Genomic DNA, 144,179 nt, shown 5'->3' with positions numbered 1-144,179 from the left:
TGCTGAGACACCAGTGAAGTCATATCGGGGAAGAGGGTGTTCATTTGCTTCATGAGTGGGAAGCAACTTACTCAGTCATGTCACTTACAGACAGGTCAGTGAGTTCACAAGCAACTTCCGGGGATGGATTGTGCTGTTGCTGCTGTTAATTACAACACAGTTCATGCTGAGTTGTGTTTTATTTCTGTTGATGCTATTAATCCTAAATCTGGACTGGAACTTACGTACTCTATTGAATCAAAATGTATGAATGTAATTTGAAACAGTGTATCCTCAATTTCTGGAAGATACGGTGAGAATAAATGATGTCCTGTTGATGACTGCTGCATGTTTAGGGCTGTTCTCTTTTCTAACTCGGGATTCTTTCTGTTCCCATACTTCGGTTACTCTTGTGGACAAGAGAGTGTCTCTCTTCCTCTTAGTATCCAGCAAAGGTCCTGTGATCACGTAAAAACAAAACCCAATCTTTCTGTCATTTTCAGCGTCAAGACCTAATATGTGTCCCACAGCAAACATTATGTAAAGCTGTTGGGAAAATATGGTGAGACCTCAAAAATGAAATTCTCAATGTCAAAGACTGAAAAGTCAAATCTTCCACCCAAGATTTTAACAGAGGTAAAGAGCTTGGTGGTAAGTAGTGAGACTCCTGTTTGCATGCACTTACACCTCATTATTATCTATTCCCACCTGATTTATTTGCAATGTGATATTCTCTCGTGTGGCAGTGAGAAACTTGGTGCTGATGATTTCCAGCATGAAAGTCTGACCAGGTAATTAGTCATCCTCGCCTGCTTCTGCATCCTCCATCTCGGCAGCGTTCCCCAACATTTCAGGATTCATGCTCCATGAGCAGTGATTTCCTGCATCTTCCTTCCTCTGAGGTTGACATTGGAAATGCACGAGCCTCCCATCATCTCCTGGCACATCCCTGGTTCACTTAGAGAACAGTTCACCACTTCAATATGGAGCATACAGAAAGAACTGGATGGGAATGTGTGGAAGCTCAGAACTGATAGGGTCGACAGTATCACAAGGAACAAAAAGGAATGAAGGTTTGGGGGAATCACCTTGATTAAAGGGCTGAGATATGACTCAAACTGCAATTGAGGAAACAGTTTCTACCAAACTTGGAGTGGGCAGAGTAAGTGGCTGTTCGTGTCTGAGGACACAGGCTCAGTGAGTAATGTGAGAGCCTTCTGGGGTCAAACTACACTAATCAGACACTCAGAGACTGGGTTAAAGAAATCTGTAATCATGTGTCCTGTATGTGAAACCCATGCAGTGATCAACAGTGTGTGATTCAATTCCTGGCCACAAACAATCTTAGCCATGTCATTGATCATCCCATGTTGATCACAGTCGTCGCTGTGAAGCAGAAGTAATCTGAGGTCACCTTAGAATTGTCAACTGCAGGGATCAGAGATTTTTGTGAATGGAATCAAAGGTTATTTGGAGTATACAGGAGCAGACATGATCTGATTGAATGGCAGAGCAGGCTCAAGGGGCTGAATGGCCTACTTTTCCCAGTATGTATGTTTGCAGGTTGGCAGTAAGGACTTTGTCACCTGGTACCCAGAAGCAGCACTACAAACACCATCAGCTTAAGCAACTGACCAGGGCTCCTGAGACAGCACATTCCAAAACCATAACTTGATCACCCAGAAAGTCAAGGGCACCAGATACTTGGGAAATAATGGTGTCTACAACTTCCCCTCCAAGCCACACACTGTCCTGACTTGGAAATGCATCATGTTCTTTGACTGTTGTAGGTCAAATTTGTAAGCCTCATTGTTCAATCATCTGTTTCTAACTGGAGAGTAACTAACATATTTGATTAATTGCAGGATTTCCTCTTCAATTAAATGTTAGGCGCCTAATTAATTTTATTACCTTACTTCAGTCAAAATAAGTTTAACTGTTCAGAAGATAGAAGCAGAGAAGATAAAAGGATCAGGAGGGCATTTGGCCCTTTGAGCTTGCTCCACCATTCATCACAAGCATGGCTGATCATTCAAATCAATAGCCTAATCTTGCTTTCTCCCCATAACCTTTGATCTCATTTCCCCCAAGTGCTATATCTAGCTGCCTCTTGAATACATTCATTGTTTTAGCATCAATTACTTCCCGTGGCAATGAATTCCACAGACTCACCACTCTTTGGGTGCAGAAATGTCTCCTCATCTCCATCCTAAATCGTCTACCCCGAATCCTCAGACTGTGACCCCTGATTGAACACACGTACCATCAGGAACACCCTCCCTGCAATTATCCTGTCTCGTCCTGTTAGAATTTTATAAGTCTCCACGAAATCGCACCTCAAAGAAACAGCTTCAGCGAAAACAATCCTAACCCAGTCAATATCTCCTCATATGTCAGTCCTGCCATCACTTGAATTGGCCTGGTAAACCTTCATTTCACTCCCTTGAGAGCAAGAGCACCCGTCCTCAGAAAAGGAGACCAAAACTGCACTGAACATTCTAGCTGTAGCCTCACCAATGCCTGTATAACTGTGACAACACATCCCTGCTCTTGATCAAGTTCGATTGAAATTCATTACCCAAGCCATCTTACTGGTATCTGAAGACATTTGCTTATTTCCCCTATTAGCCCCAATACCTCAAGCAGTGGCCAGGCTATCAAATGCAGTTTTATTGAAATATTCGTAGAAAAAGATACAAAAATCTCCAAGAGAAGTTTTCTAGTTATTAATCTTACCCAAACTTTCCTTTCACTGAATCTCCATCAGCAAAAAGAGTGAACTTAATCCCTTTCGACTCCTCCTCCATTCAATGCAAAGAGGACTGATGCTTATTCCAAATTGCTCGAAGACTTTATCAAAAATCTAACACTGCAGTTTTAAAATGTATAGTTGGTCCTTAGTATCCATAACCTGTTGGAGAAAGTTCTACGTTTTAATGCTCCATATTGCTGTCACACTGGTATTTCTGTCATCAGCTCAATGCACTCTTCCAATGATGCTAAATGTCAGCTCCAAGAAAGCAGCACACCTTTCAATTCAGCACTTTACAGTTTTCTGGATTCACCATCGAGACTAACAATTAGTGTGTGAATGCTGACCCCTATTCTGTTCTCTTTGTTTGTTTCAACTTGTTTCTTTGTCAGCTGCATACCTGCTCCAGCCACATCTTTTGTTTCTTTGTTTCCTTCACAGCCCCAATTCCATTCCCCATGGCCTTGAGAGGCAAATTAATGTTGTGTTCCCTGCTCGTCTAGTGGTTAGGATTTGGTGCTCTCACAGCAATTTCCCAGGGTCAGTCCTCATTCAGGGATTTGTTGTTCTTGTACAAACTGATAAACCCCAGGAATTCCTCACAGTGACAACAGCATAAACAGTGTAACTCTATCTGAATCACTGTGGGTTTTACATCGGAGATGAAATCAACACGCTGGACCGGGAACAAATCACATATTTGTCCACTCCTGAGTATTTAGCTGCTCCTAAATACTGGTCACAGGACTACATAAGCCCTGCCTCTTCCTGAAACACACAAGATTCTTCAAAGCTTGACAGATTCTGGTCAAAGTTGTTTCCCCTTCTGGGACAATCTTAGAACAGAAAATAGTATTTCAGAACTAGGTTCACACATTTCAGACAGAGCTGAGGAGGTATTTCTTCTCTCTGAGAGTTATGAATCTGTGGAATTCTTGACTGCAGAGAGCTGTCGAGACTGGCTCATTAAGTCAGATTTCTAATCAGTAAGGGACTCTAGTGGGGAAAGTCAGGAGAGTGGTGTTGAGAATTACCAGATCATCCATAATCTAATTGAACAAACCATGACTCAAAGCCTGAAAATACATTTCACTGGAGTGGCTGACGGTGAGTAAAATAACAGAAAGTTCCAGCACATATAGAAGGGCATGCTGAAGAAACTACCTGAGAACAAATGTGTTTCTTTTTTGCCAGTGAAATTCACCTAATCTCAAAGTGGGGGCCACTGAAGTGCAGCAGTGATGGTGATGTCCCTGTTAACACCACAACTCTGCAGCATGTGAGCACTAGCAGGTCAATGGTGTAATGAGTAACACATCTGACTGCAGATCTTAGGTTTGTAGGTTCAACACATACCTGGCTTGAGTGCAGTTTGCAGGTTTCCCATCAGGAAATGCCACTGAGAACATCAGAGTCCTGAAGTTGGATGTTGGGAATTGAAAGTTGCACCTGAGCAGCTTATGGGATGATTTCACCTTCCCTTTCTGTGAGTCTGCTGGGACATTGACTCTGACATTCTTGATGATATTTACTCATCTGAGACATTGAAAGGATTCTTGTTTCTGCATATGAGGAATTCAAATCTCATCTTTGCTTGAGCATAGTGAGAAAACTGACATGAGAACTAACTCAGTTCTTGTATTTGTAATATACAGGAGAGCTTGTTAAGGACAGAACTTGGTAGTATTTTCTGTTAATTTGATTCAACACACAGCAAAGTCAGGCACATTGTGTGCTCTGATTAGACGGTGGTGACCCAGGGAGTCCTGGGGATTGAGAATCAGTGCACTACCCCCCAAATGGGGAGGTGATGGCCTAGTGGTATTATCGCTGGACTGTTAACCCAGTGACCCAGAGAATGTTCTGGCGCCTGGGTTTGAATCCCACCGTGGCCCATGGTGGAATCTGAATTCAATAATTATCTGGAATTAAGAAGCGAATGATGACAGTCAATCCATAGCCAACTGTCAGGAATACCCGAGATAATGGGAACTGCAGATGCTGGAGATTCCAAGATCATAAAATGTGAGGCTGGATGAACACAGCAGGCCAAGCAGCATCTTGATGAAGGGTCTAGGCCCGAAACGTCAGCTTTTGTGCTCCTGAGATGCTGCTTGGCCTGCTGTGTTCATCCAGCCTCACATTTTATTATTATGTCAGGAATACCCATCTGGTTCACTACTGTCCTTTTAGGAAGGAAACTGCCATCCTTCCTGGTCTGGCCTACATATGACTCCAAACCCACAGCAATGTGGTTGACTCTGACTGTTTAGGGATGGACAATAAATGCTGCCTAGTCAGTGACACCCTCATCCTGTGGAAATACATTTCTAAGTGTCTTTTAAATAGTGTAGCTGTGCTGACATCCACTACACCCTCAGGAAGTTCATTCCATACGTTAGAAAACGTGTTTTTTTTTTAATTTGTCTCCACTCACCTTAAAAATACACCCTCTTGTCTTGAAACCCCCATCCATGGAAAATGGCACCTACCATTAATCCTGATTTTATAAACCCAATAAGGTCACACCTCAACCTCCAATGCGCCAGAGAAAGCAGTCCCGGCCTATCCAGTCTTCCTTTGTAACTCACATTCCATGCTAGCAACATCCTGGTAAGTCTCTTCTGAACCCTCCCTAGTTTAATAACACTCTATTTTCTTCCTGTTCTTTAGAATCATTCTTTGTTCACGCAAATTTGTACAATCTTCTACCACTAACCTTCGTAAATGTGTGCAGTGTTTCTTTAAATATGGAAGCATTCTTAACTTCATTATTTAGTCACCTTCTGACTAGGATACATTTTTGCTAAGAGTTGGTAAATGTCTTCTTGAAGGTCTGCCAGTATACTGCTACAGTCAAACCCAGTATCTCAATAGTGTCACACTTACCTGTATTTAGATTTCAAATGCTGTTCTTAGAAATGTAAGAAAATCCCCAAACCTGCCTTACGTGGACTCATATTTTCATGCCCCAAACCAAGGACCAAATACGAAGAGAATACCTATGAGCTGTGGCTATCACCTGGAACAAACTGTCCAGGTAACTTTCTCCCTGATATTTTGCAGCGTTTGTATCATAACATCTAATTCAATGATTATGGGCTGAGGTTCCTCTAGCCACAGACACTTATTGAAGATATATCAGTCTGGGATCACACCAGTCTCCAGGAATTCCCACATCCTGAGGTCACAACACATCACCTTCCCTACTACCTGATTGGGCTTTAAAACTAATTATTTTATTTAAAATAAGTAGATGCAGTAAATTTTACTTATCTTCTTCTTATTTATTATGGGTGTAATTAAGCCAAGGGAGGAAATCCACCAAATAATTATAGAAAGGGATTAACTTGGTCACACAGCACCACAAACAAACAAGGAGACAGACAGTTCTGACATTTCAAGAGTGCAAAAGGATTTATTCAATTTTCCTACCTTTACACAGACAAATTTTGAAACTTTAAAGCGTTTCTTCCATACTCGACACATTTAAACCGAAGAAAGGTTATTTTAAATGGGTTGAAAATGAACAGTAATTCAGTTAATTCTTCTACGTTCTTCACTGTTCTCATGACCCCACTAAAAACATTATCTCATTGATTTCAGTCTGTTCCTGCACACAATGTGTGGAGAATTCAAAGCAGACAAGATAGAGGGAAGGAAGAGACTGGAGTGGAGAAATGAAATTGCATAAATGCTCTAATATTTGGATTTCAGCCGACGTAGGCGCAAGTGTGCGTGGGGCCAAGATTAACAGATTCACTACAAGGACAGGTTAAAAAAAAATCCAGCATAGCACCAAGGTCCCACAAGCAAACACTGCTGCTGCTGCATGCAGACCTCAGAGTTCAACACAGCAAGGGAAATGAGCAGCAACACTCTCAGGGAACAAAGAGGGTGTTGGGTGAACAGGATCAGAATTCCCACTAATTTTCATTCTGGTTGTGCAGGCCTCCAGGGATGGTGCACGCTCATGACTTCCAAAAGTGGAAGTCAATGCCTCTGTCAGACCACTTAAGCCTGGAGTGACTGCACTCACACAGTTTAGAGGGAATGTGAACAGGAATTGCAGAACAGAGATTTGGGGAGATCTCACATTTCCACAAGGGTCTGGGGTGAATGTGAGAAGGTGATCAGGAGTGCATTGCAATTATCAAGTTTAACATGGGCACAGACAAGGGTTTCAGGATCAGATGATCTGGGCTGAGGTGGAGTTGGCTGGCTTTGTGGAAATTAGAATATCTGGTGTGAGTGAAAGTATGGTTTTGTGATCGAAAATTCATCTTCATGTCAAATCTGTGACTGAGACTATGGGCAGTGTAGTTCAGCCTTACTCTCAGAAATGAGGGACAGATTCAGAGTTTGAGAATGGAATGTGTAGCAATAACTGAAGACAATGGATTGTTCTTCCAAATGTTTCCCTGGAGGACATTTCAGCTTGTCCACTATTAGGTGTGGGATCATTGAATAACAATAGAGGAATAACCAGGGCTGGTAGTGAGTTAGAACGGGTAGTTGTCAGTGACCATGTGAAAACTAACAAAGTGCTTCTGGACGATGTTAAAAAGTGGCAGTGTACAGGCGAGAAATAGGAGGGATCAAGGACAGCTCTTCGGTGAACACCAAGTTCAAGTCTTTGCAAATACCATGGAATCCAGGCATCTTTTTAAAAAAAAGGATTGGGGAGATGAAATTTTAAGGGAGAGTGAACTTTAACATTATCAGCAAATATGTTTAGTGAGAATAGGTCAGTGGAACAAACATGGTCTCATGGACAAGACAAGCTGACGGGAGAGAAACTGGAGAAAGCTGGGGATCCGGGTCAAGCCAGAAGAGCCTGACAAGCTGTTTGACCCAAAGAGCTAGTGGAAGGGAGGGGAGCAGCAGAGGCAGCCAATCAGATTGTCTCAATTGTAGTGGGGTGTCAGCTCCTTGAACATGGTTAACAGTAATGCCCAATCACTGCAGTTTCTTGTGAACTCTCTGGTCACTCAGCAGATATGACACCTGTGTGATTCCCCTCCCACAGCTGGAGCAGGTGAATGGTAACTCCACAGTGTGAATGTGCTGGTGCCTCAGCAGATGGGATGACTGACTGACTCCCTTCCCACGGTCACAGCAGGTAAAGGGCTTCTCCCTATTGTGAACTTAAATTGTATACAGTGAGGTGAGATGATCACCAAAATGCTGTCCCACAGTCAGAACACCCAAACAGTCTCTTTCAGTGCGAGCACATTGATGGACCTTTAGTTCCCCAGACCTTTCATAGCACTTTCTGCAGATTGGGCATTTAAAAGGTCACTCATCAGTGTGAACTTGCCGGTGTGTCACCAGGTTTGATGAATTGATGAATCACTTCCCACTCTCTGTGTGGGTGAACAGCCTCTTGCCAATGTCTACACTCTGGTTTGTCAGCAGGGTGGATGATTTGAGTGAATCCCTCTCCACACTCAAAACAGGTGAATGGCCTCTTCCTGGTTAATTACGCTGATGATTTTTCAGTATTGATGGATGAAAGAAGTCTTTACCACCATCCCCTCATCTCCATGGCTTCCAATCATGAGTGTGTTTACATTCTGATAGGCCAGATGATTGGTTGAAGCCTTACCCAAAAACAGAACCAGTTTCTCCCCGCTGGGAACAGTGCTTTCTCCTTCTATGTCCAATATTCTGTCGTATTCAGGTTGTGATATGTTTGGCAACTGTCTCAGATCCTGAGTGTCGTTTGGTTTCAGTTTGTTAACTGCAAAATCTCATCTTCTGAAAACCGTGTTCAGCTGATTTGGACGTAACAAAGAGTGAGACAGAAACAAAATCAAAATGGTAGGTTATAAAATGTGAACTGGATGAATCTTGTAATTTGCAGAGTAGAAGTTGATAACAGAGCACGAAAAACAATTTCTGACTATTAACAATTCTGTGGGAAAATCAAGTTGGTAAATTAAGAGTGCACGGTCAGGGGATAGGCAGTGGTGGAAGTCTAATTTAGGCACGATTAGCAGATGCAACAGTAAAACACAAAACAGAGCTAAAATGCAGGGACAGAAGTTAGACAATTGCAGAGAGAAGATATAGGAGGGTAGAGATGAAATAGAGCAATGGTAAACATGAATTCAGATCCAGATTAAAGGAGTCACATCAGCCCTGGACCATGCAATCTCTCACAGATAACAGAACACAGCACTACCGGCTCAAATTTGCTAAATAGTCCATAATGCTCAGCTCTGAAACAATTTCACCGCTTCCTATATTACAATCTCCTGCTGGAACTTGCGACTGGAAATATGTCGGAAGCACCGGAATCAGAGGATCCAATTCAACACATTACCCTGTTATCCATGGGCTTTTACTTTTGACCAGTTTGCTGTGTGGGATCTTGTCAAATATCCTAACAAAATCTATGAAAACAATATCCACTTCACTACCCACACTGAGACTCCTTACCAATTTCTCAAAGAATTCAGTCAAATTGCTTAAGTATGACCTTCCCTCATCAAAGCAATGCTGACTATCCCGGACAAGTTCATGCATTTCTAACTGACAGTTTCTCTGATCTCTCAGGATTGATTCTTACAGTTTGCCCACCACCAAAGTAAGATTGACTGGCCTATAGTTGTATGGCATTTCCGTTGTACCTGTTTTAAACAACAACACCACATTTGCATTCCTCCAGCCCCTTGGCACCTCACCTGAGTCAAGTGAAGATTGAAAATTAATCCTCACAACATATGCTATTTCCTTCAACATTCCAGGGAACTATGTGGGCCTGGTGACTCATCCACTTTCAATGATTCCAGCTCCTCTAACACTTCCTGTTTCTATTTTGTCTTGTATTTCACACTACATCTTTTGGATTACTTTATCCACATCATCCCTTTCTTAGTGTGTGTAGCAGGGGGAGGTGGTGGGGTGGGGAGCAGAGCCCTGCAGTGGTATGCCTAAACCAAACAGTGCCTCAGACTCTGTCTTGTTTTGCAAGAGGGAAATGAAGCAGAAGTGAGGGAACATCACCCACTTCCCACTTTGGGAAATGCTTTAAGGTGTTGTCAACAAGTGGCATCATCTCCAAATCTGACTTGAAACCAAGACAGCAACTGGAGCTTCTTCTTGATTCATAGTCAGTGATAACTTTTGTCCCTCACTCAGCAACAGCAGCAAGAATAATGTTTCTTTGTTTTGGAGACCAAACTTGCTCATAGATTTCAATGTGGCCTCACAAAACCCTACACAGCTGCTGTAAGACCACCTTTCTGCCATACTCAAACCCTTTTGAAATGAAGGAGAAAGTTCCATTTGCCATCCTAGCTGCTTGCTGCACCTACAAGCTTGTATTGAATGACTGGTGTACAAGCACACCCAGGTCCCTTTGTACATGAACATTTCCAAATCGACCACCACTTGAATTATACTCTGCCGTTCTGAATTTGGTACCAAAGTGGATAACTTCACACTGATACTGCATCTGCTATGCATTTGCTACTCACTCAAATCATCTAAATTACTCTGAAGTCTCTTTATGTCCTGCTCCCTCACAATCCCCCTTCTTTTGTGTCAACAGACCTAGAAATACTACATTGGATTCGTTCATCCAAATCATTGATGTACACTTTGAACACATGAGGTCCAAGGGCACTGATCCTTGTGGTGTCCTAATTGTCAAAGCCTGAGACACTGAAAAAGGTCATTTATTTCTACCGTTTCCTGTCTGCTAACCAATTCGCAATCCACACCAGTAAATTCCCAACAGTCTTATGCACTTTGATTTGGCACACTAATGTCTTAAGTGGGAATTTATCACCAGCTTTGAGAAAATCCAAATGACCCCATCCACCGGTTCTACCAGTTGCATTTTCAAAAAAACCTTTTGTAGATTTGTCAAACATGATTTACCCACCCTAAATTGACAGGCTTCAGGCCCAGTAGAAACGCTGACTTGCCTGGTCCCCACTATATTAGGCAAAGATTATAGACATGGTCCATGGCAGCTCTTTCTCCACAGCAACTGAGATGGGCAATAAATGCTGATCCAGGCAGCACTGCCCACATCCCACCAACAAACAATCTAAGGCTCTCTGTTCAGCCCTGCATCAATTTTAAAATTCCCAACGTAATTTTCAAATTCCTCCATGGTCTTCCCTCTTTGTTTCCACATGGTCCATACCTTTCCCCACAAACAGAACAGACTAACCATAAACAGACAGAACAGTCAGAGGCTGATCATGTTCACCTTCTGATTCAGCAATTGCCGCCGGAGGGAGGGGAAGGGGCAGATCCTGAGCAGCTTCTGGCTTTGGCCCGAGCCCTGGAGCTGGTTGCCCTGGAAACTTTGGTTGCCGGTGGGGAACAATGGGTGGGGACGGGGCTCCCATGTCCACACGCCTGAAATCCAAGGACGTCAACACTGAGCACAGGAATTTCTATTGGCTGTTTCAGCCCCAGGACCTCTCAATGCAGATGTTGTCTTCCCAGTGAAACGTCCTCCTCTGTGCAACCTCTGGGAGCAAAACAATGTCTCCTCCCTTTCCATTTCTTTAGTTTTCCTGGGTGGTAGAGTGGAGAAACTGTTCACTTGCAGCAACCGAAGGGAGAGGGAGTGAATCCAGGGAGGGTGCTTACTCTGCAAAATGTTGGTTCAGGTACGTCTCTGAAATTTACTGTCATCATTTGCTCTCTTGGCGTTACATTTATTTTCCTGCTAAAATGGTGGCCTCTTCCTCATGCTCATGTTCGCAGGATTTCGATCAGAGATTATCAAGATTTAAGGGGCAGCAAATTGATTAGCAATTAAAGCCAAAATGCCATGTTCTTGCCTCATAATTTGCAGTACCGTACATTAGAACCTCTCGTTTGCGGTCTAACTGTGGAATGAGCAATATGTAGCAAAATTGTCTTACAGCCAAAATCCCCATTTACAATCCAGGACTGTGTCATGGTGTATACTGATGGGAAAAAGAAATGGCCTTCCTCCCCTGGCTAATCAACTAATCACAAACCGTTTGGTTAACAAATGATTGCAAGGACAGGAGAACTGGTCCAAGTGTTGCTATTCACTAATCTAGATCGAAATCCATTACCATTGATTAGCCTGTCTGTAAACTAAGGTTATCCATCTCATTATTTACCATCTATTACTTTTATATACAACAGGTGCTGGAGTAGGACATTCGGCCCTTCAAGCCAGCACTACCATTCATTATGATCATGGATGATCATCCACAATCAGTATCCTGTTCCTGCTTATCCCCATAGCCCTTGATTCCACTATCTTTAAGAGCTCTATCTATCTCTTTCTTGGAAGTGTCCAGAGAGTTGGCCTCCACCGCCTTCCGGGGCAGAACATTCCACATATCCACCACTCTCTGGTTGAAGAAGTTTTTCCTCAATTCTGTTCTAAATGGCCTACCCCTTATTTTTAAACTTCTGTGTCATCTGAGCTAACTGATCAACCTTCACACATTCAAATCTAAGGCATTTACATAAAAGTAAAATAAGGGTCCAACACTGGTCACTCTGCCACCCCAATGTGGACAGACTTGCAGTTAGAAACAAAACAAAACCCAACTCTCTGCTTCCTGAACATCAGCCAATTGTGGATCCAATTTGCCAAATTTCAATGGATCCTATGAGCACTTAGCTTTGCTTTCAGTCTCCCAAAAGCCTTGCTGATGTCCAAAGAGACGAATAAAAGTATTGGAAACAAAAACAAAGTTGCTGGAAAAGCTCAGCAGTTCTGGCAGCAACTGCGAAGGAGAAAACAGAGTTAACGTTTTGGGTCCAGTAACCCTTGAGAAGGGTCCCTTTGTGGTTAGTGGGGAATTGAGAAGAACTGAGAATCTTGCAAGCACCCTGCTATTTCATCCTAACACCATAGGAGACATTTCACTTGACCTTGGATACTGATCTGCATTTAAACCTGCCAGGTTACTTCCTCTCTCTCTCTGTGATAGTTTGTTTACATTCTGTCACAGACCTTCTCCCTGATTCATCTATTTCACTAGTGAGCACTGACACAAAGTATTCATTTAGAACCAGGCCAACACTAGTTCTACATAGAGATTACCTCTGTGGTTCTTAATGGGCCTTACACATTCCCCCTTATCCTTTAACCATATGTCTACCAGTAAAACAACAGAGCATTTTGCTTTATTTTACTTGGCGGTATCAATTCATATTTCCCTTAGAGCTCTCCTTATCTCCCCATTTAATGTTCCCTCTTGCACATGTACCTGAAAGTATCTACTCCCTGTGCACTAAGGCCAAATCATATCTTATTAAAATCAACCAAGTTAGAACTTTGATTACAGGTCCATCCTTGTCCTTTTCCATAACAATCCCAAATCTTTTCAAAAGAGGTCCGATAACTATCTGCAAAATGCTCCCCACTGATACTTCAAGCACTTGTCTGTGCTGGTTGTCTGAAGTTATGTCCACTCTTTCCTCTTTGGGGCTTCTACATCCTGGCTTCAAAAGCTGTCCTGGATCTATTTTAAAAGTTCCTCCAAACTTGTACACTATGACAACCACAGTTAACGTTAGGGAAGCTGAAATTCCCTGCTACCACGACCCTATTACTTTTACATTTCCCTGAAATTTGCCTTCTTGCCTGCTCTAACTGCCACTTGGATGGAACTTTCTTTAAGGAGTTTAAGCTGTAATAAATTACCTGAACATATCTGGACATCCTTTTCTTCTGCTTCCTTTGCTGTCTCATATGAAGACCCTGTATCCTACAGCATTAAGCCTCCAATTCCACTTCTCTCCCAACTATATCTCAGTGACAGCAACATCACATTCTCATATTTTAATTTGTATCCTCAACTCATCTGCCTTGTTCATCAAACTCAGTATTACAATCAATGCCATTCAACATGTCAAACTCCCGAGTACCTTAACTGGCCTGTAATGTTGATACCTTCCTGACTCACTCTTTTCTTCCTACCCTTTTGGACACTCACTCTAGATCCCATCCCCTCACCAAGTTACATTACACATGGCCCAAATGCACTTATAATTAAATTTCCAGCATTACAGCTACATCTCCCTCTGGATGTGCCTTGCAACTGCTCATATGAAGGGGTACAAATGATTACCTTATTTCTAGGGCACTGAAAATGAGGCAGAATTGATGCAACATAGTTTTAAAGGAAAAGATGATTTGTATTATTTTTACCTAAAATATGTCACTGAACCTGTGGAGTTTACAGACATCAGAAACAGAAACATGGATTGGATATAGACAAAAACAGCTTCAAAAATCCAACACTGACAAACAACATTCAGGTGAACAGTTTAACTGAGTTGACGTACAGTGACATTGTAATCATTTTCAAAATTTATCATACAGATATACAAATGCATCACCATTTTACTGACAATATCAGCACCTTTAACAGAAGCAAGGGTTAATAATATCGATACAAATGGCCCAATGACCAAGGCTCATTCCTTGGTGTGAGTAAAAGCAAAACCCTTTACCTGCAAATCTTTGTGAATTTGCTGCTATATTCGCAAGCAGGGAATCATTTTACACAAACAGAGCAGGCAAACAGGATCACCCAGTGTTATTTCACCGGTGTGTTAACAGTTTGGATTACGGAGTTCTTTCCCACACACAGAACAAGTGAATGGTCTCTCTCCTGGTGAACACACTGGTGTATCAGCAGGTGAGCTGACTGAGTGAATATTTCTCCCTAGTGTGCACTCGCTGGTGTCTCCGCAGGTTGGATGATTGGTTAAATCCTTTCCCACGATCAGAGCAGGTAAATGGTTTCTCTCCAGTGTGAACTCGCTGGTGTCCCAATAGATGGGGTAAGCGAATGAATCCTTTTCCACATTCAGAGCATGTGAATGGTCTCTCACCAGTGTGAACTCTCTGGTGTTTCAGCAGGCTGGATGACGAAGTGAATCCCTTCCCACAATCAGAGCAAGTAAATGGTCTGTCCCCGGTGTGACTGCGTTGGTGTATCCGCAGGCTGGATGACTGACTGAACCCTTTCCCACAATGAGAGCAAGTGAACGGTTTCTCCCCAGTGTGAACTTGCTGGTGTAGAAGCAGTTTGGATGACTGAGTGAATCCTTTCCTACACAGGGAGCAGGTGAATGGTCTCTCACCAGTGTGAACGCGCTGGTGTGTCTGCAGATGGGATGACAGAGTGAATCTCATCCCGCAATGAGGGCAGGTGAATGGCTTCTCCCCAGTGTGACTGCGTTGGTGCATTTCCAGCTGGGATGTATAAAGAAATCCCTTCCCACAATCCCCACATAGCCACAGTCTTTTCCCAGTGTAACTGCGCTGGCATTTGGACATCTCAGATAAATCTTTACAGACTCTTCGACACAGACAATACGTGTTTCTCCCCAGTGTGGACAGTGCTTTTCCTTCACTGTTCAAAATCCTGATTAGATTAATACAAACAGGGTGACTGTCAGCTCTGGGTGTAGTATCATTTGAAATCTCACACTGCAAATCAACCTTTCAAACAGAAAATAAATGGAGAAACCAGAAGACGACACAAATCTGGTCACTTGTGGAGATGACATTTGGGGAAACTGCTGGACCATCATTAAAACTGAACTGGTTCATAGATTTCCTCCAGGGAAGGGAACGAAACAAGTCAATGTTGACACAAAACCACAGCAAGAAATAGAGTTGGGAGACACAGGCACGAAGGAGAGGCATTTTACAGATCTACAACTCAATCCTGTTTGTTTTCTCCCCATAGCCTCAATCCCGCTGAAGGGCTAAGAACAGTTTCCTGGAAAGTGGAGTTTCAGGTAGAACAGGTGCTGAAGGCAGCGTTTGATATTCTTGCCTTTATTGGTCAGTGCATTCATCGATAAAGGGATGTCTGTTCAATTCTACTCTGTGTGGGGTTTGCACATTCTCCCTGTGTCTGCGTAGATTTCCTCCAGTTTTCTCCCACAGTCCAAAGATGTGCAGGTTAGATAGGTTAGCCTTGGGAAACGCATGGTTAAAGGGATAGGGTGGGATGCTCTTCACATGGTTGGTGCAGACTCATGGGCTGAATGTGGGGATGCTATGATTGAATTTAGGAGTTGGGAGTTCATGTTGCAGGGTATAGGACATTGTTGAGGCCAATTTTAGAACACTGTGTTTAATTCTTCTACTCCTGATTTTGGAAAGATGTTGAGAGGAGGAGTTATACATTTAACGATAAGGTCCCTGGAAGTGTTACTGAACAAACAGACCTTGGAATGTAGGTTCATAGTTCCTTGAATGTGGAGTTACAGGGATATAAGATAGACAAGGTGGCGTTTGGTACGCTAGCTGTCATTGATCAGTTCATTGAGTATAGGAATTGGGAGGTCATGCTGCGGCTATACAGGGCATCGGTTGGGCCAGTTTTGAAATATTTCTTTCAGTTATGGTCTCCCTGCTATCGGAAAGATGCTGTGAAACTTGAAAGAATTCAGAAAAGATTTATAAGGATGTTACTAGGGTTGGAGCATTTGATCTATAGGTAGAAGCTGAATACATTGGGGCTATTTTCCCTGGAGCATTAACGCTGAGGGTGACCTTACAGATGTTTATAAAATCGTGAAGAGCATGGATTGGGTGGATAGTCATGGTCTTTTCCCAGGGTAGGGGAGTCCAAAACTATATAGCATAGGTTTAACATGAGGGAAAAGACTTAAAAAGGGACCTATGAGGCAACTTTCTTTACACAGAGGGTGGTTGCTGTATCGAGTGAGCTGGTCGGCATGAACGAGTTGGTCTGAAAGGTCTGTTTCCATGCTGTCCATCTCTACAACACTATGTTGTTAAACTTGAAAAGTTTCAGACAAGGTCGACAAGGTTATTGTTGGGATTGAAGTATTTAAGCTAAAAGGAATGGCTGAAAAGGGCTGGGGCTTGTTTCCCCTGGACCGTTGGAGGTTGAAGAGTTACCTTACAGAGAAGCATTGATAGGGTGAATAGCCAAGGCTTTCATATCCCCAGAGTGGAGGAGTTCACAACTCAAGGGCATTGGTTTAACGTGAGAGGGGCAAGATTTAAAAGGAACCCGAGAGGCAATCTTTTCACACAGATACAATTCTAACCTTTAAAAAGGCATCTGGATGGGTATGTGAATTAGAAGTGTTCAGAGGGTTACAGGCCAAATGCTCTCAAATGGGATTATATCAGTTTGGGATATCTGGTTGATATGGACGAGGTAGAATGAAGGGTCCATGCATGTGTTATACAACTCTATGACTCTAAGGGCCTAAGTAAAATGGAGGAAATCTGAAATAAAAAACAAAAAACACTGGAGAAACTCAGCAGGTTGAGCAGTATCTGAAATGGTGCCAGATGCCAGAACCACTGCAATCTTGAAGAAACGTTTTGTTGATCATACAAGGCACTACAGTATAGATTGCAAACTGACTGCTAGAAAATGGGACTAGACGAAGTAGGTGCTTTGCGACCAGCATAGATTGGATCTGGGCATTGTATTCAATAATTTACATCGGAGTCTCTGACACCATTTTATTTTGTGTTTCTCTAATTCTCTTTCTTGGGAAGCAGGCAGGCGGTGAAGAAAGCAAATGATATGTTGGCCTTCACAGTGAGAGGATTCAAATACAGAAACAGGGATAGCTTTCTGCAAGGGCTTTGGTAAAACCACACCTGGAGTGCGATGTGTACCTTTGCTCTCCTTTCCCAGGGAAGGATGCTCAGGCTATTCAGAGTGCAAAGAAGGTTCACCAGACTGATTCCTGTCATCTCCGGATTGATGCAAGAGAGACTGGATCCTCATTTAATCATGCTTCCTTTTGTCCTTCTGAACCGCTGACTACATCACTAACCAATATTCTACCTCCCAGTTGCTCATCTCAATCTGACCCATTGATGCCAATGCTTTAGTTCCCATTCCTCTGCCATACCAGTTTAAAACTCACCAATGCAACTGGCAAACTCCCACAATGAGATTTGTCCCAGCTGTACCAGGAGCAATTGGTCAGGCTTGTGCAGGTCCCACCTAACACAGAAAAGGTCCCAATGCCTGAAGAATCTAAACGCTTCTCTGGTACACAATATCTCCAGCCTCAGATTCATCTGATCAATCCTCTTATTCCTGCTTTCACTAGCACTGGGAGTAAGTCTGACAATATTACACTAAAATACAGGTCATCAAGTGTATCTCCCATCTTCCTATATTCAGCTTACTGGTGCTCATCCCTTTGTTTAACTATGGTATCTGCATGTTCCATGACCTCTGGCTGTTTACCTGCCAACTTCGGAATGTCCTGCAGCCACTCCATGATATTACAAATCCTGGCACAAGGGAGGGAACATACCATCCTAGATTCTTGTCTGCGGCCACAAAAGAGCCTGCCTGTACCCCTGACTATTCAATCCCGTTGTTATTGTCCTGCCACCCTCTTTCATCCCTACTCCATGCAGCAGAGCCATCTGTGGCGTCACGAACCTGGCTGTTGCAGCTCTCCCCCGAGAGGCCACTCAACCCATCCCCAACAGAATCCAAAATGGTATATGGTATATCCATTTGAGAAGGGGATGACCACTGGGGACGTTTGCACTTTCTTTCTGAGCCTTTTAATTTATCTGATGGTCACCCTTTCTGCCTGTGTAATCCACAACTGTGGTGTTACTGACCCTCTTAAATGTGCTGTCCACAAACATTTTCGGTATTGCCAATGCTCCACAGGGAGTCCACCCACACCTTCAGTTCCATAAACCAGTTACCTAGTAGCTGCAGATGGACATACTTCCTGCACACTTCAATGTCAGTGACACTGTGTCCCTTATTTCCCACACTGTGCAACAGCTGCACATCATGGATCTGAGGTCTTCTGTCATTACTTCTGTCTAGATTCAGTTAGTTACTTTTATTAACAGAATTTAAATGAGCTAGCAATCTTTCTTCATTTCAAACATTTCTATTATAAATCAAAAGCCCCAACCTTTCTTTAAGCTGATATATCATACTTTAAAAACTGTAAAAGCAAAAATACTACATAGATGTGCCTTACAAATTGGCTGTTCCCACTGGGACTGTGTGACTTTCTGAACAGCCCGAAATGAGATTGAGCACCGCATTCAATCTTCCAGCTTCACCTCCTACCTGCCTCACATCACTCTGTTTTCACTCAACTCGAAAACACACTCACTGAGCCAAGCAGCCTTGTCACTTTTATTGTCTGCTCACACCCACTCTGATCCCAGCCTCCCATACTGTTTCAATGCAGGTCAACGAGAGCTCAGGAAACAGCATCCCATCTTCAATTCAGCCCTTTATAACCTCCAAACTCAACATGGAATTCAGCAGCTTGTGGGTCAACAGTTGTCAGGATCAGAAACATTCCACCTGAAGCGGCTGTTGGAAGTCAAGTCAATAAGGAATCTTAAAAAGAAGTTTGCAGGCATGAGAATGAGGAATTGAGAGGTCAAAATTATGAAATGGCTAGTAATGGGGAACAAAGAAATGGTGGAGGATCTGAAAAGGTGCTTTCCATCAGTTTTCACAGTGGAAGACACCAGCAGCATACCAGAACTTCAGGAGAGACTTGGCGCCGAAGTCAGCACGCTGCCCATCACTAAGGAGAAGGGGCTGGGGAAGTTGAAACATCCTGAAGGTGGATAAATCACCAAGACTGGGTGGACAACACCCCAAAGTTCTGAAGGAGATAGCTCAAGAGATTGTAGAGGCAGTGGTGGTGATCTTTCAGAAATCACTGGAGTCAGGGAGGGCCCCAGATGACTGGAAAATGGCTGATGCAACATCCCATTTTAGAAAGGATGAGGCAGAGGCAGGAACCTATAGGGTAGCCTCACCTCATTTGTTGTTTAGATTTTAAGAGTCCATTATTAATGAACAAGACTGCACCTACTTGGAAGTGCATGGTACAATAGGTCAGAGTCAGCATGGCTTCATCAAAGGAGGTCATCTCAAATAAATCTAACAGATTTGTTAGGTGAGATAACAAACAGGTTAGACAAAGGAGAACCAGTGGGCATGATCTATTTGGATTTCCAGAAGACCACTGTCAAGGTACTGCACAGCAGGCTGCTAAATAAGAACATGGTGTTTGTGGCAAGGTAGAGGAGTGACTGTCTGACAGAAGGCAGAGAGTCAGGATAGAGGTCTTACACAGGATGGCAGCCGGTAACTTGAGTTCTGCAGGGTCCAGTGTTGGCTATTCACATTATGCATCAACAGTCTGGACAAAGGAACTGAAGGCATTGTTGCCATGTTTGCAGACAACACATGGTGGAAGGACAGGTACTACTGAGGAAGCAGTGAGCCTGCAGAAGGATTTGGACAGGCTCGGAGAGTGGACAAAGAAGTGGCAGTTGGAATACCTGTAGGAAAGTGTGGGGTTACACAATTTGGTATAAGGAATAAGGGCCCAGACAATGTTCTAAATGGGCAATGGCTTCAGAAATCCAAAGCGCAAATGGACTTTGCGTGTCCTAATTCAGGAATTCTCTTAAGGTTGACATGCAGGTTCTATTGGCCATTCAGAAGGCAAATGCCATTTTAACATTTATTTCAAGGGGCTTAGAATATAAGAGCAGAGATGTACTGCTGAGGCTGTACGACTCTGGTCAGACGCCATTTGGAATAGTGTGAGCAGTTTTCAGGTCTGTATCTAAGGATGGATGTGCTGGCGTCAGAGGCAGTCCACAGTAGGTTAACAACAATGATCCGGTGGTGAAGAGCTTTCATAAAAATAGCTGTTCAGGACGCTGGGTCTGTATGAGTTGATGGGGAGGCAATGATCTCATGGCATTAATCGCTGGACTGTTAATCCAGAGGCCCAGAAAATTTTGGGGACCCATGGAATCCTGCCATGGCAGACGGTGGAATTTGAATTCAATAAAATATCTGGAATTAAGAATCTAATGAAAACCGTGAATCCATTGTTGATTGTTGGAAAACCCATCTAGCTCACTAATGCCCTTTCGGGAAGGAAACTGCCATCCTTATCTAGTCTGGCCTATACGTGACTCCAGATCCACAGCAATGTGGTTGACTCTTAACTGCCATTTAGGCAATTAGGGATGGGCAATAAATGCTGCTTAGCCAGTGACGCCCTCATCCCGTAAATTTGTAAAACAAAATTCAATGTAGTTTTGAAGTGTGAGGGCCTATAGGAAGGATAGAAAGGGAGGCAAAAGAGCAAGACAGTGGTATTTTTGATAAAGGAAAACATTATTGCTGTAACTAGAGAAAATACTTCTTTAAAAAAGTCATCCAGTGAGAATATGGGTTGAAATTAGAAATAAGAAAGGAATGATCACCTTGATGGGATTGTACTACAGGCCCCCCAGTAGTCAGAAGCAAACCGAGGAACAAATATGTCGAGAGATCTCTCGTAGATGTAAGAATAAAGAAGTTGTAAGAGTAATTGATTTCAATTTTCCAAACATTGACTGAGACAATTGTGTTAAAGGTTGGCTGATGAAGAATTTGTTAGATATGTTCAAGAAAATTCCTTAATCAACATGTATATGTCCTTAGTAGAGAAGGAGCAAAACTTGACCTTCTCCTGGGTAAGAAGGCGGAGCACGTGACTGAAGTGATAGCAGAGTAACACTAGGTGTAGTGATCATAATTCTATTAGTTTTAAAATAATTATGGAAAAGGATAAGCCTTCCAGAAAAGTTAATTGGAGCGAAGCAAATTTTAATGGTGACAAGAGCTTTCAAAAGTGACTGAAGTAGACTATTCACAGGTAGACTGACATATGATAAGTGGAGGTTTTCAAAAGTGTGATAGCAAGAGTTCAGAGCCATTATGTTCCACGATGTTGCTGGTAGTGTGAAAGGTAAGGCTGGTATGATTAAAGAACAATGGATGAATAAAGATATTGTGGCTCTACTACAAACAAAAGAAGAATCATATTTTAGATATAGACAACTGGGTTCAAATGAATTTTTGAACACCATAAAGAGAGTAGGGCCACACTTAACAGGGAGATCAGGAAGGCAAAGAGGGATATGAGATAAAGTTATCTGCCAAGGCTAAGGTTAATCCAAAGAGATTCTACAAGTACATAAAGAGTAACAAGAGACAGACAGACAGACAGAGTTAGGCACCTAAAAGATCAAGGAAGCCATCTTTGCAATGGGAGATATTAAATAAATATTTCACATCAGTTTTACCTGTGGAGAAAGCTAGCCCAAACGTTCACTCTCCATGTACGAAGCTGGAGAGTTTCTGTTACCAAACTATTCGGCTAAGAGATAAAGAAATGGAGACTAAGTGATGTTTCTAGCTGCTGGATTGACTTTCTACTGTGTGGCTTTATGCTACATTTACAGTTTCTATATCCAGGACTGGAGGGTTTGAGTTATGAGGAGAGGCTGGATAGGCTGGGACTTTTTTTCCACTGGAATTTGAGGGATGACTTTGTAGACATATATAAAATCCTGAGGGATACATATATATCTAAGGTGACAGCAAAGGCTTTTTTCCCTTGGATAGGGGACTCCAAAGCTGGAGGGTATAATTTTAAGTTCAGAAGAGAAAAACTTAAAATGGAACCAAGGGGAAACCTTTTCAAACAAAAGAGTTTTTTGCATGTGGAAACAAGTACCAGACAAAGTTACAGACACAGACACAGACACAACATTTAAAAGACATTTGGATAACTACACAAATAGAAAAGCTTTAGAGGGATATAGACTAAATGCAAGCAAGTGGGATTACTTCAGTTTGGGAAGCTTGATTGGCATGGACGAGTTGGACTGAGATAAATATTGACGTTTTTAAAACAGTTCACATTACAGGATAGGAAGTGCTAGAGGCCTTAGAAAATATGAAGATGGATAAATCTCTACTGCCTGATCTACTGTATCCCAGGACAATGTGAGAAGTTAGGGAGGAAACTGTGGGGCTCCTTTGAGAAATATTTGTATCATGTATAATATGGGTGAGGTGTTCGATGACTGGGGAGTGGCTAATGTTCGGTCTTTCTTTAAGAAGGGATGTAGAGAAAAGCCTGGGAACCAAAGACCTGTGGGTCTGACTTTGGTGGTGGGTACATCGTTGGAGGTAATTCTGAAAGATGGCATTTTGAGAGCCACGGAATGACTAGGGCTAGTCAGCATGATTTTGTGCAGGAAAAATCATGTCTCACAAATTTGATCGAGTTTTTTGATGAAGTAACCAAGAGGATTGATAAGACCAGAACAGTAGACATGATTTACTTGCACTTGAAGAAAGCCTTTGACATGGCTCTGCCTAGTAGGCTAATTAGTAAATGGAATTCGAGATGAGCACGCCCATTTCACATAAAATTCGCCGAACAACAACAGATTTGGTGGTGGAGGGTTGTTTTTCAGATTGGAGGTCTGTGACCAGTGGTGTTCCACAGGGATTGGTGTTGGATCCACTTTTGTTTGTCATTTATATGAATGATTTAGATGAGAAGATAGAAGGTATTGTTAGTAAGTTTGTGGATGACATCAAAATCAGTGGTATAATGGACAGTGAAGAGCAGTATCTAAGATTTTAAAAAGGTGATCTTGATGAATTGAGTTCATGGGCTGAGGAGTTACAGATGAAGTTTAATTTGGATAAATGAGAAATATTGTATTTTGAAGAAACAAACAGGGATGACAGGACTTATACAATTAAAAGTAGGGCCTTCAATAGAATGGTAGAATGAGACACTTCAGGGTTCAGTTGCCTAATTCTTTGAAGTCTGAGTCACCTGCAGTCAGGGTGGTTAAGAAAGCGTTTAGTATGCTTACCTTCCTCGCTCACACCTTTTGTGTACACGAGTTGGGACATCACGTGAAGTTGTACAGGACTTTGGTGAGGCCTCTCCTGGAGTACTGTGTCCAGTTCTGGTTGCCCTGTTATAGAAAGGATATTATTAAGCTGGAGGGGGTTAAGAAGAGATTCAGCAGGATGTTGCTGGGAATAGAGGGACTGCGTTATAAGGAGAGGCTGGGACTTCTTTCACAGGACTGTAGGAGATTGAGGTTGCTCTTACATCGGTTTATATAATCCTGAGGGCTATAGATAAGGTGAATATCAGTTGGCTTTTCCCTAGGGGAGGGTATTTCAAGACTAGGGGCGTACTTTTAATGTGAAAGAAGCAAGATTTAGAAAAGACATGAGCAGCAATTCTTTTATTTTACACAGAGTGGTTCGTGTGTGGAATGCACCCTCCAGAGGAAGTGGTAGATATGGGTACAGTTACAATGTTTAAAAAATATTTGATTAAGTATATGAATAAAAAAATGTTTGGAGAGATATGGGCCAAGTGCAGACAGGTGGGATTACTTTGCTTTTGCAACATGGTCAGCATGAGCAGGGTGGTCCGAGGGGTCTGTTTCTGTCTTCTCTGACTCTATGTAATTGAAACTCACAACACGGAGAGGTCTGGACAGATGGACCTGGAGAAGATGCTTTAACTGGTAAGAGAGACTAGAACCAGACGGCACAGCCTCAGAATGAAGACGTGACCCTTTAGGACTGAGATGAGGAGGAATCTCTTTAGCCTGAGGGTGGTGATTCTGTGGAACTCATTGTTGTAGAGGGCTGAGGAAGCCAAGTAATTGTGTGTATTTATGACAGAGGTAGGCAGGTTTTTGACTGATAAGGGAACCAAAGGTTACCGGAGAAGGCAGGGGAATGGGATTGAGAAACATATCAATCATAATCAACTGTTGGAGCAGTCTCACTGGGACAAACAGCCTAATTTTGCTCCTATATCTTGTGGTCTTGTGGTTATTTTGGATGGCTTTAGTCTGTACGTTAATTTTATTTGCTCAATCTGTAAAAATGCCAAAAAAGGTGAAATTCCTGGAGTGTGCATAAGATGGTTTTGTGGATCGATACATTGAGAATCCAAAAGGAGCACAGGCTATCCACAATTGCACACTGTGCAATGGCTGGAGGATGGGTTAACTCAGTTGGCTGAATGGCCAATTTCTCTCTCTCTCTTCGTCCCAAGTGAGAGAGCAGTCCTATGGTTTTCTGGGAGATGGCAATTTGAATTTAAAAATTCTAATTGTGTAATGAGAAGGGAATAATTAGTAATCTCACTGCGTGAGGCCCCTTCAGGGTGAGTGAAGAACTAGTCTAGAACTCTTCATTAAGATGGAAAATGACAGAGTTGATTCTGAGACTGGGGAACCAAAATCTAAACAGAGGAAATTAGGATGGTATGAGGGCAGGCAGGCTACAATAAATTGGGGCACATAACTTAAAAGGATGACAAACATTTAAAGAGCATTTTGCAGAACTGCGACTGTTGTTCATTCCTGTCTGGCACAAAATAAAGTGGGAAAGGTGACTCTGCAATGGCTATTAAGGGATATTAGGGATAGTAGTGGATGCAAAGAACAGGCATCCAAGTTGGCTAAAAAGAGCAGCAGACCTGAAGACAGGGAGCAGTTTAGATTTCAGCAAAAAAGGACTAAAAAATTGATTAAGAGGGGTAAATAAAGTCTAAGGGTAAGCTTGTGAGGAACATATAAATTAATTGTAAAAGCTCCTAAAGTATAATGAAGAGAAAAACATATTAGTGAAAACAGATCCCTTTTAATCTGAAACAGGGGAAGTTATAATGTGGAATAAAGAGATGGGCTGACTAATTAACTGCCAATGTTGCTTCTGTCAAAGAATGGCATAGATAACATCCCTAAAATGCTGGGGAATATGCGAGAAGGAGGAACTGAAGGAAATCAGTATTAGTGAGAAAATGGTGTTGGGAAATTGATGGGATTAAACACCAACAAATCCCAGTTGCCTGGTAACGTGCACCCCAGCGTTCTTACAGTAGCCCAAGATGGAGTGGCTGTATTCTGAAACAAGGGTCTTGAATCGAAACAGATGAAACTGGTGGTCATCTTTCATGATTCTAGAGACTCTGGAACAGTTTCTATGTATAAACGCAGTACTTAATTTTGTAGCAGAGAGAAAACATTGAGTTATAGACCCGTTAGCCTGACACTGCAAAATAGTGTCCAGATTGGGCACAGCATACATTCACGAACGTGAAGTGAGAAATAAGACGTGGGGTCCATGTGAGAGTCTGAAACTTCGATACTGGCTAGGCCAGGATATGGAGGCTCATGACCTGCGCCTGCGTGACTAGTTGCAGCTAGGAGCAACTGCCTGATGAATGCTCTTGGTAACTTAGACGGCAACAAGATAGCTTCTCGATGAAAGTTCGCAAAACAAAAATGGCTTCTAGCCTGGGAACTGTAAATTCTGCTAGAACTGCATAAATAACTAACCCTCAGACTGTCGCAAAGAAAGATTAACAGACAATGCGCCCTTTAGAATACAGAGGTAACTTGATAAGATAATGCAGTACTAACCATTCTCACTGACGTTCGAGTGCAAATGTTGCGGCACTATGTGGCGAAATAAAAAGCAACCTAAGCGTTGTGACTTAAGTTGATTACCATTTAATATTATGGGAATAAGTAACTGTCAATGAAGCAATATCATGTATTGATGGTAATTGTTTGAATACATTATGCGATCACGCCTGCTTCAAGAAAGTATAAAAATGTCTTTGTATTAAGTTGTGTGTGCAGCTCTTCCGAGGAATACAGAAGTGCTCAACTGCTGTGTTTCCGGATGATCTGTACCTGGCCGTATACAGATATAGAGTAAATTCTTAAACATCCAGACCGATTGCAAGTGCTCATTGACTGATCGCAGAATCAAGAGACCACACTGGGGGTCGAGATCTTCACATGTACACAAGTCACTGAAAGTGAGCAGCAGGTGCAGCAGGAGGTGAAGAGGTAAATGGTAAGTTGGCCCTCATAACGACGTTTGAGTTCAGGAGCAGGGATGTCTTGCTGAAATTGTACAAGGTCTTGGTGAGACCACACCAGAGTATTGCGTGCAGGTTTAGAATCCTTATCTGACAAAGGATATTCTGGCTGTGGAGGGTGTAACAGAAAGGTTTATCAGACTGACAAATTTCACTAGAGCTTAGAAGAATGACAGAGGATCTCACAGAAACCAACAAAATTCTAACAGAATTAACAAGGTAAATGCAAGAGAATGTGGGGAGTCCAGAACCAGGAAGTCACAATTTAAGGGTATGGGGGGGGGGGGGTGGGGGTCGGCTATTTAGGACTGAATTGAGGAAATATTTCTTTACTTAGACACTAGCGAGTCTGTGGAATTTGCTGCCACAGAAAGCAGTTACGGCCAAAACACTGAATGTTTCAAAGAAGAAGGTAGATATAGTTCTGAGGGCTAAAGAGATCAAAGGATATGGGTCTAAAGTGGGAACAGACTACTAAGTGGGATGATCAGCCATGATCAAACATGACAGTGGCCTATCCTGTGCGTATTTTCAATGTTCGTATTCTGTTAAAGGATATACAACAAAGCAATTATAACTGATACAGATGTCAGCACTACTTTATCACAACCGGATGAAAATCCTGTAATTCCTTACCAAACAGCAACTTGGTAGTAACTTCATCACTCGGACTGCAGCAGTTCAAAAAGGCCAAGGAGGTGCAGAGTCATTTTGGAAGCTTCTGGACCGGCTGCTCTGTGTTTCATTTTCTATCCAGTTCTCAAATTGTAGAATGTTCTGAGAAAAGCAACATAGTGTGTAGGAAATAAGAAAATAGCTTTGTAAATTTGCTGATGCAGGGAGAAAGGGCGGTTGGAAAGGGGATTGTGGTAAGGGGGTATGGATGGCGAAGAGGAGCAGTGAGAGAAACAATGGGTCGTTTTGTGGTGGAGTGGCAGGCGACAAATGGCCACAATTCCCAACCGCTCAGTTCTCTCCCTCCATTCCTTGCTCTGTTCCCTCAGCACTTTTTACACTGTCACTGAGCTGGGTGTCAAAGATGTGCACCCAAACACTTTCCCATCAATCTCAGTCAATTGCACATGCATAAGCATCTCCTAACAGCATATTGCACACACTCCTCAGTGAACACTAAAACGACTTCATTCATAACCTCTGTTTTCAGCCCAATTCACAAAGACAAACAAACAGTCAAGGGATAAATTATAAACCAAAAACAAAACTGACCATATTACTTAGGCAGTTTCCATGATGCATTGTTTCACAGGTCAGTAGGATTGTCAGATCTTTATGCTGGTCACATCAATGGCTAAACTCCTTTATTCAAAGCCCCAGTTCAGAAATCACCAGATGTTCCTCCTGTTTAATCATGATCTTTCCCAGACTTGCTGGTACCAGTTCCCAGATACTGACCTCATTAATTGCCAAAACAGTGTACAAAGTTTTTGATCAAGGACCAACCTGAGATTATTCCAGGCCCTGCCTCAAATCAAATAGCAGATTGTTTATTTTTTTTTAACACAAGCGCTGCTCAGAGTCCAGAAGTTACCATTCAGCTCTCCAATTCAAACCAGAAATTAGTTTTAAATAATCAGCAAGGATTCTAACACAGTGCACAACAGAAAGAGCATTGACAAGTGATACAGATTGAGTGAATGGGACACTACTCAATGGAGCTTGGAACAATGAGAGGTGATCTCAATGAAGGAAATCAGATTCTGAAGGCGCTTGACAGGGTAAATGGTGAACAGATGTTTCCTCCCTTTCAGGAGTCCAGGACCAGGAAGCATAGTCTCAGAATAGAGAGCATCAATTTAAAGCTGAGATGAGGAGGATTTTCTTCTCAGAGGGTTAAGAGTCTTTCGAACTTCTTGCCACAGAGAGCTGAGGGGGCAGAGTCATTGTGTCTATTTAAGGCTGGGATATTCAAGGTTTATGGGGAAAACACTGGAAAATGGACATGAGGAACGTTAGATCAGCCACAATTCTGTTGTTTGGCAGAACAGATTTGAGGGGATGAATGGCATATGCCTGGTACATATGGTAATAGTTGCACAACCTAAGTGAGAATGTTCTAGTGAACTGACTGTAGAGTGAGATTCATCTTAGACTGAAATGAAGTTGCACTGCATACCCTTGAGAGACACCAAATGAATGTTCTGTCCGTTTGGATTTAAAATTTATCTGATCATCCAATCAGGAGACAAAAATACCTAAAACTATAGAGATAGTGGGGAAATGTCAGGACAATGACAGGGATACAGTTCCCCAACTGACCTTTGCAGTCACCCCAGGGACAGACCGTTCTCCTGCTCTAATGAGCAGGGAGGATTCAGTCAGACATCGAACTGCTGAGATATCTCAGATAACAAGGTGTAGAGCTGATGAACACAGCAGGAGCATCCGAGCAGCAGGAAGGCTGACATTTCAAGTCTAGACCCTTCTTTCGAAACTGAAACCCAGGCCTGGAATAATCTGACAGTCTGATAGTGGGTGGGGTGTATCATCCCTCCTTTTGCCCCCCAGGTAAGACACGCCCCTCCCCACCACCTCTCGTCATCCTCTCACCCTCCAACATGTGACATAGACATTGCGAATGTCTCCCAGACACAGCGGGGAAATGGGAACATGTGGCAAATGTGAGGCAGAAGAGAGCATTGCTGTCAAATAGAGAGGAAATAGGGAGAGAGGGAGGCATTGAGCAGTTCTCGACCAAGAGAAAGCTCAACAGAAATGGAGACATTGATAGGGATAGAGAGAGAAAGACAGGGCAGAAGGGAAAGAGAGAGAGAGAGGTGACTGTACCAGTGGAAGGTTCATTTTTAATATTTAATGTAGAAACAGCACCAATTCCGGACAGAATGGACACGGGGCCCGAGCCCGATGAATGGGAGTGGTCCAGGAGAAGGGGGGCATTGGTTTTGTTTTTCAACACCCCCCCCCCAACCCCATAATGTCAGAGAACCAGCTGAAGGGAACAGATTAAACGCGAGTGAGGGACAGGCACAGGCTCTGTGCGGTCACTCCCACCACTGAGTCATTGCCCAGCCTCTCAGAAAATAAACCCTGGGGGCAGTCAGAAAGCATTTGTCCCTTGAATTCAATTGAAACCTGATCCCGTTCTCTGGATTAAAAATCAGGGGAAAGTGCTGAGAAATTGGGGAGACTTTGGAAGTCAGTCAGTGATGTGACCTCGTTTTGATCCTCGTTATTTTTGTTTCAACACATATTGGCTTTGATGTGATCAATTTTCATCTCTCTCTCTCTCTCTCTCTCTCCCTGGGGGATTTCTGAGAGACTGAAGTTTGGGCACAGACAGAGGAAGACAAACAGAGCCTGGGAGTGGGAATGGGTGTGTGAATCCCAGCCTCTGGAGTAAACATTTCTCCCGCCCCCTCCCCTCAAACAGAAACACTGGGACAGGCCTGAGACAGGTTGAGACACCTTCCTGTTTGCCGTTCTCTCAGTTTAACGTCAGGGGTTCTGCTGGGGGAGAGGGAAGATGGCAGGTTGTGAAGTCCAACCGGAAGTGGGATCTCACTGAGCCTTTGATTTTTAAAAAAAAATTCAAGTTTCATTTCTCTCTTTGATTCCACACCCCGGCCCCGAGGAGATGTGATTTGGGAGCTGGAACTTGGGACGATGTGGGGCTGCTGCACAGTCTGATCCCACAGATTGCACTGTCTCCCTCTCTCTGCATCATACTCTCAGCTTCCTGTACCTCCCACAGCTTTCTATAAATCTCTGTCTTCCCCACATCCTTCACATCTCCCCGTTCACCATCACCCCACCTCCTCAGGTCCCTCCCCCAACTCTCTCACCCCTTTTCTCAGTTTTTGCAGGAACTGTTTTAATGTTCAGCCTGTCCTATTTCCGAACTTCCCAGCCCACCTCTCTCCACACCTTTCTCTCTGCCCAATAGGATCTTGCTGTTCCTGCCTGATGGTCATTCTATCTGTGACCACCCCTCTCTGTCTCTCCATCACTCACTCTCCATGGCACTCTCTATTTGCTCTCCTTCGATTTCTCTCTGTGCCTGTCTTTTCTCGTTTTCTCCTTGGGATTTCTCTGTCTCAGTTAGTCCATCTGTCTCTATTCCGGATTTATTCCCCACTCTACCTCTCTGCCCTTGTTCTGAATGGTATTTTTCTCTCTGCTCTTTCTCACCTTGTGGCTTTCTTGTTCTCTTTCTGCTCCTTTCCTTGGGTTTTGTCTTCTTGTCTCTCTCGCTGGTTTCTTTTGCTCTCTACTCCCTCTGTCTCTATCCCTGCTTGTTTCTCTCTCTCTCTTTCTATGTCGTTCTCTATCTCAGTCTGTCCTCTCTCTCTACGTCTCTTGGGTTTCACACTCTTTCTGTCGCTGTTCCTCTCTTGTCTCTCCTTCCATCTCTCTCTGGTCTTTCTGTCCCCTTTTATCCATCCCTCTGTTTCTCTTCCTACCTGTCTGTTCATCTCACTCTGTGTCTGTCTTGTGGGAGCAACATATTTGTGGGGTAAATATCAGGGTGGGGAATGTCTAAAAGTGGGCAAACATTTGAGGAAGGGGGTCAAATTTGATGGGACATAAAGTGGGGTGTTGAAAAATTGGGATGGGAAACTGAAATGGTGAAACAGAATATTTGAGGGAACAATGTTTTGCAGGTGGGGCAAAATATTTCTGCGGGCAGCAAAATGCAATATCTGAGGGGGTAATATTGTTTTGCAGGCACAAGATTTGAGAATGGGGTGCAATACTGTGAGTGTGAGGGAGACAGACCGAGGAGGGGGAAAGACAAAGGAGAGCGGGACAATCCCCCTGCAATAACTATTCAGCCCCCTCCCCCGACTCTGGCACTGAATCCAAATCTGACTCCAGAGAGAGTGACAGAGGGATAGAGATACATAGGCAGACAGAGAGTGAAACTCCCAGAGAGAGAGAGAGAAGGGTAGATAGTGACAGAAACCCAGGGAAGAGAGCGAAAGATCCTAGGGAGAGAAACAGTGCAGGACAGAATGGGGGACACACCTCTCGGCGGGGGAGGGGGGGAGTAGGTGTAAAGAGATCGGCAAAACTGGGAGGCAGTGATGCAGACAGAGAAAAAAGAGACAGAGAAAGACTGAGGAAAAGACAGAGAGAAAGATGGAGGGAGCAAAAGGGGTGGGGGGAAGGTGACAAAAATGAGAGGTTACCTGTCAGGGAGAGGAAGGATGAAATAAGGAGATACAAGAGTTGACTGTGTGAGATAGAGACAGAGGTGCGAGAAAGAGAAAGAGAGAGAGAAAGTCTAAGAAAGAGACAGCTGGAGAGACTTTAAGAGACAGTGACAGGGACACAAAGTGAGAAGAGAGAGAGACTAACAGACAGTGAGTGAGAGAGAGAAAAATCAGAGAAAGAGACAGGAAAGACAGAATCTGAAGAAGTGATACTCACCATTGCTGAGGGTCCCAGTTCTCTCTCTCTCTCTTTCAATGGTTTCTCACACTCCCCTCCGACCCATGAGAGGCAAACCCTTCTCCTAGGGTTTGCTTTGGCCTCAAGCTGCTTCAAGGAGTGGCTGATAAAGATTCAAAGCTGGCATTGCACTTCCAGCAGTACACACATGTGCGCACGCACACACACCTCTCCTAGCTCCATCTACATGGCAACAGGAAGCATGGCTGACACGACCTGGTTTATAAACCCCCAGGTCTGTACCTCAAGCTCTTCTGTCCTCCCAGATCCCAGTTTGTCTAGTCAGTTCCCAGCTCTCTCTACGTGAAATTCACCTCCCTCAGGCACGGAGTGGAGTAAGAGGCTTCTTTGTGAGATTAACGCAGAGTGTGAGGTGGCATGAGAGAAAGCAACAACTCAAAAGTTCCATCCAATGGCTCCTGTTCGTCCCCCCCTTCCCCCCTCAAACAGTCACTCTCTGCCTCTCACACACACACGCCCCAGGCCTGAAATCCACACAGAGACAAATCTGCAGTTTCAAAGCTGCAGCGCCCTTTCATTCAGACAAGGGAACAGAGTTTTCTGCAGCCAGGGAACCTAAATTTATCCCACAGTGGAACACAATATTTTCACAAAAACACAAGATATGAGTGGGATTGAACTTAACAAGTACAATTTGTGAGTTTACTTTTAATGATTTTCTGAGAATGAACATCAATCAATTTCACACATGGACATCAAGTGATTATGTGGGTCTGTTGTACCATTGGAATACGTACATTGCACAAATGATCATGTGTTTCTTCAACACATTCACCTTCTCCCTAACAATAGCTAAGGGGCATCACAGCACTGTCCACTTTCTCATCAGCATTTCATTTATAAAAGCTGGGAATTATCTGATTGACAAAAATTGTCTTAAAGATGGTTTAATCTCAGGGCTGTGTCTGCTACTGCACATGGAATCCGTATGTGTCATTTTGTTTCTTTGTGTCTGTGTGTTTCTGAGCATTTGTGGTGTGTGTTTCTGTGTTTGTGCGTGGCTGTGTCTATCTGTGTGTTTCTGTCTTTGCATGACTGGGTCTGCATGTACATGTGTGCATAAATGTATCTGTGTGTCTCCATGTCTGTGTCTATATGTGTGTGTGTCTCTGTGTCTAAGAGTATATGTGTGTGTGTGTGTCTGTCTGTCTGTGTGTATATGTGTGTGTACAAATGTGTGTCCCTGTCAAACTATTTGTGTGTTTGTAGCTGTGTGTGTGAACTAGTGAATCTGAGTTTGTGTCTCTATGTCTGTGTGTCTCTCTGTGCCTGTGTATATGTCTCTGTATAAATGTGTGTCTCTGTGTGTGTCGATCTCTGTCGAACTATTTGTGTGTTTGTAGCTGTGTGTGTGTGAGCTAGTGTATCTGAGTGTGTGTATTAGTATGTGTCTCTGTGCCTGTGTCTCTGTGCAGTGGTCTCTGTTGTTTTGGGAGTGAGTTCGCTGAAATGGGGTTATCACCCTTCCCTCATTTCACTCTGCCCGTCCCTCTTACGGTTAAAGTGATACAATTACTACGTTGATGAGTGCCATATGTGTGTCTCTGTGCCTATCCCTGGCTGCAGTGGGACTTACTGGACAGAAATTTGAATGAATGAATGAATGAATTAAAAAAGTGATGAATTAAAAGATCGGAGTCTCTTTCTTCCTGATTTTGCTGATGAGGGGTGGAGGCCCAAAACTTCAACTTTTGTGCTCCTAAAATGCTGCTTGGCCTGCTGTGTTCATCCAGCCCCACACTTGTTATCTCTTTCTCCCTACTGTGTTTAAAGTGACGCAATGCCACCCTCAGGTGGCCACTACACAAGTGGCAGACAATTGTGGAGAAAGCCTGTGAAAAGCTCATGTTACACAGTTGTTTCCTTCTTCAAACAATGTCTTTGGAGATTCAGAGCAGTTTTTATCTATCGGTGTTGTCCCTGAGATATCAGCAGAATGAGAAATTAACACACTGCTGGCCTCACCCCTCCATTTTTGAGCTTATTTTCCAATTAGGATCTAAGAGAGTAGATTACAAAACATTACAAATTGCAGAAATTGCAATAACATTCACAATGTCTCCTGGCAAAACGATTCAGTCAGATGTGCTTGAATAGAGTTGCAATGATTGTGTATAATGTTCGGAAAACTGCCAAAAGACAAATAATTATCACATTGCAGACAGAACATAAACATTTCTGAACATGAGCATATTCACTCTGACCAGCCTCTATACAATTGCAATTCTCTCCACACCAGCACACCGTGAAGTGACCGAGAGAGCGTATGTGTGAGTGATAATGGGAACTGCAGATGCTGGAGAATCCAAGACAATGAAATGTGAGGCTGGATGAACACAGCAGGCCAAGCAGCATCTCAGGAGCACAAAAGCTGACGTTTCGGGCCTAGACCCTTCATCAGAGAGGGGGACGGGGTGAGGGTTCTGGAATAAATAGGGAGAGAGGGGGAGGCGGACCGAAGATGGAGAGAAAAGAAGATAGGTGGAGAGGAGAGTATAGGTGGTGAGGTAGGGAGGGGATAGGTCAGTCCAGGGAAGACGGACAGTTCAAGGAGGTGGGATTACGTTAGTAGGTAGGAGATGGAGGTGCGGCTTGGGGTGGGAGGAAGGGATGGGTGAGAGCAAGAACAGGTTAGGGAGGCAGAGACAGGTTGGACTGGTTTTGGTATGCAGTGGGTGGAGGGGAAGAGCTGGGCTGTTTGTGTGCTGCAGTGGGGGGAGGGGACGAACTGGGCTGGTTTTGGGATGCGGTGGGGTACTGGGAGATTTTGAAGCTGGTGAAGTCCACATTGATACCATTGGGCTGCAGGGTTCCCAAGCGGAATAAGAGTTGCTGTTCCTGCAACCTTCCGGTGGCATCATTGTGGCACTGCAGGAGGCCCATGATGGACATGTCATCTAAAGAATGGGAGGGGGAGTGGAAATGGTTTGCGACTGGGAGGTGCAGTTGTTTATTGCGAACCGAGCGGAGGTGTTCTGCAAAGCGGTCCCCAAGCCTCCGCTTGGTTTCCCCAATGTAGAGGAAGCCACACCTGGTACAGTGGATGCAGTATACCACATTGGCAGATGTGCAGGTGAACCTCTGCTTAATGTGGAAAGTCATCTTGGGGCCTGGGATAGGGGTGAGGGAGGAGGTGTCTGTGCCTGTGTGTATTGACGCTGCTGTGTGCTGCTCTCTCTCTCTGACTGAAGCCCTGCTGGCTTTCACCATCTACCATCCCTGTGCAGTGGCGTGAGGAGGACAGCAGAGGGTGGTATTGTTTCGCTTTAAACACAAGGGAGCAATCCGGAGGGAGACGCAGATCTTTCTCTCTCTCTCTCTATCCCCAACCTCCTTCTGTCTCTCCCCCACTCTCTCTGCCTCTCCTGCTCTCTCACTCCATTTCTCTCCTCCCTCCTTCTCTCTCTCTCACTGCCTCATCCGTCAACTTTGGCCCACCATGAGGAAAGCTCATGTTTGATGTGGCGTTGGGCGAACGCCCCCTTCCTGAAGAAGGTGCGGAAGGAAGGTAACAAATCTAATGCAGAAACAAAATGGGACTATGGACAAACAATGACAGCGAACATTAGACGATATTGTGTCAGTGAGCAGCTTATTGTTGAGAATGTGATGCCTGAGAGCCCTGTCCACTTCCCTTCCGTCACTTCACTGAACATTGAAGATAACTCACTGGGAGGTAGTAGGAACTGCAGATGCTGGAGTCTGAGATAACACAGTGTGGAACTGGAGGGACACAGCAGGCCGGGCAGCATCAGAGGAGCAGGAAAGCTGCTGTTTCGGGTTGAGACCCTTCTTCAGAAATAGGGAGGGGGAAGGAGGCTCTAAAATAAATAGAGGGTCGGCGGCGATAGAAGGTGGATAGTGGAGCAGATTGGGTGGGAGAGAAGATGGACAGGTCAAGGAGGAGTGGGTGAAGCTAGTAGAGCTGAGTGTAGGGTCAGGATTGGTCAGTGACGTAGTAGCAGTTGCAAGCCAAATATCTCTCTCTCGCTCTGTATATCTCTCCCTCTCTGTATTTCTCTCTCTCTGTATCTCTCTATCGCTGTATCTCTCTCTCTGTACGTCTGTATGAATCTCTCTGCCTACCCCCATCCCTCTCTTCTCCCACCCGACTCTCTCTACAAACCACACGCCCCACCATTCTCTGGCCCCCTCTTTCCCAGTCCCTATGTCTCTATCTCCAGCACCCTCTTTCTAAGCCCCTCTCTCCAAACCCCTCTTTCCCTCTCTGCATCCCCTCTCTCCCCCACAAATGTCCACACCACTCTCACTACAGCCCCTGCCCACATCAACCCTAACCCCCGCTCTCTACCCTACATCTTTCACCATCTCTCTCTAATCTGTCACACTCTTTCCCTCTCTCTGTACCCCGTCCCCATCCCCTTCTCTTGTCTTTCTTTGTCCTCCTGTCTCTCTCCGTCACCCTCTCTTTCTCCATCACGTGTTAATAAGTTGTTGCAAGAAAGAGGGAGTGCGGATGGGTTCACAGGACATTGGTAGGTGAACAGTGGAGGTGTGTTGACAGGCCATTGCTAGCTTAATGGAATGGGTACGGGCTTACAGGCTTTTGCTCTTGGAGAAGTGTGCAGATGGTTCACAGGTCAGTGCTAGGGTAACAGAGTAAGGATGGAGTCACAGGTCTGTGGTGGGGGGATCAGGCTAATAAAGGGTTCACAGACCTTTTCTAGGATATCAGACTGGGGATGGGTTCACAGGCAGTTGCTTCGGGAACAGATTGGGGATATTTTCACAGGCCTTGTTGGAGGAGCAGGCCTTTCCTGGGGCAGAAGAATGTGGATGGGTTCACAGTTCATTTTTAAGGCCATAGATTAAGGGTTGGTTCACAGGTCACTGCTGGGGGAACAGATTGAGGATGTGATCACAGCTTGTTGATATGTGGACAGAGTAGGGATGGGTTCACAGGCCATTGCTTGGGGAAGAGAATGGGGATGGCTTCACAAGCTGATATGAAGAGAACAGAGGAAGGATCGGTTCACATGCTGTTGCGATGACAGCAGTTTGGGGATTATACATAGGTTGTTGCTTGGGGTACAAGGGAGATGTGGTTAGCAGCAGTTGGTTTGAGATGAGATTGGGGATGGATAAGGGCATCTTGCTTGGGAACAGAGTGGGGATGGGTTCACAGGTTGTTGCTAGGGGAACAGATTGGGGATGTTTTACAAGCTCCTGCTGGGGGAAACAGCGTGAGCATGGATCAATATGTCATTGCAAGGAGAAAAGCATGTGGATGGTTTCACAGGCCAATGCTAGGAGAACTGACGATGGATGGATTCACATGCTGTTGTTGGGAAAGCTGGGAATGTCTCGAAGGATGTTTCTAGGAGAACAGTGGAGATATGTTGTCAGGCTGTTACTAAGGGAGCAGGGTGAAGATGAATTCACAGACAATTGCTGTGAGAACAGTATGGGGATGGATTGACAGGTCATTGCTAGGGGAATATATTAAGGATTGGTTCACAGACCAAGGCAACAAAAACAGAGTGGGGATGCCTTCACAAGATGTTGCTCAGAGGACGGTTTGGAGGTAGGCTCACATCACTGCTAGGAGAACAGGGTGAGAATATGTTTACAGGCAACGGCTTGGGTTACATCTTTAGGATGGGTTCATAGGTCATTGCAATGAAAAAAGTGTGGGAATGGGTTACCAGATTTTTGCCAGGGGGGAAAAAAAAGTAAGGATTTTTTCATATGTCATTGATAGGGCAAATTTTCCAGGACAGTTTTACAGGCCATTGCTAGGAGAACAGAGTGGGTATGGGTACACAGGCAGTTATTGGGGGAACAGGATTTGGATGTGTTAACAGGCCATTACTACAGGAACAGTGTGGGAATGTGTTCACAGGCTGTTCTTCAGGCAACAATGTAGTGATGGGATAACAGGCTATTGGTTTCAGACCGATTTGGAGATGGGGTCAGTTAACTGTTCGGTGAACAGATTGGGGTGCATTCGCAGGATGTTGCTACAGGAACTAACTGGGGACAGACTAACACGCCATTGCTGAGGGAACAGGGTAGGGATGGGTTAACAGGCCATAGCTAGGGGAACAAAGTGTGGATGGGTTCACAGGCCAAAGCTATGGCAACATAGAGCAGATGGGCTCAGAGGCTGTTGCTAGCAGAATAGACCAAGAAGGCTTCACAGTCCTTTGCTGGGGCAGAGTAGGGATGGGTTCACAGGTCGTTGTTCAGTGGACAAAGGGGGATGAGATTACATTGCCGTTGCTCGGGGGACAGTCTGTGCCTGCGTTCACAGGCTGTTGCTGGGGGAACAGAGTGGGGATGGGTTCATAGGCCATTGGTCGGAGACAGGGATAGAAAGAAATAGGCAGACAGAGAGTGAAAGCCCCAGGGAGCGAGTCAGAGAGATAGAGAGACACATGTTGATAGAATGAAACCCCCAGGAAGAGAGACAGAAGGATAGAAAGACACAGGCAGATGGAAAATGAAATCCCCAGGGAAAGAGACAGTGTGATGGAGAGACACAGGCAGACATAGAGTGAAACCCCCAGGGAGACACAGGGACAGAGAAAGAAAGAGCGAGCGAGAGAGAAAGGGAAACCTCGAGAGACTGATACAGAGAAAGATCCCAGGAACAGAGACAGTGTAGGACTGATGCAGAGGGATGGCTGGATTGATTTGTTGTCACTTGTACTGAAATACAGTGAAATGTTTTGTTTATGAGTGGCACAGGCGGATCCAGGCAGAGTCAGTATGGTTTAAAAAAAGGAAGTCACGCTTGAGGAAAATGTTCAATTTTAAAAAAAACACAACACCAACCCAATCACAGTAAATCCTGGGAAACTCGGGCTGCAACTCACAGCACTCATTCCTCATGTAATCAACTGAATCACAACATTTCTATTGTGCATCTCTTTTTGCTTCTGTCCTTGTCTCACCTTCAGCTGCCTCAGCCTGGCTAGATTCAAGGTCAATTAAGTGCTCCATGCCAATGCAGGCCAATGGCAAATCCAATGTTTACCTGGAAAGCAAGCAGGAAGAACATAAGACACAAGGTTTACAATGTGATAGGGTTGTCGATGACAGGTTAAAGAGACATGAGGATCACATCTTCCTTATTCTCCCATGTACTAGTTAGATGAATGTGCTCAGTGCACATTCCCCCTTCTACATTCATTCTTGTGCTTGTGTTTAAGTTTTGAAAATGGCTTTGAACGTGAGACAAGTGGAGCTGTAACAATCCTGTGGCATTCAGCGGCAAGAAAATACTGATCAGGCTTTTCCAAAATTGGTCTCTTCTGAGATGGTGAGCCACATGGAAGAATGAGAACTGTTTCACTGGGGGTCTCCATGTCTCCTTACAAAGTCTGCTCGAAGTGATGAAAAACTTCACTGAATTTGTAATTTTATCAAGGATAGTGCTGGAATACAGGGGAATTGCAAAGATCAGTCATTTGTTAAAAAGAAGTTGCAAGAATATATCCAACTGTTATAGCCAAGCTGATTTACTTCAGTTACTTGGAAAGTTGTTAGAGACAACAGTGAAGGCGAAATAAAGAATCACATGAGCAAAAATCAGTCAATTCATGAGAAGTAGCTATTTCTCAAGGAAACATGATGTTAGTGAACTTGCTGTTAATGACCTGCTTTTTCTTTTGAACATATGAAATATGGCATTGATCAGAGGAATACAGTTCATGCTTGTCCAAGACTTCCAGAAAGTATGTGACTCAATGTTCTCGAGCTGACCCGTGAGTTTATGTTTTTGGTTAAAATCACATACAGTAACAATAATACATGTGCAAAACTAGCTGAGAGAAAGGAAATACAACTGTGGCACATGGATATTTTTCAGGATGGATGAATGAACCTATTGAAATTCCTTCGGTGGCAATGTTGAGACCCATGTTTTTCCAAATATATATTACTGCCCTAAACAGAGGACTACAGGGAACAGCATCAATATTTGTGCATAAGTTAGGATTCAGAAACAGAGAAAGATGTGAGCAGAACGGTAGAAAGAAGAACAACACAACAAAGAAACAGGCCCTTTGGGCCATCAAGACTGTGTTGATACTTAATGCCTTTCTAAACTAAAACCCTTCTGTCCCTGTGCAATCCATATCACTTTATTCTCTGCCTATTCATCTATCTAACATATCCGCCTCTAGCACCTCCTCCGGCAGTGTATTCCAAGCACTAATAGCCGTCTGTCTAAATGCTCCCCTCTTACATCTCCTTTAAACATATACCCTGTTGCCTTAAATTTGGGTCCACTAGTAATTGACATTTCCACCCGACTCTCCACTCAATGAACGTCTCTCATGACTTTTTGTAAACTTTTGTAAAGTTAGTGGGGTGTGTGGATCAGAGGTGGATGAAGTTCAATGTGGAGAAGTGTAAGGGATGAATGTACATCAGTCATTTTGATGGGATGAATGTACATCAACAATATAAAATAAAAGGGCACAACTCTAAAGGGGTTGAAAGGATAGAATGACCTGGGATAGAATGACTATCTCTGTGCGTAAGTATTTGAACGTGGAAGGACAGATTAAAAGAGACATTAATATAGCCCATAATATTATATGATTTATTGTTAGTGCTATTGAGTAAACAGCAAAGAGGTTCTTTCAAATTTCTCAATGGCAACGAACAGGGCTTTGTTTCTTGGTTTCATTCATACACATTAGGATTGCAGCAAGAACAAGTGGCCAATTGTCTGGTTGTGTGAATGGAGAAGCCCAGTTTATTCATATAATTCAATAAGACTGTTTCAGGACTAAATTTTTTTAATGAGTCATTTATAATTTAGGGCTTTTATTGTTGTGCTCTGTTATTTGGGAGACATTCCACGTCTCTGCATCTGGACTGACACCTTTGCTGTGGGATCTGAATCCATGTTCATTTATTGCTCTCTTTCACTGGTGATTGATGACTAGCATTGGAATCGTGGGCAGAGGGCACACTTTCTGTGCTGTAAATCTATGTAACTCTGTCCGTCTGTATGGCTTTATGACCCTTGCTTTCCTTGATCACCTCTCTGCTATTGTCGAGCTTCCACTGCCTCCAATCATGCATGTATTTTAGCTCTGTGTTTCAGGCTATACATTTACTGTGGATTCTCCCACTGCCCATCCCCTCACTATGTGCGACTGACTTATCAGCATGATGTTCCCACATTATCTTTCATAGGAATTGTTTCTTCAGTGCAACAGTCCACCAGTTTTCCACTTGCGAGCTAATATTAACGATCACATTCTGCACCATTCCTCACCTCTACCTAAAGGTTGGTAGATTTTGGCAAACAGCATTTCCTTTTGTCTCTTCACAACAAATAACACATTAGCCAGCCAGCTTGTGCTTACAGCACTCAAACATCAACAGTGCCCAATATTATGATTCTGAGATTGAAGGACATTTGATTAATAATTCTGAGCATGTTGAGTATTATGCTGGCAATTTAAGATTGGCAGATACCTTTCAGTGTGACACAAATAAGTGGACTGGAAGCTACATATATTAGTATGCATGCCCTTTGTTCTTTGCGAACAGTATGAACACATACAGCAAACTGTACCTCCTTCAACTCAACCAGACTGGGGCCAGCCCTTCTCTAGTTCAGATCTACAGTAACACTTTGAAAAATCAGAGTCAATCTGTCTGCGTGAAATTTAAACAAAGTTTGGTCGCTAACTGTTGGTCAAGATCAAACTTGTGCATTTTTTTTTGCAATACCTTGAACAATCACCCAGTCAGCGGTCATGTCATACAGTATAAAATGTTCATTCCCTTTCCATTAGTGCTTATTGTGATTGAACTGAAGTGAGCAAGACAAAAAGCTTTGAGCTTTGATGAACTTTGCCTTTTTTCACAATGTTGGACATTCTTAAACTGTTATACACTGTTGTGGCGAGGACTCTCTCACAATGCTGCTGTACAAGGACTTATAGATGATTATAGAAGAACAATGTGTATTGTGATCGATTAATTATTTCAATCAACAAAAAGAGGACAGAACTGTGAACACCGACCCCTTATAGAATGAGCTTTGTAAAGGGTAACATTGAGGAGCTAGGAAAGGGCAGGAGAGTCAAACAAATACTTTCCATCAATCTTCCCAGTAGGGCATACTTACAACATTAAAAATACACTAAAAATAGTTAAGCAGCAAAAAGCGGAGGAAATAACCATAACAGGAGAAAACATTTTGTGGTCAATGAAGTATTTCAAAAGATAAAAAGAGAAGAGAACTGTGAACATCGGCCCCTTAGAGAACGAGGTTTGTAAATGATGATAATGGGGAGCCATGAGAGTTAAACAAATACTTTTCATCACACTTCACAGTAGGGAACACTTACAACATTAAAAAACTGATTAAGTAGTTAAGCAGCAAAAAGGGGAGGAAAGCACCGTGATAATCAGAAGAGAAAAAAAGTATTTGGGAAAATAATAACCAGTGACAAAGAAAATTGAAGTAGGCTGTTTGGTCATTCAAGCCTGTTCCACCATTTAACACGATCATGGCTGATCATCCATCTGTTCCTGCTTTCTCTCCATACCCTGATCTCTTTCACCACAAGAATTATATCGGAATCTTTCTTGAATACATTCAATGTTTTGGCTTCAAGTGTTTTCTGTGGCAGATAATTCCAGAGGTGAGGAAACGTCTTATCTCAGTCCTAAATGGCTTAGCCCATATCCTTAAAGTCTGACCCACGGTTCTGGTCTTCTGAACTCGAGTGAATACTGATTCCGTCTTTAGTCACATGTCAGTAAGATGCTGCTTGGCCTGCTGTGTTCATCCAGCTCCACACTCCGTTATCTCGGATTGTCCAGCATCTGCAGTTCCCATTATCTCATTTCAGGAATCATTCTGGTCAACCTTCATTGTACTCCCTCCACAGCCAAAGCATTCCTCCACAAGAATAAAGAGACAAAAATTGCATGCAATAATCCAGCTATGGTCTCACTGAGACCTGTGGAATTACAGAAGGACATTACTGCTCCTGTATGTGAATCCTCTCGCCAAGAAGGCCAGACGAAATTAATTTGTGCTTGAGACAATTGAAAACAGAATGTAAGTTTTGTGTTAAACACAAAGCTAATTTATTTGACTTTTATCCATAAAATAAAAACTTATATTTGAAGGAAAGTCAATTTAACATCAGTAGAAACAGACAATAATGAAATGTGCTCATTGCCAAATATAATTAATAGAAAAGTGCAGCCACTGTGGTTACTTGTGAATTCACTCATGTTTCAGGGGGTCGTATGTTTGAGTGAATCCCTTCCCACAGTCAATGCAGGCAAACAATCTCTCTCCAGTGTGACATCACTAGCATACAATGAGTTGAAATGATCACCTGAACCCAGTTTCAAAGTGAGAGCACTGGAACGGTCTCTCACCTGTGTAACACTTTGATGGATCATCAATTGATGAGACCTTCTAAAGCATTTTCTGCAATCTGAACATTCAGAAGTTATTTCAAGAACATGAACAAGTTCATGGGGGCCAATTCTCCAGAATCTTTATAGCATTTCCCACATTCTCTTGTCAGAATGAACGTGCTGGTGTTTCAGCAGGTACAATGATCTGGTGCATCCCTTCCTGCACTTGAAGCAAGTGAATGGTATCTCCCCTGTGTGGATTCATTGGTGTACAGTGAGCCTACACATTCATCTATACTCAGTCCCACAGTAAGACTATGTTGTTGGTCTCTCATCAGTGTGTACACGTTGATGGGACATTAATTCTCCAGAACATTTATAGCATTTCCTGCAGTCTGAACATTTAAAAGGTCTCTCATCAGAATGAACTTGCTGGTGTTTCAGAAGGTCAGATGAGTGAATGGAACGCTTTCTACAAATGGAATAGATCAACAGTCTCTCCCCAGCGTGAATGCGGTGGTGTATTGCGAGTTCAGATGATCACTTGAACCAAGTCGCACAGTGAGAGCATCTGAATGGTTTCTCACTAGTGTGAACACATATCTGGAGAACTAATATCCCATCACTTTTCTCACAATTCCTAGAGTCTGGATATTTAAAAGGTCACTCCCCAGTGTGAACTTGGTGTGTCAGCAGATGGGATGAGCGAGTGAATCCTTTTGCACACTCAGAGCAGATGAACTGCCTCTCTCTGATAATGAACTTGCTGGTGTGTCAGGAGATTGGATGATCAAATGAATCCCTTTCCTCAGTCAGAGCAGGCAAACGGTCTCTCTCCAGTGTGACTGCACTGATGACTTTCCAGGCAAGATGGATATTTGAATTCCTTCCCACCGCCCTCACATTTCCATGGTTTCTCAGTGCAAACACTGGTTTTGGCTTCCATGATCAAAGCCTGACGATATTCAAGACATGATGAATTCAACATTTCGGTCAGAATCTGAAGTGACATTTGAGTTCACTGACTGCAAATGCTCCAACTTCCTGTAAAATGAATGACAAACAGAAAGAAGAAAATGTGACCCACAGAGAAAAAGGCAGAACTTTAAAACAGGACTGTATAAATCTGACCATTCATACAGCAGACAAATGGACAATGCGACCATGAAAGCTCTTGGATTGTTATGAAAATAGAACTGGTTCAGTATTAAACAACAGGCAAAGGAACCCGCTGCCAAATCTGGAGCTGCATAAAAGTGTCCTTCGTGAGAAAAGTGAGAAATATGGAGAGCATTAAAGGAGATGGGCTTCATCTGCCAGTAATTCAAACAGAGTTTTAACAGATTCTCCCAAACTCACCGGACAGAAACATGAGATCAGGTGGTGCATGGGAAAACCTTCACTTCCAGGAATCTCAGCAGCAGATTCAGACTGGGAAGAGATTATTCACTTGCTCATTATGTCAGAATACATTTTATTGAAAATTAAACCTGCTGAAAAAATAGGGACTGTGTTCATTCTGTCAGTCAGAGTTTATGTTACCCTATATTTCAGTAATAATGTAATACTTTGGCAATGGTTTTCTGTATCATATAACCTACTCTGCAAATAACACATCTTTCTTCAGGCTATCTTCAAGGTTTTGCAAGATGAAAATAAATGATGAATCATTTGTACCTAACACATTTTAATTACTGTCCTCACTGCTTATGATGGGGCCCGCTCCACATTGTGAATAGCAAATGCAGATTGGGTTATTATTCTGCAGAAAAAAAATCCATGCAGTCTGCAAGCTGGACCATGAGTTTCATTTTAACTTCACAGCCCAGTCAAAATCCTCTGTTAAGAACAAAGAACACTGTAGCACAGGAAAAGGCTCTTTAGCACTCCAAGTCTATGCCTGCATATTCTGCACCTCCATGCTAAGACTGTCTTGATTCACAGGATCTGGATTCCTCCCTTCCCTTCCTGTTCATGTATTCAGCCAGGTGCTTCTTGAATGCTGCTATTGTGTCTTCTTCCATCACCTCCTGTGGCAGCACATTCCAGGCACTCAGCAAGCTTTGTGTGAAAAACTTGCCTCGCATATCTTTTTTACACATTCCCCCCACAGCATGACCTTGTGTCCCCGAGTAATTGAACCCCTCCGCCTTGGGAAAAGAAAGTCTCATACATGCTGCTCTGTCCATGCCATTCACAATCTTACAAACTTCTCTCAGGTCACCCTCTCAACCTGCTGCATCCCAGTGTAAACAAACCAAGACTTTCCAACATTTCTTCAATCCTAAGCTCCCCCATACCAGGCAACATCCTGGGAAACCTTTTCTGTACCCTCTCCAAAGCATCCACATCCACATGTGGTGACTAGAACTGTATGCAATATTCTAAGTGTGGCCTAACTAGAGTTCTACAAACTTGCCTGTCCATATCGTCAATGCACCTTCCAATGAAGGCAGTTATGCCAAAGGCCTTTTATATTAAATTGTCTACCCGCACTGTCACTTACAGTAGCCTGGAGACCTGCACATTCAGATCCTTCTGCATATCAATATTCCTTAGAGTTCTGCCATTTACTCTATAATTTCAAACTGTACTTGACCTTCAAAATTGCATCCCCTCACAGCTGTCCAGATTAGACTACATCGGTCATCTTTCTGTCCGTAACTCCAACTGATCTATACGCTGCTGTTTCATCTGACAATCCTTCTCACTATCTGCAACTCTGCCAATCTTTGTATTGTCCACAAACTTACTGATTAGACCAGCCACGTTTTCTTCCAAGTTATTTATGTAGACCACAAACAGCAGAGGTCCCAGCACTGATTCCTGTGCAACACCACTAATCAAAACCCTCCATTCTGAAAAGTATATTTCCACTGTTACACTCTGTCTTCGATGCTAAGCCAGTTCTGTATCTATCTCTCCAGCTCATATGACATCATCCTTTGTACCAGTTTGCCCTGATGGACTACTGCACCATTCTAATGGAGCTCACAGGACCTGAAGGCACAGCAGCTTTCTTTCACTTTGACAGTTTCCAACCTTCCAGATTGAATGTGAAATTCTGCAGTCCCTGCACCATCAAACAGGTATAAGGATCTGGAAAACATGACCTGAAAATATGCTGGTATTGACATCGTGTTCAGACTGTTACTGCCCATCCTCAATTCACCACTCAGTGGAAACAGTTTCTCTGTAGCTCCGCTATCAGTCACGAATCATATTCCCAAAACTTTGATCAAAAATATTTCTTGTTAATCAATTTCCAGGGATACCTCTCCCATAGTGAAGTGATGTATTTTAGCAGAAGGGATAGGAAGAGTCAATGACACAACGCTAAAGAGTGTGCAGAGTCTGAGGGATTCACATGCAAAGATATTTGAAGGTTATAAAATAGATGAATTAGTCAGCAAAGAAAATTGGATCTTGGTTGATTTCAAATAAATACTGAACCAGCATTTGAGAGAAATATGCAAAGATACACGGATAAAACAAGGGAATAGGCCTGACTGGATTGCTCTGGAGAGTTGGCATGGACTGAATAGTCCGCACTTTTATTCTAAACCGACAGGTTAAGTTATCAATCAGAGAATTCTGTGCTACATCCACTCCATGGCTGTTAGCTCGTTCCTGACAGAACGTCTGAGAACTGAAAACAGCTAATCGGGTGTAATCTAACAACAGACAGTGTATCTCAATTTCTGATATCTTAAATCTTTTTTTCACAGACACACACATACATACGTGAACGCTACCACATTCAGATGCTGATAGTATTCAGATCCTCATCAATCGCGTTCCTCTTACACAGTTTGGTTTCAGGTTCAAGTCTGCCAATTCCTCTGCTAAACATTGATCTGTAAGATTGTAAATTCCATCACGATCAATCCAGGATAGAGATTCAGAACAGGAAAAGAAAAACATTTCTCTTGGTTTGAAGTTGCTGTTCGTAAATCCTGCCCGCCTTCCCCTCATCCCGTTCCCAACAAGTAAAGAACATGCGCGCGCTCCGCTTTCAGTCGGCCGCGGATAAAAATGGTGGACTCACACACGGCTCAGATAACATTGACCCAATAAACATGGCAGCACCCAGCCATGTCCGGCAAAGAAAGGAATTCAGCAATTCCAGTCTATACGTGACAAAACCAGGATCGGTATTTTTCAATTCAGTGACGGTGGCCACTGTCAGATTTTATAGAGCCTCTCCGCCCACTTCGTGGAATACTCACTCACTCGATTTCTATTTTTCACCTTTCAAATCCTTATCGCGCTGGTCCCTCATTCGATTCCTCCGGCTCTCCTTCGCTTCTGGTACTGCGCATGTTTGAAACACTTCAGATTGCGCGCGCACAAGTGGGCGTATACATTCACAGATATTGGGAACTGCAGATGCTGGAGAATCCTACATAACTAGTGCAGGCCTGAAACGTCAGCTCTTGTGCTTCTCAGGTGCTTCTTGGCCTGCTGTGTTCATCCAGCTCCACACTTTGTCATCTGGGCAAGTGCGTTCCCGCCCAGAATGCTGGGAAAGAAACGTTGCCATTGAGCAGCAATATTGATGTAACAATGATCTGAAGGAATATGCTCGGACGAAAGATGAAGGAATCCATTGATACAAGTGCATGGTCCCTGTCTGTTCTGCTTCTAATTAACAGCAGGACAAAGATATATGAACACACACTCAACGGGTAAGGCGAACAAAATATACACCTTTCCTGTGTAGAATATTTGAATTTCGCCCCGCAAGAAGAATGCATTTATTGGTGATAAAATCATTTCAGATTTCAAAGCTGAATGATGCCAGGTAGGAAAACTAAATAAATCCGTTCTCACACTGAAGTGTGAAGAGTCTTCTTGTGGGGTGACTGTGCTGATATGTCAGTAATTTAAGATGTTCAGGCAAGCGTGAAATATTACACACGAACTTCAGAAGAGACTGAGATGTCAATCACTTCCTGCAATGAGTTTCATCGTCTCAGCACTCTTTGAATGAACAAAAGCAGACTCAATCAACAAGAAGAAATATTCAGCAACAGTTGAGAGAGAAATGCACTTTATATTACATGACTTCTTTGCATCAGTCCACAGAAAGGGAAAATTAACTCTTTTTCTCAAGCCAGAGATGTTATCATTGAGACTGAATATTTCCAACAGCTTCTTGTTTTATACTCAGTCAAAGAACTGATTTCTGAATTGTACAATCAATTCATTTGTGACTCGTATCTGGTTTATTTTTTGTGTGTCCACACACGAGTGGAAACATCTTCCGTGTTTAGTCTGTCTGTCAGGCTTAACACAGGAGTTGGATGACAGCTCCAAGAACAAATCAAGTCAGCACTTCTATCCTATGTTTTTAGAGGTTACTTTTCTTTTCCCTGCAAAGAGAAAGAGCATCCAGAAATGATGCTTGCCTTGTGGAGAGAGAAGATTTCGGAGACACAGTAAAGGAGTACAAGTCCAAACACACAAAAAGAAACTGCACAATATTGTGGCTTGTGCTAACAAGTGACAGGTATCATTTGCTCCATATAAATGGCAAGCATTCTCAAATAAGACAAAATATAATCACAATTCGTTGACATTCAATGGCATTACCGTCACTAAATGCCCCACTGTTAACATGCAGTTGGGTCCCACTTACCAGAAGAGGAGCAGGGAAGATGCCTGCTTTTATATCGCCCAGAACCTGTTCCTTGAATCACTCCAACTCCGCCCATCTGACAGAGCCACCTATGAGCTGGCAACTTCCTGAAGCTTGACCCAGTCCTGTTCAGGACCGGGACAGACCAAGACGATCCTCCGTAACCTGTTAGGCGGCGGGGGTCGGGGGTAAGGTTGGTGTTGGATGACCGCCTGCCCTGTTCCGCATCCAAAATTGTTCCTCCCGAACTATCCCCTTGGCCCTGTAAACACAGATTCTAGATACGCGATGGACCTTGGTGCGCACACTTCGTCTGGCATTTCTGGTGCAGAACAGCACTTTTCTGCTCTGTACTCATTCTCTGAATCCATCCCATGTCTTTTTCACATTTCTCCATTCCCAGTGAGTTATACATTCTGCTGTGGTTCCCAGCTCCCTGTTTATTGCGGTCACTCTTCCCCATTTCTCTGGTAATCATAGAAACTTCAAAAATAGCAGCAAGTCCAGACCACCAGCCCTTCCTGCCTGTTCTGCTCATTAGTATGATTATGACCGACCGTCCAGGTCAGGAACCACATATCCTTCGATCCCTTTGGCCTTTGGAACAATATCTAACTCCTCCTGGAATACAGTGAGTGTATTCGACTCAGCCATTTCCTGTTGTAAAGAATTTCACATGCTCGCCACTCTCTGGGTTAAAAGAAAATCTTCTCACCTCAGTCTAAATGGTTTTCATCTGGTCCTTTTCTTTATGCTTTTTCACTGATTGTCTTGACTTTGCATTCGGGATTGCTCACGGCCTCGTCACACTTCATCTGGACACTTCTTTTATCTCTTTACTTTTCACCATCATCCCCTTTGATTTTGCAATGTGAACCCTTTTGTCAGTGAATATTTCTCGCTCTTCACCCACTCATTCCTTTTGTTCACTGTCACTTCCACCGCTTGCTCACTGACCTGAACATTCACCCAGTTTCTGTTCCCACAGATGTGGTTGAATTCAGGGTACACATAGCCAAAGCCACAAAAGAGACCTTTCGACCCATTGAGTCTGTCCCAGTCAAAACACCAACAGACTAACTGCTCTAATCCCTTTTCCAGCACTTGGCCCATTGCCAATTCTTTGGCATTTCCAGGACACATCTGAATAATTCTTAATGGTACTGAGGATTTCTACACCTGCCACATTTGCAGGCAATGAGTTCCAGATTCCCCCTACACTTTGGGTGAAAAAAAGACTCCTATTTTTGCTAAACTTTCAATCCTTTACTTCAGTTCATGTCCCCGGTCATTGATCCCTCTAACAAGGGGAATTTTTCGTGTTGCCTCTTCTGTCTATGTCCCTCATTGTTTTTACACATCTCAATCATGTCTCCTCTCACTTTTCTCTGCTCCAAAGAAACTAACCCCAGACTTTGCGGGCTGTGTGGTTCCCTGCTGACGGAGAGTGATTAGATTCTACCCTGTCAGACAATATAGGGAGGAGGATCTGCCATTGCCACCTAATACTTTCTGCACACCCAAATCAACGCTGAGGTAGGCCATGGTCTCTCATTCACTAGACACCCAGAGCCTGCATGCTGTAAGAGGGAATGGGAGAAACAGCAAGAAAAAATGGGGAATGAAAAATATCTAATACTTGTAGAGAACTGAAATCCATCAACCTCACCAGTATAGGGCCAGAGAGCTAAAAAAAACCCTCAAAATTCGAAACCCCAGGGTCAATATCCCCACAGGCCTGTCACTCACACTCGAATTCCTGCCCAGTTCAGAGCAAACTTCCATTTCACAGCTTCCAGGCCCTGAACACAGTCATGCCCAGGAGTGGAATATTTCAAAGTGAGTACCTCAATACCTCACGGTGAGATCTTCTTTCTCCGACCCAATTATGTGCCTTTTTTCCCATTGCTCCCTTCCCAGTGATTACAACCTCCTGCAGTTGCCCCTGTCTCCTAGTTTAATGAAAAAAGAAATCCTCCCCATTCCTCTGGTGATCTTGTTAGGGTGGGGGGGCGGGGTGCATCAGACTGTGTCCTGATTTGCTGATTGTCACTCGAATTCACGATTAGTCTTTCAGATTTAAACCACCGGCAGTGTTTTCCAGTTCTCTCATCCCAAAAATGGCCTAAAATATTCAATTCGTTTGTAATTTATAGACACTTCAGAAACTGTGATTAATTTTCGAGCTCTTTCTCATCTGGGAGAAGATTCAGATGTAGTTGCAATGTAACCGCCTCCCCGATTCGATTACAGTCCTTGGTACTAACAGGAAATCCTCAGTAAACATCAATGGAAACTGTGTGGAGGGTAGAAGATAGATAGAGAACAGATACCATGCAAAATAATTTTTTAAAAATGGCGGAACTGTGGATGCTGTAAATCAGGAACAAAAACAAAAGTTGCTGGAATAGTTCACCAAGCCTGGCAGCATCCGTGAAGAAGAAAAATAAATCAGAGCTAACATTTTAGGTCCAGTGACCCTTCGCAAAAAAATCTAAAGAACTGCAGACGCCATAAATCAGGAACAAAAACAAGTTGCTGGAAAAGCTGACCAAGTTTCGCAGCCTCTGTGAAGAAGAGTCAGAGTTAATGTTTCGAGTCTGTTGACCAGAGAAAGGATCAGTATGGATGGACAATGCTTTTCAAAATGTGAAATATCTAAGTTGGGGTTGGTATTCTGCTAATGAAGATCGACAGCATCCTGACTCGTGTGGGATTCTGGGTCAAAAATCGAGCTCTGATCAAAATACAAACTGGAGCAGAACAACTGAAATAAACTGAAACAATTTCATTTCTGACAAGGACCCACTGAATTTAAAATTATGACTCCTTTCTCTGTTCCGATGCTGCCTCACCTCCAGCGTTTCCCTGGCAATTTCTTTTTCTGTTCCAGCAAAACGTTGGCTCTGTCATTGTCAGTTGGCCAACAGCTTCATAAATGCAAGATAACAAAGTGTGGAGCTGGATGAACACAGCAGGCCAAGCAGCATCTCAGGACCTCTCTCTGATGAAGGGTCTAGGCCCGAAACGTCAGCTTTTGTGCTCCTGAGATGCTGCTTGGCCTGCTGTGTTCATCCAGCTCCACACTTTGTTATCTTGGATTCTCCAGCATTGCAGTTCCCATTATCACTCAGCTTCATAAATGCTGCTGGTTGGAGAGAGACCTTCACCTGAATAATGCTGTAACTCTCTCGATCTTTTTTCTTGCTTCAGATGCAAATACCAAGTCATACTGGCGAATGGACGCAAAGAAACCCACAATTCCAAAAGGCAAAGAAACCGCTCTAAGCGCCATTTGTCGGCTTCCTGTGTGGTCAGTGCATGCTCAAAGTGACTGTAACCCATGCCGCTGGATCGGTGGAGAAGGCTATCAATCAATTAGACCAACCAATAGGAGTGAATGAGGGGCGGGACTGATGGCTGCACGGAGCGGCTGGTCCCCCAACCAATGGGAGTGAACGAGCTGTATTTCGAACGACAATCCAGCAGCTTTCTTGACAAACTTCACGACGACCAGCCCCACAAATTTCCAGTTTCATTCAACTCCATTTCACAATATGCTTGTGCTTTTGTGTGTTCTCTTGCATTCCTTTTTCCAGTTCTTTTTTAAATTTCAGATTAATAGGCTGCACAGAATATTAGAGGGAGGCAGCACGGTGTTTCAATGTTTCGCCCGGCTGCCTCAGACGGCCAGGGAACCGGCTTCGGGTTCCTAACTCGGCTGACTGTGTGGAGTGTCACACTCACCCCATCTCTGCGTGGGTTCTTCCCACAGATCAGAAATGTGCAGGGCAGTGGATTGGCCATGTCAAATTGCACATTGATTCCAGGGATGTATAGGTTAGGTGGTTTAACCATGGGAAATTACAGTGTGGAAACAGGCCCTTCGGCCTAACAAGTCCAAACCGCCCCTTGAAGCATCCCACCCAGACCCAGAACCCTATAACCCACACATCCCTGAACACAACTGGCAATTTAGCACGGCCAATTCACCTAACCTGCACATCTTTGGACTGCGAGAGGAAACCGGAGCACCCGGAGGCAATTCACGCAGACACGGGGAGAATGTGCAAGCTCCACACAGACAGTCGCCCGAGGTGGGAATCGAACCCGGTTCCCTGGCGCTGTGAAGCTGCAGTGCTAACCACTGAGCCACCATGCCGCCACTAAATGTAGGTCTGTGTGAAGAGGTGGATCTGGGTCAGATGCTTCTCGATGGGTTGGTGCCAACTTGATTGGCCAAATGTCCTCTTTCTGCATTGTAAGGATTCCATGATTGGATGTGCAGTTGGGAAACTCAACCCAAACAGCAGATCAGAATGTAACAGACAACCAGTTCATAATAACCTGAATATACCTGGATTTTGAACATTGCAGGAAACATCATTGTTCACTTTGTGAGAAGCCATACACGTGTTCTACGTTTGGACAAGAATTCAGCTGATCATGAAGCTGATCAGAACATAAATGTACTGTTGACTCAGAGAAACCATGGAAACGTAAGGAATGTGGAAAGAGATTTGCATTCCCATCTGAACTGGGCATTCACTGACATAGTCACAGCGGAAACTCTGCTTTGACTGCCGGGAAAGGGTCACGGTAAGTCAATCTGCAGGCGCACCAGAACTTTCAGAATGGGGAGAGACCATTCAGGTACTCTGACTGTAGGACTGAATTCAACCTTTCATTTCAACTCACTGCATACCATTGTCATCAGACTGGGGGAAAACTGGGAAATGTTTGCCTGTGATATCAAGGAAGCATTGGATGGACTGTCGTATCAAGGACCACAATTTGAATTCATGTGAACATGTTACATTGGTTGGAGTACTCCTTAACAAAAAAAGGAAGATGATTGTGCTTACTAGAGTCCAATTATCTCAGCCCTAGGACGTCACTGCAAGAATTCCTCAGGGTGGTGTCTTCGGCCCACACACCTTCAGCTGCTTCATCGACGACCTTGCCTATTTCAGAAGGCCAGAAATGGAGATATTCCCTGATGATTGTACAATATTCAAGGCTATTCAGTTCACCTTAACCACTGAAATGTTCTATATCCATGTAGAGCAAGACTTTGACAAGATCCAGTCTTGGAATGATTACAGGTAATTGCCAGGCAATGAACATCTGCAACAGGAATGAATCTAAGGAGATTGCATTGACAATCAAGGGAATTTTCATCATTGCATCCTGCAGTATCAACATCTTGGTATCTTCTTTGACCACATACTGAACGTAACCAGCCATATAAACTTTGTGACTATGATGGGTCAGAGGCGAGGAAATTTACAGTGACTTCACGGTCTGCCCACCATCGACAATGCATGTGTCAGCAATGTGATGGAATACTCCCCACTTGGGTGAATTAGTGCAGCTCCAAAAATAGTAAGCAACTCAAATCCATCCTCCACAAAGCAGACCATAATCTTTGTTCATGAATCAAATTATTTAATTAGGGAATTAGCTGCAAAGAAACAATGTACAGGGTGAGAGGGAGAAGGCGGGAGAATGGCATTGAGTGAGATATTCTCATTCTGAAGGCCAGTGCAGATATTATGGTCAAATGGTTTCCCTGTGTGCTGCAGCAATTCTGTGATTCAATCTCCAATGACGACCTTCAACATTGCCTTCCTTCACCATTGGTGGATAGCAGCAATAGTTTTTACCAAGACCAATGTGCACTGAAGCAACTTCTCTCGGATCCTTCAACACCACTTCCCTAAATCAATTGTACTCAGTTGGTTTGGTTGTGGAGCGAACCGAGTTCCCTGTGTCATCCATCACTCCTCCCTTCGGGAGCAGTTACCCCAATGCCCCCACTCTGCTGCAGACCTTTTCCTTGTCCAAAAATTTATTCTTTAAAAAAAGTCTTGTATGTATGTATATATTATATGTATGTGTGTCTGTGTGTATGCATAGATATGTGTATATCACAAATGCAGTTCAGTTGTGGACAGCAGCATATCAACAAAACATACATTACCTAACTAATGGAGATGACAACTTACACTAAACTAGTGGTTGTGGGATATACAGCCCATTCGAATAACGCAATGTCAATTCATGTGAAGGTTGAGCCAGAAACTGACCTAGTTTTCAGACTTCATACACTTTTTTCTAAAGTCTCAGACTTTAGTCAGGCTCTGCATTTGACAAATTTCCAACACTCATGTTGCATGTCATGCCTGATAATACATTTGGTAAAATAGCATGAAAAATTGGATTGTGAGTTTTTAATAATTATGATTGTTGGATACCAATCATATTATTCACATACTTTTACATTCTCTGTGAATTCTGAATTACAATTAACTTTGCAAAAGTAATTTGAATTCCGAGGTGTCACACTGAAATTAACCTTAAACTCAAGGGTATATACTCCTATTCATGTTGACGTTGGACAAAAGGCTGCGTTGTGAAATCACAAAATGGGACTCACTTAAATTTTCATGATATCATGGAACACTAGTAAAACTGAAATTAATGGTGATAAAGGATTAAGCTAACAAGTATCTGGACCATACTTGACATTCAAGATGAGGTTCATAATTTTGAAGACCAAATGCCTGAGCTAATTGCTTCAGATGAACCTAAGGGCAGTATAGTGAAGAAGGTGTTTGCTACACTTGCTTTTATTAGTCATTGCATTGAGTATAAGATTTGGGAGGTCATATTGCTGCTTCACAGCACATTGGTTAGTCCGCTTTTGGAATACTGTGTGCATTTTTGGTCTCCCTGCTACAGGCAGGATATTGAGCAAAACTTGAAAGGGTTGAGAAAAAAAATACAATGATGTTGCCACAGTTGCTGAGACTGAATAGCCTGGGTTGGTGGGGTATAATTGTCAGAGAGGTGTCAAAGGCTGAGGGGTGACCTTATAGTGTTCTATAAAATCATGAGGGGCATGGATAGGGTAAATAAACAAGGTCTTTTCCATGGGGTGAGAGAGTCCAAAACAAGAGTGTATATGTTTAAGGTGAAGGGGAAGTAAATATATGGGGCATAGGGCAATGTTTTCATGCAGAAAGTGGTGCGTGTATGAAATGAGCTAGCGGGGACATGGTGGAAGCTGAGGCAAGTACATTCAAAAGGCATCTGGATGGGTACATAAGGAGTAAGGGTTTTGTTATGGGCCAAATGGGGGTAGTTTAATTTAGGATATCTGATTGGCATGGATGGGTTGATTGAAGGGTCTGTGTCCATGCAGCACAACTCTATGTCTGCATCCAAACAAACCAAAGGCATCAATTACTTCACCAACCTGTACTTATATGCATTCCAGGCATCAGGAGGGTCGAATAACTGAATGGACACCCATTTAACTTTGGCAGGAAGCCCTGTACAGTAGCTTTTGTCCAATGCACCTTGGCAGCAGTGTCCCCCCAAGCTTTAGTGATTCCTCATCATGAAGTCCTAGACCTTGAATGTGCCTGTCTACAATGCTGTGTTGAAGTCAACACCTTGTTCTGGAACACCAGTAAGTATCGAGCAGACCAAGAACTCTTTGCCAGAAATCAGTGACAGTTTGTCAGGGCATGATATAGTACCTATTATTAACACAAAAACAGAATTTGCTGGAAAAGCTCGGCAGGTCTGACAACATTTGTGGAGAGAAATCATAGTTAAAGTTTCAGTTCGACTGACCTGTCCTCCGAACAGTATCCATTACATTGTTTCCGGCAGCAGACACCTCCTGTACAGCTGTTGTACTGTCTGTTACAGTTTTCCTAAACTACTCCGCTCTTAAGACCGAAGACGGCACGGTGATTCAGTGGCTAGCACTGCAGCCCCACAGCGCCAGGGACATGGGTTCAATTCCAGCCTTGGGTAACTGTCTGTGTGGAATTTGCACATTCTCCCCGTGTCTGTGTGGGTTTCCTCCGGGTCCTCTGGTTTCCTCCCACAGTCCAAAGATGTGCAGGCTAGGTGGATTGGCCATGCTAAATTGCCCATAGTGTTCAGGGGTGTGTGGGTTTCAGGGGGATTGGGATGGGTCTGGGTGGGATGCTTCAAGGGGGTGTGTGGACTTGCTGGGCCGAAGGGCCTGTTTCCAGACTGTAGGCAATCTACACTTGCTACAAACATTTTCCAAAACTCCAAACACAGCATTCACCATTTTCAGCTGGGGAGACTACAAGCTCTGGAATTCCCTCCTTAAACCTCTCTAACCTTCTTTAAGATACACAATGTAAAATAAACCATTTTATTCAATGTTTTAAACATTTAAGTTCGATGAATATCTGAAACGTTCCATACAAATGTTTGCTGTTATTGGCTTACACTGAGAGGAACAGGATTATCACTCAAAGGCCATTCTCGGACGATCACGGCCACAATCATTTTCAAATTGAAAACTTAATCTTGACAGCCCGTTTTCAGCACTCCTGTTGTTCTAACTCACTCCAAAATGTAAAGGACCTTATGTTCCGAGTCTAGGCGCTGCGAACCATGGACGAGAACAACTGAGACACATTCCTTCCCCAACTCACAGTGAACCCTCACACCAAAAGCTGAGCAACAGCAGGGGAAACGGGACACACGAACCACACTTCTCCCCCAACCACAAAACAGCGCATGTATGATTGACGGCGGGTTCGGTCCAATAGAAGGAAAGGGGCGGGTCTGGAGGACCGAGCTGGAAAGGTCGGACCTCCACCCAATCGGTAACAGCAAGGGGCGGGGCTGTGCGGCGGCTGGTGATCAATCTTAACCGAAACAACTGCGGATGCTGTAAATCAGGAACAAAAACAGAAGTTGCTGGAAAAGGTCAACAGGTCTGGCAGCATCTGTGAAGAAAGAAAAAAAAATCAGAGTTAACGTTTCGTGTCCAGAGACCCTTAGAACAGCAACGTACCGGCCGGTGTTTGTATGCAGGCGCAGCATCATTTTGACTGACGTCAGTGGGTGAATGTCGGTTTTGTCGGAGCAGGTAAAGAAACAAAGAAATCGGGGAGACAGTGAAGGTTAGTGTGGCTTGGGAGGCTTTATCACCACATGTGTACAACTGTAGCTCCGAATTAGAACATATTGGTCATGCATTTTGCAGTAAACTGAAAAGGGCTGCAGGCTTCAGGCGGCGAGAGTCCCAGGTTACCGCCAGAATATTGGCACAAATGTCCCGCGTGTTTAGGTCAGAATGGTCACTGCTTTGCACTGAGGACTTGGGAGTTGGAAACGTTTTCTTTCGCAATGAACGACTACAGTAAATTTGTAGTCACACTTTAAAGGGCCCTTGTTTCCTTCCTGACCAGAGTTGGTTGCAATGATTGACTGACCTCAAGGTTCAGCATCTTTTCAGTGAGTGTGTGCTCATTGCCTCTATTATTTCTTAAAGTCAGAGTCATACAGCACAGAAACAGACCCTTCAGTCCATGCTTGCCATTACCCCAAACTGAACTAGTTCCACTGGCCTGCTCCTGACCATACCCCTTTAAAACTTTCCTATTAATGTATCTATCCAAATGCCTTTTAAATATTGTAATTATACTTGCACCCACCACATCCTTTGGAAGTTCATTTCACACAGAAACCACCCTCTTTGTTCAAAAAAGCCTTTTTAAAAAATCTTTCTCCTCTCACCTTGAAAGTGTGTTCCCTTTTTTTGAAATTCCCCATCAAAAGGCTATTACCATTAACTCTATTGATAGCTCTCATTATTTTATAAATTTATAAACTCCTTTCAATCTCCTACACTCAACTGAAGAAAGTTCCAGCCTATCTTTATAACTCAAACCTTCCATACCAGGCAACATCCTGGTAAGTCTCTTCTGAACAATGTACAGTTTGATAATATCCTTCCTATAACTGGGCAACCAGATCTGGACACAATATTCCATAAAAGGCCTCACCAATGTCCTGGACAACCTCAAGATAATATCCCAACTCTTATAATCAAAGGACTCAGCAATTAAGGCAAGCATGCCAAATCCCTTTTTAAACACCCTGTAGGTATATGTGATGCAAACTTCAAAAAAAAAGTACCTGCACTCCTAGGTCCCCTGTTCTCAAACACTACCTAAGGCCAGACCATTAATTGTATAAGTGCTGCCCTTGTTTGTTCCATCAAAATTCAACACCTCACATTTATTCAGATTGAATATAATCTGCCATTTTTTTGAGCCCTTTTAATCAAGATCCCTTTGTAATCTTAGATAACCTTCTTCTCTGTCTAATATGCCACTATTTTGATGTAACCCATAAACTTACGAACCATACCTTCTATATTCTCATCCAAATCATTTATATAAAATGACAAAAGAGGATTCAGAACTGATCCTGGTGGAACATCGCTGGTCACTGGCCTCCAGTCTGAAAAGCAACCCTCCGCCATTGCTCTCTGGCTTCTGCCGTTAAGCCAATTCCATATTCAATTGACAAGCTCACCCTGAATTCTATCTTTACTAATTAGTCTCCCATGCAGAACGTCATCTCCTGCTCTGCCATTAACCATCGTTTTGGTAACCTCCTCAAAAAATACAATCAAGTTTGAGATCATGATTTTCCTCACAAAATACCATGCTGACTACCCCTAATCAATTTTTGCCCCTGAATGTCCATGAATCCTATCTTTTGTATTCACATTCCACAATTTACCCACAACTTAAGTCAGTCTCACAGGTCTATAGTTCCCTAGTTTCACCATACAATCTATCTTCAAGAAAGATTTAACAGTAACTACCCTCCAGTCATCAGGTACTTCACCTGTTGTTACAGATGATGCAAATGTTTTTGCAAAGACTCCAGTAATTTCCTCCCTTACTTCCCACACATTCTGGGATACATTAGATCCGGTCCCAGAGATTTATCGACCTTTGTATTCTCCATGAACTCCCAAACTTCCTTTTTTTCACATGAAGTTTTTTGAAAACATCAAAGTTTATTTCTCTGCATTCTGTATACACAATTTCTTTCTCTGCAGTAAAAGCTGGCAAGAAATATACATTTAGTATCTCTCCCATCTCCTGGGGTTCAACACAAAGATGACATCTTTGATCTTTAAAAAGCCCTGCCCCCTCTCTGGTTACCCTCTTGCTCTTAGTATTTTTAAACTCTCTGTGGATTAATCCTTTTACCTTATCTGCCAAAATTATCTCATATTCCCTCTTTGTCTTCTTGATTTATCTCTTAACAATGCCACACACTATATTGATTAAGAGATTCAATTGAATCAAATTGTCTATGTCAGAAATAAGATTCTCTTTTATTCTCGACTAGAACTTCAAAAACCTTCTTCATCTGTTGATCCTTAATCTTACCAGCCTTACCCAGTGCTCTTACAGGAACTGTCATCATCACACTCTTGAAAGTCTTCCACTTGTCAAACGTCCTTTCACCTGTGAACAGTCTACTCCAATCAATTTTTGTCAGTTCTTGTCTCAAATCATTGAGGTTTGCCTTATTCCAATTCAAAACTCTAACATTTATGGAACGCTTATCCTTTTCCAGAACCATTTTGAATCTAATAGAATTATGATCACCAGACCCGAAGTGTTCTGCCACATTTATTTCAGTAACTTTCCCTGCCTTCTTGTCCAAAAGAAATCCAGTTTTACTCATCCTCTTGTAAGAGCATCTACATATTGACATATATAGATATATATCTGAAATGTCCGACATATTTGTTTCTCAATTTCTCTCTTACTATTGGGGAGCCGAGAGAACAATCCCATCAAAGTGATCTTCCCTTTCTTCATTCATTCAGTGGGGGAGTGGACAATTTTTCTGAAATATTTTCCCTACTTAAAGCAGTTGTGTATTCCTTAATTTAAAAAAAAGCCCTGACACCCTCCAACCCCCCCACCGCACGCGCACACACACACACAGACACACACCTTTTGTATTGTTCCTACATCACCTAAAACCTGGAACATTGAGGTGCTGGTTTTGTCCATCTCACAGACAAGTTTCTGTCAAAGCAGTGAGTTCATCAGCTTTACCGTTAAGACTCCTTGCATTGAAAAGAAAAGTTCTTCAGAGTTACTACATGCTCTGACTCTCTCATCTTACTTTTGGAATTAATGTGCTCTCCTCACTTTCAGAACCTTCCTCATCAATCCTTCTGTTTACGCTGCCACATATAATTCCCCCACTCCCCCTCTCTGTCAGTGTAAGGTCTCCCTTAACAGAATGAGCAAAGGTTCTTGCTGAGATATTGATCCCTTTCCATTTTACATTAGACCCATTCTTTTGGAACATGTCTTTTCTATCCCAAAAGGCATTCCAATTATTCAAAAACCTGAATCCCTGAACAGTACACTAGATCTTCACCATCGATTTGTCTCCTTTAAACTTTTTCTCCCTACCTCGGTTGGCATTGGGAGTAAACAAGAAAGTACGACTCGTCAAGTTTTTTTCTTTAAACATTTTACCTAACCAGTCAAATTCACAATGTACTGCTTTAATCTTTTCCCTAAAAATGTCATTGCTATCAATGCGTACAATAATTTCTGCCCCCACAATCTCACCTTTAAGAATACACTTGAAACGTTTTAGAGACGTCCTTATTCCGAGCACAAGGCAATTAACAAACCACCCTAAATTTACACTCACTACCACAGAATCTCCTGTTTAAGCCTCTGACAGGAGGGTCCCCTACAAAAATAATTCTATTAAATCTTCTGAAATGCTGCATAACATATGAATCATTCCAAGTGTACAAAAAGTGACTGGCCCTTCCATTTTCCTCAGAGAGACCCATGTCCTTCAACAGTTCCAAAAGCTGAATATCTGGCAGAGGGATAGCCACTGGAGACATTCTTACTGATCCTAACAGTCACTCATCTATCCTAACAGTGCTGGGTTGTAGAACCGAACACATGTAGGGCTCTGATGAAACTGCTGGTTCCATTAATGAAGCCCAAGATCCCACACAATTTCCTCAATGCATTTTGATTATGTTCTGTCTCTGATAAAGATTTCTACATAGTAAGTCCCCGCTCGCTGCTCTTTGCATCTGTGCCATTCAAACATATATTCCCCTTCCACGTTGTTTCCCTCAAAATGCATAGACTCACTGTATGTTCTAAAGAAGAGATGATTTCTACTCAAAATATTAACTGCGGCTCCAGTATTCCTGCCATGTAGAAAACAGAACAGTACAGCACCAGAAGAAACCCTATGGCACACCACGTCACTTCTAATATTGATGCCACTCTGAAGTAATACAATCTGCCTGTACGTGATCTATATCCCGCTCTTCCTTGTCTGTTCATATGTCTGCCTAAATGCCTCTTAAACGTTGTGATTGATCGTTTCTGCTTCTATCACCTCCCAAGAGAGTACATTATAGCCACCTAACACCATCTGGATAAGAAACGTGCCTCACACACCTCCTTTAAAGTCTCCCCCTCTCACCTTCATATTTCCCCTAGAATTTGTCATTTTCACCCGAAGAAAAAGGCTCAGACTATCCACTCTCTCCCCCTCAGGCCGCCCGTCAGCCACTGACTCTGTGTAGTGGTAACAATCCAAGTTTGTCCAAGCCAGGCAAAATCCTGGTAAACCTCTTCTGCAACCTCTCCAAAGCCTCCACACCCTTTCTGTAATGCTGTGATCGAAACTGCACACATCACTGCAAAGGTGGCCAAATTACAACTTTATATTCAGCCCTCTAACAGAAGAAAGCAAGCATGCCATAGTCCTCCTTTACCACTTTATGCACATGCGCTGCCACTATCAGAGAGCTAGAAACTTGGAACTGGAGATCCGTCTGTATATCAGTGCTACTCAGGGTCCTTCCATTTATTGTTTACATTCCCCTTGCAATTGGCCTCCCAGAATGCATCACCTCATAGTTATCTATATATATGTGTGTGTGTGTATGTGTATGGTCTCAGCTCTGATCCTTGTGGGGCAGCACGAGCCCCTCTCCAGTCATAAAAAATACACTCCACAACTGTTGACGGGTGAAATATCAAACAGGAGCCTTGAGTTCTGTGTTCAGCAGCACGAGCAAACTTTATGTGGAGCTCCTCAGCAATGCATTGTGGGAGAGGTTCTGGTGCGCTATAACTCCCCCCAACCAAGTGCAGCATTGTTATACATTTCACATTACAGTAATGACATACAATGTTAGTGCAATTGTTAGCCGCATTTGCCTAATCGATACATCCAATCCAGTAAACACATGGTTAATGGCTCTACAGAACTTGGTGCTTCCACAGTCTGTTGATGGTTACCTGTTTCCTTTAGAATACCTGTTGTTAAATCACGTTTCAATCCTGACAGTTTTATACTCCTTCCCAAACATTTACCAGCTGCACCACATTAATTACCAATAACCTCAATACTCCCTTATCACTGAGGGCTCTTCCAAATTTTGTGTTGGGCTTTACTTTTGCTGTTAACCTGAATTCATAACATTTAAAAATGATATTAATTTCTGCTACTTATTGAAAGTTCTTTAAAATAAACTCTGATTTAAGGTTATTACAGTTCTGTGACAGCTGACAGATTGAGAACAGTGCTCTCTCACTTGGCCTGTGAAATCAAACAGTCTCTCTGACTTGCAGTTCCTGTTAGAAGCCCCAGCACTCAGATGCAGCCAGTGAGTTATGGAACAGTATTTAATTCATGGATAAATCTTCAATGTCTCTTCTCTAAACACTCTGCATCACTAATTTTCTTTACTTAGTGAGACAGCATCTACTCAAATTGCACAGATGAGAGTGAAGTTCAGTCTCTTTAAAAAATACCTAGTCATTAAAAGAAACTCGCTTATATTCTTCAAATTTCTAGGTGACATAACCGCATCTGCACTCTATTTTGTAATCTGTCTTTGTCGTTTTTCCATCGACCACTGGATAGTTATCTCCCTGCAGTCCATATACTGCATTTTTACAACTGTCTTTTGCCCCCACTCCAGGCAATGTTGCTTTTTCGATTTTCTGTTGACACCATTTAATGCTTTATCTTTCCTGTAATGAAATAGGCCTCATTTCAGTGCCTACAAACATTTACTCAAGAAGCTCAGCTAATTCTTTGACACTAGTTTGTTGTTTGCCTTTCTAATTTACAATTAACTGAAAAGTTCAGAATACTGTAGGATCAGACTTTTCTTTTTAAATTTTACTAAATAACAAACTTGCAACTGTGGCTTAGCTTGGCTTTTTAAAAATGCCCCTTACTAAAATTCTTACATGTTTAGAACTACCTGTTTACAGAAATTATAGAGAATCTTGTGCATTATCTCTGTATGGAGAGTACAAGCCTGGCTGTGAAATTCTGTGATGCACATCTGGAAATTCCTTTTGACCATTTTATGTCAGCTAAAATCCCCGAACAGCCATTTTATGTCAACTTTAATCATTGGCCGCTCCAACGACTCGCCCCTGTAAGCACTTTACTGAAACGCTAAGCAGGCCTATGTAACTTATGGGATATATTCACTCTCTCTGATGTTAGAACTAATGGGGGAATTCTTCAGTTCCCATGTACCAAAGGGCCACAGCACAGGGAAGCATCATTGTTCTTACACACAAGTGTTATGAACACAATCAAAACATTGAATTGTATTCCTTCTAGTACATGGGATATGATCTAGGGTGTGTATTTGGGTAATCAGTCCCCCCGTCCTTTGTCTGATTTATCTAGTTTTGTTGTTTTTAATTCCCTGCCCGCTTGAGCTGCAGGAGTTCAAATCTCCTTTGTATATTCAGATCATTGAATACCTTCTTCAGCTCCTTCCACAATCTTTACCCAATCTGCAGTCACATGCGGAATCGGTGGTAATTCCATCGCCATGGACTGTAATGGTTCTCAATCCACTTCACGTTGTTGGTTGGTAAGATGAATCACTGCCTGTCTTACCGGCTCAGGCTCAGTCTGTCCACTGATGGTAATGCTCTTTGTTGGGTGCTGATAGCAACATTGACTTGGCATGGCTTTGATCCTTCCTTTAATAGCTGTCTGCTGTGGCGAGATAATACATCGATCTGACCAGGGTGTACTGCAAGAAGGACCAGTTGTTCGCCAACAAATAATAGATTCTGTACAGTTGTCATAACTTACAAAACCACAAGCTGTAAATCTTTGGTCATTTCATCCCGACGTGACCAGTGATCCCCTCCTTGGTGACGCCTCGTTTAGACAATTACCTTTTTGCATTTTATTATGATAACCACATGAGTGGGAGTGTCTTTTCGTGATATCCAAGTCCCTTCATGCTATCTCCTACTATTGTGGACCTTCTTTAGGGGGTACATTATGATTGTCCTCATGTTTGGGGATGTGTAACATTACCCTTATACAATATTCTTCCTCATCAATGTTCTCAGTACCCAGTAATCAGCTGGCAAGGGTTGAACTCCCAAGGTGCCCCAGTAATATGTTCCCTTCTACCCATTCTCACAATTGCTTATCAGTCGCCCATTTGGGGATTTGGTGCTTGTCCAATTTCATCAGATTAGTACTGATCATTGTCAACAGCCAGCTGCTGTAGGTTGTGCATGTCTGCATGATATGCTCTTCCTAAGATGTGTTAGCCAGTCGTTCAATGAGTGAATTGGTCATATTTTGCAGAGGCTTCAAAATTTCAATGGCATCTAATATAATGTGGAAAGCCTTTCTGTCAAGCAGACCTGTTTTAGCCTGATCTGGATAACCTCTGTTTCCAATTCTATATATCTTCTGCAGACTCTGAAGCTGCTCATCGATTGTAACTCTCTATCTAATGTGTTTACTGTCACTGTCACCCGCTCTTGCTATTTCCAACGATCCTTTCTTTTTAAGTCTGCAGACCTTTCTCAGAGTTAAACCCTCTCCTACCCAGCTGGAATTGTGAGTGCTTGGAAGACAATTGTTCCGTGGCAGTGGAACACCACTCGAGTACTTGTACTTCCTGTCAGGTCAAAACCTACATGCACAAGCTTATATCCTGGGACAACAGTCACACTTTTTCCTGTATGTTCCGCGACTGACCCAGACCAGTGATCCTGCTGGCCTTCACAATGTTTAGATTCAGAGGTGAAAGTTACAGTCTCTGGGCCCGGGGTCATGGTCATATATTGACTCGTAACGGTGACATTGGTAACACATGGTGAGAATCCCTAGACCCTATGTAAAGTGGGCCACCATGCAGCCTGTTTAAACCAATTACTAACAATTTCTATTCTTCCCCTTTCAGGCTCATACCTACACTAAATCCATAGCGATATATGAGCATGCAGTCTGCAGGTAACATAAATACTCTGGACACATAAAGCATATTGCCATTTCACTTTGTCCACACACAAACCTCACTTTGTCTTTGTCCTCATCCCATAATTCAGGCTTGATTATATGTAATACTTACTGGGGTCCATATTAATTGGTTCACTTTCATTCTTATTTCAGTTCGCTGCGTGCCTGCCAAAGCCAGCTTCACTCCTTCCCTTTCCATACTGCCATAAAACACATTTCCATCACTATCACTCCCTGCACATGATTCACAATTTAACATGCCCATTACAATGTCATATATGCAATCAAACTTCGCTTCCTCTGGTTCAGTTGCTTTTAAAATGCATGAATAATTTCCAAAATGGGCGATGACAGTTTTCAACCAGCCTGTAAAGAACAGGATTCCAACACAACTTGCCATAAGGGTTAACCATCATGTTTGGACGTTTTATAACTTCAACTGGGACCATTGCTTCCACTTTGCCCCCTGTTTAATATCTACAAGAGTGCATATCTCACCTGTAATAATCACCTAGTAGAGTCTGACCCATCGTGGTCGCAGTGCCACACAATCGGATAATATTTTCACCAGGACCTGAGCTCCTAGATTAGGAATGCCAGCTTGGATGCTTCTATGCTCCCTTTCCCAATCTCTGATTCCCTTCCCCTCTCAGCTCATGCAGCTGCTTTGCCAGTCCTTTCGCAAATTATTTCACCCTGTCATTTCCATTGCACAATTCCGGCCGTTCTCCTACCACGTCCTCCTGCAGCCGCACAGCCTGCCTAATCACAAATTCAAAAGGGGGCAGCCTCGTTGGCTTTGCTGGGGATAACGTCAGTTTCATTAGAATGGTGGGGTATACTCTAAACCATCCTTGCCTTGTCTCTGTCAGTGTCTTAGACCAGTTTTCAGTGTTTGGTTAATTTCTTCTACTTGAACTTTGGGGCTAGTACGGGAGATGGAATCTCTGTTCAGTACCTAGCAGCACACATACCTGTTTAGTTACTTTCACTGCAAAATGTGCCCCTTTTTCAGAATCTGCAGGGGATTGCTTCCACCCACCCAGTAAATCTCAGGTGAAGCGGCCATGCTAAATGACTGATAGTGTGCAGGGATGTGCAGGCTCAATCAGTTAACCATGGTAATTGTGTGGTTACAGGCATAGGGTGGACTGGGTCCCTTGTCAAAAGGTCAGTGTTGACCTGATGGGCTGAATGACCCATCCCGAATGTCGGAATTCTGTAATCTATGATCTATGGAAAGACTGGATCAACTGGGTTAGAGACCCGATCGACTGGGTAAGTGCTCAGTGGAATTTAGTAGAATGAGTGGGGATGGCAGAGAAACATAAAATTCTGATGAGCCTGGATGGGCTAGATGCAGGAAGAATGTTCCGGATGATGAGGAAATCTAGAACGAGGAGCCACAGTCTAAGAATAAAACATTCAGGACTGAGATGAGGAAGAATCTCTTCACACAGAGTGTGAACCCATTGAATTCTCTCCCACAGAAAGCTGTTGGGGCCAATTAATTAGATATATTCGAGAGGGAGCTGGTCATTTACCTTGTGGCTAAAGGGAGGAAGGAGAATGGAGAGAGGGCAGGAATGGGATACTGAGCTTGCACAATCAGTCATGATCATATTGAATGGTTGTGCAGGCTCAAAGGGCCAGACAGCTTACTCCTGCACCTACTTTTCTGTTTCTATATGTTTAGACCTTTCAGCATTTTTTTCTGGGGGAGGGGCCCGTTGAATCCATCTGCAATTGTTCCCAAGAGCCCTCTGGGTTATGGCTACTGACTGCATTTAATCTTGATTGTTTTCCCTGACTCTGTGTGCAGAGTCTTTAATAATATTTTATTATATCGCACCCTACTCCAGGTCACCACGAGCAATGAGTCATCTGATATTGCATTTTATCCCACCCAGTATGCGCCAGCTGATGGTATGCGGTGGCACGATCTGATCCTACATCTTCCTAACTCCATCTTGCCCTCTCATTACCCCACCCTTTTCCCATTCAGGTTTCTCATGTTGTGGGGCTGTTTCTTGAAATGTCTTCAAACTTTCTTCCCTTCCTCCAGTAAGTACTGCCACTTCCTCAAATATCTGTACTGTTTCAGTAAGTATTTTAGCTGCCTGACCCGCATGCTCATTGTCCTGTTATTGTGGGTTTCTCCTTTCCTGTGAGCTCTAATCTTCATTACTGCTGCTTCAGTCACAAAATTAGCTGCATACATCAACTATTTAATCTGTTCTTTGTGTTGTATGTGGCACCCAGACCAGTTGGCGTATCCTCGCTGAGCCCAGGCCAGTGTGTGGTCATGAACTATACCAAAGACATAAGGACTGTCTGTGTCTCTGGTGACTCTCTGGCTCCTGGCTGATCTCAGAGCTTTTAGTAGTTCTGCCAGTTCTGAAAAATTTTCACATAATTCCTACAATAATTAAACTATCCTCAAGTTTGTCTTACTCCTTTCTGGTGTGTGACTGGGTAGTTTAAAATCGCATTCTTTAGTTCCTCTAGGACTATCCTGTGTCCCGACCTGACTGATATCTCAGGTACCTCCCTCCCTGTCGTCCCAACTGCACTTTCCGTGGTTTAATTTTAAGCCCTGCCTGGCTGATGAGACTCAATACTCTGAAGATCGGGATATATTCTTTCTGACCGACTGAGGTGTTGAAGTCCGGGTAAGATCAATTTTGCTAATTCCATGAGCCATACATCGGTGGAATTTGGCTGGACTATTGTGGAACTGCTGAAACAACTGGGATCATGTATACTGTTTTCCTCAGAGAGTAAACAACAGCTTATTCTGGGATTCCAGGTCCACAGGTACGGACCTGGACTGAGACCGTATCCTGTTGCGATTTAAGTACAGTGTGGATTTTGCTACTGTAGGATACTCTTCAGTGACAGATGTGTTCTTGGAGGTATAATCAACAGGGAGGCAGTTTGAGTCATCAGGCTTCAGTGAATTAGTCTGGGATGCTGTCGGTCTGACTGTTACCTACTTTTGCCAGTTGTTCATGATCATAATTACTGTCTCAGCCCCAGCTTTGATGGGGTACTGTTTGTGTGGTGGACTGAGAGGGCCCTTGATCTTTTACAGGGTCGATAGATAATAACCCATATTCCCTGTTTGTGAGTGGGTCCCAGGTGTTACTCCCCAGATTGCCTGACTGCCCCAGTCTCCCTGCAGTGTAGCTACTCTGGAGATGCACCCTGTCTTTTTCCTCCTGCCCCTGTCCTGGCCAGAGGGTCCCCCGTCATAGATCGGGTTTCTACAGCGTTAGATGCTCCCCGTTGTTTTCAAAGATCAACCCGCAGAATTGTCCTGATCTCATTTTCACACGTCACATTCCCAATCTGCATCCGAAAAGGTTCACTTCATCTTGCTTCCTCGGTTCCTCCTCCACCTCGTTTAATTTCAGTGGTTGGGTGGTGAGGGTCAAATCTGTACAGGTATGTTGGTTTAGTTTCTGTCAATTGTCACAGAGTCACAGAGATGTGTAGCATGGAAAGAAAGCCTTCAGTTCAAGTCGTTCATGCCAAGCAAAGATCCTAAATTCATCCAGTCACATTTGCCAACATTTGGCCCATATCACTTTAAAACTTTCCTATTCATAAACCCATCTGAATGACTTTTAAATGTTGTAATTGTACCAGCATTTACCCCTTCCTCTCGCAGCTCATTACATACATGCACTTTCATCTGCGTGAAAATGTTGTCCCTTTTAAATCTTTCCCTCTCCCTCTCACCTTTAACCTGTTCCCTCCAGTTTTGGACTCCCAACCCTGGAAAAAAGATCTTGACTATTCACCCAATCCATGCCTGTCATGACTGACTAAGCCTCTGTAAGCAGCCCCTCCCACTCCTCGCTAGCCTACAACATTCCAGGGAAAATATCCCCAACCTATTCAGCTTCTCCCTTCAGATCTAGCCCACCAATCACGGCAACATCCTTGTAAATATCTTCTGAACCCTTTCAAGTTTCACAACATCCTTCCTGTAACATGGAGAACAGAATTGAATGCAGTATTCTAAAAGTGGCCTTACCATTGTCCAGTATGTCTGCAACATGACACACTAACTCCTAGATTCAAGACACTGACCAATAAAGGCAAACGCACCAAATGCCGCCTTCACTACCTTGTCTTCCCGCAACTCCACTTTCAAGAAATGATGAGCTTGCACTCCAAGATCTCTTTGTGCGGTAACACTCCCACGGCCTTACCGTTAAGTCCATAACTTCTGCACTGATTTGCCTTCCTAAAATGCAACAACTCTCATTAATTTAAATTAATCTCCATCTGCCACTCCTCAGCTCGTTGGCCCATGTGATGAAGGTCCTATTGTACTCTCGAGATAACCTTCTTCACTGTCCTCTACACCACTACTTTTGATGTCATCCACAAACCTATCTCTGGTATTCACGTGCAAATCATTTATATCAATGATTAAAAATAAAACAACGCCCTTTTGTCCCCTGTTGTCTGTCCAAGCTTTAACTTTGATCCATAACGGTGCCATAGGCACTGCCTTCTCATACTTCCAGGTCATCCCACCCATAGTTGTCCCTCTGCCCATAAGTGGGTGTTTTGTCATCCGACCTGTTTGAGTCAGTATCATAATCCTCACTGCCTTCTCAGTAGATGAGTTCACCAGGTGTCTCCCCTACTGTAACTATCATCATGCCCTCATGTGAGAGTCACCACCTTTGCTTATTCCCATTCTCTTTGGCCATATTTCTGATGGAGGCTGTCAGAGTTACAGCTGCATTCTCATATTTGCATTTTTTGTCCATTCAACCAGGGTTTCTGCTCTGGTTTTGGACCATCCAGGTCGTAACCCTTCCTGATTATCTTTGTGATCAGTCTCTTTCTGCAATCCAGTACAATTTGTAACAACCACACCTCCGGGCCTCATTTTATTATCACCTTCCCTAGATATGATCCATTCAGAATCCATTTTGGTCACGTTGGGTATATGCCTCCCCTCAAGCTCCACTTTTGCACCATGATGTTCTGTTGTGTGGCTTAACCCCTCCCAGGTGCGGGCTCGGTCTATCAGTTGCCCACTGAATTCAGCACAGCTCCCTTCTCACTCTTATTTCTTTTTTTACTGCCAAGAGCGATTCTGGGGTTTACTGTCTCTCTAAAGTGTAGTAAATATTAAACATACTTACGTGATTAGGATCCACACAGCTGATAACTGACTGATTTACTGTTGTTGAAGGAGAAATATTAAAGAGGGGTCTTGAGACAATGAGTTGATATTCATGGAGCCTATTAAACTGTACAGTGAAATATATTTCTCTGATTCATGGATTTGATAATAATGAAACACATTCGGTGATTATTAGAATACAGAAGAACAAAGTGTGACTTTTTAAACTTCACCTAATAATAACTTGGATTTTCTCTGCAGAGCTGAAAAGTAGACTGATTATTGATGTGATATTAATGTGATAACAGCAATAGAACCTTTAGGTACTAACTGCAATTCATGAGATGAGCAATATGATTGTTTGCATTGATTCTTGTATTGAAAATTCAATCTTGTTTCATGCTTGTCAAATATTACGCTGTTCGTTCTAATTCAAGAATACAGTATCGAAATGATGGCAGTAAAAAATAGACTTTAATTTTAGCTTTACTGTTATAATGCACCAATCCAATAATTGGACATACAGTTGGATGACTGCATTGTAAACTGTTAGGTATATAATATTGGCTCTGAGAAAAACAATTTGGTTTACAAGGTCTTCTGTACTAGGAATAATTAAAAATTAATTGTGATTATGAATCGGCCACTTAAAAGATAATTACTGTAATTGGCTAAAAATATTTACATTTTGCTCAGATAATTGGAACAAGGAACTTACAGGTTGTAAATGTGTTTATTCAACAGAATACACAAGAGATATTTTCCTCCAGGAACTAATTATACATACATAGCTCAAAGTAGCTTGAGATATACATAGAAGCCAAATGATCAATGAATTGAGAAAGATTCCATGGTTATATCTGACAGTTGAAAAGTCTAAATATTAGTAGCAACACGTTCATGTTCAAACAAGCAGCATGCGGATCAAAGATAAACCTTAGACGGACAGTAGGTGACAAAAGGGCACTGTTTTTTGTGATTTACATATATGATTTGGATGTGAACCTAGGAGGTAGGTTTGCAGATGACATCAGAATTAGTGGCAGATTTTCATGTTGGGATGCATGTCTGTTTAACTACAATCTGTTCTGTTCTCCATGTAAGAGGCTCTTGTTGTGTGTGATGGACTGTCACAAACAGTGTAATGTCCCTGAGAGTCCTGGGATCAGGTTTCCTTTGTCTGCAAATCACGTGGCCAGTAAACTATACACCTGTTCTTAGGTGAAGCAGAGATTCAATTCTTAGTGAATAATTGGTAGATACTGAAGTTATTTCACTCTGAATGGTTTCTAGCATGCACCATCAATCAGTGTACCTGGTAAGTTATTTTCTGAACAATTCCAATCTCTATCTGTCAATCTGATGGTACATCTTGCTTGTCAGTTTTATGAGAATTCAACCCTTTTTTTCTGAGCTATTTTTGTCAATGATTCGGTATATCTATTGCTTCACTGTGTCGAGTCTCAGAGTCGTGAGCCAGTTTCAACAGTTCGGCCCACTAATTTACCCCCGTCTCATTGCATTGTACATTTTTTAGCATTATCTTATCAGCAAATTCTTTTAATAAAGGGACAAGGAGTGAGTTTTTTTTAGATGACATTTTCTCTGCTTAATATTTTAATTTTAAAACATAAGACGATGGCTTATATTTGTGAGAGGGTCGTGTTGCTGTGTGCAACAGCCTGTCATTAGTGGGATTATGCTCCCTGGAACACAGATTTCTTTTGCCTGCAAATTACGCGTGAAGTTACTTGAGCACCTGGAAAAAGGATGTGTTTATTGCAGTGCGATTTCTATCAATGCACTTTGTGGCACCTTCTGAAGCCAGAGATACAGAAATGTGTGCAGATTTGTTTTCCTCACTTAAGGAAGCACACATTAGCACACGAGTGATTTTAACACAGGGGCAGCAGATTTATTCTGGGAACTGGGGATTATAATGATGTGCGACTAAATTGGCTAGATTTAGATATCCTATATTGCATGTGTATAAGGAGGTATTCTCTTTGAACTGTATGTTGTTAGCAAAGACATTGACAGGATAAATATTGGCAGCTATCTTTGCTGATAGGAACGTAGCGGTAGAGCAGCCTGATTGACTGAGATAAGCAAAAATGTCTTCACTCAAATACCTGGTAAATCTGTGATCGTTTCCACCTCAAGAACTGAATTTCTGACTATATTCCAGAAAAAGGTTTGCAATGTTTGCGATGCTCAGGGGATCAAAAAATGTTGCAAAAACTGGATGAGTGTGACGAAGTCAACAATGATGTCACTAAAATGAACAGTGGTTGCTGGAAAATTGAAACAAAACATAAAATGCTGCAGAAACCTAGCCGATCTGGCAAAAAAAAGGAAAAAGAAAAACAGAGTTCAAGTTTCAGGTGTGATGTGACTCTTCTTCAGAACAAACAATGTTGTTAAACTGCATGTCAGGCTCCAGGTGCTAAATAATGTAAATCTGACCCAGTCTCTGAAAATCTTTTGCAGGGGGCGCCTGGGGGAAGGTGTTAGTGTTTATTGAGGGTCCCCAGTGAGTGTGTGAGTATTTGAAGAGTGCCTTTGGGGTATTAGAGGATTCTGGTTTGCAGTTACTTGGCTGATGTTTAAGTGGCTCCCAGCTCTGTGATTCTGAACACAGGACTTACTTATGGGGATGTTGATGAGGAGACTTTAGACAGGTATTTAAGGGCAAAGGAATCTCGATTTATTTAGGTGCATTAATTATAGGTAACTATAGTTTAAGAAATTCTATGAAGTTAATACCATACTCTATGAATAGAGATTACCACTATTAGACATTATTTACTAACACACAAAAAACAAACAGTGACACTGACTGCCTGAATTCCTCCTAATAGGGTCCCAGTGCACTGCTACCGAGGTCGGAATTTGGGGTGTCGGGGTTTATGCTCCCATCGCAGAATGTGGTTTTGAAGTCTCAGTGGTATTCTGGATCACCATACCTGGAGCCTGGATGAAGACTTTGGACTGTGTGGGTTTTTAAGTTTGGGTTGTGTTAGCTGATGTGCTAAGGCATGGGTTGGTGAGTAGCAGTTTCTCCTCATCTTTCGGTTTGTGAGCGGGTTTTCAACTCAGGTTGTGACTGAGGACTCGTGGCTTCGGTGAAGTCAGTGATTGATAGTGTTTGTTGGTGTCTGGTTTGGATGGTCTGGATCAGGTTCTTGTTTTCGGTTCAGAAAGACCCGTGTTCGGAAGCTTTGTTCAGATTCCTCCTCCCGTGAGATTAGGGCTGGCAGTTACACTGACTCTGAGTCCAATTATCTTCACACGAGATCTGTAGTTTTCATTCTGCTCTTGATGTTCTCTTCTGAGGTTAATTCGCTTTCTGATGGTTAGAGCGTGTGTGAATGGATTTGAATGTCAAGTATCTCTGTAGGCTCCATACTCTCTGTGCTTCATAGCCCGAGGTGTAAAAGCTGTCTTGGATCAGTTCCTGCTATCTCTTGGATCAGGGTCTGTTGGTTTTGGTCAATCCTCTGTTCAGAGAGGAGGTGCAAAATGGGATTCCAGGCTGAATGATAATTTTCTGAAGAAGGGTCTCGGCCCGAAACGTCAGCTTTCCTGCTTCTCTGATGCTGCTTGGCCTGCTGTGTTCATCCAGCTCCACGCCTTGTTATCTTAATAATCCCACACTCAATCTCCATTCCCAGGCATGATGATTGTGCTGTGTATTTCTCACAGACTCAGTTCAACTGTCTCTTTGAAAAGCTTGGAAGTCCAGAATTCTGTCCAAAAATGCAGAGTTGGTCGAAATGTTTTACTCTTGGCGATTGTTACTGGGGTCCTGCATGAATCAGTAGTTGTGCAGGTTTCACAGTGAGTGTGTGAGTATTCACAGTGAGCCTGTGGTTGATGAGTCAGTATCTTTCGAATTTTTCCAGTGAATGTGTGGAGTGCTGTTTACAGAATGATCACTCGGAACTATCTCAGTACCCCAGGGATTTGCTGGGAAGTTTGTCCTCACTGCAGTGAGTGAGTGGTATTTAAGGTGTCCTTGGGGAGTGTGACAGTATTGGCACTATGTCTGGGATATTAATTCAATATTTACAGTGAGTCCATGGGGACTTTGTCATTATTTACTTGGGGGTCCCTGGTAGTGTATTACTATTTACAAGGGGCGTTCAGGGAGAATGCCAGCATTAATACAGTATCCCTGGGGAGTGCGTCAGTATTTACAGGGAATCGTTACAGCATTTTGATGGATCCCATGCAGAGGAGATTGAGGGGGAACCCGACAGGTATTAAAATCATAAGCGGTATCGATAAGGTGAATGTCAGATTTCAATTCAAGAGGGTGGGGATTCCAAGACTGGGTCATACTTATCAGGTGAGAGGAGAAAGATTTTAATAAAAAAAACATGGAATTTTATTTTTGTTTACACAGGGTTCCTGTATGGGATGGACTTCCAGAGGAAGTACTGGGTGCGGGTACAATTACAGCATTTACAAGGCAGTTGGGTAAATAGATGAATGAGAAATATTTGGAGGGACATGTCCCATCTTCCTGTGCTTGGCCCCAGTTCAGTTTGGATTTATGGTCGGCACGGACTGGTTGGACTGAATGATCTGATTCTGAGCTATGTGGCTGTGTATCTCTAAAAGCAGTATCCACAGGGAGTCCAAGATGAGTGTGTTAATATTTACTGGGTCTCCAGAGGGGATGCATCTGTACTTACAGCGTGTCCCAGGGGAGGATTTTCAACATTTACTGGGTGTTTCTGGGGTGGACATCAATACTTAAAGGGCACTCCTGAGAAGTGTGACAGACTTTTACACAATCCCTGGGGACTGCATCAATGTTTACAACAAATCCATTGGGAGTGCGTTAACAATTCCTGGGAACCTGACTGGGAGTGTTCCAGTATTTACGAGAGGGTCTGGGGAGTGAGTGATGTTGGTAGGGAATTAATGCATGATGTGTTAGAATTTTGAGGGGTCTCTGGGCAGTCGAACAGTATCTGTAGAGAATTCAAGGAGAATGTGTCAATAATTACTGGGTGTTCCAGAGGGAATAGAGCACTATCTACGTGGGTCTCTGGGGAAGTCTGTCAGCATTTACAGCCGGTCCAGGGTGAGTCTGATGATATTTACTGGAGTTCAGTGGGACTGTCAGTATTTACAGGGGATCTTTGTGCATGTGTCAGTATTTTTAAAAAAAGTGTTCCAATGTACTGTGGTAGAGTTTACAAGGAATCACCAAGGAGTGTCCATTGTTAGAGGCATCTCCCAAGGAAATTATTAGTATTTGCCAGGACACTCTCAGAATGTATTTAACAGAATGCTGTTGACGGTGTCTCATTTTCATAATTTGGTGCCCACGTTTACATGTGTCTGGCGGTAGTGTGTCCATGTAATGGATTTTCACAGAGAGACTGCAGTGAGTCTCCAGTGACTGACCGTAATTTTCAGGTGTGCCCAAGGACAGTGTCAGGGTTTTGTGCCTTTTGGGAGCGTGTTCGGAATTATAAGGGATTTGTGGGGTAATGAGTCAGTATTGAGAGAGATTCCCCAGTGAGTGTGTTAGTATTTACACAGTGGGTGCAGGTGCAGCAGGGGTTGAAGAAGGCAAATGGTATGTTGGCCTTCACAGGGAGAGGATTCAGGGAGATCTTGCTGTATTTGTACAGGGCCATTGTGAGACTGTATCTGGGGTATTATATGCAGTTTTGGTCTCCTTTATCTGAAGAAAGATGTTCTGACCATAGAGGCGATGCTTTCCAGACTGAAGCCAGTTTGGACTGACATATGAAGTGACGTTGGATTGATTAGGAGAGTATTCACTGTAGTTTTGGAAAATGAGGGTGGATCTCATGGAAATGTATAAAATTCCAACAGGTCTAGACATTAGTAACAGGGAAGAACAATATTCCCGATGACCAAAGAATGTGGAAGCAAGGCTTACAGTCTAAGGATACAGGATAGGCCATTTAGGACCGAGTGAGGAAAAATGTCTTTGCCAGAGATTTTTTTTTAATTCCCTCATGGGACGAGGATGTTGCTGGCTAGGCAGCATTTATTGCTCATCCCTAATTGCCCAGAGGGCAGCTAAGAGTCAACCACATTGTTGTGGCTCTGGAATCACATATAGGCCAGAAAAAGTAAAAATGGCAGTTTCCTTCCCTAAAGGACGTAAGTGAACCTGCTGGTTTCTTTCAACAATCAACACTGGATTCATGGTCATCGTTAAGCTCCTAATTCCAGGTATTTATTGAATTCAAATTCCTCCATAGGGAGACCATTGACTCCCTATGATTAAACTTCATTCCCTTTTTAATAATTGTCAGAATTTGATAACAGATTGGGGCCTCTTGCTGAATAATTCTACAATTCCACTTTGCGATTAGGTTTATTTGACTCAAAGGTGGTGAGTGGTTGTTGTTCGTGCCTTTTGTTTCGGGCATTGCATTCTCTTGGCTTAAACAGGGAGAGCCTTGTGCAGGAATGGCTCTTTCAGTCATCATCCAGTTTTCTGGGGGTGGAAGCAGTGACTTTGGGGTCTTTTCAAAAAGTGACCAAGGCAAAGCTGTTGGAATTGGCAGACAAGCTGGAGTTGGGGTTACCCTTGTTTGTGAGGACAGGAGTGGGACTGACAACACTCTTTGGAAATGGCTAGGATTCAGTCGCAGATGAAGCAGCTTGAACACGAAAAGGAACTCAAACAGTCTGAATTCTGATTAAAAGCAGAGGAAAGAGAAAAGAAAAGAATTTCCCGCACAGATAATGTGGATAGTCAGAACCTCTTTCTCCAGTGTAAAAATGTCAAATACTTGGGTGCCCAGGATGGAGGAAATGCTCAGTGAGATGTGTGACACACAGTAACCAAGTTTTTGTGTAGGATTGAGACAAATGGAATGAAAGGGCAGAGGATCGAGGGATATGGACTATGTGCATGCAGATAGTATTAGTTTAGATTAACATTGTGGTAGGCACAGGATTGGTAGGCTGAAGGGCCTCTTGCTGAGCTGTACCATTTTATTTTTTAAACCCCGTTGAAAACAGCACTATGAATCTTAGATATTTCTTCTTCATTCTTCTAAACGACAATGAGACAAGCTCAGACTACTTAACCTCTCCTCATTAGAAAATCCCTCCATTCCCAAGATCAGCCCAGCGAACCTTCTGTGGCCTGTCACTGATTCAAGAATATCTTTCCAAAGGGCTGTCATGCTGTTCATAATATTCTTGGTGTAGTCTGACTCAACTTATTTATTTTAACAAGGACTCCCTATGATTAAACTTCATTCCCTTTTTAATAATTTATCAGAATTTGATTTGCCTCCTCTATTACCTGCTGAACCTGTAAACTCCCTTTTTCAGATTGATACTCCAGGATTCCCAAAACCCTTTGTGCAGTCAGTCTGAAACCAAACAGTGTGAGCTTGACAGTCAGTTAGAAATTTACTGAGTGTATTATAAAAGATATGACAATTAACAACAATTGTACCCTTCGCAACAACAGAAGACGCATGATTTTATGAAAGGGGATTTTATTTTGATGAGTCTGTTGGATTTCATTTTTTTGGTGTGGGTATAAATTGCAGAATAAATGAGGTGAGGGAAGGGATTGGCAGTAGGGGGATATGGGTAATTTGAATTTTCAGAATCCTTTTGACAAGTTTGAACAGGGGCTGGAGAGTGACGAGGGCCTCTTAAAGATCAACAAAGCCATTATATGTGGGACAACTAGAGATGGATGCCAACCTAAACAAGTATTTCACTTCAGTATTTATTGTGGAGGAAAACATAAAATAGTGATAGCTAGAAAAGGGTCCACAATTGAGAACATGAGGTGCCAGGAGTCTTAAAATGCACAAAGGCAGATAAATCCTCAGGCCTTGATCAGAATTATCCCAGGACATTGTGGAAGGTGAGGTAAGAAATTGTGAGGTGCTCGAGCAGAGATATTTGTATCATCGACAGGCACAGTGAGATGTGCGAAGACTGGAGGGTGGCTAATGTTGTTGCATCACTTAAGGGCTGCAAGGCAAAGACTGAAAACTTCAACCCAGTGACACTGACATCAGTGTTGGGTATGTTTTTGGAGGGGATCCTGAGAGACTGGATCTTCATGCATTTGGAAAGGCAAGTATTGATTAGGGCTAGTCAGCAGGGCTTTGTGTGTGGAAAATTGTGGCTCAGAAAGTTGATTTTGTTTTGAGGGGGTAGCCAGAAGGCAGAGTGGTACGTGGCTCTCAGCAAGGTTAGAGCACATGGGGTCCTATGAATGCTTGCCAGTTGTGTACAAGATGGGCTTGCCAGTGGGTGCTGGCAGAGGTTTGTTGTTCTTCCTGGAAGCCTATGTGTGTGTGCCGCCGTGTTCGGTTATGTTGTGTGTCATTTATATTGATGATTTGAATGAGAATATAGGAGTCATGGTTAGTAGGTTTGTGGGTGACAGGAAAATTGGCAGTATCATGGACAGTGAAGAAGGTTATCTCAGAATTCAACGAGATCTTGATGGGATGAGGAACAGCAGATGGAGTTTAAGGCGGATAAATGTAATTATTGAATCCTGGAAAGACAAACCAGGGCAGAACACAAACAGCTAATGTTCAGGCCCTGGATGGTGTTGTCAAACAGAGAGACTTAGGGGTGCAGATACATAGTTCCCTGAAAGTGGCATCACAGGTAGACGGGGTGATGAAGGTGACATTTGGCATGCTTGCTTTCATTGGTGAGAGCATTGGGAATGAGATCGGGATCTCCTGCCGTGGCTGTACAGGACATTCATGCCACCATAAAAGCATTCTTAATTATCAGAAAGAAGTTGACTGGTTCACTTGTGCCCTTTAATGAAGGACATCCTAACATTCTTAGCTTTAGTAGCCAAAATGTGATTTCAGACCCACAGCAATATGGCTGGCTCTGAGCTGTGCTCTGGCAGTTAGTGATGGGCAATGACCAGCTGGTGACATCCTCATGCCATGAGTGAATAAATAAAAGTACATATTTGCCTCCCTACCTCTACAGACACCTCCAGCTCAGCAATTCCTCCTGGATTTGTAACATCGTTCAGGCCCTTGCCACTTTCCATAACACTCTCATCACCTCCAGCACCTTCAACTTTTCCTGTTCCTATCATCCCAATAAATCCCAACAATGTTTCCTGTTCCTACTGCATTCCTCTGCGAGGAAATCCCTTGCAAACCCTTTAATACCTACGTCCGTACTTTGGTAACCCTCTTTTGCTGAGCAGTCTCTTTCTTCTGATCTTGTTCTGATTTTTTTTTTGTGTGGTCTTCTGAGGCTCTTTCAATTGAACATATTCTTTTACACCGTGAGTGAGACATAAGTAGGATTTTCTTGCTGAGCTTTTGTCACTTTCAATGGAATATCCTTTTCTTGTTGGATATTTTAGTGTTCCTTCAAATGTTCTCCACTGTACATTTACAGCCATACATTTCAGTCAGTTTTGCCTGTTTACACTGGTCAGTTCTCCTCTCAATGTCATACAATTGGCTTTGTTTTTGTTCCTAATTATTGCTTGTTCTTTGTATGGTCACATTAAAACATTACTCATTCACTTAGCTTCATCGCACAACAGTCAATCTGGGATAGTTACATCCCTAGCCAGTTGCACAACATGTTATTCAAAGAAATACTGACAAAAATATTCTCCGAGCTCCTCTTTGAATGCCACTATTTTATTGCACATACTTTGTCCATTCCAAAAAGTAACATTGTCATGTACTTTATACTACAATTTCCTGTCACAAACTGATGTATAGTTTTTGTGAAACTCTGTGCTTCCTGTCCCTTTCTGCTTGTCTTCAGCCACATCATCATCATGCTGTTCTGATCACATTTTCTGTTTGGATTTGGAAATCTCCTTTCTCCTTTCCCCTGAACCCTGTCCCAGCATCCTCTCTGTCAGTTTAAAGCTCTGTCCATAAACATTATGACATGATTGGCCAGGACACTGGTCCCAGCACAATTCCAGTTATTATTTATTCACCCATGAGATGTGGGTGTCTCTGGCTGGCCAGCATTTATTGCCCACCCCTAGCTTCCCTTGAACTGAATGGCTTGTTGTGCCATTTTAGTGGGTAGTTGTGAGTCAACCACGTTCCTGTGGTTCTGAAGTCATGTGTCAGCCTGACCAAGTGAAGATGGCATATTTTCTCCCTTAATTACTGAGTCAGACTCAATCACTAGTCGTCATGGGAGACCTACTTTCAGCTTTGTGATACTGTAGCTTCTGAAGACAGCAGAGGAAGTTCACAGTTATCAATCCAGGCCTGTGCTGCCTTTGTGAGGATCCGCACAAGAGAAGTGAAAGCAAATCTCCCACGACAGGGCGGTCATGCAGCCTCTGATCTCCCTGTTCTGTGTTTCCCCTCTGTGACTGTATCTGTGTCATGTCTTGTGGACCAGTGTCTTCAATCTTTCTAACTCCTACTTCTGTCACCACCTGTCCTCTCTACAATCCCTCCATAAATCTGAAACATACTCCAATCCTGACCACCGTCCCTATCTCTGTAACATGCTTCAGTCTCTGCAACATTGCTTGTCTGGGTCGTCTCATCCTCCAGTAACTGGAGTCATAGAATTGTGCAGCATGGAAAGAGGCCATTTGGACCAACTTGTCCGTGCTGACCGGGTTTCCTGAACTAAACAAGTCACATTTGCCTGTGTTTGGCCTGTATCCTTTGAAACCTTTCCTGTCTCTGTACCTGCCCCAATGACTTTTCACTGTTGTAATTGTACTTATCTCCACCAATTCCTCTGGTACCTCGTTCCGTGTTTGCAACATGCTCTGTGTGGAAAACATTACCCCTCAGATCTGTTTTAAAACTTTCCCCTCTCGGCTCAAGCCTCTGCTCTGTACTTTTGGAATCCCCTACCCTGGGAGCCAAGACCTTGTCTATTCACCTTTTATGTGCTGCTCAGGCATTCATAAGCCTCTAAAAGTTTACTCTCCAGCCTTTTATGCTTGAGGGAAATATCTCTGCTCGGGGTCCGACAAATTCAGCCCTTGTTTCCGCAACGTACTCAGATACACTTCTTCAAGCTTTTCATGACCTCCAACAGCACTCTTATGTAGTGTGGACTCTTTTCAAAACATCCCTCTTTATTTCCCTGAATTTACTAGTCGTTCTCCACAGTAATACTGATGAGAAATACGGTTTAGGATCTCAGACACCTTGCTTCTCCATATCTGTTCTGGGACTTGTGCTCTTTGTGATCTTTATGAATGACTTGGATGAGGAAGTGGAAGGGTGGGTCAGTAAGTTTGTCGATGATACGAAGGTTGGTGGAGTTGTGGACAGCATGGAGGGCTGTTGTAGGTTGCAGTGGGACATTGACAGGATGCAGAGCTGGACAAAGAAGTAGCAGATGGAATTCAACGCAGAAAAGTACGAAGTGATTCATTTTATAAGGTTGAATATGAATGCAGGCCTAAGAACATGATTCTCGGCAGTGTAGAGGAACAGAGGGATCCTGGGGTCCACGTCCATAGATCCCTCAAAGTGGCTACCCAAGTTGGTAAGTTTGTAAAAGTGACGTATGGTGTGTCGGCTTTCAATGGCAGGGGAATTGAGTTTAAGAGCTGTGACGTTATGCTGCAGGTCTGCACAACTCTGGTTAGACCACACTTGGAATATGTTCTTCAGTTCTGGTCACCTCATCAGAGGAAAGGTGTGGAAGCATTAGAGAGGGTGCAGAGGAGATTTACCAGGATTCTGCCTGGACTGGAGGGCAGACATCATGAGGAAAGGTTGATAGAGCTAGGGCTTTTTTCATTAGAGCAAGAAGGATGACAGGTGACTTGATAGAGGTGTGCAAGATGATGGGAGGCAAAAGATAGAGTAGATAGCCACAGACTTTTTTCCAAGGCAGAAATGACTGTTCTGAGGGGGCTTAATTGTAAATTGATTGGAGGAAGGTATGGGGGAGTTGTCAGAGGTAGATTCTTCACAGAGAGTGGTGGGCGTGTACAATGTGCTGTCGGCAATGGCCGTAGAGTCAGATATAGAGACTTTTAAGTGACTCTTGGATAGGCACATGGAGGATTGTAAAATGTGGGGTATGCAGGGTAGATTGATTTTAGTAGGATAACAGGTCAGCCCAAGATTGTTATCTCACGTCCCATTTTTGCCCTCCAGATTTCCTTCATAAAGTGTATTCCTACAGTCCCATGCTCCTCAAGGGATGCATTGATCCAGCTGTGTCCCCTCTTTCTTGACCAGAGCCCCTTATCGGCAGACATCCAGTGTTTCCTATTTCTGTCAGCATTGTCCATCGCACTAACAAGAACATGCTGGCCCTGACCCCTCTCGTTTTATCTCACTTTCAAAAGCTGCCAATTTGCCAGATACCCCTTTACCTGCAAATAGCCTCCCCAATCATCTTTTGAAAATTCCAGTCAAATACTATCAAAATAGGTCTAACCCCAGGATATAATTTCAGCTTGTGGACCAGGCCAATCGTCTTCCATAGCTATTTTCAAACTGATAAAATTGTGGTCAGTTGCCAAAGTACTACCCTAATAACACCTCAGTCCCTTGCCCGACCTTGTTTCACTCTTGGAGGTCAGGTTTTGCCCCTTCTCCACTTAGGCCACCTATGTATTGTTTGAGAGAGTTTTCTTGAACATGCTTAACAAATTCCTCCCATCAAAGCGCTTCACACTACTACAGTGCCAGTCTAGGTTTGGAAAATTGTAATCCCCTACCATTATACCCTTATTATTCTACACCCTTATTCTTCTCTCAGTTATCTAAGATCTCAACATATTTGCTCCTCAATTTTTCACCGACTGTTGGGGACCTGCAGGACAATTGCATCAAAGCAATCACCCATTCTAATCTTTCCATTCCACTAATGCAGCCTCACTGGGCAAACGCCAGGGATATTCTCTGTAAACACAGTTGTCATGTTTTACTGATTCAAAAATACCTCTCCACTCCTGTCTTGCCTCCACTCCTATCCTTCCTGTAGTGTCTTTCCCCTGCAGCATTGAGCTGCTCGTCCTTTCTTTCCCTCAGCTGTGTTTCTGTAATACCTTTGATATCCCAGTCCCATATCCCCATCCATGCCCTGACTTGACCTGACTTGCCTGCCAGGTCCATTGCATTGATATAAATGCAGTTTAATTCATCAGTTTTCCCTCATTATCCTGCCCTGCTCTTGCCTGCCTTGTCTATTCAAATTGTTGTTTGAACCTCTGTGCCAGCCTCTGTTTTGCCTCACTGCTGTTTAGGGTCCCACACCCCAGCTAAGCTGTTTTAAATCCTTTCAATGCCTCAAACTATTCACCTTGCCAGGACATGTTGCCCCCACCCCCAGTTCAGGTGCCCCCCCTGTCGATCTGTGCTGGCACCATAAGTGATCTATGGACTTTTGTGCCAAGGTCCTGAAGTTTATCAGTACTCTGCATGTACCTACTGCCCATTATGTATGTCCCTCACTTAGCATACCTCCCACAGTATATTACCTCTCACATCTTCGAAGTAAAGTCCATCTGCCATTACTGTGCTCAGTTTATCAGCTGATCAATATCAGACTGTAGTCAGAGACCATTCACCTCACTATGGGCAACACCCCCAACTTTTGTCTGAACATGTTCTAGATCCTCAGTGTCCTAACTGAAATCCACAGCTGCAATATGTTTCTCCTTTGTGAGTACAGATGGGAAGTGTTCATTTAAGACCTCACCTACTTCCTTTGGCTCTGTGACAATTTGCCCCTTTGGTTTCCAACAGGCTCCACTCTCCTTGGTAATTCTCTTACTCTAACTATACGTATAAAATACCTAGTGGGTTTTTTCTTAACAGTACCGGCCAAAGATGTTTTATGGCCATTGTTTGCGCTTCAATTTTAAGGACCTCGTTTTGCAAACTGTGTAATTTTGAAGGGCTTTACCATTTTTCGTTGTGCTATATTTTCTGTATCAAACTCATGATATTGCTGCCTTTGTCATTCACTCTCCATGGAACACGGTGACCCTGGATTCTCATTGTATCACTTTATAATAGTCCCACTTTCCAAAATAGAATCAACTGCCAGCTGTTCCTCCTTAGTCTAGATGTGCCAGCTCCTATCTAATGAGAGTGATAGTGCTGAATGATAGAAGTGAAGTAATGATAGGTGGCTTTCCTCAAATTTAGATGCTTAACTTGCACACTATCCTTGTCGCTTTCTATAATGACATTCAAACTTCAACTTTTTGGGGATGGAGATAATAAATCTGAGGTAGGAGGAATTTTTTTTTAACTTTTCAGATGCATTTTAACAGGGTCCCACTGAAGAAGTTAATAACCAACTTTGGACCACATGGGCTTGGAGGTGATGTGCTGGCATGCGTTGAGACTTGTTTAACAGACAGAAAAGGGCGTGCTAATAAATTGTTGATTTTGAGTTTGCAGGCTGCACCTTGTGAATTTGAGGAAGGATTCATGTTTGGGCTCCAGCTATTCACAGTCTCTCTCAATGACTGAGATGTACAGATCGAAACTAATGTTTCCGTGTTTGTTGATGGCATAACCATGGGTGGGGTTGTGAGCTGCGCAGAGAATCCAAAGAGGAATGAAGGGGAACATGAATTGTCTCTGAGTTTCATCGCATATTCATGCATGTGACCATCATTTTCTTCCCATCTGTAATTGCCGGGAGAAGGTGGTGGTGGTTCTGAGCAATATTAACCTTGGTTTCTCTTTACACTTGTTGAGCTTTTCCAGCAACTTCTGTTTTATTTGTGAGCTGCCTTGATTGACCCACTAATCCGTTGGGAGCGCGCTTAGCCACAGGGCTGCTAGGAAGGAGTGTGGCTTGGAGGAGCTCTTGGAAATGCTGCTCGTGTCATACACCTGCTGCTGTTTTCTTTCCAGGTTGTTTTTGGTCTTGTGAAATGCTGCTGTTGATGATCCTTGTAGATGGTAGACACTGCTGTCACTGTGTGTTACGAGTGAAGTGAGTACATATAATTCCAAACACGAGGATGTGTTGGACTGGATGGTGTCAAGCTTCTTGAGTATTGTTGGAGCTACTTTCATCCAGGCAGGTGGAGAGTATTCCTTGACATTGCTGACCTTTGCACTGTAGACAGACTCTGTGAGATGTTGTTTTTAAAATTCCTTTTCATTGCGAAATATCAGTTCTGTGTTTGGGAAGATTTATTTTATCCTGTGAATGATAAACATCCAGTTCTGTACATGGAACTGTGCATTATTTTCTTGTGGATTGTGAGTCTCTGCATGTTCAGATGTGATTGTTTTCATTCTGTGGACTGCCAGCAGTTGTTCAAGTGTGGAGTGATTTTTTTTTGAAGTAGTAGAATTTGGAGAGCGAACAGTTAGTTTCCTGAGCGGGACAAGTTTTTTCTTTCAACTCCTGTAGACTGTGATTGTTCGCTCTTGTGTGTGTGCAGACCGCATATGGTAAGTCCTGTGTGGGGAGTTGTTTCCAACCTGTGGGCTGCCGTTGGTCAGTCCTGTGTTGTAAACTGATTTTGTGTGTATCCATGTGAAATAACTGCACCGAGACTGCTATGCTATCACCAAGTCACCTTTTATTTACGCCTGCTCAGTACATTGCCTGTGGCCAGCCAGCTCTCGGTCATTCCCCAGATTGTAGGAGATTATGAAAACACTGTTTTCTTTTTGCTTTCTTCTTTTCTTCTTCTGTTTTCTTCTTTGTTTTCCCCAACACTGCCACAGTGGGGAGTGGGTTTACACCTTCAAATTGCGTTTGGCAAACTGTGTCTAGGATTTGTATTCAAGCCCTGGATTTTGAATGGTTAGCTGGATCAATTGAGCTGGTTCTCAATCGGTGGCCTGAGAATGGTCAATACTGTCCGGTGAGCTTTTATTTATCTGGCAGACTGTGAACAGGTAGTTTTTAGTATGGTGTTGGTTAATCCTACAGATTGTAAATGGTCAGTTCTGTGTGCAGAGCTTGTTTTTATTCTGTGGGCTCTGGTCATTTCTGTTTGAAAGTTGCAACTGACCTTGTGGACTCTGATCAGTTGTGTGTGCTGAGCTGGTTTTAATTTCTCTGTGGGGAACTGAGTTTATTCTTTTCTTTTAAATGGTGAGACATGTCTGCACGTGTGTCTCTTTCATTTCTGAAGAACTCAATGCTCTACACATTCGCTGCCAACCTACATACTTTGTGCACCAATGTCTGTTCTGTTCCAGATCTTCAGATTTTGCAGTTCTTTAATTTTTAGAGCTTTAATTTCGCCTGTTAGGGCATAAGGCATAAAACAGCATTGAACTGGAATAGGCCCATCAGCCCACCATGTCTGCGATGACCATGATGCTATTCTAAACTAATGCTATCTGACTGCATGTGGTCCAAATCACACTCTGCCCTGCCCATTGATGTATCTGTCCAAATGCCTCTTAAACATTGCTCTGGTCTCTGCTTTGATCAAATACCCTGGCAGTATGTTCCAGGCACTCACTCGCCTCTGTGTAAAAACTCTCACGTCTGCTTTAGACTTTCCCCTCTCAGGCTAAACTTATGAACCGTTGTATTTGACATAATCACCTGAGGGAAGAGACTCCGATTATTCACTTTATCTGTACCTCTCAGTTTTAGATATTTCAACAAGTTGTCCCCCTCAGCCACTGACGCGTGAGCAGAAACAATCCAAGTCTGTCCACCCTGTTCTTATAGCTAATACACTCTCACCCATGCAACATCTCACTAACCTCTTCTTCACTCCTCTTTAAAGCCTCCCCATCCTTCCACTACTGCACATCGTTAATTCTGTGTGGACTGCTGGTTCATATATTGTGAATTACAAATTGTTATTGATCTGTGGGGAGCTTTTATTTATCCTGTGGACTTCAAATGATCAGTTATTTATGATCTAATTTTCATCAAATGAGTTGTAAAGACTCCAGTGTTGTGTGGAGACCAGGTTTTTATGCTGTGGCGTTTTGAGTAGTAAGATCACACACAACTGACATGAATGTCGAGATGACCTTTATTGTGATTATTCGTGTGTGTGGTCTTTGTGTGCTCTGTGAATGTTCCATTCTGCATTTGTGTTGGCACCTCTTCCTCAAATAACAAAACACTCCCTCATTATTGTGTCTTCATCCACTCCCTACAGCATTCCTTATGTCTGTAAATGACTGACAGAAGCCCGAACATCCTCCTGTTCTGATATCTGTTCACAATATTGAACCTGTTTAATCACCTCGTGCCCTTTTGGCCTATGGTACACTTCATACCCCTTTGACACTTTGCATCTCTGAAGCCTGTTTTGGATCACTCACCGTGCTCTGCAGTTGTAATGGTCACCATGCTCTGTAACACTCCATATCACTTCAGCTAACTCCATTTTGGGATCGGCCACAGCCTCGTGATAATGCCACTGGGCTGTTCATCCAGAGACATAGATAATATTCTGGAGACCTGGGTTCGATTCCCACCGTGGCAGATTGTGGAATTTGAATTCAATAAAAATAATTAGAAATGGGATGTCCATTGTTGTTTGATCTGTTTTCTTTTTTAAAAAAAGAAAAAAAAATCTCAGCTGAATCACGAATGCCCTTTAGGGAATGGCACCTGAGCAGGCCTGGCTGAAATGTGACTCCAGACCCACAACAAAATGGCTGACTCTTAACTGTCCCTGAGCAATTGCGCAATGCAATCAGCAATTGGCACTGAATACTGGCTCATCCAGCGATACACGGGTCCCACGAATGAGGAAATAAAAGGATATATTTGCCTCCACACCCTCTGCAAACACTACAGCAATTGGTACTGGGTTTTTGACATCGCCCAGGCCCTTGCCACTCTCTGCAACACTCTCACTACCTTCAACACTCCTTGTTCCTGTCATCTCATGGAACCCCAACAATGATTCCACTTCCTACCACATTCCTCCTGCGAGGGGACCCCTTGCTATCTGTTTTACACCTACTTTGATACTTTGGTAGTCTGCTGTCTTTTTTTTTTAAACACATCCTTTCTCTTCAGAATTTTTGGTTGTTTTCTAACCCTTTATTAACTGCATCTGATCATTTACACCGAGTGACATGCACATAGGAATTTCTTGCTGAGGTTTTGTCTGTTTCAATGGAATATTCTTTTTTTAAATATTTTACAGTGTTCCTTCAAACGTTTTTCACTGTTCATTTGCAGCCATACATTTGAGTCTCTTTACACTGTGTAACTTGGTCAGTTCCCTCCTCAATCTCATGTAATTGGCCTTGTTTCTGTTTCTGATTGTTTGTTATTTGTATGATCACTTCAAAACTTCATAATTCCTTTGAATTCCACTTTTTCATAATTTCCCTGAGGATCTCTCGGTGTGACATTACTCATTTACTCAGCTTCCTTATACAATGGTCGACCTAGGATAGTTACGTCCCTACCTGTTGCACAACGTGTTATTCAAAGAAACACTGACACAAATAATATCCTAGCTCCTCTTCGAATGACACTTTTTCTGATGGCATATAGTTTGTCCATGCCAAAAAGGAACATTATAAGGTACATTTTACCAAAATTCCCCGACACATACCGGTTCACAAATGGACAGTTTCAGTGAAACCCTGTTGCTTCCTGTCCCTTTCTGCTTGTCTTCAGCAACATCATCGTGCTGCTCTGATGCTTCAGCTTTTGTTTTGGTCTGGGAAACTCCTTTCACCTGAACCCAGTCCCAGCATCCTCTCTGTCCGTTTACAGGCCTGTCCACAAACCTACTGACATGATTGACCAGGACACTGCTTCCAGTTATTTTTTATTCACTCATAAGATGTGAGTGTCTCTGCCTGGCCAGCATTTATTACCCAGCCTTAACTGCTTTGAACTGAATGAAATGGCACAGCAAACCAGAAGGTCGTTGAGAGTCTACCACATTCCTGTGGGTCTGACGTCATATGTAGACTTGACCAAGTGAGAATGGCAGACTTCTTTCCCTAAATACTGAGCCAAACTCATTCACTACTGTCATGGGAGGCCTACTTTAAGCATCTTTGCACTATGCCTTGCAAAATCAGCAGAGAAAGTTTGTTATCATTGCAGGCCTGTGCTGTTTTTGTGAGGATGAACAGAACAGAAGTGAAAGCAAACCTCCCACAAGAGGGCGGTAATGCTGCCTCAGATCTTTCTGCTCTGTGCTTCCCCTCCATGACTGTGTCTATGCGGACAAATGTGGACACTTGTGGACCAGAGTCTTCAACCGTTCCAACTCCTCTAACTGCTCCTATTTTTGTAACAACCTTCCCTCTCTACAATCCCTCCATGTATTTGAAATATACTCCAGTCCTGACTGCCATCCCTATCTCTGAACTTTGCTTCAATCTCTGCAACATGTCTCGTCTTAGTCGTCTCTTTCTCCAGTAATTGGAGTCGTAGAGTTGTGCAGCACAGAAACAGACTGTGACCCAACTCATCCATAAGGCCCAGGTTTCCTGAACTGAACAAATCACATTTGCCTTAGTTTGGCCCATATCCTTTCAAAACTTTCCTGTCTGTGTACCTGCCTCATTATCTTTTCAATGTTGTAGCTTTCTCTGGCAGCTCGTTCCATATATGCACAATTCTCTGTGTGGCAAATGTTACCTCTCATGTCTCCTTTAAACCTATCCCTTCTCACCTCAAACCTATGCCCTCTAGTTTTGGATTCCCCTACCCCGGGCGAAAGATGTTGGCTATTCACCTTATCGATTCTCCTCAGGCATTCATAAACTTGTAAAAGAACGGCCAACATCCTCCTGTGCTTGAGTGAAATATCTCTGCTCAGGATCCAACAAATTCATCCCTGGTTCCCCAAAAGTTATCATACACTTGATCAAGCTTTTTAAGACTTCGAACATCACTGTTCTGTCTTGTAGACTCTTTTCAAGATATTGCTCTTTATTTCCCTGAATTTGCTGGTCCTTCCCCACAGTGAGTACTGATATGAAATGCTGTTTAGTATCTCGCCCATCTCCTGTGGTTGCCCATATCAGTGGCCCCTTTGACCTGTATGAATCCCTATTTTCTTCCCAGTTGCTCTTTTGCCCTTAATATCCTTTTTGAATCTCTTTGGATTCTTCTTTAACCTTATCGGCCAAAGTTATCTCATGTCCCATTTTTTGCTCTCCCAATTTCCTTCATAAAGTTTACTCCTACACTCGCATACTCCTTAAGGGATTCATTTGATCCAGCAGTGTCCCCTTTTTCTTGACCAGAGCCTCGATATCACCAGTCATCCACAGTTTCCTACTTCTGTCAGCACCGTCCATCACACTAACAGGAATATGCCAGCTCTGACCTCTCGCTTCTGAGAGCTTCCAACTTTCCAGATGCCCGATTACCTGCAAATAGCCTCCCCAACCATCCTTTGAAAATTCCCGTTAAACACCAACATAATTGCTGTTGACCCACATTATAACTTTATTTTGTGAACCAGGCCAATCTTTTTCCATTGCTATTTTCAAGCTAATAAAATTGTGATCTCTTTGACAAAGTGGTACCCCAATACCACATCAGTCCCTTGCCTGACCTTGTTTCGTATGTGGAGGTCAGGTTTTGCCCCTTCTTCAGTTGGGCTATCTACGTATTGTTCGAGGGAGTATTTTTTTGAACACACTGAACAAATTCCTCCCATGAAAGTGTTTAACACTGAGCAGTATCAAGCTCGGTTAGGAAAATTATAAACCCCTACCATTACACCCCTATTAGTCTGATAGATATCTGAGATCTCTGAACATATTTGCTCCTCAATTTCTCCTTGATTGTTGGGGGTCTGTAGTCCAATTATATCAAAGCGATCACCCACTGCTATTTCTCGGTTCCGCAAATATAGATTTGCTGGGCAAACCCCAGGAAGATTCTCCCGAAACACTGTTGTCATTTTTCTCCGATTCAAAAATACCTCTTCCCCTCCTACCTTTCCTCCCCTTCTATCCTTCCTGTAGTGTCTATACTCATTGAGCTGCTCGCCCTTTCTTTTCCTCAGCCAGTTTTTTTCTGTAATACGTTAGCTGTCCCAATCCCATGTCCCCATCCGTGCCCTGAGTTTATCTAACTTTCCTGACAGGCCCATTGCATGGAAATAAATACAGTTTAATTCATCAGTTTTACTTCATTTCCTGCCATGCTGTTGCCTGCCTGTCTATTCAAATTGCTGTCTTGAACTTCTTTGCCAGCCTCTGCTGTTTAGAGTCCAACACCCCTGCAAGGCTGGATAAATCCTTTCGGGTACCTCGAACAATTCACCTTGCAAGGACGTGGCCCCAGTTCGTGTGTCTTCACCACCCTGTCCGTCTGTGCTGACACCTTCAGTGATCTATGGGCTTGTGTACCAAAGTCCCTTTGTTTCTCAGTACTCTGCTGTACCTACTGTTCATTATGTATGTCCTTCACTTACCATAACTCCCACAGTGTACTACAAACTTATTAGAAATAAGTTCCATTTGCCATTGTGCTGCTCACTTTATCAGCTGATCAATATCAGACTGTCGCCTGAGACCATCCACCTCACTATGGACTGCATGTCCAACTTTTTTCATCTACAAACCTGTTGATGATACCTTCTGCTTTCGCAACCAAGACATTAATGTACAGAATAAACAGTAATGAACCTTGCACCGATCCCTGTAGTCTGCTGATGGTCAAAGGCTGTCAATCTCAAAAAAATTACCCTCCACCAGTTTTGGATCCAGTTTGCCGACTTGTCTGAAGTCTCATGGGTTCTTATCTTTTGAACCAGCCTTCCGTGTGTGACATTGTCAAAGGCTTCACTGATTTTCATGCAAACCATATCATTTGCATTGACCTCATCAATATTTTTAGACACCATTTGAAAGAACTCAGCTGAATTCATCAGACCGGATCTCTATTGACCAAATCTGTGCTGATTACCCCGATCAATTTCTTCCTTTGCAAGTGTTGATTTGTCCTTTCCCTCAGAATTTCTTCCAATAATTTTACTCTGATTGATATCAGGCGATCTTTTCTGCAATTACCTGCCCAAATTTTCCTCCCTGTCTTGAACAAAGGAAACACATTAACTATCCTCCAGTCATTCAGCACTACACCTGTGGTCACCAAGCAACTAAATATATCTTCCAGGCCTCCGCAATCGCCTTCCTTGCCTCTTCTATTAGCCTGGGATAAATTTCATTGGGCACTGGTGATTTATCCACCAATGTGCCAGAAAAGCATTTAATTCTTGCTCCTTAACATGTTGGAAATCCTCAGAATTCTGTGCCACAATGATGCCACCCAAAGCAGCAGGAACAGCACCTCATGTTTTGCTTGGGAACCCTGCAGCCCAATGGTCTGTGTGGACTTTGCAAGCTTCAAAATCTCCCCATCTCTGACCTCACCCCAAAACCAGCGAAGCTCGTCCCCACTTCCTTGACCTCTCCGTCTTTTCTCCTACCTTTCCACTCCTCCACCCTGACTGACCACTCCTCACTCCTACCTCCTACCTACCAGCCTCATCCATGCCTCCTTTACCTGTCCATCTTCCCTCAACTGACAGACCCCATCCCAAATCCCTGTTGACACTCACCTTGACTGGCTGCAGATCTGCATCCTTGACCTGTCCATCTTCTCTCCACCAATCTGCTCTTTTAGCCACCTTCCACCACTGCCTTCCCCCCCGCCAATGTATTTCAGAGTACCCTTCTCCTCCCCCATTTCTGAAGAAGGTTCCAGACCAGAAACGTCAGCTTTCCTGCTCCTCTGATGCTGCCTGGCCTGCTGTGTTCATCCAGCTCTACACCTTGTTATTTTATCCCGCATTCTAATTGTATCACTTTATAACAGTCCCACTTTCCGAATATCGACTCAACTGCAAGTAGTTCCTTCCGCTGCCAAGTATGTGCCAGGTCCTGTCTAATGAAAGTGATAGTGCCTCGTTGTAGAGGTAATCTAACGAGAGGCTGCATTCCTCAAGGTTAGACATTTAACATCCGTACTAAATTGTTCTTTTCCATGACATTCAAACTTAGAATTATTCTATCTATCTCCAAAAAAAATGATGGTAGGAGGAAACTTTACTTGCCTTTTCAGATGCATTTTGACAGGTTCCCACTGAAAAAGCAAATTCACAAATTTGGACCACATGGACTTGGAGGTGATGTACTGGCATGTGTTGAGAATTGTTGAACAGACAGACAAGCACATGCTAATAAATTGTTGATTTCTGAGTTTGCAGATTGTACCTTGTGAGTGAGAGGAAGGACTCCTGCTTGGCCTTCAGTTGTTCACAGTCTCTCTTGATGAATTAGATGTCCAGATCAAATCTAATGTTTCTGTTTGTTGATGGCATAACCATAGATAGGATTGTTAATTGCACAGAGAATGCAAAGACTATGATGGGGACATGAATAATCTGAGTTTTGTCACAAGTTTATGCATGTGATGTGGCCAGCATTTACTTCCCATCTCTTATTGCTGGAAAAGGTGGTGGTGGTGGTTCTGAGCAATGTAAACTTTGGTTTCTCTTCACAGATGTTGACCTTTTCCAGCAACTCTGTTTTTTATTTGTGAGATGCCTTGCTTGATCCACTGCAATCCTTTGGGTGCAAGGATGGCCACAGGGCTGTTAGGAAGGAGCGTGGCTTGAAAGGGACCTTGTAAACGTTGCTGTTGTCATGCACCTGCTGCTGTTGTCCTTCCAGGTTGTTTATGGTGTTGTGAAATGCTGCTGATGATGATCCTTATAGATTCTGGACACTGCTGTCACAGCATGTTACGAGTGAAGTGAGTAAACATCATTCCAAACCATGAGGCTGCTTTGTGCTGGATGGTGTCCAGCTTATTGAGCATTGTTGGAGCCGCATTCACCTAGGGAAGTGGAGACTATTCCATCACAGTGCTGACCTGTGCACTGCAGATGGGCAGCATGTATTCTGTGGAATGCTGTTTTTAAAATTCCTTTTCATTGCAAAATATCAGTTCTGTGTTTGGGAACATTTATTTTATCCTGTGAATGATGAATGGGCATCATACAGAACTGTACTTCATTTCCTTGCAGATTGAGTGTCCAGGCCTCTGCATGTTCAGTTGTGATTGTTTTCATTCTGTGCTCTGCCAGCAGTTCAAGTGTGCAATGATTTAAAAAAAAATAATTTGGAGAGCGAACAGTCAGTTTCCTGAGTGGAACAAGTCTTTTTTTTTAAACATTCTGTGGAGTGTGATTGTTCGCTATTGTGTGTGTGCGCAGACTCCATATGCTCAGTCCTGTGTGAGGAGTTGTTTCCCACCTGTGACCTGCAGTTGGGCAATCCTGTGTTGCAAACTGCTTTAGTCTGTGTACACGTGAAATATCTGAACAGAGGCCAGTATCCCGTCGCTGAGTCACCCTTTATTTACCCCTGCTCAGTACACTGCCTATGGCCAGCTAGCTCCAAGTCAGTCCCCTGAGCTGAGGAGATTGTCAGTCCACAGTTTACTTTTTCCTTTCGAATCCCACCGTGGCAGATAGTAGAATTAGAATTCAATAAAAAAAAACCTGTAATGATGTGTCCATTGTTGATCATCAATTTAAAAACAACATCCCAATTCCTTCACGAATGTCCCTTCAGGAAGGAAATCTGACCACGTCTGACTGACATGTGACTCCAGACCAGCAACAAAATGGCTGACTCTTAACTGTCCCTTAGCAATTAACTCAATGCAGTTATCAATTGGCACTGAATGCTGGTCCTTCCAGTGACACCTTCATTCCATGAATGAAGAAATAAAAGGATATATTTCCCTCCCCTCCCCCTGCAAGCATTGCAGCAATTCGTACTGGCTTTGTAACATCATTCAGGCCCTTACCGCTCTGTAACCCTCTCACCACATCCAGCGCCTTCAATTTCTCCCTGTTCCTGTCACGTCATTGAGCCCCAACAATGTTTCGTCTTGCAACTACACTCCTCTTGCAAGGAGACCGTCTGCAGTCCCTTTAACACCTATTTCCATATATTGATAGCCCATTGTCATTTTCTGAAACACATTCCTTCACTTCAGATTATTTTTTCTTTGTTTCTTTTTGGGTTGTCTTTGAATCTGATACTTTATACCCTGAGTGAGAGAGAATGGGAATTTCTTGCTGAGGCTGTTGTTGAATGTTTTCCACTGTTCGTTAACAGCCATACATTTAAATCTGTTTACCCTGTTTATCTTGGTCAGTTCCCCTCTCAAACTCCTGTAATTGGCCGCGTTTCTGTTTCTGATTGTTGTTTGTATTTTCTCTGGTCACCTTAAAACTTTATAATTCCTTTGAATTCTTTTACCACAATTTCCCAGATGATCTCTTCGTGTGACATTACTCATTCATTTTTCAGCTTCATGACACAACGGTCGATCTGGGATAGTTATGTCCCTTGCCATTTGCACAACGTGTTATTCAAAGAAACACTTTTAAAAAACAGACTCAAAATTCCTCTTGGAATGTCACTATCGTCAGTGTGATGGTCCTAGATTAAATGAAGATTGAAGTCTCCCAAAATTATCACAGTGACTTTGTTCCAAATTCCAATGAATTTGCTTCATGTAGTGATGAGCAATGAAGTGCTAATTCTACTCCATAATCTGAGGCCAAATGCTTTATCTGTAATGGTTTTGTTATCCATTACTGTCAGGGTTACCTGTCCTGCTTTCCCATTCTGCCTATATTGTTGAATATTTAAATTCCACCTTATGTTCACCCTACAACTATGTGTCTCTGGTGACTAAATCTCACTTATCTCTGTGATACAAGTCCATCTATTTCATTGCAGGTATTTGTCCTTTCAAAAAAAAGGTACTATAATTTACTTACTATCACAATTTCCTGTCACACACCTATTTGCAGATGTACAGTTTTAGTGAAACTCTATCCCCTCCTGCCCCTTCCTGCTTGTTTTCAGCCATGTGGCAATGCTGTTCCAATGCTTCATCTTTTCTGTTTGGATTTGGAAAGCTTCTTTCACCTGAACCCTTTCTCTGCACCCCCTCTGTCAGTTTAAAGCCCTGTCCAGAAACCTACCAACATGATAGGCCAGGACACTGGTCCAGGCATGGTTCTTGTAATTGTTTAGTCACTCGTGGGATGTGGTTTCAAGCTGGCCAGCATTTATTTACCACCCAAGCTGCCTTTGAGCTGAGTGCCTTTCTGGGCCATTTCAGAGGGAGTAGAGTGTCGGGCATATTGCTCTGGGTCTGAAGTCACCTGTCAGTCAGACCAGGTGAGCACAGCAGATGCCCTTCCCTAAAGATTATAATGGAGTCAGATGGGTATTTCTGACATTGACATTAATTTATGGATTAATAGTGTTGTGAGAGTAACACACGGCCATTGCCTGTCCCACTCGTAGCTCGTGTATCCCTGAGTGCTGATGCCAGTGCACCATGAATCAAAACTCCTTCTTCCTGACTATTGTGTGATCCTGACACCTTCCCAGTGATACCACCCAGTATCTCTTCATGCGGTAACTGGCTGTGTGGTTCTAATTATTGCATTTGAGTGCAACTTTTGCACCTACTATGGAATCCTGAGCCAACAGAATTTTCCACTCCAAGATGTGACAGCAGAGGCCAAGCATGGAGACTGGGGTTGTCCAGATCTCTGCAGTACTCCGTCCCATTCCACATCTGTAATCCTCACTGCGTCAGTCTAATTTTTTAGTCTGTTTATGTTTCTGTCTTTGGCAGTTCCTTAAAGTTGACTGAGCAGAAATCCCAACTCCAGTCTCATCTATCAGCACATTGAAGTCAACTGGTCACCTCAAGAGACAATGGGCAGGGAGATCTGGAGCATTCATTAGATCCTACAGTCAGATGAGATATTCACAGTGATCAGAGCAGAAGGCTTAAAACATCGACCCATGAGATATGACATAGCTACGGTGCTGAAGGGGGTGCAAATACAGAAAGACGCCAGACTCAATCCCCACCCTGCTGATGTTATAGACTTGCTCACCAAGCCAGTACCAGGTAGACCAATATATAGGCCAGCCAAAGAATGATAACGGAAACTGAAATACTTCATGGCCCACAGTACCCACTCAAGCTACTCTTCCCAAGAATTCCTCAACATCATCAAGGACTCCAGAATAGAAGAGGAGATCATGATATCCATTGACACAACAGCACTATTTACATCCATAAACACTGACCGAGCCCAAGAGACAATGTCCACACTGCTGGATGAACCAGGAGGGCAGACGCCCCATGACACCAACAGAATCAACAAGGACAGCACCCTGAAAATGCTGGGTATGTGTGCCTGTATCCATATATTCAAACAAATCAATGGAACACCAATGGGATCCCCGATATCTATCAGGACTGATAGCAGAAGTGGTAATGCAAAGATGAAAATGGAAAATGCTCCCCACTATCCAATCCTAACTCTGTCTCCCCTATGGTAGATGACACCTTGATGATTATCACCTGCATGAGACTAGAAGAAACCCACTGACAGATAAACATCCTCACCAGGTAAAATTCATAAAAGAAGAAGAGGACCAAACCCTTCCTCAGCTATGGTGGAACGTAAGACCAACAGGGAACTCCAGACCATTGTATACAGAATGTGTACCACACATATGGACCAGATGCTTTGTCATACCAGCAGCTACCCGCCAACACCCGTAAACGGAGTTGCATCAGGACATTATTCAAAAGAACCACAACATATTGCAGGAAACTGGAACTGCTCAGCGCAGGCTCTAAGCATTTGTACAGAGTTTTTAAAGGGAATGGATACCCAAAAAGCACAACCCACTATTACCTACACAACAGCCAGACACACCAGTCAACCTACCACAAATCAGAGACTGATCAGAGGTGACCACAAGACTATTCAGACCTCGAGGTATCAGGCTCGTCCACAAACCAACAACAACCGACGACTGCTCTTGATGCATGTATGGGATCCAACACCCAAAACCAATACAAAATACCATGCAAGGACAGTGAGAAACATTTAAGCAGGCCAAACTGGAAGAAAACTGATAACAAGGATGCACAAATAGCAACTCACCACCAAGAGACATGACCAGTTCTCACTGATTTCAGTACACACCGACAAAGAAGGTCACAAATTTGACTGGGACAATGCATCCGTAACAGTACAGAGCAAACAGAGACATGCTAGGGAATTCTTGGAGGCCCGGTATTCCAACCGGAACTCCATAAACAAATACATTGACTTGGACCCGATACACAAACCAGTGAAAAACAAAAATAGAAGTGATGCCAACCACCCCAGCAAACCGAGGCATATAAATAACAAGTGGGACAGAGCACCAACACTTCACTGGAGGCACACTGACGATGTTACCTAGCAGGGTGATGAAATCAAACACACTGTCTCGGCGAGCAAGTTGCAAATGTTCTCAAAATCTTCACCACCCTACTTTTGAGCTCTGTTGTACTGAGCCTTCCAAGGACAGCACAGGAAGTTCATGGTTATCAATCCAGGCCTATGCTGTCTTAGTGAGCATAAGTGCAGCTGAGTTAAAAGCAGGCCTCTCTCAAGAGACTGGTATTGAAGCTTGGGATCTTTCCGTTCCATGTTCCCTCTCCAACAGTCAGTCATATAGCAATTTTACAGACCTTTTGTTCCAACTCACTTGCACGAGTGCGTTGCATCCTTCTAACTCCTCGAACATTTGGTATCTCTGTCACCTCCAGTCCTCCCTAAAATCCATCTATATAATTAAATCCTGTGCCAATTCTGACTACCCTTCCCATCTTTGCAAATTGCTCCAGTCTCTATAACATGTCCAATCTTGTTTATTGTCCTCCTCCTCAAGTCACAATGGTAATGTTGCCATTTGCCACCTTGTCCACTACTTACAATCCACTATGTCTCTGTCATACCCTCCAGCCCCGACTCACCTCCCCATCTATCCATCATCCTCATGTCCCTGCGACACATGATGTCACTGTCACCTTCTCCAGTCCTGAGAACACTCCTGCCTCCTGTAACACAGCACCACATGACCTCTGTCACAATCGACCATTCCTACAGACCTCCCTATCTCTATAAACTTCTCCAGTCCGATAGCTCTTCCTGCCTGTGTAAACTGCTCCAATCCCTGCAACCTCCTTTTTGTATTGCATTCCGAAGCCATTTTAATCCTCCTCATGTGTGCAACCTCATTCAGTCTCTGCAATCTCCCCTATCGCCACAATGCTCCCTCATTCTCCCTCCTCCAGTCATTATTAGCCTTCCTAAATGTCTAACCTCTTGAAGCCACTAAAGCCATCAATGCACCTGTAAAATCCTGTTTATTGCTGTATCCAACTCCATTCCCACAGCTCTCCCTATGTCTAACATCCTTCACTCCACTCCGAAGAGCCATGCAAACTCTGTCACTTCATCCAGTGTCGACAATCCTTTGTATTACTAACTTCATCCAATTGGAAAAACCATCCTGTACTCTGTAACCTGCAGAATGTGAATCCCTCCCAATCTCTGGAATTGGCTGCAGCGATTTATTTCAGATTCCCCCTTCCCCTCCCCCATTTCTGATGAAGGGTCTCAGCCCGAAATGTCAGCTTTCTTGCTCCTAAGATGCTGCTTGGGCTGCTGTGTTCATTTAGCTCTACACCTTGTTATCTCTGATTCTCCAGCGTTTGCAGTTCCTATTATCTCTGAATCTTCTTGTGTGTTGTTGGGGTTGCACCAATCCAAGGCAGTGGAGAGTGTTCCATCACACTCCTGACTTGTAGTTCAAGGACTGGATTTACGGAATCGGAAGGTAACCTATTTACTGAATGATCCTTGTCTTTGATCTGCTCATGAAACCATGGCATTTATTTGGTTATTTCAGCTTCGTTTCTGTTCACTGATAAAACCCAAGATGTTGTTAGTGGGTGATTTAGTGATGGCAGTGTTATTGAATACTGCTGGGTCAGAATCTGTCTCGTTGAAGATGGACGTTGCTGGCTCTTTTGTGGTGCAAATGTTACTTGTCATTTATCAGCCCAATCCTGGCTGCTGTCCAAGTCTTGCTGTATTTGGATCTGGACTGATCGGTGCTCTGAGGACCTTGAGAATTGTAGTTGACTCATGATTGCACATCACATCTAGCCGTGTGAAGGAGAGAGCTCAAAGACTGTCCTTTTTGCATGTACCTGCTGCCTTTGTGCATGTAGATGGTTTGGAAGGTGTTCAGTCATAAGCCTTGGTGAATTTCTGCAGTGTACCTTTTAGATGCTACATATTGCTACTCTGAAGCATAACTGATGGAGGGGATGAATCTTTGTGACTGTGATAGTAATCAAATGGGTTTTTTTTTAAATTTTTGGTTTATTTCTGGAGAATATTCCAACAACTTGTGGCTTCCCAAAGCCTGCCCACTATCTGGAAGACTGGAGTCAGGAGGTGAGTTACACCCTGTTGGATTCCTAGCCCCGACTTGCTCTTGAAGTCACATTTATTTATATGACTCACCCAATGCAGTTGCCGGCCAATGGTAATTCCCCCAAAATGATGATAAACATCCTGTCAGATATGTAGTGACAGTAATTTCTTTGATTATTAAGGGAGTTGTTTGATTATTAAATATTTTATTTGCCTGGCTTTTGTATAGCCCCACTTATTTCTCACTTGTTGGACCAAGCCTGAATATGTTCAAGGATTTGTTACATATGAACCTGGAGTCTTTCAGTATTTGGTGACACAAAATCAGTGAACATTCCCATGTCTGTCCTCATGAGGGAAGGAAGGTCATTGATGCAACTGAAGATGTTTGAGACACGGACACCATCTCTTCTGATGAATAGCTGCAGTGATGTTTTGGACTTCAAATGACTGATACTAACAGCAACCCATTTATTTTTGCTAAGAATTTAGTCCTAGCAACAAGGAAGTTTTGCCCAGCTTCTGATTAACACTAATTTTAATTGGGTTTCTGTTGTCACAGTCTGTCAAATCATGCTTTGGTATTACAAATAATTACTCTCACTTCCCGTCTGGAGTTCAGCAGTTTCGAACCAAGCTTGGAATGAAATCAGGAACTGAGTGACCCTAACGAAACACTGACTGAGCTTCACTGAGTAGGTTATTGCTGATTGAGCACGTTATCGCTGACATCTTTTTTTTCAGATTTACATAATAGACTGTGCACCAATATATCAGTGACTGGCTGCAGTGAAATTGCCCTGATTTTGTGTCCAGGACTTGTTTGGTTAATTGGCTTCATTGTTGGTAGTTGGCAGTGTTCCTGCTGGACTGGAACAGCTTGGCAAAGGATGGGACAATTTCTAGAGTCAGATATTACCAGGGCCCACAGCCATTGCAGTTTTCAGTGTCTCCAACCATGTCTTGATATAATCTGGAGTGAATCAATTTGTCTGAAAATTGTCATCTCTGATACTGGGGATAACTGCAGGAATCCAAAATGTAATATCTGCTTGGCACTTCTGGCTTAAGATTGTTACACATGTTTCAGCTTTATTTTTTTGCCCTGATGTGCTGTCTCCCCCATAACTGAGGATTCATTTGTTGGAGATCAGCCACCTCCTTCAATGCTTTCTTTCATTGCCCACTATCTCTCACAACTAAATGTGCAGGTCTGCAGAGTTTAGATCTGATCCATTGGTTGTGAGATCACTCAGCACTGTCCATCACTTGCTGCTTATGCTGTTTGGCATTGCAAGTCATTCTGCTTGGTAGCTGAAGACAATAAGAGCTTCTTCCAGGTTGTCACCTCATGTCTAGGTTTGGCTGCTGCCGCTCCTGGCATGTCCTTCTGCACTCTTCATTGAACCAGGGTGGATTTGTGGCTTCCCATTTGTAAAGTGGGAAATGTGCCATGTCATGAGGTTGCAGATCGTATGAGTCATGCAGAGTATGATGCTGTTACTGCTGATGGTTCACTGCTCCTCATGGATGCTTCGTCATAAGTTGTCAGATCTGTTTGAATTATTTCCCGTTCAGCACATAGGTTACTAGAAAACATGGTGGAGGGGTAGAAAATGTGAAGATCGCACAAGGACTGTATTGTTGTCACTCTTACTGATACATGAAATGGAGAGGTGCATCTGCAGCAGCCAAATTGGTGGCGATGCAGTTCAGTATATGTTTCCCATTTATTGATCCCCTCATAACCTTCTGCAGAACAGTATAGCAGCAGCGAGATCCAGCAGCAATACTGAACACTATAGTGACAAGATACCAAGAAGCTGCCCCCTCTGCCTGGCTGTGTCTGATCAGAGGGACAGGAACAAGCAGAGAGGGTGGTGATGTTGATTGGGACATAATCTTGATTTACAGTCAATGTCTGGCTGTTTCTTGATTCGTCCATGAGAAACAAATGCAAGATAACAAGGTGCAGAGCTGGATGAACACAGCAGGCCAAGCAACATCTTGGGAGCAGAAAAGCTGACTTTTTGGGCCTGCTGCAAGGCCACACCATTACCTCCAAACCACTGGCCATCTCCTAAATCTGTCCCAAAAACTTCTAAACTGGGCTTCGACTGATATTCGTACAATCCTTCTCAACAGACATGTTGTAGGCATCCCCGAACAACAAGGAAGTGCATCAAGCAGAAGGGCCAATGGACTAGTATCAGAATCAGTGCTGGCCCAAATGCAGTTCAACATTTGTAAAATGTGACCTGCCAATAACCATGTCTCGCAAATTTATCTGGGCTGATGTCTTCTGGTGTACCACCTAACCCCTTTAATTGTACACCTTGGACCTGATCCTGAATGAAGGTGTTATAAAGGTGATGGACTCCTCTAGCACATGTTGCCTTCCATTGAATCCCTCTTAAACTATATTCAGTGTATGAGAGCTCCACATATCAGTGTCCAAACAGAACGGTGCAATGACAGTGATGGACAGCATGTTCCCAATCCAACATCCTTCTGTGTGACTCAAGATAGAAATTTCCATGGGAATGTTCTCAGCATTCTTACTATTAACAGCAAAGTCTCATTACTGAGAGCCGATATCCTTCAATTAATACCCAGTTACCACTTGTCCAATAGGCACACATCGACCCATTTATTCAGTTCAATTTTATGACAACAATATGAGTAAACAGTGCACAAATCACAATAAAGAACTTTGAAATGATAAATCTTGTTACCACAACCAATATCAAATTATTATTAAGCCCAAGGGCTTTGCAAATATACATTTTTCTCCCCTTGCACGAATATAGTGTGCTAATATTTACATGTAATCCTATTCAAGGCAGCAATGTAATGGTGTCAGATCAAGCTTTAACGAGGAAACCTCCTGCTGAATCACCTCCCTTAGCTGGTGGATCAGCCTTTATCCAGTCCCTCCAGCTGTTTCTTCATATCACACAAAATGAATGATATTAGTTTGAGGCTGCCACATGTAATGTTAGGGAATCTTTGGAGGAGGCTGAGATAGATCATCCCATCCTCACTTCTGTCTAAACACTGTTGTGAATGCTCCAGTATTACCTTTTTTGTTGCGCTGGGCTCTTGCATCATTGTGAAGCTGCCTCCTCCAGTGAGTTCATTGATTGTCCAACACCATTTACGACTGGATATGACAGGATTTCAGAGGTTAAGTCTGATTCATTAGTTATGAGTTTGCTCAGATCTGTCCACCATTTTCTGCTTATGCTATTTTACTATTAAGTTGGCTTCAGCTCAATTTTGGATTGCCGTCCTGCTGCTGCTTTTGGCACACTCTCCTATGTTGTTTATTGAACAAGTGTTTATCCCCAGCTTGAGAGGGAGAAGGGAGAATCAGAAATGTCAGTATTGCAGTTGAACAAAGGGAACTATGGAGCTATGAGGGAGGAGCTGGCCAAAGGTCAATGGGACAATGCCCTATCAGGGACGGCAGTGGAGCAACAATGGCAAATATTTCTGGATATAATGCAGAAGGTGCAGGATCAGTTCATTCCAAAGAGGAAGAAAGATCCTAAGGGGAGGCAGGGGCGGCCGTGGCTGATGAGGGAAGTTAATGACTGTATAAATATAAAAAAATGAAGTATAACATAGCAAAGATGAGCAGAAAGCTGGAGGACTGGGAAAGTTTTAAAGAGCAACAGAGGATAACTAAAAAGGCAGTACGTGGAGGAAAAAATGAGGTACAAAGGCAAACTGGCCAAAAATATAAACGAGGATAGTAAAAGCTTTTTTTAGGTATGTGAAAAGAAAAAAAAATGGTTAAGACTAAAATTGGGCCCTTTAAGACAGAAACGGGTGAATTTATCATGGGGAACAAGGAAATGGCAGAAGAGTTGAATAGGCACTTTGCTTGTGTCTTCCCTAGTGAAGACAGATCGAATCTCCCAGATGTTATAGTGGCTGAAGGACCGAGGGTAATGTACAAACTGAAGGGAATTTATATTAGGCAGGAAATGGTGTTGGATAGATTGTTAGATCTGAAGGCTGATAAGCCCCCGTGACCTGATGGTCTGCATCCCAGGGTACTTAAGGAGGTGGCTATAGAAATCGTGGACGCATTGGTAATTATTTTCCAATGTTCAATAGATTCATGATCAGTTCCTGCGGATTGGATGGTGGCTAATGTTGTCTCACTTTTCAAGAAAGGAGGGAGAAAGAAAACAGGGAATTATAGACCGGTTAGCCTGACGTCAGTGGTGGAAAAGATGCTGGAGTCAATTATAAAAGATGAAATTACGAATCATTTGGATAGCAGTAACAGGATAGGTCAGAGTCAGCATGGATTTACGAAGGGGAAATCGTGCTTGACTAATCTTGAATTTTTTGAGGATATAACTATGAAGATGGACAAGGGAAAGCCAGTGGATGTCATATACCTGGACTTTCAGAAAGCCTTTCATAAAGTCCCACATAGGAGATTAGTGAGCAAAATTAGGACACATGGTATTGGGGGAAAACTACTGGCTTGGATTGAAAATTGGCTGGCTGACAGGAAGCAAAGAGTATTGATAAACGGGTCCCTTTTGGAATGGCAGGCAGTGACCAATGGGGTTCCACAAGGTTCGGTGCTGGGACCGCAGCTATTTACAATATACTTTCATGATATAGATGAAGGCAATAAAAGTAATATTAGCAAATTTGCTGATGACTCAAAGCTGGGTGGCAGTGTGAAATGTGAGGAGGATGTTATGAGAATACAGGGTGACTCGGGCAGGCTAGGTGAGTGGACGGATGCATGGCAGATGCAGTTTAATGTGGATAAATGTGTGGTTATCTACTTTGGTGGCAAGAACAGGAAGGCAGATTACTATCTAAATGGAGCCAAGTCAGGTAAAGGGGAAGTACAAGATCTGGGTGTTCTTGTACATCAGTCAATGAAAGCAAGCATGCAGGTACAGCAGGCCGTGAAGAAAGCTGATAGCATGCTGGCCTTCATAACAAGAGGAGTTGGGTATAGGAGCAAAGAGGTCCTTCTGCAGCTGTACAGGGCCCTGGTGAGACCGCACCTGGAGTATTGTGTGTAGTTATGGTCTCCAAATTTGAGGAAGGACTTTCTGGCTATTAAGGGAGCACAGCGTAGATTCACAAGGTCAATTCCCAGAAGGGAGGGACTATCATATGTTGAACGATTGGAGCGACTGGGCTTGTATACGTTTGAGTTTGGGACGATGAGAGGGGATCCGATTGAGACGCATAAGATAATTAAAGGATTGGACACTCTGGAGGCAGGAAGCACATTTCCGTTGATGGGGAGTTCAGAACCAGAGGACAGTTTAAAAATAAGGGGTAGGCCATTTAGAACAGAGTTGAGGGGGACTTCTTCATCCAGAGAGTGGTGGATATATGGAATAGTCTGCCCCAGAAGGCAGTGGAGGCCAAGTCTCTGGATACTTTCTTGAAAGAGATAGATAGAGCTCTTAAAGATTGTGGAATCAAGGGTTATGGGGATAACGCAGGAACAGGATACTGATTGTGGATGATCAGCCATGATCATAATGAATGGTGGTGCTGGCTCGAAGAGCTGAATGGCCTACTCCTGCACCTATTGTCTATTGTCTGTTGATGGTCTCAATAAAATTGTCACTTTGTGGACAATGATGTTAAAAATTGCGCTGGAGTAAAATTCTGCTGTCCTTGGCGACCCATGCCACTGCACATGACCAGATTAGAGTTGCCAGATCTATTTGAACTCTGTTCCATTTCGCACAGAGTTAGTGTCACACACATGATGGAGGGTCCTCCCAATGGAAAAGTGGGACTTCGTCTCCAGAAACGCTGTGTGCAGTAGACACTGTTACCGATATAGCCATGGATCCATGCATCTGCAGCTGGCAGATTGGAGAAGATGAGGTCAAGTATGTTTCTCTCTCTTAGTCAGTTCTTCCCCACCCGCTGCTGCCCCAGTCCAGCAACTATGTCCTTTTGGACCCAAACATCTCAATTAAAAATGCTGCTGCTGAACACTTTCTTTGAAATGGACCGCTCAGCATACAATCTCTGTTTCCCACTCTCTCAGTACTCCCTCCAAATGTTATTCAATGTGGGGGAATACTGCTCCACCAATTCACGGAGGGGAATCAGCCAGACGTTTCTATGTCAAAGTCTGATCTGACTCCATGAGGCTTCGTTATGTCACACTGTTGCTTGACTGGTCTGTAGGATGGCTCTGCCAAGTTTGATACTAGTCCCCAGACATGAGCAAGAATGACTTTGCAGTGTTTCCAGGGCATTTTTTATATCTGTGGCTGTCAACTGAAGAAGCTGTATGATACTGACTCTATGGCTGTTGTGAGTGGACCCTCCAAGGCTTCCCTTAGATGGCACAGATTTCTACAATTTTTTTTCTCCATGAAGTCAATGCGTAATTCTGTGTTTTTAAACTTACCAGTTGTACCTCTAATTTTCTATGCCATCACTTCCAGCTACTACAGCCCTCTTCATTTACATCCCTCACTGTCTCTCTCTGAGCCTCTCCAGTCCCATTCGCCCTCCCTATCCCTCTGAACTCCACCAGCCACAATCAGACTCCTTATCTGTCGAACCTCCACCAGTCCCATTCACGCTATGTGTTTCTCTGACCTCTTCCATCCCCACTCACTCTCCCTATCTTTCTAACTTCCCAGTCCCATTCACCCTTCCTATCTCTTTCCCCTCCTACAGCCCCATTCACCCTCCTTATCTCTCTAAGCTCCTCCAGCTCCATTCACTCTCCCTATCTCTCTCACTTCCCAGCTCCAACCACCCTCCCTATCTCTTTCACCTCCTCCTGTCCCACTTGCCCTCCCTATCTCTCTAACCTCCACTGGCCCCATTCACTCTCCCCGTCTGTCTAACCTTCTTCAACCTCCCTCTATCTCTAACCTCCAGCTGCTACTCCTCTCCCCCATCCTGTGAATGAATGGGAAAAAAATCCAACCTTTTCTCGGATTCACTGGCCTTGTTATCTCTGGAATATCTGCAACCCCATATTCCAGTTTCTGCAAACTCCTCCAGTGCATAAAATCTCTCACCACCTCCAGATTTCATTCCTCCTTACCCCTGTAACCTCATCCATCAGTTCCACTGCTCCCAATTCTGTCATCGCCTTCTTCCCCTGACATTCCACTCTCATTAACCACGACCAGCATCTACTCCACTTCATATCTCCTCCAGCCCTTTCAACTCTCCCTTTTTCTATAATTTCCACCAGCACCTACATACCTGTACATTTCTGTAGCTTCCCACAGGTCCAATAACTTCCCAATTACATCTCTGTCACCTTCTCCAGCATCTACACTTGCTGTCTTTCCTTATAACATTCTTCAGCACTAAGACTCCTCCATAATTTTGTAACCTGCTGAAGCATGTACATGCACCCTGATCCTTGTAAGCTCCTCTGACCCCTAAAACCTTTCTCATGCCAAGTGGCATGGTGGCTCAACGGTGAGCACTGCTGCCTCATAGTACCCGGGACCTCTGCTCAATTCCAGCCTCGGGCGACTGTGGAGTTTGCACATTCTCCCTTTTTGTGTGAGATTCCACTGGGTGCTCCAGTTTCCTCCCACAGTCCAAGGATGGGCTGGCTATGGGAACTGCAGGGATGGTGAGGCGAGATTTGTCAGTGTGGATTTGTTGGGCCACTGCAGGGATACAATACTATTATCCCTGTAACCACCTCCAGATTTCACTTCACCCTACATTTTGTATCCTCCTTAAACCCATATAGCCTTGCCTATTTCTGTTAGCTTCTCCATTCCCTGCACTCCTCCTCATCTCTGACCTCCAACAGCTATTCCAGCCCTTCAAATCTCTGTAACTTACTCCATAACCTATACCCCTCCCTATCTCTCGAACATCCTCCAGCACACATATATTGTTCCAAGTCTCTGGAACCTCGTCCAGTCTCAACAACAGTTCTTCATGCTGGTAACCAAACCAACTATTCCTGCCCTCCCTATCACTGTAACCTTCTGTAGTATGTATTTAGTCATACATCTCTCTAACCACGTCCAGCCCCCACATTCCTCCTCCATCCCTGCAAAGAGAAGTCACTCCTTCCATTCTGTGTAACCTCCACCAACCATGCACTCCTATCTCTGAAACATTGTCTAGCCCCTACACCCCTCTTTATATTCGCCAACCACAAGAGCCCTCCCTATTGCTGTAACCTCCACCAGCAACTACACCTGTTCCTATCTGTCAAACCCCCTCCAGACCCAACTCTCTTCCTTATTGTTGTAACCTCCTCTGCACCTTAATACACTCTTCCTTATCACTGTGGCCTCCTTCAATGCCAACTCCACTCCTTTTCTCTGTAACCTCCTCCAGCTGCTTGCCAATTAATCTGCCTAGCCTATTTCACAAAGGAATTTTTTTTCAAAAGTTTCTGCATCTTTTTGATCGAATTTCAGTCATGTCTGGACGTGTTTGTACATATCCCTACCGGGCTGTTGGCTGTGATAAGTTTGCTTATCCTTACTTCTATCTTGTACTTCTACCATTTGAAGTCTTGTTGCTTCTTGCATTGAAAAAAGATCAAGCTGGAGCAAGCATTCTTTCTCTTTCTTTTCTCTCTTTCCCTCTCTTCTCTCTTTTTGTTTTTTCTTCTGCTTGTAAATATAATTCAAACTGTTTCAATGCCCTTTCATCGTCTAACTCCAGTTGTATGGTTTGCAATTTTTTTTTTGCTTCTTTGCACTTTCCTGTTTCTCTGATATACCTAAATGCTTGACTAACTCCTTTACAATTTCAACCTTCTTTTTATTCCTAGTTAAACCCAATCTTAGCCTGTATGCTAATTCTAACAATATATCCTTCCTCTGTCTTTCTAAACTCTCTTGGAAAATTTGGGAAGCATCTTAAAACCCCAGAAACTCTTTATCAATGCTGAGAACCATTTCGCTCATGTTTTAATTTTACCCCCCCCCCCCCACAAGTAAGCAAAATTAAACAGATTTTTCTCATCTAAGTCCAATTTAATGATTTAGCACACAAATCCCCCACTCTACTTAAACCTGTCCAAATATGTTGATATCCATTCAGACCCATACGTGAACTGACCAGATCCTGGAATTGAGCCCCCAATCTGTCAGAGAGGGGAGAAAGGCATCCCTCTGATAGTTAACCGAAACAGAAGCCCCAGTCCATACATATTCTCCTCTAATAATTAAGCCAAAGTCATCTGGAAAAGCTCACCCCCCACCCCCCCAGCCCCCACCACCACCCGCGCCAACTTCTTCCTATTCCTTCATTGAATGAAGTTTCACTGGTATGCTGTTTCAACAAACATAAGTGAAAAATAAGTAAAGTAAAACTTAGCATCTCAAAGTTCACACAGACTGTGTCTTCTGGAATGCTCTGCCTTCTTCTTGCTCTCATGCCTTTATTCTGTTGATCTTGAGTCACAAACACCTTTCTTCTTTTGATTCTGCTGCCATGAACATGTTTTCTCTGTAATTTTCTGAGAGGGTGTTTGGCTAAAAATACCTTTTTTGAATAGATGGTACTGTCTTAAAGAGTTTAGTGATTTCTTATCGAGCTTAGCAATTTCTTGCAAGAGCTCAGAGCTTATCTGGGGAAGGGTCACCGGACCTGAAACATTAACTCAATTTTAACCTTCGCAGATGCTGCCATACCTGCTGAGCTTTTCCGCCACTTTGTTTTTGTTCTTGATTCACAGCATCTGCAGTTCCTTTTTTTTCTTCTTAGGGCTTATCTCTCCGGAGGCAGGTTGCTCTCCCCTCAGATGACAGTTGGCTCTCACTCTAATTTTCAAAAGCCATCTGCTTTTATACTTTGGATGACAACTCAGCTTTCTTCCGATGGCATCAGAGATAATGGGAACTGCAGATGCTGGAGAATTCCAAGATAATAAAATGTGAGGCTGGATGAACACAGCAGGCCAAGCAGCATCTCAGGAGCACAAAAGCTGACGTTTCAGGCCTAGACCCTTCATCAGAGAGGGGGATGGGGAGAGGGAACTGGAATAAATAGGGAGAGAGGGGGAGGCGGACCGAAGATGGAGAGTAAAGAAGATAGGTGGAGAGAGTGTAGGTGGGGAGGTAGGGAGGGGATAGGTCGGTCCAGGGAAGACGGACAGGTCAAGGAGGTGGGATGAGGTTAGTCGGTAGCTGGGGGTGCGGCTTGGGGTGGGAGGAAGGGATGGGTGAGAGGAAGAACCGGTTAGGGAGGCAGAGACAGGTTGGACTGGTTTTGGGATGCAGTGGGTGGGGGGGAAGAGCTGGGCTGGTTGTGTGGTGCAGTGGGGGGAGGGGACGAACTGGGCTGGTTTAGGGATGCAGTAGGGGAAGGGGAGATTTTGAAACTGGTGAAGTCCACATTGATACCATATGGCTGCAGGGTTCCCAGGCGGAATATGAGTTGCTGTTCCTGCAACCTTCGGGTGGCATCATTGTGGCACTGCAGGAGGCCCATGATGGACATGTCATCTAGAGAATGGGAGGGGGAGTGGAAATGGTTTGCGACTGGGAGGTGCAGTTGTTTGTTGCGAACTGAGCGGAGGTGTTCTGCAAAGCGGTCCCCAAGCCTCCGCTTGGTTTCCCCAATGTAGAGGAAGCCGCACCGGGTACAGTGGATGCAGTATACCACATTGGCAGATGTGCAGGTGAACCTCTGCTTAATGTGGAATGTCATCTTGGGACCTGGGATGGGGGTGAGGGAGGAGGTGTGGGGACAGGTGTAGCATTTCCTGCGGTTGCAGGAGAAGGTGCCGGGTGTGGTGGGGTTGGAGGGCAGTGTGGAGCGAACAAGGGAGTCACGGAGAGAGTGGTCTCTCCGGAAAGCTGACAGGGGAGGGGATGGAAAAATGTCTTGGGTGGTGGGGTCGGATTGTAAATGGCGGAAGTGTCGGAGGATAATGCGTTGTATCCGGAGGTTGGTAGGGTGGTGTGTGAGAACGAGGGGATCCTCTTGGGGCGGTTGTGGCGGGGGCGGGGTGTGAGGGATGTGTTGCGGGAAATACGGGAGACACGGTCAAGGGCGTTCTCGATGCGGGTAATATGGGAGACGCGGTCAAGGGCGTTCTCGATTTGCGGGAAATACGGGAGACGCGGTCAAGGTCAACTTCCTACAGACTAAGGGGGTGGCCATGGGCACCCGCATGGGCCCCAGCTATGCCTGCCTCTTTGTAGGTTACGTGGAACAGTCCCTCTTCTGCACCTACACAGGCCCCAAACCCCACCTCTTCCTCCGGTACATTGATGACTGTATTGGTGCCGCCTCTTGCTCCCCAGAGGAGCTCGAACAGTTCATCCACTTCACCAACACCTTCCACCCCAACCTTCAGTTCACCTGGGCCATCTCCAGCACATCCCTCACCTTCCTGGACCTCTCAGTCTCCATCTCAGGCAACCAGCATGTAACTGATGTCCACTTCAAGCCCACCGACTCCCACAGCTACCTAGAATACACCTCCTCCCACCCACCCTCCTGCAAAAATTCCATCCCCTATTCCCAATTCCTCCGCCTCCGCCGCATCTGCTCCCACAATAAGACATTCCACTCCCGCACATCCCAGATGTCCCAGTTCTTTAAGGACCGCAACTTTCCCCCCACAGTGATCGAGAACGCCCTTGACCGCGTCTCCCGTATTTCCCGCAACACATCCCTCACACCCCGCCCCCGCCACAACCGCCCCAAGAGGATCCCCCTCGTTCTCACACACCACCCTACCAACCTCCGGATACAACGCATTATCCTCCGACACTTCCGCCATTTACAATCCGACCCCACCACCCAAGACATTTTTCCATCCCCTCCCCTGTCAGCTTTCCGGAGAGACCACTCTCTCCGTGACTCCCTTGTTCGCTCCACACTGCCCTCCAACCCCACCACACCCGGCACCTTCCCCTGCAACCGCAGGAAATGCTACACCTGTCCCCACACCTCCTCCCTCACCCCCATCCCAGGCCCCAAGATGACATTCCACATTAAGCAGAGGTTCACCTGCATATCTGCCAATGTGGTATACTGCATCCACTGTACCCGGTGCGGCTTCCTCTACATTGGGGAAACCAAGCAGAGGCTTGGGGACCGCTTTGCAGAACACCTCCGCTCAGTTCGCAACAAACAACTGCACCTCCCAGTCGCAAACCATTTCCACTCCCCCTCCCATTCTCTAGATGACATGTCCATCATGGGCCTCCTGCAGTGCCACAATGATGCCACCCGAAGGTTGCAGGAACAGCAACTCATATTCCGCCTGGGAACCCTGCAGCCATATGGTATCAATGTGGACTTCACCAGTTTCAAAATCTCCCCTTCCCCTACTGCATCCCTAAACCAGCCCAGTTCGTCCCCTCCCCCCACTGCACCACACAACCAGCCCAGCTCTTCCCCCCCACCCACTGCATCCCAAAACCAGTCCAACCTGTCTCTGCCTCCCTAACCGGTTCTTCCTCTCACCCATCCCTTCCTCCCACCCCAGGCCGCACCCCCAGCTACCGACTAACCTCATCCCACCTCCTTGACCTGTCCGTCTTCCCTGGACCGACCTATCCCCTCCCTACCTCCCCACCTACACTCTCTCCACCTATCTTCTTTACTCTCCATCTTCGGTCCGCCTCCCCCTCTCTCCCTATTTATTCCAGTTCCCTCTCCCCATCCCCCTCTCTGATGAAGGGTCTAGGTTCGAAACGTCAGCTTTTGTGCTCCTGAGATGCTGCTTGGCCTGCTGTGTTCATCCAGCCTCACATTTTATTATCTTTCTTCCGATGGCATTCGTCCAAGGTTATTAAAACCATCAATTTTAAATTCAGCTGGTCTTCAGCATCTGAGGGCGAGGTTTAAATTAATTGGCTGATTCAAGCTAGTTACCCAAACATTCAAACAAGCCTAAGGTTTCCAATAATATCACCAGTTGATACATATTTCCATTTCAGAACTGTCTCTCATCACAGATGTGTGCAGACATTTATCTGCATAAATTTCAAAGCTTAGAAAAACACTTTGCCTCTGAAAGGAACCATGCATTTTTCTGCCTTTTTGTTTATTACAAACAACTTCTAGTTTTCTGCCTTCCATTTCATGAGTACTCTACATAACTTTGTAACACGGCCTAAGACCCACAATTCTTCTCCCCCATGAGTGTGTGTATACAAATGAATGGCAAGGAGACAAAATGGTTTGTTATAATTCTGTCTGTCTCTCCCTCTCTCTGGCTCCAGCTCTTGTCTGAGGATTCCTCTCGGCACAATATTTGATGCTCTCTGTCTTTGCATCATCATGAGTTTCAGCTCCCAGATCAAATCTCCTCTGCGTGGGGGCAGCTAAGTCTGACAAGACTGAGAAATGAAAATTGATTAAAATTAAAAAGAAAAAGCAGCACCAAATGCATAGGAAACACCCTTCACTTGCTGCCTTTCAGTCTAACACTTTATTCCCCCAGCAAAGCAAGATTTCCACACAATCGAACACTAGCCCCAGCCCTCCAAGCACAACAGGATCCCACTACTGATTTAAACTTATACAAACTGACACTTGCCATCCCTCCGCCACCCAGCATCACCTCTGATATTAAACCCAGGAATGGGGATCACGAAGGTGTCGCAAACATCCTCAGAACAGCCGTGGTATTTCTGTTTGAAGGGAAGGAGAGAAGAGATATTTATTCCGGAGGCTGGGACTTATCCCTCCTCCCAGAGTCTGTGTGTCTCTGTCTGCCTGTGTCCAAGCTTCCAAAATCTCACCCAATTATCGGCACTTTCCCCTGACTTTAAACCCAGGTAGTGGGAACAGATTTCAACAGGGTTCGATGGGCAAATGCTTTCTGACAGCCTCCAGGGATTAGATTCTGAGATGCTGGGCAATGAGTAATGGTGGGCAGTCAGTCTCCAGAGTATGTGTCTCCCTCCCTTAAAATTAAGGGGCATATGGTGGTCTTCTTGAAGCAGGTGGAGACGGGTTTGCACGAGGGAGAGGTTGAAGATGATGGTGAATACCTCGCACCAGTTGGTCTGCGTGTAATCTGCGTGCTCGGCTGGGGACACAGTCAGAATCCAGTGCTTTCCTTGGGTTGACTCCCGGGAAGATCGATCTGGCTGTATTAGTTGGTGTGAGCACCACACAGTTTGTGCCAAGACAGAGAGGCATTATGGTGTAAATTCACAACAAAACAGGGACAGGATGTGCTCCTACTGAGTGCCACTGGGACAGAGAGTGAATATTTTGCTGATGTGATTCCAGTCAAGCCACTGCTTTAACCTGAACGGCATCAAGCGCCCTGAGTGTCGTGCCTTATCGATAGTGGACAATACTTTGGGACTCAGGAGATGCCATATACAATCTGAACGAAGCGCATGAGGGCATTTTTGCCAAGTTTGCAGGTGATGCAATGATAGTTCGATAGACAGATGATGTTGAGGAAGTGGCAAGGCTGGAGAAAGGCTTGGACAGACCAGGACAGTCAGCAAACAAGTGGTAGATGGAACGTAATGTGAGCTTATGCACTTTGGTTGGCAGAATGGAGGCATAACTATATTCTGAAAGGCTTCATGAAATCAAAGGGATTTTGGAGTCCTTGTCCTCTCTTATGATTAGTGTGCAGGTTCAGTTGGTAGTTAGAAAAGGAAATGCAATGTTAGCATTCATTTCAAGAGAGCTAGAATGCAGGAGCAGAGACGTATTGCTGAGGCTTTATAAGGCTCTGGCCAGACTGCATTCGGAATATTGTGAGCTGTTTTGGGCACTGTATCTCGGGAAGGATGTGCTGATATTGGATGAGGTCCAAAATGATGTTGGAGATTACAGCTTGTCATATGAGGAGCAGTTGAGGACTCTGTGTGTGTACTCACTGGAGTTTAGAAAGCTAAGGGGTGCGATCTGATTGAAACTGACAGAATACAGATTCCCGCGACACATCCCTCACACCCCGCCCCCGCCACAACCGCCCCAAAAGGATCCCCCTCGTTCTCACACACCACCCTACCAACCTCCGGATACAACGCATTATCCTCCGACACTTCCGCCATTTACAATCCGACCCCACCACCCAAGACATTTTTCCATCCCCACCCCTGTCTGCTTTCCGGAGAGACCACTCTCTCCGTGACTCCCTTGTTCGCTCCACACTGCCCTCCAACCCCACCACACCCGGCACCTTCCCCTGCAACCGCAGGAAATGCTACACTTGTCCCCACACCTCCTCCCTCACCCCCATCCCAGGCCCCAAGATGACATTCCACATTAAGCAGAGGTTCACCTGCACATCTGCCAATGTGGTATACTGCATCCACTGTACCCGGTGCGGCTTTCTCTACATTGGGGAAACCAAGCGGAGGCTTGGGGACCGCTTTGCAGAACACCTCCGCTCAGTTCGCAACAAACAACTGCACCCCCCAGTCGCAAACCATTTCCACTCCCCCTCCCATTCTCTTGATGACATGTCCATCATGGGCCTCCTGCACTGCCACAATGATGCCACCCGAAGGTTGCAGGAACAGCAACTCATATTCCGCCTGGGAACCCTGCAGCCATATGGTATCAATGTGGACTTCACCAGTTTCAAAATCTCCCCTTCCCCCACTGCATCCCTCAACCAGCCCAGTTCATCCCCTCCCCCCACTGCACCACACAACCAGCCCAGCTCTTCCCCCCCACCCACTGCATCCCAAAACCAGTCCAACCTGTCTCTGCCTCCCTAACCGGTTCTTCCTCTCACCCATCCCTTCCTCCCACCCCAAGCCGCACCCCCAGCTACCTACTAACCTCATCCCACCTCCTTGACCTGTCCGTCTTCCCTGGACTGACCTATCCCCTCCCTACCTCCCCACCTACACCCTCTCCACCTATCTTCTTTACTCTCCATCTTCGGTCCGCCTCCCCCTCTCTCCCTATTTATTCCAGTTCCCTCCCCCCATCCCCCTCTCTGATGAAGGGTCTAGGCCCGAAACGTCAGCTTTTGTGCTCCTGAGATGCTGCTTGGCCTGCTGTGTTCATCCAGCCTCACATTTTATTATCTTGGAATCTCCAGCATCTGCAGTTCCCATTATCTCAGAATACAGAGAGGTTTGGGTACAGTAAGCATGTAGAAGATGTTTCCACTCATCAGAGAGACTATGATGCAAGGGCATGGCCCCAGATTGAAGGGATGACGCTTAAGGACTGAGATGAGGAGGAATTTCTTCAAGTTAGAGGGTGGTGATCTGTGGAACGTTTTTCCGCAAAAGGTTCTGCAGGCCACATGATTTCAGACAGAGATAAATGGGTCCTTGATTAGAGAACAGATCATGGGAGAAAGCAGGAGAACAGGCATTAGAAACATATCAACAATGATTGAATGTTGGAGCTGATTTGATGACTGAATTTCTGAAATACGTTGCTTTCTCTTATGTTCTACTGGGGCTTTCGTCTACTTTTCAATGCAGAATTGCTAGCCTATGACCTGCTCTTGTACCCTTATACTTTCATTTCAATTTGACTTCTGCTTCTGGTCAATGGTAAGCCCTATGATACAGATAGTGGGAAGATTCAGAGTCAGCCAGTAGTCCAATAATGTTTTGAATGCATGCTGCCATCAGTGATCTCATCTGCTGGGACCAAATTGTCTTTGTAATGATTGTGATTTTTAGTCTGTTATTTTCAAAGGATCAATCCCGTGCTGCCAGTCCCATTGAATTCAACACCGTTTGGCATAATTAATCACAGCCCTCAGCAAGAATAAATGATAAAATATTGAAAACCTTTCTAATTATTGGGAAGTCTATGCTGAAGATATTGATACTTTACTTTCATAATGTTTGGAATCAGAAACACTGCTTTCCTGTTTATGTTCAAATCAGACAACTTCTCACATCAAGATGTTGAACTTGGAATGACTTGCAATGATAATTTCTATTCTGTTGTCATTTCTTGTGCTGCTGTGTTGTGTTTTATTATTTGTACTATTCTGCAATCTCATCCTTCTTTAACTCCTGATTGAAATATTCTCTGGTGAACATCCTCCCCCCGACTCAAAATTTCATTCAATCTATTTTAACAGGGTTTTTGTTGAAGCTGCACATCAGAGAAGAACAGGAAGAGATAATGGATGATTGCACACCATGCCAATCATTGGACCAGTTTTTCTCTCCAGACACCTCAAGTTTTTTTTTAATGTTGGCTCAGAGACCCTAACTGCGCACTTTGGAGACAGTGTGGGGAGAGAGGGAGGTGAAGGGAGAAGAGGTGCAAGTCAAATAAATCAGAAGACAGAATGAGGATAGATTAACAGGGACAGACAAAAGATGGAAATTTTATTTAGAAATTCCCATGGTCTGCAAGCACTTTGTCTGATGCCGTGCCCTGTGAGCACTTTCCTGATATTGGCTGTCCTTCCCAGATCGTTGACCTCAAAATAATATCGTACTGCTGGGTTGCTGACAATTAAACAGAATCCAACTAACCAAAGTTGCTCTAAGGTGAATGTTGATTTACTTCAATAGACTGTGCCAACAACAGCAGGAACAGATAACGCGTGCACTGTATGAGAGACGAGGGCAGAGAATCTCAGTGAGGACGTTCACGGACAGAGGGGAAATCAGTGTCAGATCGATGAAGTTTGGACATGAATTCCATGGTTTTGTAGTCCAAATTTTAATTTATATAGCTCACTATCACGAGTGCGTTTTATAATTGTATCTCTTTGTACTTTCCATACTTGGTATGTACGGAAAGCCATTTTGTCCTGTATTTTGTTTGGAATAAATACATTTGATTAATATTTTCTCTGCTCATTCCTCGTTGTAGATGTATCCTTAAGTCTGCTCTTCATATGAGTTATAAAGAGTAATATTCCAATACTGTTGACTGGAAAATATTATTGCCCCTCTTTCCAATCTCAACAGCTGCGTCCTCTAATTCTTCGATATAACAAGTTATAACTACAAGAAAGAATTATTAAATGCTCTTCAAAATGGATTAGATTCTAGAAATTCTGGATCCTGCACACTGGAAAGCAACTGTTGTAGCTTGAAAAGTGGGAGTGGGTGGGAAAACAAAAAAAAAGACTAAATATTGGACATCCTGTTATCTGTTATGAAAGAAATACTGGAATCCCTTAGAAGAAAAGTGAAAACTAGACCCTTCGGGGAATCACAATTTGACTTGGTGGAGTCAACTGTGATCCACGAAAGGGAAATCATCTTTGATAAACCTGTGGAGTTTGTGTTAATTGAGACATTCACAAATTTCAGGTGTGCATCCAAATTATCCTCAGAAACTCATGCCATTGTTGCTTCATTGTCTTCCCTGCTAAGCTTCCTTTCCAATTAACTCTGGTCAATTACTCCCTCGTGTCTTTGTAGTTACATTACTCAATTCTAATCGCATCGTATCAAAAGTGAGCAACAGCTTTAAACTGAAATTGGATGGTTTGAGAGATAGGACATGGAGAACAATTGGAGGATTTGTAATTAGGTATATATAATATCTATACACACATACATGAGAGAGACAGACAGTAATAGAAAGAGAATATGGTTGAGGAGATATAAACATAGAGAAATCTAAATTATCGACAGAAGAAGATATACTTCCCAATGTGTGTTGGCAGTTCCTGTGTGTTGTTGCCTTTCGTACAGTGTATGTAAGTCTGAGTAATATGCATATACAGTTGAGGCATCCACAAATGGGAACCATTGGGAGTGCTATACTTGAATACAGAATATTTTTTACATGAACAAAAACAGAAGTTTCTGGAAAAGCTCAGCAGGTCTGGCAGCATCTGTGAAAAAAAAGTTAACATTTCAGGTGTGGTCACCATTCCTCAGAACGAATCATAGCTGCGAAAATGTCGGCTTATATACAGAAAATAGGAAGGGGATAGGGTAAGGAGTAACTGATAGGATGGAGTCCGAAGAGACAGAAGAGCAGATGGATCGACAAAGGAGTTGAAAACGATCTGGCCGAGAGAGTGAAAAATTGTTAATGCAGACTGTTAGTGACGATCAATAGATAGTGTCTAATGGCAGACTATGTGTTAACAAAGCCTGCTGTGTGGGTTGGGGGGTTAAGACATCAGAGAATTTAGGCCCTAAAATTATTTGAACTCGACGCTGAACCTGTGGGGCTGTAGGGTGCCAAGCAGAAAATGACGTGTCGTTCTTCCAGCTTGCATTGAGCTTTGCTGGAACACTGCAGCAAGCCAGTGACAGAGGTTTTGTGCAGGGAACAGGGTGGTGTGTTCAAGTTGCAGGCAACAGGGAGCTCAAAGTCTGTTTTTACAAATAGAACATAGATGTTCTGCAAAACAGTCACCCAGTCTATTCTTCATTCCCCCAATGTAGAGGAGTCCACATTTTGAGCAGCAAATGCAGTAGACTGGATTGTGGGAAGTGCGGGTGAAGTGCTGCTTCACCCAGAAGACATGTTTGGGCCCTTGGATAGTGGGAAGGGAGGAGGTACTTTACAAATTATTTGCTACATCTTCAGACTAACTTCATATGATTCATATACCATGGCATACACATCCCTCTAGCACCAAGGTCTGCATTATTTCAACAGTTATATAACTTACTGTTGTTTTAACCTTTCCCCAAATTACAAACTTCCCATAACCAACACTGTAATTTTCTTTTTGTGGAAGGTTTACTCACGAACTTTCCTGTCTATACCCCGTTGCAATACCTAGGAGTATATAGACGATGGGTTGGAATTAGGCTGGCATTGAATGGGAGCAATGCGATGGGGTGAAGTAGGTAGTTAATGAGGTGAGTTCGATAAGATCATACCAGAAATCTAGCTTGGCCTCGTGCAATTTCCCTGTCAAACTCAATGAAAATGACACTGAGACAAATTATTGCTAGATTCAGCCTCGTGGGTCGAAGACTGTGCTGACCACACTCAGTCACAAATGCAGAACAAATGCTCATTCCAAACTCTTCATCATCTGAACACATAGCAATATCCTATTCATGCATCAATTTTGAAATACTGGCCCATATTGAAATATGCTATCGAAATGTCTACATATCAACATTCTGAAGCCTGTGAATACATCCTTCCATGGCATTGTCCCTCAGCCTCTCCCTCTCTGGCTATATCCCAAGCCTCTCCCATTTGTTGGAATTTAAACAAAATCCCCAACATCTCAATCTGGCAGTGAATTTCAGACCCATGGCGCCATGGAGATACGGTGCTGTAAATGGATTGCAGCTGCACATTCTGTTTCTTTTCAGATGGTCTGCAAGTTTTCCCATGCTGGGCAGCGATCTAACACAGTGTTATCGAGCAATGCCCTGGGGTGGACTGCACAGCTCTACGTGGTGGAAGGGTGACTGCTCTGGGTTTAAAGATTATTTCAGTGGTGTTCACTTCACAGCTTCCCATGCTGGACAGATATCTACTCTGGTTTTATAGATGAAGGTAATTGCAGTCTGCACAATTCCAAACACTGAACAGATACTAATGCCAGGTTTATAGATCAATGCACTCATGTGGTCTGCACAGCTCTCCATATTGGACAGGCAACTAGAAGAGGTTTATTGATCAAGACACTGGTGTGGTCTGCACAGCTCCCCACGCTGGAGTGATATCGAGTTGACTGGGAAGTGTTGCGCAGTGTCCCACTCTGGACAGATTGCTGGGTTGTACTGAGCAGTTCACAAGCCTGGTCAGCACAGTGCTCCATGCTGAACAGATATTTCATCTGGGCTGGTTCTGCAAGGTGGTTTGAGAATGTGGTATCACCAACCATTTCAGCGGATCTAGAAATTCCTTTATTTTGTTGTTGTATTTTTGTGAGTAATCATTCCAAACTGTCACTCCATGAGCGTTGCAGTGTGACTATGCAAATCATATTGGTAAATATCCACTGCGCTGGCAGCAGTGACAGACTCTTCATTCAGAAGCAGGCAGCCATTCCCATCATCATAGCGTCTTCAGGTAGAAAGAAATGATGGCCTTTCAGGTAAACGCTGTCCCCTTGATAGATGGTTCAAACCACGCTCCATTGATCACTCCCATGCCACCCAAACCTATCAAAAGATCCTATGTGTGTTGAGAGAAATGGAACCACTGGGAACATCAGGGAACAGAGCGTCAGGAAGATGGAGCAACACTTTGGATGTCTGAACAGTCGGAGAGAACACTCCAGTGCACATTGTATCACTAAGTCCAGTAATCTCTCTTAGTTGGGAACTGAATATTCAGGACATTTTACATATAGCAGTGTTATACAAAAATGAAAAGGAGTCGGAGGAGATCTCCAAATAAAGGAGGATAATTGTACGATCATAATAGAGGATCTTATGTCAAATGATCAAGGTACTGTTTAAATATTATCGTTCTTGTGTACAAAGCACCAGTTGTGTTGAATTTGGGGAGAGATTTCCACTGCGAGGCTGAGTGGATCTCAACAAAACTGATGGACAGAAGAGCCTTTGTGATGTGGCTCTTTATGTCTCCATCTCATTCTGTAACCGACATTCCCCAGAACATTCTGTAACTGACATTCCCCAGAATATTCTATTATCAACATTCCATGGAGCATTCAATAACCAACATTCCCTGGAACATTTTATAACTTTCAATATTTGTGAAAGGCTAGACCTCAGTTAAGTCAGCAAAAGATCCCAAGGGAAGGGATCCCATTCCAGGGAGAAGACGATACTGCTTCGAAATCCCCTCAAACAGTTAAAAGTGTGAATACATTTCCCCTGTATTTACATTTTTTCACAACAGAGACTGACTACAATTCAGACTAACAGACAGAAATTTCCAATCTCCATTTGAATCTCCAGTTCAAGGAACTGGGTGGGAATCGGAATCCTTCAGGTTGGCAATGTCTTCACCCTCCATATTAGGAACTGATAAGAAGTGCCGTGAACCTGCTGTCGGGGGATTGAGTTGTGGGAATGTTCAAGAATGCTTCTGTTTTTATGGATATGTGTCTGTGTTCAGGGATGGAAGGTTCTTGTCTTTTATGTTTCATTTTATAAGTAATTCAGACATTACAACTGGTTATTTCAGCTCCAGTTATTTCAATAAATCTGTGAATATCGTGGCAATCTACCACTGTTCTCAATTAAACTGGAAAATTTTCCTCCAGACTGATATATAATGTATTTGTTTTCCTTCCTCACAGTTAACGTAGTGACTATCTACGTCCTGCTTTATAAAGATTGTGGATTGTCTCCGTGTGTCAGACGTTACCTGGGGGCCATGGCAGTGGCGGATCTACTGGTCATTATACTCGACCTGACTTTGAGACAAATTCCTGTTGTTTATCGAGAACAGTTTTATTTCCTGGTGTCCATCCCCGTGTGTAATATCCATGCCGCCCTGCTTTATGCAGCCACTGACTGCTCTGTCTGGTTCACTGTCACTTTCACCTTTGATCGATTTGTGGCCATTTGTTGCCAGAAGCTGAAAAGTAAATATTGCAGTGAGAAAATGGCGGCTGTGGTTATGGGAACAGTGACTGTGCTGAGCTGTTTAAAGAACATTTTGTTGTATTTTATGTTCACAGCTCGCTTTTGGCTGGCGAACCTCCCCTGGTTTTGTTTTGTAACAAATAACGTTTATTTCTCTCTGTTCTGGGTCACAATCGAGTTCCTCCACCACATTCTAAACCCGACTCTCCCATTTCTCCTGATTCTGCTGCTCAACGTTTTCACCGTCAGACACATTTTAGTGACCAGCAGAGCCCGCAGGAGACTCCGGACTCACACCAATGGGGATGATCAGTGTGACACAGAAATGAGAAATCATTTTACTGTTTATGATCTCGGCCAATTTCATCCTGTTATGGTCAATGTTAATTGTGTATTATATGTGGAGACGGATGTATGATTTGATTGATGTGCCTTTCTCGATAGATAACTTTGTGGGGGAATTGGGCTTCATGCTGCAGCTCCTCAGTTGCTGCACAAACACCGGAATTTATGCCGTGACCCAGACTAAGTTCAGGCAGCAGCTGAAGAATGTGCCGAAATATCCCTTTACCAAAATTCATCAATCAATCAAATTCACTCATTAATCAATCCATCCAGGATTTTCATCATTTCAGCTCAATGTTTCAGCACTGAAGCAGCCTGTCACTTTGATAACAGACTGAGGGTCGTGCTGGTTTATCCAACCTTATCCAACAGGGGGTTACAGGGAAACATGCCAATGCTCCTCTCAACGCAGGTTCCAATAATGAAGGGCACCATTCCATTGACTGTATTGATCACTTCAATTGGTAATTAATAAAAAAAAGTTCATTAAAACATGTCAAACAATCGAGTGAATGACATTGTTGTTTGTCTTTGTGTTGAAGAAGCTGAGCCGGAGAGAGACAGCCAACCCCTCTCCATCTCATTGTCTCTCTCTCTGACCCCTCTCCATCCCACCCTCTCTCTGTCCAACCCCTTTATGTCCCACCCTCTCTCTCCAACCCCTGCCTGTATCTAACCTCTCTCCCTCCAACCCTTGGCTGTACCCCTCCTCTCTCTCCGACCCCCCCTCCATCCCCCAACTCTCAGCCGCCAACAGCCCTCTATATACCCCCCTCTATCTCCAACCTGTCTCCTTACACCCCCAAACCCTTCTCCATCCCATCCTCGCACTCGAACCCCTCTCCATACCCTCTCTCTCTCTCTCCAGCCCCTCTCTTTCCCCCCAATCTCTTCAACCCCTCTCCGCCCCGTCTCACTTCAACCCTCTCCATCCCTCAGCCCACTCTCTCCAACCACTCTCCATTCCCCCTCTCTCTTCAACCCCTCTCTGTTCCGCCCTCTCTTTTCAACGCCTCTCCGCTGCCCACCCATTTCACCCTGTCTCCTTCCCCAAGACTCTCTCTTTCTCTTGCCTCATCTCCAACACCCAAGTCTCTCTTTCTTCTCCCCATTCCTGTCCCCCAAGACTCCCTCTCCCCGTGTCCATCGTGCCACCACTCTCTGACCCCAACTGTATCTTTCCTCCTCCATCTCCCTCACTGTCTCTCTCTCTGTCTCCCCATCTCCCTCTCTTCCCCCTTTCCTTTTCTCTTGCCCTCTCTCCCGCCTGCTGTGCCCTGTCTGTCTCTCCCCTTTTGTGCCTTGTCTCTCTCCCTCTGTACCTCTGTCTCCATCTCCTCCCAACTCAGTTCCCCCGTTTCTCTTGATTTCCCCTCTCTCCCCACCCCACTGTGTCCTTTCTCTATTCATCTCCTTTCACCCCTTCTCACCCTCACCCATTTGTCCCAATCTCTCTTTCCTTCTCCTCGACCTACTCCATCTCTCTCTCTACACCCCTCTCTCTTGTCTTCCTCGTGTATTCCCCCAGTTCTCTCTCTACCCCTTATCTCCTTTACTGTGTCTCTGTCTCTGCCTCTGCTTCTCTCCCTCTCCCTCTCTCTTGCACTCACTCTACCTCCTAATGGCCCTCATGCTCACTTCTCTTAAGCTGGCCATACTTGGGATAGGTTAACAACCCATTGCCATGAGAACAGAGATGGGATGGGTTCACAGGATGCTGCGAGGTAAAGGGAGTTAAGATGGGTTAATAGGTTAGTGCTAGGTAAAAAGAGGGAGGATGGGTTCACAGGCCACTACCAAGAGAACAAATTGGGATGAATGAAGAGGCTGTCGTTAGGGGAACAGCCTGGGGATGGGGTCACAAGCTGTTGTAATGAGACAAGATTGGGGATTGGTTCACAGGTCAGTGATAGGAGGAGAGTGGAGATGAGTTCACAGGACATCTTAGGGAAACAGAGTGGGGATGGGTACCATTGCTGTTGCTAGCTGAACAGAGTGAGGATGGATTCACAGGCCAGTGCCAGGGGAACAGAGGAAGTGTTCACAATCTTTTGCTGCAGGGTCAGATTGGCGGTCTATTCACAGATCACTTCTAGGTGGACAGAGTGAGAATGGGTTCACAGGCTTTTGCTCCACCAGAAGTGTGGCGATGGGCTGACTGGCTATTGCTAGCAGAACAGTTTGGAGAGGTTACGTAGGCTGTTGCTTGGGATACAGTGAGGATGGGTTCACAGGCCTTTGCTCTGAGAAAAAAATCAGATAGGTTAAAGGCTGTTGTGCCGAGCACGGATTTGAGATTGGTTCATAGGCCATTGCTAGGGGAACAGAGTATAGATGCATTCACAGACCAGTGCTGGGGGAACATAGTCAGGAATGGTTCTCAGGCCGTTACTGGAACAAGAGAGTGATGATGGGTTCACAGGCCATTGAAAGGATAAGAAAGTGCAGATGGTTTACACGGTCATTGCCAGGGGAACTGAGGAAGAACAAAGAATAATGAAAATTACAGCACAGGAACTGGCCCTTCAGCCCTCCAAACCTGTGCTGATCCAGATACTCTATCTAAACCTGTCGTCTATTTTCCAAGGATCTGCATCTCTCCTCCATGCCATTCATATATCTGTCTAGATACATCTTAAATGATGATATCGTGCCCATCTCTACCACCTCCACTGGCAGTGCATTCCAGGCACCCACCACCCTCTGTGTAAAGAACTTTCCACACATATATCCCTTAAACGTTTCCCCTCTCAACTTGAAATTGTGACCCCTAGTAATTGAGCCCCCATTCTGGGAAAAAGCTTCTTGCCATCCACCCTATCTATACCTCTCATGATTTTGTAGGCCTCAATCAGGTGTCCCCTCAACCTCCGTCTTTCAAATGTAAATAAGCATAATCTAGTCAACCTCTCTTCATAGAGTGTGCCCTCCATACCAGACAACATCCTGGTGAACTTCCTTTGCACCCCCTCCAAAGTATCCACATCCTTTTGGTAATGTGGCGACCAGAACTGTACACAGTATCCCAAATGTGGTCGAGACCACGTCCTATACAACTGTAACATGACCTGCCCAGTCTTGTACTCATTACCCTGTCTGATGAATGTTGTATGACTTCTCGACCACTCCATCGACCTGCTTTGACACCTTCGTGGTACAATGGACCTGAACACCCAGATCTCTCTGTGCATCAATTTTCCCCAGGGCTTTTCCATTTGCCTCATAATTTGCTCTTGAATTGGATCTTCCAAAATGCATCACCCCACATTCGCCTGGATTGAACTCCACCTGCCACTTCTCTGCCCAACTCTCCAATCTATCTATATTCTGCTGTATTCTCCGACAATCCCCTTCACTATCTGCTACTCAACCAATCTTAGTGTCATCTGCAAACTTGCTAATGAAATCATCTATACCTTCCTCCAGATCATTTATGTATATCACAAACAACAGTGGTTTCAACATGGATCCCTGTGGAACACCACTGGTCACAGTTCTCCATTTTGAGAAACTCACTTTCACTACAACTCTCTGTTGCCTGTTGCCTAGCCAGTTCTCTATTTATCCAGCTAGTACACCCTGGACCCCATGCGACTTCACTTTCTCCATCAGCCTACCATGGGGAACATTATCAAACGCCTTACTGAAGTCCATGTATATGACATCTACAGCCCTTAGCTCATCTATCAACTTTGTCATTTCCTCAAAGAATCCTATCAAGTTGGTAAGACAAAACCTTCCCTGCACAAAACCATGCTGCCTATCACTAATAAGCCCATTTTCTTCCAAATGTAAATAGATCCTATCCTTCAGCATCTTCTCCAGCAGCTTCCCCACCACTGGCGTCAGGCTCACAGGTCTATAATGACCTGGATTATTCCTGCTATCCTTCTTAAACAAGGGGACAACATTAGCGATTCTCCACTGCTGTGGGACTTCACTCATGCTCAAGGATGCTGCAAAAATATCTTTTAAGGCCCCAGATATTTCCTCTCTCACTTCCTTCAGTAACCTGAGATAGATCCTGTCCAGACCTGGGGATTTGTCCACCCTAATGCCTTTCGTAATACCCGACACATTCCCCCCGCCTTATGTTGACTTGACCGATAATAATCAAACATCTATCCACAACATCAATATCTGTCATGTCCTTCTCCTCTGTGAATCTCAATGCAAAGTATGCATTAGGAATCTCACTCATTTTCTCTTACTACTTGCATAACATCCCTGCGTTGTCCTTGAGTGGGCTACTCTCTTGCACCTTATGTATGAATAGAAGGCTTTGGGATTTTCCTTAATCCTGTTGCTAAAGATATTTCATGATCCCCTTTATCCCTCTTAATTTCTCGTTTCAGATTGATCCTAATTTCCCGATATTCGTCCAAAGCTTCATCTGTTTTCAGTTGCTGAAACCTTATTTATGCTTCCTTTCTCCTCTTAGCTAGTCTCACAATTTCATCTGTCATCCATGGCTCCCTAATCTTGCCCTTTCTATCCCTCGTTTCACCAGGACATGTCTGTCCGCACTCTAATCACCCTCTGTTTAAAAGTCTCCCACATATCAAATATGGATTTACCGTCAAACAGCTACTCCTAATCCATAATCCCCAGCTCCTGCTGAATTTTGCTATCGTTGGCCTTCCCCCAATTCAGCATTCTTCCATTAGGACCACTCTCGTCTTTGTCCATCGGTATTCTAAAACTAACGGACTTGTGATCACTATTCTCAAAGTAATCCCCTACTGAAGCATCAACCACCTGGCCAGGCTCATTCCCCAATACTGAGTCCAGTAAGGCCGCTTCCTGAGTTGGACGATTTATAGACTGCTCTAGAAAACTTTCCTGGATGCTCCTTATAAATTCTGCTCCATCTAAACCCGTAGCACTAATTAAATCTCAGCCAATGTTAGGAAAATTAAAATCTCCCATCATCATCACCCTGTTGCTCCTACATCTTTCCATAATCTGTCTACATATTTGTACATCTAATCCCCGCTGTTGGGAGGCCCATAATAGAGCCCCAAAATTGTTACCGCATCTTTCCTATTTCTGAGCTCTGCCCATATTGCCTCACTGCTCGAGTCCTCCACAGTGCCCTCCTTCAGCACATCTGTGATATCCACTTTGACAAGTAATGCAACTCCTCTACCCCTTTTACCTCCCTCTCTATCCTGCCTGAAACATCTTTATCTTGGGATATTTAGTTGCCAATCTTGCCCTTCCCTCAACCAAGTCTCAGCAGTAGCAATAACATTGTTCTCCCAGGTACTAATCCAAGCCCTCAGTTCATCTGCCTTACCTACTACACTTCTCGCCTTAAAACAAATGCACCTCAGACCACCTGTCCCTTTGGGTTCATCATCTGCTCACTGGCTACCCTTCCCCTGAGTCACACTGACTTCATTATCTCATTCCTTACAGTCTGTAGTTTCTACCTGGTTACTGTCCACTAACCTCCTCATTTGGTTCCCATCCCGTGCCACATTCATTTAAACCCTCCCAAACAATGTTGGTAAAAGCATCCCTGAAGACATTAGTTCCAGTCCATCCCAGGTATAGACCGTCCAATTTGTAATAGTCCCACGTTCCTCTGAACCAGCCCCAATGTCCCAAAAATCTGAACCCCTCCCTCCTCCACCATCTCTCAAGCCACTCATTTATCCTGCCTATTCTTTCATTTCTGCACTGACTAGCACATGGCACTGGTAGCAATCCTGAGATTACTACCTCTGAGGTCCTACTTTTTAGATTGGCTTCTAACTCCCTAAATTCTGGTTGTAGGACCTCATCCCATTTTTAACCCACATCATTGGTGACTATATGCACAACGGTAGCTGGCTGTTCACTTTCCTCCTTTGGAATGTCCTGCAGTCGATCTGAGACATCCCTGGCCCGTGCAACTGGGAGGCAACATACCATTCATGAGTCTCGTTTTCAACTACAAAACTGCCTATCTGCTCCCCATACAATCGAGTCCCCTCAGACTACGGCCCTTCCACTCTTTTTCCCGCTCTTCTGTACAGCGGTGCCATGAACTTGGCTACTGTTGTCTTCCCCTGGTGAGCCATCTCCCCAAACCGTATCCAAAACCTGTTTTGGAGGGAGATGACCGCAGGGGACACCTGCACTGCCTTCTTGCTTTTTTAGGCCTTTTGGTCCCCCATTCCCTTTCTCCCTCAGCAATCTTAATCTGCGGTGTGACCAATTTGCTGAACGTGTTATCCACAACTTTCTCAGTATCGCGGATGCTCCAAAGTGAGTCCATCCACTGCTCCAGAGCCATCATGCGATCTAACAAGAGCTGCAGCTGGACACACCTGCTGCACATGAAGGAGTCAGGGACATCAGCTGCGTCCCTGAGCTCCCACATTGAGCAAGAGGAGCATAACATGGGTCTGGGGTCTCCTGCCATTTTTGTTCTTAAGCTTAACTTAGCCCGAGTATAATATCAAATGCTAGATAAATGATATGAAAAACTTGCAACAAATCACTCTACTTACCAGCACACGATAAAACAAAACATTTACCTTAGCAACACACCCGAGTCTTTTTATTTGATCAGAGTAGGAGGGCGAGTGGGAGACACTGCACGTGTAGTGTCTCGGGTTTAGCCACTGCCTAAATATATTAGTTCACTCGTTCTGAGAGCCTAATTCGACCACTCCTACTCAACTCCGCTGCCAAAATGAATAATTTACCTCCCGGCAGGCCCCTGGTCCTCGCTCCCACCGCTCCCCACCCCCCCCCCCCCAATCACGCTGCTGCAAAAAATGGATCTTGAGTTGAAGGTTGAGTTCAAAGGCCATTGCTTGGGAATTCAGTGGAGATGTGCTCACAGGTCGTTACTGAGGAAACAGAGGAAGGATCAGTTCACAGGCCATTGCTATGAGAACATTTTTGGAATGTTCCATTTGATGTTGCTAGGGCCACAGCAGAGATGAGATAATAGGTGTTACTAGGAGTACAAATCGGGAATGGGTAAGACACCATTGTGTGAGATATAAATTCACGTGCTGACAATCACAAAGTCAGGAGACAAAGTCTTGGAAACAAGTTACTTGCGCTTTATTATGAGTCTGCAGAATCGGGTGCCTCCCATTGCCTGAGACACACACACAGCTCAGGGATTCGCCCCTTTTTATACATCATTTTATCCATCTATGTCCTCCCCTTTCGGCTCTGTCCAATATGAGCTCCAAGGTGCACAATCTTCCCATGTCGTCCCTTGTCCCACCCTCTTCATACATTGCATGTTATGTTAATTAAGCAGTCTCGTAAGCATGGGCGTTAAAGTTAATATGCATTGTCTCATTAAGCATGCACTTTAACTATGTCTATGGTGCAAAGCAAAACTTAGCAGTTTGGGGCCAGTTCATTCTGCTTTCTAACTGATTGGCCTTCACTCCCTTATCTTATCACTCAGCTCAGCACCAGATGTCTTTGTTCAAAGCTGCAGTAATTCTTTACTGCAGTTTACTCATCCCTGTCTCTCACAATTGCAAGGGGAACAGAGTAGAGATGTGTTCACAGACCGTTGCCAGGAGAATGATAAATGTAAGTGTTCACAGGATGTTGCCATAGGAACTGAGTCGGAAAGGGTACACAGGTCATTCCTTGTGGCATGGTGTGGGAATTGGTTAACATGCTGTTGCTATGAGGGTATCATGTGGCAAGGTTCACGGGACACTGCCTGGAGAAAAAGGTGAGATGCACTCGCAGGCCATTGCTAGGAGTGGGGATGGGTTCACAGGCTATTGCTGTGGGAACAGAGCAGGGATGGGTTCACAGGCCATTGCTGGAGGAAGAGAGTAAGGCTGGTTAATCAGCCATTACTGAGAGAACAGAGGAATGATCGATTCACACGCTGTTGCTATGAGAACAATGTGGTGATGTTTCACAGGCTGTTGCTTGGGGCACCATGGGGATGTGGTCACAGCAGTTGCTACGAGGAAAAAAAAAGTTGGAGATGGGTAAGAGCCTGTTGCTAGATGGACAGAGTGGGGATGGGTTCGCAGGTCAATGCTCGGGGAACAGTGAAGTATTGGTTCACAGGCCAAGGTAAGGAGAAAAGAGTGGGAATGGTTTGACAAGTCATTGTTCGGACAATAATGTAAGGATTGATTTAAAGTCCGTTGCTAGGAGAACAGATTCAGAACGGATTCACAGGGAGTTGCTTGGAGCTCAGAGTGGGGATGAATTCACAGGCAGTTGATTTGGGACCGATCAGTAATGAGTTTACAATTCATTGCTATGGAAACAAAGCTCAGTGGTTTCACATGCCTGGTCCTAAGCTAACAAAAGATTGGTTCACAGGCTACTGCAAGGGGTAGAGTGCCGATGGTTTCACAGGTCGATGGAAACGGAACAGACTGGGATGGAACACAGTCAGTTGTCAGGACAACAGAGTAGGGATGGATTCCTAGGTTGTTGCTAGGTGATCATAGTGGAGATGGGTTAACAGGCCGTTGCTACAGAAGCACATTTGTATTAGAACATAGAACATAGAACAGTACAGCACAGAACAAGCCCTTCAGCCCACGATGTTGTGCCGGCCATTGATCCTCATGTATGCACCCTCAAATTTCTGTGACCATATGCATATCCAGCAGTCTCTTAAATGTCCCCAATGACCTTGCTTCCACAACTGCATTCCATGCTCTCACAACTCTCTGTGAAGAACCCGCCTCTGACATCCCCTCTGTACTTTCCTCCAACCACCTTAAAACTATGACTCCTCGTGTTCGCCATTTCTGCCCTGGGAAGTAGTCTCTGGCTATCAACTCTATCTATGCCTCTCGTTATCTTGTATACTTCAATTAGGTCCCCTCTTCTCCTCCTTTTCTCCAATGGAAAAAGTCCGAGCTCAGTCAACCTCTCTTCATAAGATAAGCCCTCCAGTCCAGGCAGCATCCTTGTAAACCTCCTCTGAACCCTCTCCAAACTATCCACATCTTTCCTATAATAGGGCGACCAGAACTGGACGCAGTATTTCAAATGTGGTCTAACCAAAATTTTATAGAGCTGCAACAAGATCTCACGACTCTTAAACTCAATCCTCCCGTTAATGAAAGCCAAAACACCATATGCTTTCTTAACAACCCTGTCCACTTGGGTGTCCATTTTAAGGGATCTATGTATCTGCACACCAAGATCCCTCTGTTCCTCCACACTGCCAAGAATCCTATCCTTAATCCTGTACTCAGCTTTCAAATTCGACCTTCCAAAATGCATCACCTCGCATTTATCCAGGTTGAACTCCATCTGCCGCCTCTCAGCCCATCTCTCCATCCTGTCAATGTCCCGCTGCAGCCTACAACAGCTCTCTATACTGTCAACGACACCTCCAACCTTTGTGTCGTCTGCAAACTTGCTGACCCATCCTTCAATCCCCTTATCCAAGTCATTAATAAAAATTACAAACGTTAGAGGCCCAAGGACAGAGCACTGTGGAACACCACTCACCACTGACTTCCAGGCACAATATTTTCCTTCTACTACCACTCGCTGTCTTCTGTTGGCCAGTCAATTCTGTATCCAGACAGCTAACTTCCCCTGTATCCCATTCCTCCTGACCTTCTGAATGAGCCTACCATGGGGAACCTTATCAAATGCCTTGCTGAAGTCCATATACACCACATCCACAGCTCGACCCTCATCAACTTTTCGAGTCACATCCTCAAAGAACTCGATAAGGTTTGTGAGGCATGACCTGCCCCTCATAAAGCCGTGTTGACTGCATTTAATCAAGCCATGCTCTTCCAGATAGTCATAAATCCTATCCCTCAGAATCCTTTCTAACACCTTGCAGATGACAGACGTGAGACTTACTGGTCTGTAATTGCCGGGGATTTCCCTATTTCCTTTCTTGAAGTGAGGAATTACATTTGCCTCTCTCCAGTCCTCAGGTACGACTCCAGTGGAGAGCGAGGATGCAAAGATCTTGGCAAGTGGCGAAGCAATTGCATTTCTCATTTCCCAAAGCAGCCGAGGACAAATCTGGTCCAGGCCTGGCGACTTGTCAATCTTAATGTTTGACAAAATTTTCAGCACATCAGCTTCCTCTATCTCTATCCATTCCAGCATGCACACCTGCTCTTCAAAGGTTTCATTCACTACAAAGTTGGTTTCTTTTGTAAAGACAGAAGCAAAAAACTCATTTAGGGCTTCCCCTACCTCCCCAGACTCCACACACAAGTTCCCTATGCTATCCCTGATCGGCCTACTCTTTCTTTGACCATTCTCTTAATCCTCACTTAAGTGTAAAATGCCTTTGTGTGTCTCCCTAATTCGTTGTGCCAAGCCTTTCTCGTGCCCCGTCCTGGCTCTCCTCAGACCATTTTTGAGCTCCTTCCTCGCCTGCCTGTAACCCTCTAGAGCTGAGCTTGACCCTAGCTTCTTCCACCTTATGTAAGCTACCTTCTTCCTTTTGACGAGAAGCTCCACCACTCTCGTCATCCAAGGTTCCTTTATCTTACCCCTTCTTGCCTGTCTCAGAGGGACATATTTATTCATTACTCGCAATGACTGTTCCTTAAACAGCCTCCACATGTCTATAGTGCCTTTACCATCGAAAAATTGCTCCCAGTCCATGCTTCCTAACTCATGTCTAATTGCATCATAGTTTCCTCTTCCCCAATTAAATATCCTCCCATTTTGCCTAATCCTCTCCTTCTCCATAGCCATGTAGAATGTGAGGCAGTTATGGTCACTATCACCAAAATGCTCTCCCACCACAAGATCTGATATCTGCCCCGGCTCGTTTCTGAGCACCAAGTCTAGAATGGCCTCTCCCCTCGTCGGCCTGTCAATGTACTGAGTTAGGAAACCCTCCTGAACACACCTTACAAAAACAGCTCCATTCAAATCTTCTGCTCGAAGGGGGTTCCAATCAATATTGGGAAAGTTAAAGTCGGCCATTACAACAACCCTACTACGTCCGCACTTTTCCAAAATCTGCCGACCTATGCTTTCTTCAATCTCCCTGCTGCTATTTGGGGTCCTGTAGTAAACCCCTAACGAGGTGACTACTCCCTTGCTGTTCCTAATTTCCACCCATACTGACTCGGTAGGCAGATCTTCCTCGACAATGGAAGCTTCTGTAGCTGTGATACCCTCTCTGATTAGTAGTGCTACAACCCCTCCTCTTTCCCCCCCTCCCTATTGGGTTTACAGTTCATTGCTATGACAACAGAGTGGGGAAAGCTTCCCAGGTGTTTGCTAGGAGAACAGAAAGATGATGGGTTTACAGGGGGCTTCAAGCAGAACATGCAAAGGAAGAGTTCCCTGGCTGTACGAGGCTAACAAAGTGGGAATGGCTTCACAGGCCATTGCTGGGAGATCAGAGTGAGAGTAGGCTCACAGGCCTCATCAAGGGGTCACGCTAAGGAAGGGTTCTTTGAGCTGTGCTAACTGAACAGAGTGGGAATGAGTTCACAGGCCGTTCATAGGTAGAATAGTCTGGGTCTAGTTTAATATAGTGGCTATGTGCTTAGCACTGCTGCCTCACAGTTTGTAGGACTCAGGTTCAATTCACCTCTCGGGCGACAATCTGTGTGAGGTTTGCATATTCTCCCCTTGTCTGCGTGGGTTTCCTCCAGGTGTTCCGGTTTTCTCCAACAATCTAAACATGTGCATGCCATGTAGACTGGCCATGCTAAATTTTCCCAAAGTGTTCAGGGATGTGCAGATTAGATGGGTTACAGAGGGATATGTCTGTGATGTGTGCTCTGAGGGTCCATGTGGACTTTTTGGGTCAACGGTCCATTTTTCCACACAGTAGGTGTATTATCTAAAATACTTGAGTCTCCATTCAATTCATGCCTCTCATAAATTTTAAACTTTTGTAAAATTGGTGGGATGTACAGATTAGAGGTGGATGAGATTCAATGTGGAAAAGTATAATGTCATACATTTTGATGACATTAATGTACATTAACAATATAAAATAAAAGGTACAACACTGAAGTAGTAGTAGGGACAGAGTGACCTGGGCATCTGTATTTGTGTGTAGACATTTGAATGCAGAAGAATAGATCAAGGGAGAACTTAGTAGAACTTACAATATTATATGCTTTGTTATTAGTGCCATTGAGTACAAGAACAAGGAGGTTCTTTTGACTTTCTCAATGGCAATGGACAGAGTGTTGTTTCTCGGTTCTGTTCAGAAACATTAGGTCTGTAGCAAGAGCAAATAGCCAATTGTCTGGTTGGGTGGAAGGACAGTCCTGGTTCAGTCACTTGAAGATCCAGGATAGAAACTCACAGCCCTGAGCAGACAAATTCCTCAAATTGAGTGACTGCCGGCCGTGCTGAGGGACAATGTACAGTGGGGACGATAATCGGTTAGCCTGAGCCATGAAGAGGGAATGTTATGAAAATCTGGCCTGGATTAATGGTTGGATTTTCGAAACTCATTTTATCAGGGATCAGAATGGGTGGATGTACACACAGAAAAACGCAAACCAAGTGAAATATATATCCCTTCTGAATGCCTCACTCCGGCTTAGAGAGATTGATTTTACAAACTATTTCACAGAAATTCCAAAGAGTAACCTCAGTTACATCACCCAATCTCCAAGGATTTCCTCCGTTTCAAAGCTTTTCTCTGGCTCAGAATTTTTGATATCTTTCCAGCTGCAGGTCCCAGCAGATTTTAACATAGAAACAGTAACACTGTTTCAGAGCTAAGTATTTTTTAATGATTCATTGATAATTTAGAGCTTTTATTGTTGTGCTCTGTTTTCTGGCAGATGATCTAAGTCTCTACATCCGGAGTGACACCTTTGCTGTGGGATCTGAATCCATGTACATCTATTGCTCTCCTTCACTGATGTTTGATGACCAGCATGGGAATGCTGCACTGACAGCACTCTTTCTATGCAGTAAATATATATGACTCTGTATGTCACTATGGCTTTATGACGTTTCCTTTCCTTGCTCACCCCTCTGTCTTTGTCTAATTTCCTCTATCATTAATCATGGGTGTATTTTCGCTCTGTTTTTCGGGTTTTAAGTTTACTGTGGCTTCTCACACCTGTCCATCCCATCACTATGTGCCACTGACCTGCTAGCATCATGTTCCCACATTGTCTCTTATAGGAATTGTTTCTTTAGAGTAACAGTCCACCGATTTTCCACTTCTCAGCTAATATTAACGATCACATTCCTCACCATTTCTGTTCCCCAGTGTGATGATAGGCATGTAACTTATCTCCCCAAAACTGGTAGATCCTGGCAAACTGAATTTTCCTTTGTCTGTTCGTAACAGACAACACACTGACCATAGCCAACCAGTCTGTGCTTGCAGCCCTCAAGCACAATGTTCAGTACTAGATATGATCCTGAGATTGAAGAACATTTGTTTAATAATTCTGAGCGCGTTGAGAATTATGCTGATACCAATTCCAGATTGTCAGGTTCGTTTCAGTGTGGCACAGACAAAAGGACTGGAAGCTACATATATTAATATGCGTGCCCTTTGTTCTTTGCACACAGAATGAACATGTACACTAAACAGTACCACCTTCAACTTAACCAGACAGGGACCAGCCTTCTCTAGTTCGGGTCTCAGATCATGCCTTGAGAAATCAGTCAATCTGCCTGTGTGAAATTTAAACAAAGTTTGGTCGCTAACTGTTAGTTATCATCTAACTGGTGCATTTTTCTTTGCAATGCCTTGACCAGCCACAGTCTGTTATCCACCCAGTTAGCAGCCATGTCATGCAGTATAAAATGTTTGTTCCCTTTCCATTGGTGCTTATTGTGAATGAAGCCAAGTGTGCAAGACAAAAAAAGCTTTGATAAAATACGACTTTTTTCACAATGTTGGACGTTATTAAACTGCTGTATATTGTTGTGTTGAGAACTCTCTCACAATGCTACTGCACAAGCCCTTATGGATTATTATGGAAGAGCAATGTATATTGTGATCAGTTAAGTATTTCAAAAAATAAAAAGAGGAGAGAAATGTGAACATCAGCCCATCAGAGAATGAACTTTGTAAATGATAATAATTTACAAAGGAATGGGCAGGAAAGTTAAATAAATATGTTTTCATCAATCTTCACATATAGCGAACTTACAGCATTTTTAAAAAAACTAAGCAGCAAAAAGGGGAGGAAATAATCATAAATATGATCATAAGAGAAAAAGTATTAGGGAAACTAATAACCATTGACACAGAAAATACAAGTAGATTTTTTGGTCATTGGAGCCTGCTCCACTATTTAACATGATCACAGCTGATCATCCATCTGTTCCTGCTTTCCCTCCATACTCTTTGATACTATTCACCCCAAGAATTATATTTAAATCCTTCTTTAAAACTTCCAATGTTTTAAATCAAGCACTTTCTGTGGCAGAAAGTTCCAGAGGCTCACTGGTGAAGACATTTCTCCTTGTCTCAGTCCTAAATGGCTTAGCAAATATCGTTAAATTCTTACCCATAGTTCTGGACTTCCCGTTTATTGAGAACAGCCTTCCTGTGTTTGTCCTGTGCGTTCCTGTTAGAATCTTTTGGTTTCTATGAGATTCTCCTCCTATGAACTCGAGTGTTTACAGTCCTAACTGATCCAGCCCATCTTCATATGTCAATTCTGCCATCCTAGGAATCATCCTGGCCAAACTGAAGACGGCAAGGGCACAAAATGTACTCTGGGTTGGGGATTTCAGTGTCCACCACCAAGACAGGCTTGGCAGCAGAAGTACTGATCAACCTGGTCAGGTCCTACAGGACATAAGTGCTAGACTGGGTCTGCGGCAGGTGGTGAGGGAACCAGCAAGAGGTAAAAGCATACTTGGCATCAACCTTACCAAGCTGACAGCTGCAGTTGCATCAGTCCATAACAGTATCAGTAAGAGTAACCATCGCGCAGTCACTGTGGAGACATAGCCCATCCTTCACATTGAGAACAAATTCCATTGTATCATGTGGCACTATCACTGTGCTAAATTGGACAGACTTCGCACAGATCTAGCAGTGCAAAACTGGAGATCCATGTGGTGCTGTCCGCCATCAACAGCTGCAGAATTGTACTCCAGCACAATCTGTAACATCATGGTTAGGGATATCGCGAACTCAAGCATAACCACCAAGCCAAGCGTTCAAATCTGGTTCAATGGAGCTTGCAGGGGGGCATGCCAGGAGCAGCACCAGGCAGACCTGAAGATGGAGTATCAACCTGGTGAAGCTACCAAATAGGCCTACTTGCACACCAAACAGCAAAGCAGTAAGTGATAGAGTTAAGCAATCCGAGAACCAACGATTTGCAGCACTGCAACATCCAGTTATGAATTGTGGTGGACAATTAAACAACTCACTGGAGGAAGAGTCTCCACAAATATCCCCATCCTCAATTATAGAAGAACACAGAACATCAGTGGAAAAGATAAAGCTGAAGCATTCACAGCAATCTTCAGCCAGAAGCACTAAGTGGATGATCCATCACAGTCTCCTCCAGTGGTCCCCAGCATTACAGATACCAGCCTTCAGCCAAATTGATTCACTCCATATGATTTCAAGAAACGGAGACACTGGATACTGCAAATGCTACAGGACCTTACAACATTACAGCAATAGGATGGAAGATTTGTGGCCCAGAACTTGACCCCCATTAGCCAAGCTGTTTCAATACATTTACAATGCTGTTATCCTCCCTGCAATGTGGAAAATCAGTCACATATGTCCTGTACACAAAAAGCAGGACAAGTCAAACCCTGTCAGTATACTCTCAATCATCAATAAAATGATCGAGGGTGCTTTCAACATTACTATCAAGCAGGACCTGCTCAGTGAACCCCAGTTTGGGTTCTGTCAGGACCATTCAGCTCCTGGCCTTATTGCAGCCTTGCTTCAAACATGGACAGAAGAACTGAATTCCAGAGGTGAGATGAAAGTGACAGCCTTGAAATCAAGTCTGCATGCGATCAAATGTGGTATCAAGAAGCCCTAGCTCAACTAGAATCAATGGGTATTGGGGGAAAAGTCTCCAGTGGTTGGTGTCATACCTGACACAGAGGAAGGTGGTTGCGGGTTTTGTAGGTCAAACATTTCAATTCCAGGGCAGTTCTGCAGGAATTCCTTAGGGTAGTGTCCTCGGCCCAAACATCTTCAGCTGCTGCATCAGTGACCTACCCTCTATCGTAAGGCACCATTCATGACCCCTCAGATACTGAAGCAGTTTGTGTTCAATTGCAACAAAATCTGGACAATATCTAGGCTTGGGCTGAAAAGTGGCAAGTGACATTTGCACCACACAAATGCCAGGCTATGACCATCACCAATAAGGTACAATCTAATCATCATCCCTTGACATTCAATGGTGTTAATGTCACTGAATCCCCGACTATCAACATCCTACAGGTTGTCATTGATCAGAAACACTACTGGGCTCCCAAATAAGCACAGTGGCTATAGACCAGTCCAGAAGCTAGGGATACTGCAACGAGCGACTCACCTCCTCACTCCTCAAAACCTGTCCCCTGTCCACCAGCCACATGGCATGAGTCACGAGTGAAATGGAACACTCCCCACTTGTCTGGATGAGTGCAGCCCAACAACACTCAAGACGGTTGACACCATCAAGGACAAAGCAGTCCCCGCTCGATTCGCGCCACATCCACTCCCACCACCACTGACACTCATTAGCAGTGGTGTGCATTATCCTCAAGATGCACTGCAAAAAAATTTATCAAAGATCCTCAGGCAGCACATTCCAAACCCATGACCACATCCATCTAGAAGGACAATGGCAGCAGACATATGGGAACATCACCAGCTTCAAGTTCCCCTCCAAATTATATTGCTGTTCCTTTACTGTCGATGGGTCTAAAATCCTGGAATTCCATTCTCATCGAAATGTGTGTCAACCTACAGCAGGTAGACGCATGCGTTCAAGAAGTCAGCTCAGCACCGCCTTCTTGAGGACAACTAGGAATAGGAAAGAAATGCTAAGCAGCCAGTGACGTCCACATCCCACAAACGAATAGAAAAACAAGTACAAAGATTCAATATTGAACTCTTGACTGTGATACAAAGAGTCAAAAGATTGCTGGCTCAACATTCTTAACAAATTCTCAACTCTTCCACAAATTCAACACCACCTTCTGAAGTTTTATGCTCTCTTTTCTGTTCAGATCCCCGATCAGATTCCTGTTTATTAATATATACATGAACAGTTATTTTACCAATCCCATATGCCATGTCCTGCTCTCAAGCACAGCATCTGATTCCAATCTGGTGTGTGACACAGCAGTCTCTCAGTGTTGAGTGGAGGTGATTTTTGAGTCTGACCAGGTGGTGTGAATGTCTTGTGTTAATCTAAACATCCAGGGATTGTGTTCTGGAGTCTTAATGTTTGAAAATCCAAATACTATTATGTTATTCTGTGTCCATTCTTGTACACAAACACAGAGACCTAATGTGGTAGTATCATAAAATATCAGGAGAACAACTGATGAGTTTGCCACTTATCACCCCAAGAGATGGGATTAGGGCCGTCACGAAGTCTTGGTCAACAAAATGGACTGATGACTGATGAAGAGCCCTGACCCGAAATATTGACTTTCCTGCACCTCCAATGCTGTCTGACCAGCTGTGTTTCTCCAGTCCACATCTTATTGCCTCTGACATCCAGCATCTGTTGTCCTCACCATCTCTAAATGAGGAAGTCTTGCTCTGATTGTGCAGGGAACATGGACACCATGAACCAACTCAATAATTTTAATGTTTGAAAGTGTCAATTTACAGTGCAGAGAGAAACCGGCAGATTTGCACATTTCAAGGGCCAGACAGCAACAAGAGGATATTTGGATTTCCAACAGGCATCAACTCAGGTCAGTCTTTGTGTTGAAATTAGAAGCTTTCCTTGGTGACAATAGTTTGGAAGGTAAATTGTGGACAAGATGTAAGGATATCCAAAAGGAGCGATGTAGCAGTAAAAGTGAATGGGTAAATCAATGCCGGCTGCAGTATACAGGAGAGAGTGTAATGTTTGGCAGGAAGAATGATAAAGATGCTTTAATTTCACAGGACACACAGATTCCTCTGCACCTCCGGTTAAATTAAACACATTGATTCAGTCTGCAGGGGCAGCAAGTGATGAGCGACAGAAAGAGGTTTCTTTTTTCATTCATTTACAGGTCGTGAACGTCACTGGCTGGTCCAGCATTTATCCCCCATTCCTATCAGCCCTTGAGAAGGTGAAAGTGTGCTCCTTATTGAATACTGCACCATATAATTTTTTTTTGGAGAAACAGAACGTAGCTGAAATTAAGCTACAGCTTTCTCTGTTCCTCTCCCAGTTAAACATTCAACTGTTATGTTTGGACTGGCTTAGCGACTGGAGCTTCACTGATTGTTTCAGCGAATTTATTCAGAGAATAACACAACAGGGAGTGAGTTACAGATACATGGGAGTAAGTTACAGACTAGAATCTAATTGAGGAGTTTGTGGTGGTTTGGACATAGAATAACAGATGCTTAGGAGTGAATCAAGTCGAGGGGTTCAATGTAATTTATACACAAAGTAACAGGTACAGATTGAGTGAGATTTAGGAGTACAGTTGAGGGACCCAGTGTGTATATGGAAATAACTGAGACTGGAGAGTGAATTACAAACTGGAACCCGGTTGAAGAGTTTGGGCTCTTTATTTGCAGAATAACAGATACACGGGAGTGAGTTACAGACTGGAATCAGACATTCGTGTTCAGGGCGGTTTATACACGGAGTTACAGATACATGGCAGTGATGTTATGATTGGTTGGCTCGCCAAGTTGGTTTGTTGTCCCTGCTGGGTAACATCATCAGTGCAGCCTCCGATGAAGCACCTTGTGTTTTCCCGCCTGTTATTTAAACTCTGGAGTCCATTGAGCTGGAATGCCTCATTTCCAGTTTTCTTCATAGTGGAGTGTATCGAGTGGTCGATCTCTCAGTGTTTGTTGATGGCTTTTTTCGTGGAGTTTCAGGTTTCTAGAAATCCCGTGTTTGTTTCTGCTCTGCTTGTCCCAGTATTTTGGTGTTGTCCCAGTCGAATTGGTGGCTCTCCTTATCCATGAGATTAGAAATGAGTGAGTATTGGTCTTGTCATTTTTGCAGCCAATTGATGGTTGTGCACCCTCGTTGTTAATTTCCTTTCTGCTTGTCCCATGTAGTGTTTGTCACAGTGTCTTCAGGAAATCTTGTATACGACATGATTATGTCCGTCATTGGTAGTGGGTCTTTGGTTCAGGTGACCAGTTGTCGTAGGGTTGATGTGAACCCATCCTTCCACGGTTTCCCAAGAATCAGCCTGTGGAACCTTCCATATGCTTTTCTACTCGCAATCACTTGCTCATTCATGCTCATTCTGTTCCCTCAGCAACAGCCTGTGAAATATCATCAATCTGTTCCACTGGCAATGGCCTTTGGACCCATCCTCACTCTATGCCTCTAACAATAGCCTGTCCCAGTTAAACTGATGGCATTCATTGTCTGAGTGTAGTGTATTGGGAAAAATTTGTGGTGCAGTTTTGGTGCTAGCTGATGTTCGTGTATTCAGATGGCTAGTTTCTTTCTTGTCAGTCCGATGTAATATTTGTGGCAGCCATTGCATAATATTTTCTAAACTACTTTGGTTCTACATGTTGTGGGAAAGGGGCCTTTAATCTTTGTGAGTGTTTGTTGAAGAGTGGCTGTGTGCTTGTGTGCCACCTTGATTCTTAGTGGTCTTAGGAATCTTGTTGTCAGTTCTGATATGTTCTTGATGTAGGGCAGTGTGACCAGTGTGTTACAACATGTATCATGTCCTCCTGTTGTTATCTATTTAGTACACCCCTGCAGATGAAGTTGCGAGGATCTCTGTTCATAGTGAAGACTTTGTACAGGTGCTCTTCCTCTTTACTG

At 43.7% G+C, this 144,179-nt stretch overlaps 2 protein-coding genes and 1 long non-coding RNA gene across 10 annotated transcripts; 1 reads left to right on the top strand and 2 right to left on the bottom strand.

The window, feature by feature from the left end:
* Positions 1-13,942: 13,942 nt before the first annotated feature.
* Positions 13,943-23,555, bottom strand: LOC125454795 (zinc finger protein 239-like). The gene is made up of 2 exons (XM_059649451.1): positions 23,457-23,555; positions 13,943-15,126 (listed from the first exon to the last, which is right to left on the bottom strand). Exon 2 carries the CDS (start codon positions 15,036-15,038, stop codon positions 14,388-14,390), a length of 651 nt encoding a protein of 216 aa, XP_059505434.1. The 5' UTR covers positions 15,039-15,126; positions 23,457-23,555; the 3' UTR covers positions 13,943-14,387.
* A 34,068-nt stretch (positions 23,556-57,623) lies between these two features.
* LOC132210095 (probable G-protein coupled receptor 139) lies at positions 57,624-124,789 on the top strand. Of its 8 annotated transcripts, none has more exons than XM_059649445.1 (4): positions 57,624-57,897; positions 66,091-66,140; positions 68,152-68,210; positions 123,666-124,789. In XM_059649445.1, exons 1-4 carry the CDS (start codon positions 57,877-57,879, stop codon positions 124,370-124,372), a joined length of 837 nt encoding a protein of 278 aa, XP_059505428.1. In that variant the 5' UTR covers positions 57,624-57,876; the 3' UTR covers positions 124,373-124,789. The 8 variants fall into 8 exon arrangements, 6 of the variants coding, with proteins under 6 accessions (XP_059505428.1, XP_059505431.1, XP_059505433.1 ...); XM_059649448.1 differs by having other exon boundaries at positions 57,624-57,931; XR_009446294.1 differs by lacking the exons at positions 68,152-68,210; positions 123,666-124,789 and adding an exon at positions 118,584-119,261 and having other exon boundaries at positions 57,624-57,931.
* On the bottom strand, positions 123,801-130,943 carry LOC132210096 (uncharacterized). The gene is made up of 2 exons (XR_009446295.1): positions 130,827-130,943; positions 123,801-123,946 (listed from the first exon to the last, which is right to left on the bottom strand). It is a non-coding gene; the product is annotated as an uncharacterized LOC132210096 (long non-coding RNA).
* Between the last annotated feature and the right edge of the window lie 13,236 nt (positions 130,944-144,179).

The sequence above is a fragment of the Stegostoma tigrinum genome, chromosome 10 (assembly GCF_030684315.1).
Source record: "Stegostoma tigrinum isolate sSteTig4 chromosome 10, sSteTig4.hap1, whole genome shotgun sequence".
NCBI classification, from domain to species: Eukaryota; Metazoa; Chordata; class Chondrichthyes; order Orectolobiformes; family Stegostomatidae; genus Stegostoma; species Stegostoma tigrinum.
The sequence above is the reverse complement of the archived record's forward strand: the minus strand, read 5'-3'. Positions and strand labels throughout refer to the sequence as shown.

What these genes read in the sequence shown, in the direction of transcription:
- LOC125454795 (XM_059649451.1), bottom strand. Translation starts at nt 15,038, where the DNA reads ATGTCCAAATGCCAGCGCAGTTACACTGGGAAAAGACTGTGGCTATGT.
- LOC132210095 (XM_059649445.1), top strand. Translation starts at nt 57,877, where the DNA reads ATGTCGGTTTTGTCGGAGCAG. An exon ending in TGTCGGTTTTGTCGGAGCAG is followed by an intron (nt 57,898 to 66,090) that starts GTAAAGAAACAA and finishes TTCCCCTTTCAG; the next exon opens with GCTCATACCTACACTAAATC. An exon ending in AACTTTCTTCCCTTCCTCCA is followed by an intron (nt 68,211 to 123,665) that starts GTAAGTACTGCC and finishes CCTTCCTCACAG; the next exon opens with TTAACGTAGTGACTATCTAC.